Source organism: Neopelma chrysocephalum, unplaced genomic scaffold (assembly GCF_003984885.1).
Source record: "Neopelma chrysocephalum unplaced genomic scaffold, ASM398488v2 Primary Assembly neopelma1_96936, whole genome shotgun sequence".
Lineage (NCBI taxonomy): Eukaryota > Metazoa > Chordata > Aves > Passeriformes > Pipridae > Neopelma > Neopelma chrysocephalum.
In genome coordinates, this window is record NW_020925579.1 from 1,690,902 (window position 1) to 1,826,502 (window position 135,601).

Sequence of the window (135,601 nt, forward strand, 5' to 3'; positions counted from 1 at the left end):
TTGCTAAGACTGAACTGAAAGCTGCCTTCAATGTTCTACCCCAAGAGGAGTGAAGATCTACAAGGAAATCCCCCGAAGGCTCGGGCTCGGGGTTGAAATTTCCACAAAGTAAGAACCAAAATCCTGACTGCCATACTTAAATCTGCTGCCTTAGGAAAATGAAGGACACTAACCAGTGCCACAAAAAACTGAAACGAAGGAACTGTGGCCTGTGCAGTGACAGAAAGACTCTTCTCTTTCCTTCTTGGACTTTTATTGAAGGAAAAGAGGAATTTAATTCAATGTAAATATATATATATATATAGGTGTAAGTAAATAAACCTTTGTAAATATTTTTCCCTTCCCCCAATAACGAATGGTTGTGTTTTGTCTGAAAACTCTCCTCATGAAGTGAAAAAGATATCAAGTCCATACCATCACTAAACCCTCTCACAGGGGCAGACTGTGGGAGGGGGGCTTGAACTTAAAAATTGGATCCTTGGGAGTTTCAAACCACCACACATAGCAAGTGTGAACTAGTGCGTACTGACAGCAGCACAGCTGCAGGAACACAAAGCTCAGCAAAACTTTACTTGCCTGTTTTCAAGACAGGCCACTCATGTCTTTTTGCCACTTTATTTGCTTCTTTAATACCCCATACCATGTTGACCTGAAGTGCCTGAGAACTCTGTGAGAAAAATAACATATTTCTCTGTCAGAACTGTCACTGCTTAATGCAATAGCCACATTCCCATTCTTTGTTTGTCTAACTGGTCACTGAATTTGCTTTGAGATGAGTTCATGTGGATGGCCCAAGGGACAGTAGCTTATACTTCCTATTTACCTTTGAACTGCTGACAGATACAAAGCTATGTTTACAGACAACAGGGAACACTCATGAGCTTGAGTAGTACTTTGATTTCTGGATGATTCTTTATGGAGCTAAATTACAGAATGTAATAGTCAAGGATTTTCCCTTCAAAGACTGACAATCACAGCAACTTTAGCTCTTTCAATTAATGTTTATAATTTAATTAAATATGTAGACATGTGGTTTAGTTTTGGTTTGGTTTTGGGTTTGGTTTTTTTTTCCCCAAATACTCAAAGATTAATCTATAAATACAATTGCTGTGGCTGTAAATACTGCCTGCCTTGGGTCAGACCTTGAATTGCAGCATAGGTAGGCAAGAAACCCAACTCATTGTCACCACAGGGGTGCCCTGCATGGCACACTAAACTCCTTCCCCAAGGCCCACACCTACTCATTGCCTTCAGCTCGGGCCCCTCACAGAGGTCTCACAGACAGCTCATACAGCACGCACAGGAATTAGCTGTTGCTGAGAGATCATGGTGCCACACGTAAACAGTGACTTCATTAAAATTTATGAAGTCTAGGACAATTTAAATTTAACCCAGTTCCCTTATACAGTAGGATTAGGAACTCCAGCTCTAAAATATTTTAGCTGAAGGCAAATGATCTGGATATTATGCTTCTCCAGAGCTTATCCTGAAGAGTGGAAGGTGAGTTGAGCTAGGTATTGAGCTAGCAATGAACCAGAAGTTCAGAGAGTAGTTTCCTATAGTCAGGAAAGTGTGAGTTTTGCTGTCAAGGTCACAAAGTCCACAGAAAAGTTAGCTTCTTAAGAATTCTAGAGATCCTGTTACAAAGCAGAAAGTTTGGATGACTTCTGAAGGATCTAGTTCACAAGGCAAACAATTTTTTCATACCAAAGTCCCAAACTTTTGTTATCTTTTGTTATCTTCAATGGAATTGCCTTTGAGACACACATTGTATTATTGTAAAATATGTCTAGCACCAAGCTGAAATTAGCAATGAGCTAACTGAAGAGCTGGGCATACTGGGCAGCACTCAAAAATGAAAACAAACAAACAAGAGATCCCACATTTACAGGATCTTTTTGTTTCAATCTTAAGTAATCATTAAAAAAATCACTTTATATAAAAAACAATTGTAAAAAAAAAAAGCAGGGGGTTGCATCTTGAAATAAAAAGTCTCCCACATCTAAATATTACACCAGTACCTTGAAAACTTTATATAAAATATTAATACATATATCTAACAAACTATAAGAGTATTAAAATATACATAAATTACAAAGCAAAATATTTAAATAGCAAAAGTTATATTGTTCACTGAGGGCATAGTTGAATCAGAAGCTGAAATCTGAATTCACATAGGGTTTCTACTTTATTTTACATTACAAAAACAGTACAAAACCATTATATATTCATTGCATGAATGAGAAGGCAACAAGACACGTAAAATATTACATTATTTGACAGCAGTACTGTCTCAGTTTGAAGAGCCTGGAAGGTTTGCTAACGAGGATGAGTTATGGGACAAAACAAACTCCTCTCTCTCAGCAATTGTGAATTAAAAAATTACGGGGCTTTAATCGAGGAAGTGTGGAAAACAGAAGAGATAACAACCCTTTATTAAAAGATATATGTATGTTAGCAAAAACAGTAACAGAACACAAAAAAAAATAGACAGTAGTCCTAGAAAAAAAAAAGTCTTGAGTGAATACTTCTCTGTCCTTTAGCGCAGTCCTAATCGTGGCCTGCAGGGGCGCTGTTGGATCACTGGAGGTGTAGGGCCTGCAGTATTCTGTCGTTGCCTGCAGGGGGCACTGATGGGTCGCTGAAGGTGCAGAGCCTGCAGCTCTCTGTTGCAGTCGGCAGGGGGCGCTGTTGGGCTCTGGTGGTCACCACATGGGGAGAGGGGCCTGGGGGGTTTGGTCTCGGATCACGGGAGGAGCCGAAAAGAAGATGGGGGACCCCACCCTCAATGGAAGGAAGGGGTAAGGAAGGCAGTTCATCCCCAACAGGACTCACTGTGGTTCTCAGTTGATGGTGCCCCAAAAGCTCCTCCTTTTCTCCCAACGAGCACAGAGACTCTCCAATGAAACACAGCAGATCCGGGCTGGGGACAAGAGACAGCTCCCAGGCCAAGCTGAAGTCAGCAGTCCGGGCTGACCAGGGCGGGCAGTCAGACAAACAGGCTTCCAGGCCTTCTCTCCAAATGCTCCACACACAGACCCTGTCTCCGTCCTCCAAAAAGAACGCAGCAGACTGCCTGTCTCCCCTCCGAGCAGAGCCAGCCTTCAAAAATGGGCCATTACCTAAGAATGTAGCTCGGCGGGCTAAATCTTTTGTAAAGCTAATGACCTCCCCTTCCCCCTTCCCTGTTTGAACTCTGTTTCTCTTACAGGGAAGCAGGGAAAGAAAAATTCCTCTCTCAGATTATAACCTATAACAAGTACCAAAAGACTTGGGATTTTCATGTTTGTACTCCAAAGGGAGCGAAACAAGCTGTCACTCCAAATCCACTAAAAATTGCGGGGCTGTCAGTGATATATTTGACCACAATTATTCCAGTAAAAAAGACCTAAAGTCCTACTAAAATCTGTACGGCTGTATGACAGCTTCCAGGGCACTGATAGTCCTGTGGCCTCCCCATTCCTTGGGTGTAGTTGTGAGCCACATCCATGGCTCACAGAGGGAGAAGTGGTAAGTCAGAAGCAGGTATTTTCTTACACTAATAAAGTTTAGCAATCTCTACAAAGCCTCAGAAGAAAGTATGGGAAGAATATTACAATTACAAGAACGATGGGTTGAATCTACTGTACAAACTTCTCAGCAAATTTCCTGCAGATGTCATCTGGAAGCTCAAACACTAATCATCATTTGTCTGAGTTAAGCTGGATTGCACAACACCACAGTTGAAATTTGCCTACTGGACTGTGAGAAATAAAGAATCGGTTTTATTACAAGCAAATGAATTTAACAAATCACTAACATAGGAGTTTTTCTTTACTAACCTATAAGGCGTATTGCGGAGTTGTAAGATGCCGGATTCAGCCTGGAACCGGTGTCAGGGAAACATGCGAACGGGAATAGGGAACTGTAAATGAATATTGGTAAGGAAACCCCTTATACCACATGGCTGGTCCTGGAAGCTGCCATGCTGCTGGACACTCCACCTCCCAGCACAACACAGCCAACCAGAAAGAGGGGAACGCCTCTTCTATGACGTAAACAGAGTTGAAGCTTAAGAATGTTTAAAAAGCGGGACTTTTGAATTGAAGGGTGTGTTCCTGAGAATCTTGTGTGCCTAGGACACCCAACACGTGTTGTAATTTTTCCTTTTCGTCTTATTCCTTTTGTTTTGCAAACTTTTGCCATCTTTCTAAATTCAATAAAATGAGATTTTTCTCTCAGGACCAATTTTTACATTGATTTTAATCCACACATGACAATTACCATGAAGGCAAATGTCAGTTCCCAGCCTTTGGTTCAGAGGATAAAGTCAGTGAGATGATTATCATGGTTCATTGAGTCCCAAGACTTCCCAAGATTTTCTTATCAGTAGGGATCAAAACATTTCTTTTGTACACTCTTCTCTTTTCGGGGAATATATTGCCAGTCCCACTGTTCTAATACCATTGTCAGGAAAACTACAGGAGGCAGAGTACTCTTTCAGTTTCCCATGCTGCCTTTTCTTACTGTTCCCACAAACTTCTTTCACTACTGGTTCTCTCTAGCTGCTTTCACACAATCTATGCAATACTCTTCCAGCTTGCTAACAGCCTCAGAGAAACCTAGCAGCTACCACTACTGAAAGATTTACAGGTTTTGCGTGTGCCACAACCAGTGGTTTCAGGTGTCTACAGTTAATTCAGTACCTACAGGAGCCTGATCATCTCATGCTGAAGGCAGAGTGGCTGCCACATTCATATATTTCCTCAGTCTATGATGAAAAAAAAATTCCCACACCATGATTTAATAATCCAAAAAAGGTACTCTCTATCTCCTGATCAAACTGAAGATCAGAGCTCTGTCCTCCTGACTGTATTTGTGCATAGACAAAAAATATAGCAATGAACATCTGATCAACTAAAAAGTTCATTTTTTAAGTAGGTAGAGGTGTGTTTGGTAGTAGTGTTGATAATCATAGAAAAGAGGTATTGCCTACCTGTAGCTTGAACAGTTCTTTTTATAGAATTTATCTAAATGAATGTTTAGTAAGATTCCAAATCAAAATACAGTCTAATGTTACACCAAACAATCACATTTTTTCAACTACATTATTGCAGGGAGGAGTAGATTTGATCATTACTGGGACACTAACAGTCATCATAAAATATACAACTACATTGGCAAAATATTCGGAGCTAGGCTTTGAAGAGCTCTGAGCATCCCAAAAGCCTTGCTAAGTGAGTGCACAGAGAAATAGTCCCCACTACTAACCTTTTTTGTGTGCTCTTTTATACTGTTCTTGTTACTGCGTGGAATTTGGATGCTCATGAGCAGAATTCTCCTGCAGTAACATCCTGTTTCCATGGCTGCTGCACATGCACTTTAAAACAGCTCAAAGTGCTTAGACCAGTTTTGGCTGGTTTTATAATTCTTTTTCTTCTTTTGGGGTTATTCTGATTTTTAATATTCCCATCATACAATTTGAATTTTACATCCTTTGTTTGCAGAGGTGGTTGTCTAACTTCAAGTGTGTCGAAAGCACTTTTCCAACCAGGACTGATCATCAAAGTTGGGGTCTACATGAGGAATCAGATTTAACACCATGTCTAATTTGCATAAATCAAGGTAAAGTCTAGCAAAAAAAACTTCTGCTTTGCACAAATTATGTCAGGTTCCTAGTACATTTTGTGAACAACTTAAGTAGTACAGGAAAAACATGTATCATATACAACAAGTATTTCAAGTTTGGTAATCTTGCTGGCATCTAATTTCTATCCAGAGTCTGTTATTAAAGTAATTACCACCATGATTTTTAAATAATAATATGCAACAATATTCAGTTTCTGATACAGCTCTCTTTGTATGTTCTGGTTTTTGTCATTAATTCCTTTCCAAATTACTCTAAGAACTGTTGCTTTGCATTGATCTGGTTCTCTTAATTATGTAAAAACTAATACAGGCAGGATTGCAATATCAAGTTGCAATTATCTTCGTTGTTGAACTTCCTTGCACATTAGAGGCTCTGTGGTGTAAGAGTTAAGTATGCTTGCAAGTGATTGCAGAATGGAGGCTTAGCTACCCGGGAAAGAGATGTGGACTAAATAAATGGAAAAAAGCCATCAGAGACACTAAGAAAGGATACTTCAAAAGCCTTCATTAATAACTGCTCAGAAATAGTAATCTTATTACTTACTAGTAGAAGCAGCATTTTAAGGTTACTTACTAGTAGAAGCAGCATTTTAAGATACATGTTCTCCCTGCCACTTCCCAAAGTCAGTGGGTGGCTACATCTTACTAATGCTTTGAGCGCTTTCAAAAGTTATTGTTCTACATCAATGCATACTGTTGCGATTGTAAAGTAATGAAATATGGGGTACATAACTTATACATCCTGGGTCTTAAGAGACAAATACAAGATAAGACAGTAAAATAATAAATCTTTGCAAAACCAGTACTTACAGTGGAGACCAGAATCTTTCCAAGTAACAAAGTAATCCTGGAGAAGCAACTTTTATTCTTACCCAGAGTGGAACAGAAACAGTCCTGGATGTCATCTTTAGCTATACCTGATTTCTTTTTGAAGGGACTGAAAAAAAAAAAAAGAAAATAGTCTTTCCATAATTCTGTGGTCTTCTTTATTTCCAGTCTGTCCCTGCAGTAACACTGAAGTTACTCCAGGCTACATGTGACTGTGGCCTGCAAGCAGTAGCTGTGCACTCCCCATCTACCTACACCACCTACACTACCTACACTACCTACACCAGCAGCCTCCTACACTCAGGCAGAAAGGTCCATGTATTTTCCTGACTGCTCTGAGCATCAGACATAACCCCTTGCCTCTTGCTGTCACTTTTGAATCACACTGCTGCAGCTGTAGTTGTTATTCTGGACTAAAACCACAGTAATTTTCACATTTTTTTGCACTCTCAATGTGGCAGATAAGTAAAATGTTTTTTATGAACTCAGCCTTTCAGACAGATTTTGATTTGTTGAGCACTTTTCTGAAGTATTTATGTTAGTCCACTGATTTTGTTCACATCACATGAAGAAAATTTTATGTGGTAAATCATACTTTGATTTCTTATACATAACTAAATTTGGCAGGACTATTGTCCGAACCTGGAGTTGGTATTGAAAGATTTACTTTGGATTACACTGATAAAATACAGTTTGTAAAATGAAGATGTTTTCAAAACCTAAGGAATAACCAAAACTAACTAATAAGTTAGGAACTAAGGAATAAAAATAACTAAGGAATAAAAAAACTAACTAATCTTCCACTTCTTATCTATGTTATTTTTTTGAAAGTCAGTCAACCAGCCATTGCATAAGCAGATTATAGAATTTCCTTTGCTGTTGCTAGAAAAATTTAAATCATTTAACAATAACTTCTGTGTTTAGAGTTATGCATATTTAATCTTTAGATAAATGTTTTCTTAAGCTTCCCTGTACAGAAATTAGTCAGCTAGGGCATGTTCAGATTATAGTATGATCTGAAGTCCAGCATTCTTTTTTTGCCTCTAACTAGTCTCAGATAATTCTTCAGCTTCACAATCAAGCTGATAACATACCTATATCACTTAGAAGAAACAAAGTAAAGTCACCCTTGTTCACTCTGACCTGGGTTTTTTGTACCACTAACTGGAAAAATAAGAAGAGTTATTTACAGTGCTCATTTTTTATTTCAAGAACATTGTACTCTAAGGGTCTGCACTTCAGTATGAACAAAATGGGATGAGGTATTATGTACAAATACTTAACGTGATTTTTAAAACATATAACAGCTTTAGTTTGATTTACTGATCCCAGCTGTCTAAAATCTTGACAGATTTATCAAACTGATGATTTTCTTCTCAGTACTGGCAAATCCTGTTGCATGCTGAGAGCCAGTATGAACTAAGTTCTCCCAAACCCCAAATATCTACTGTAGAATCCAAAGGAAAGGACTTCGGACAATGTATCGACTTTGCTTGCATAGAACAAATCTGAAAATTTTTGGTACAGTTTCAATCAACACAGACATAATTTGAGGATTATTTACTTAAAAATGAGGACTAACTGTGGCCATCAGAACACTGCAGTACAGGTTATTTCAGCTACTCTTCTCACAGTGAACACATCTTATTAACACTCTGTATTTACTATCAATACATACTCAGAATTTAATTTGAACCCCTAAACGTCTACATAAATTTAGCTGCTTGCAAAACAGTCTTTCTCTCCTCAGGATTCAGAAAGTTCAGATTACCCAATGTATCTAAGCCCTTGCTTTTATAAGAAGCAGATTCCATGATGATGGATGTTCCTGGCAAGCTTTAAGAGACCCTGTGCACTTCTGTAGTAGTTCACCATTATGCTGTGATAAGATTCCATTAGGAATTACCATAGGAATGTGTTTTTTCTACTTTGAATTTGGCAATATTCTGAATACAATAGACCTTTCCTAGTATTCTTGAGAAGGAAGTAGATACAGTTAAGGAAATAACTCCAGGAGAGTAGAACTCTTTCATTCGTATTTCATGTTACCCTTCTCTAAAATTAGGCAGCTAAATTAAGTAGATGATGAAGCTTTACTGAATTCCATAAATTCAGTATCAGTCAATTAGTCAAACCAGAGTCTCGGAAAGACACTGAAAATACTCGCAAAAAGCCATAAAATATACAAAATTCCATTTTTAAAAGTATTTAAAAATACAGTACCTGGAAGATTCTTTAGGGCCTTAGGAGTACTTAGTGGGTTTTCTGGTAGGTATTCTTCAGGTTTTTTGCCTTTTAATTCTGGAATGTTCATCCTTCACCTATTATTAAATATAATAAATATCAGAAGACATTTACATTCCATTGTCTCTTATTTCAGCTATGTAAATGTATTGTGGAGTTCATGAAACCATACAGGATTTTTTATATAACTACATCAGAGCTTCAGAATCAAGTTATATATTCTGACAACATTAGAAATAAAAATAATTTTAAATGCTATGGAAAATCACCCATTTGCCACCTATGGCAAATTGTCTTCAAAGAAACAGCAGCATCAGAATAAACTTCCTAAGATGTACATACATCATTAAATGATGAAGACTAATATTAAACTCCTCCATGTTATTAAAGAAATAATAAGTGGAAAAATATTTTTTTTTGTCTGTGACTAGGACAGACTGGAAGGGAAATCCTCATTCAACTCAAACAAAAAGGATCCATATATTTAACTCAATCTACAACTTAATTAAACACATCTTAAGTGGATATTGAAGCATACACAATGTCATGATGTTAAGTCAACCGTTTGGCTGAGTTTTATCCAGTCATCTCTCCAGTTGACTACTAACATGAATTATTCTGCACAAGTCACATGAATCACACCAGCAGGAAGTCTGAATGTAATTGTCCTCTTCACATTGCCCATAGGCTCCTATGTTTGTGCAATTCAATTAGTTTTCTCCAGATCTTTTTCTTCTCCCTGCAGCAGCATTTGAAGAGTGCACTGCTGTCCGTACAGCTCTGTCAGTGCATGCTCATGGTTTGTTAGCTTGGGATTGAACAAAAGAGAACGCCTAGCAAGACCTCCTGCAAATAGACAGATAGAAAATAGTTATTAGATGACATCACACCAGTATGACATGGCTTTTTTTCCAAAACGCAAAGATAAGCATTGTGAAAAAACCCTGTCAAATAGAGAAGTATGTTTTCTCTGCTTTGTAGTAATTAAACTGGATAAAATTGTGACAATCTGGTTACAAAAGTGGTCAGGTGTGCACTGTAGGTGGGGTAGCCCATTGCTCTTCATGTTAGCAAAATCTCAAGGATTGTTGTGACGGAGCAGTTAAAGTTTTAATTCTGGGAATCAGAGTAGCAATTGTGACAATGTTTCCAGGGTCAAAGTGACCAATAGTATTTTTGGGTTTGTTCATTTGGACCTCCTAAGAACCGTTATCTGAATGAAGCATTTTTCTCTGCCTCACAATTAATCAGCAAAAAAATGGAAAATATTAATGCAAATTCAATTAGTTTAGCACAATCATATGGGTATTACAGAAAATACATATTCAGTCACAGGGCACCTTACAGGAATCATTGTGGTCTGTTAGTAATTTGAGGACTGGCCTGTTTCAGTAATAGCCTAATATCTTCCAAGGTTCTGGTCTTTGTTAAGAATTTCTTAATAGGTATGTGAAATACAGGCAGTTTCAAATCTCAATTACATGATCAGAGACCAATAACAGTCAAAAAAACAAAAAAAGGCAAAAAAAAAGCAAGGCATTCATCATTTGTAACGTTATTTGAAGTACCATGCAAGAGAAATAAAATTTCTTGCAGACTGGGAGACTTAATGTACTTTCTGAGAATTTCTTGTTTGATTCATGTTAAAAAAAATGAGGAAAAATATAAGGAAAACTTCAGCACTGGTTGGCAGCACCACTGTATTGGATCCTTGAAGAGCTTTAAAAATGTTTTATATATGTACATGATAATAGCAAGAATACTTGGAATCTATGAGCATTTCCACAGTTTCCACAATCCTGCCCCTCTTCTCAGCCCTGTTGAGGCCTCACCTGGAGTGCTGTGTACAGTTCTGTGCTCCTCAGTACAAGAGCAGCATGGAGCTCCTGAACAGAGCCCAATAGAGGGCTACAAAGGTGATTAAGGGACTGGAGCAACTGTCTTACGAGGAAAGGCTGAGGAAACGGGGCCTGTTTAGCCTGGAGAAGAGACAACTGAGAGGGGAACCTAATCAATGTACACAAGTATCTGAAGGGAAGGTGCCAAGAGGACAGAGCCAGGCTCTGCTCGGTGGTGCCAAGCAATAGGATGAAAGGCAGCGGGCAGAAACTGAAACACAGGAAGTTCAAACTGAACATGAGGAAGAACTTCCTTACTGTGAAGGTGACTGGGCACAGGTGCAGGCTGTCCTGAGAAGCCGTGGAGATATTCAAAAGCCGGGTGGACAGAATCCTAATGTGCTTGAGCCATGGGGCTGGAGTAGATGACACCACCGGTGGTCCCTTCCAGCCTTACCATCCTGTGATTCTGTGATTTAAAAGTATGACTGGAGCAATTATTAAAGCAATACTAAAACAGAGTTAGCCATGGCATGGCCGATGCCTTAATTAAAGTTTAACAGCAAACCTTTATGAGCAAAAGGTAAAGCAGCAACCAAGAAGCACGCTTTAACAAAGACGGCAGAAATTACTGTTTCTATTAAATTCGCGTGTGTTGCTGAGGCTGCAAACGGTGAATACCGTGCTGGGGACCGCTGGGAAAGAAACGCCCGACCAGAGAGAGAAGCCTTAAACAAAGAGGTCCGGGAGATGATCCGGTAACTTCACTACAAGGTTCGACTGCAGAGAATAGGAGCGGGGCACACGACACGCCTGTCCTGTGTTCCCAGGTAAGGGGAGAAGGATTATGGTCCCGGGTAGCCACACGGGGCGCCCGTGCCAGGGCAGGAGGAGGTACTTTAGCCGCTTCCCCCACAGCCGCCCTGGGGCCGCCCTCTGCCTGGAGCCGCGGGTGGGCCTGCACCCGCCTCCTACCGCCAGGCCCGGGAACGAGGGCAGGCCGGGACGGCGGCACAGGAGAGCAGAGGAGCAGCGGCAGAGCGGGCCGGGGCCGGCATGGTGCTGGTGGTGGTGATAGGCGTGAGCGGCTCGGGAAAGTAGGTACCAGGAAGGCGGCGAGGCAGAGCGACGGATGCCCCGACCGGGGCTCGGCGCTGCTGGAGCCCGGCTGTTCGGGCGCGGATGCGGGTGCGGGGGGTGCGCAGCTCACGGCAGGGGTGCGTAACCGGCCCTTTGTGTTTCCCCGCAGGACCACGGTGGGTTCCCGCTTGGCAGCGAAGGTAGGACTACCTCGCACCGCGTGTGGGCCGCCCTCCGCGGGGGCGGGGCGGGCGAGCACCCCCCTGCGCCGGGCGGGAGCAGCGGGCCGGCCTCCGCCCGGCTTGCCGCTCCCCGAAGCGGGCTTGGGTGGCAGCCGCTGGCGCGGTGGTGCCTGCACCGACTTCAGTTCAGTGCCGTGATGCAACAGCTGTTGCTGCTACCAAGCCGACTTAGTATTGTTTTGCTAATCACCATGGCATAACCGATGATTCACACTGTGATGTAAAAAGCCTGTAATTTCTTAGGTGTCGTCTTTGTGAATTCAGTGATCCTTATTATCTCACCTGGTATGGCTGAAAGACCATGTATTTATTTTTTTCTTAGCTGGGATGGAAATTCTATGATGCAGACAATTATCATCCTCTAGAGAATAAAAAGAAAATGGCAGGAGGAATACCACTAAATGATGAGGTACCTTATATAAACCCTGTAAGAACTGTCATCCATACTGTTATCTCTGTAACCTCATGCACGTCCTGTTAAAGTAGATGATGCTTTTACTATGTAGACTGGTCTGACAAGCACAGGTCTGCATTTGGTAAGGCAGGGGAGGCTTCTTGTGTTACAGAGGATTCTGGCTAAAGAAGTAGTTTATCAAAGCATGCTTGGCAGATCACAAGGGGTATGCTGCTGTTTCAGAATTTGTCAGACGTCTCTCCCTCTACATGCATGCACAGAGTTGCATTTTTGGATTAGAATCATAGAATCTTAGAATATCCTGAGTTGGAAGGGACCACAAGAATCATAGAGTTCCTGGCCCTACACAAGACAACTCCATAAATTTGTTACTCTTCTCTCAAGTCACTTTCCACCATTTATCACTGGTTGACTGGGGAGGTCCCAGATGATTGAAGGTTAGCTAATGTGATGCCCAGCTAAAAGAAGGGCCAGAAGGAGGATCCAGGGAATTGCAGGCCTGTAAGCCTGGCCTCAGTGTTGGGTAAGGTTGTGGAACAGATTATCTTGAGTGCAATCACAAGGCATGTGCAGGACAATCAGGCGTTCAGGTCCAGCCAGCATGGGTTTATGAAAGGCAGGTCCTGCTTGAGCAACCTGATTTCCTTCTATGACCCACCTAGTAAATGAGGGAAAGGTTGTGGATATTGTCTACCTGGATTTTAGTAAAGCCTCTGATACCATTTCCCAAAGCATTCTCCTGGAGAAACTGGTTTCCCATGTCTGGATTAAAAACTGGCTGGATTTATCTGAAAAAAATTCTCTAGATTCTTTTTACAAGCTTCATTCTTTCACTGGTGTTTGGAAGCCTGTATGTTGTCTGAAGCGGCATTGCACACTTGAATGAGTAAACCATTGGTGCATGCTGCTCAGCAAGAGTGAAGCATCTCTTCTGAAAAACCAGAGGTGTAAAATTGTGAGGGTCTTCTTAAATGCCAGGGGTAAGTTACTCTGTAATGTCAGCAACAAAATATTGTTGCATTTATTTGTCCATGTTATCATTTGTTGTGCTCACCCAGCAGTAACAGCATTGAAAGATTACATGGGAGCAGTTGTTTCATGCTCATTAGGCATGACAAAAGTTTGTGGAAGCTTAAAATTTCAGATTAAAGAAACAGCTGATCAATCACTCACATTGTAATTGCCTAACTACTGAGCAAAAGTGTTGAAAAATTGTGGCTATGATTACATTTATTTGTGATTGCTACCAACATAAATAAACTAAGTTATTGAAGATAATTAGATTTAGATCTGTCTGTTCCTGAAAACCTCAACTTGCGTCCAAAATGGGCGGGGGGAGGTGTGTGACACTATATAAGGGAAAAGAAATAACAATTTAAGTTGTACATTTGAATTGTATAATAGAAGCAAGAGAGAAGTTGACTGTCCTTTAGGGGTTTGCAAGGTGCATGCTATGCTTGAATACATATTAACTTCCATCATATACTTGTAGATACCTGTAATATAAAAAGTTCTATTCCACTAAAAGCATCTTATTGATAAAATGCCTAGCACTTCTTATTAGCCTTGAGGCAGTGGTAGCAAATCTACATAGGAAGAAAGAGATTCAAAACTGAACTTGCTGTACAATTTAATGCTAATTTTCATCTCTAGTCAAATGTTTGAGATGTTAGAAGCAATCATTTCAAATTAATTTCATAAAGAATTTTGAACTAACTTGTTTTCTTTCTAGGACAGGATTCCTTGGCTTTGTACATTGCACAATATACTAAGGAGGTAAGAGAATATCTAGCTTTAAAAAGTTTTAGCTAAAGACAGAAAAAGTACCAGAAGTGTTTTCCCCATTGCATTCCAAAGCAGAAATGTATGTAGTAGCGTAAAGACATTCTACAGGTAGTATTTTGACTAATCTAAGCTGTCATAAGAATTGCTGAGCATGAGCTAATCCCTGAGTAATAGTATGGGAAATGGTTGCCAATGATAGTTGTTTTTCTACTATCTGGATAAAAATAATTTCAAGGATCCAGTTCATTAATAAGCCTGACATTAGCTACTTACAAAGAACATAATCACAAAATACACCAATAATAACAGTAGGATAAAATACAGCTATTTTGAGTAAGATATAGTATCGAGCTTTTTTGACGCTGCTTGAGTTTGCTGGAGTATACTCTGCAAATTTGTAGATGACACCAAAATGGGAGGACTAACTGATGCAGAGAGACCTTGAAAGGCTGTAGAAATGGACTGGCCGGAACCTCATGCATTTTAAGTAGTGCAAGTCCTGCCCTTGGGGAGGAACAAGCCCAGGCACTGGTACAGACACTGAGGGACACTCAGCTGTAAAGCAGCAGAAAAGGGCCTGAGGGAGCTGCGGTGGACACCTAAGTCGAACATATGCCAACAATGTGCTCTTCTGGCAAGGCAGGCAACGATATCTAGGGCTATATTAGACAAAGTACTGTTAGTAGGTCAAGGGAGGTGATCCTTCCCCTCTCCTTTTCACTGGTGAGGCCACACTTGGCCTCGTGTGTATCAGTTCTGGGCTCCTCATTATGAGAGAGGCATGGACATACTGGAGAGCATCCAACAATGACGAAGGGACTGGAGCATCTCCCAAATGATGAAAGGCTGGGAGAGCAGGGACTGTTTAGCTGGGCTTTACACAGTGGCTGTTGCTTGTGCACATTAGGTGAGCATACCTCACTGGAGCGCAGGTTAATTCACTGAGAAATTTGTCTGGATTGATTTGCTGGATTCATTGCTTTATGTTGTGTGCTAGCCCAATGCCACTGCCCAGCTACAGAAAGTTTGCAAAGTGTACTTTAAAAGAGCCTAATGCCAGTGTTTAATTATTACTACGAGTAACTAGATGAGGCTGGCATTGGCTTACCTACGTGATAATGGTATGTATTAAAAGTTCTTACTTCCCTTTGAACCTAAATCTGATGACCATAGAATGATTTTTAAATAGGTTTGTACCTAATTTTGATTACAGAATGTATTTTCTTAGGCAGGCATTTTACTCACTCTGCATAGAGACAACTAATTCTGGATTTGCTTTTCGGTGGAACAGATATACCCATAGTTTAATGCTTTGTTTTAAGAAACCTTGCCAGGAAAAAATACATGTGCAAAGCATCCATTGACCTGCATCCAATCTCGTGTTTAACCTGAAATGGGCTTATATGCAGTGCTGCCAATGAGGATGGTTACAGGAAACATAAAATAAAATATTACAGTTAAATCTGAGAGAAGAAAACAGGTGTTGAAAATAAACCTGCATGTGTATTTAAGAACAGTGCTCTGTACTGTTCATCAGCCACTTACCTCTAGGCAGGTTAGTATAGTAATTTATAGATAACGGATAGGGATTTGTATGGATAGTCAATTCCTGTTCTCAGCAATTAAGAAATGATCTTGACACTTCCTTATGCTAGAATTTAATTTAATTTGGGGCAGAATGGTGGCTAATAAACAAGGTCCCTAAGACTGAGATTTTACCAGGAGGCTGGCTGGCCTGACTTCATTTTCAAATCACATCTTTACCTGGATTGGAAATTTGGTTTCAAAATCCTGTCAGAATTACTCAAATACCACTGTCAATATACCATTACTGCTATGGCTGTCCTCTTTGAGGAGCCAGGGCTTGTTTACCTTGTTCAGCAGAACTAACAAGCCATTTTGTTAAACTACATGTGAATATGTAAAGATTTTTGCTTTTTTTCTTTTTGATAGAGAAGACTCATCCAGACAAGATGCAATTCTGGCCTGTTCTGCTCTGAAGAAGATGTATAGGCATATATTAATTAATGGAGCACCTGCAATTGAGACAGAGCAACCAGAAGAAAAACCATCACTAAAGATCCTATTTGTTCATTTGGATGGGCCTATAGACATCATTGCTGGCCGCCTGGAGAAGCGGAGGGGTCATTTTATGCCACCTCAACTTCTCAAGTCTCAGTTTGATACTCTGGAGCCTCCTAGTGCACCCGAGAACTTCATTACTGTCAGTCTAGAAAAACCTCTCCCTGAAATAGTGCTAGAGATTGAGAGCACCATTTTTCAGGGTGAGGCATTGGTGGAGTCATTTTCTGAATGACACATATAGAAATTCTCTTGAGGATATCAAGGTTATGAAAGAGGATTTTAATTATTAAATCGATTATTAAATCAAACCAATTTATTATTCATTTACTTAAATGGATTGCAATATTAAGAGCTGGTTTACTACTCTTGGTTTTTTTTCATCCTAGCTCTGTAAAAGACATAAAAGGTAAAATTTTCAAGAACTTTCAACTTTTTAAACCCTTCACTATATGAAGACAAAACTCTCATTTTAGTAAGAACCCTAAAATGGAAGTCAAGACTCCCATTTTAGCAAGAGCCAGGAAAATCCTGCCAAGGTCACAGAGAATAATTTATTTTCTTTAATTTTAATGTTTACTCTGTCAGACATGGAGATGGGCACATCTGCTATTACGAGATTAAGTAATTTACAGCTTTGCCAGAAACAATATATTTTTCTGGAAGAGGCAGGAGTATGCATGATGTTCCTACACCACCACTGTCTCACTGCCAGATTTTCAACAAGTTGCAGCCTCTGCATTTGTGACCTTGCCGACCTCACCAGAGCACTGATGACATCATGAGAACTTTCATGAACTCTTACTGTATGCACTGAACACCAAGCTAAAATATGTGAGAAAAAAAAGGCAGTGGTGGTGACATAATATACAAAATACAATTGTATAGACAGCTTTGGAAATAAAGTATAAGTGGCATCATGCTGGCTCTGAACTTGCATCTTTAATGTACAAAGTGTACACATTGAATTTGAGTGTGAATCAACCAGTGATCTAAGGTACTGAATGCAAGATTGACAGATTTTTTTTTTTTAGAAAACTTACTCTTTCACAGTTGGACCTTCTCCTTCACTTCCCTTTTCTGGTGGGCTTTAGTCTTCCACCTCAGCCCATGTCCATACATCTGCTTGAAAGCTGTAGATCAAACTATTCCTAACATACATTTTTCACACATTTTTTGTGATCAGAAAATTCCAAATTTTCACCTAGCTCACAGAATTTAAGGTTAAAATCCTTCTTTATTGCTGAAATATTTTTTAAAAAGTACTTTATGTCATGTTACACAAGAGGTGCCTTTTTAGCTTAACTAAATGAAATCTTCAGATAGTTTCTGTGAGAAAGATTTGAGTTTTGTCTGAATGGAGACATCCCCATGTGCTGTCAGATGTGGATTACTTTTAGTGTATCATGCAATTTTTTTTACTCCTAGGAGGATGGATGAACTCCTGTAGAAGCAAACTCGTGTTTCAAAGCATCTTTAGTGTCATTTTTACCTGGATAACTAGTTGAAAAATGTTTGTCTTGGTTCTCACTGTGTCTAAAAATAATAAGGGCTTTGTGGTTTACTAGACAAACTACTGTGCTTAAGTCAGTGCAATAAATGGGCATTATCTTCCTGAAAGTGGCCATTTTTAGACACTGAATTGGGATTGTAGGCATTAATGCACACACCCAGAACTGGTCTTTTCCTGTTTGTTTGTGACCTGAAGGGAGAGAGAGAATACCAGATAGTTACCAGTTTTAGCCTGCTTTTGTAACTACAGCTAGCTCTCAAATCAGAGTCTGTTTGTTCTGAGAGCCTGGTGTGCAAGTTTAAGACACAAAGACAAAGTTAAGTACAAGAGACAGGCGTGTGTGTCTGCTTCTTAACATCCTCAAATTTCAGACCCCTTCAAACCAAGTGACTTGTCAGAACTGTACAAGTTTAGTAGCAATGAAAATCACAGAAACGGCACCCTCTTGTGGCACCTCTGCTTTTAATGAGGTCTTAATTTTCACCCAGGACCCCTGGTGGCCAGCATGCAGGACTCTCACTGCTGCGACCCAGGTTCGAATCCCAAGTCCCCCGGGCAGATGGTAGCTCGTTAGCCCTGTGTGGCCATCCATCTATGAGAAGGTCACTCTAAACAAACCTACGTCCTGAGGACCTCACTGCCATTGTCCAAGCTCGCTTGGCCCCGGCAGATGAACCTTAGGATTAAAGGGTGGGCTCAGTTCAGCGCAGGCTGTGTCTCACCTAAAAAATCCATTGCGCAGGCTGGAAAGGTAAAAGACCTTTCCCCAAATCTTCGTTCGCGAAGACTGGCCATTATTATTATTATTATTAATTTTCACCCAATACACCATTTTACAAACGAAGAGCTTACCTAATGCACCCGTTATTAACTATAGATTTATGTACACTTTTTTCAGACACAATAAAACCAGATCAGGACACTCTACAATGATAGAAAAGCAGCTACATCCTGCCATGCACAGATACAATCAAACCTTTAAATAATTTTTTTAAAAATGGGCAACATTTTCAAGTGTGAGTTCTGAGAAGGCAAGACTCTAATTTTAAGATCTACTTGTCAGCATTTATAGAATGCTCACAAAGTGGCTGTAACCAACAGAATATTGTACTCAACTGTTAAAAACCATTCTCTTTTAGGGAATTTTATGTAAGCATCTTGGGCTTAGTAAGTCTTCTAAACAAACTAGTATGTTTGTACTTAGAGGCAGTTTATGCTTCTTCAAATTAGGTCAGGGTATTTCTCACTCTTTCCTTCTATGCCACAAACATTTCCTTCCCTTAACCTTTTAATATATTTGCATTTTGCTTTTACTTAAAGGTACTGCATAGAAGGTTGTTGTGAACTTAATCAGTTAAGTAGTCTGTTACCTGCTATTCTGAAAGACAACAAAGCATTACTTCTGTTCACTTATATCCTGTGCATCCCAAATTAAAAGATTAAGATGTGAATTATCCCAGTACTAACCACATAAAACTACCCTCAGATATTAATGAAGCTGTGAATATGTACAGTAGAAGAAAAAGCAGAACAATCCCTGTCCAAACACAATCCTACACCATTTCATTTACTTGTTTGGTTTCGTTTGGGTTTTTTTGTTTGGGTGGTTTTTTATTTTATTTTTTAAGTGAACTTAACACTATATTAGGGATGTTGTATTCAAGTTAGTTGTGCAGGTTATTATATTTAGCAAAGCTTATCTGGATGCAAGTACTCTGTCCATTTTTTGAAATATATTTAGCAAATGCAACAAAAACTGGGGAGGAAATGCCTGGAGTTAGAAATTGCTTTTTCTATCTCTGAGCCCGAAGTATCTATGGAAGATACACATACTATACATCCTCAAGAATTTGTGCTAAGCACCGTTTATAACATGCTGTGTAAATACTGTACCTACTACAGCACAGACATTTTTCAATGCCAAAATGAGGAAATGAAATGCTATGTATCCCAATGACAGTATGAATTTATACATTAAACACAGGAAGGGTAGAGTCTTATTAAACTGCACAAGTTATACAGGCAAAAGGAACAGACCAGGTGCCTGCCACTGTAGCCCTAAATTGAGATGTCATTTTATAATTTTTTTTATTAATAATATTTACTTTATTATGCAGCCTCTGAATCAAGATGAGAATTAGGCAGACCACATCCTTTACCAAACTAGCCATCTTGCTGTCACATTCCCAATAGTGTTTCACTTGAATATATGCATTTTAAATCTTTTAAATTACATCTGCCAGTCACACTACTGTGACTTTTAGATTTTTTTCTTTTTGCAGCAGTTACTTTCTCTAGCAGTAGTTTGATGATCAGGCAAGGCAGTTTTGCAGACAACCTTGTCAGGTGACTTGGTCCAATGCAGGGGAAAACAAGAAAGTAGGAAAATAAAGAAACAACCTGCAGGCACACATGCCCTTCTGGTCCAAAATGCAAGCTGCAGATTTCAAATACAAGTTATCGAAGCGCTTGGAGTTAATGATAAGATTGCTTCTGAAAGAAGAAGTAGATGATAACTCTGAAGTGAGAATTTTAAAGACAGACAGAAAAAGGGGCAACAGGGAGGGGGGCACAAACAGGAACATTGTAATATGCTATTAAACCATTAAAGTGTGGGGTTTATTTTATTATTTAAGATGTCGTGAAAACTCTACCTATAAACCTTGTTCTGCTTGCTGTTTTCTGACAAAACTAAAATTTTTACTATGCAAAAAATGGCTCAGTGTTTTACCACTACTTACCAGAAACTTAGTAACTGTTATTAGTTGACAATAATTACTGATAAATATTGATTCTACTTCAAGAAGTAAGCTTAGCTGAAGGCTCAGTGTAGAATTTAGGTCCAACTTCATCTCTTGATGAATTGCAATAAAATTGTATTTCAAATTTAGCATCTCTTAATTTATAACATGCAACAGAAATATTTACATAGGTGAGCTGAATGTTGTCTCAAGTAAGTTAGTTAGTAGCATCTTGGTAAAAACTGTTTCATCCTCACCTCACCCTCCCCCTTTCATCTGACAGCAGCCTTTTTTGATGTCTATAGATGGAGGGGCATAAACATAAAGCTCACAGACCATGATGGTCGGCCATATGTTCAATTTATTATTTAATTAAGTCAACTTTTATACAGTTTAGTTTGTTTTGGGCACATGCTTACAACAAGGTGATTGGATAGCTCAGTCTGTACACGCGTCTCATGTCTCCAGTTCATTGGACCTGATGTTCTGTCCACGCGGCCTGGAATCATACTTGGCATGTAGAGGCCTTCATAATTAGGGGCTTTCTGAAATCTGCAGGTGTACCTTTATCTGTACTTTCTCAAGGCTTTCTTGCTCTAAACATACTATGTTCTCAGACCTTATAATTAGACACACAGCTAATAAGTATAAACATTGCATATTTTCACACAGTCTATAAGTATAAACATTACAGCTTACAACTTCTAAAGTCATGTCAAGCAAGGCCTACAGAAATGCAATAGAAATTGTTCACACAATTTGAATTCTGCAACAGATGTCATGAATTGTATTCTCAAAAAGACCTGCCTACTGAACAATGAGGGAGTCCTAACTTTCTTAAAGCAAGGTCCCAGTAAGGGACACTATAAAATCAACTCAAATTAGCTTCTTTGAAGATTCTAATAAATAGTCATTGTGAAAACAACTCTAAAAAGGTAGTGATTATTCTACAGAAACAACTTGCTATCTATCCATTCCTTATCAGGGGGTCCTGTAACCTCCCTCTGCTGGGCTGAAGGGAGTAGGTGAGAAGGAAAGGTGAAGTCCTAATGAAAAAAGGCAAGTCCTTGCTTGGGACAACAAGACCCCTTCTTGCCCACCTCACCCTCCCAGGTGCCTCTGCATGATAGGTATGGGGCTCTGGCTGTGGAAGGTCAGTCAATGGATGATGAAGATGATGGTGCCTCTCCACCACAGATGTTACCAAGACCAGAAAGACCTACACCTTGTATCAAGACCAGTCCCACATGGAAGAAAGAAGGATTACAGTGGCAGATGGTTCCCTTCTAAAGGGAATGGAAGGTCCAACATGCTGGAAGGAGACTCCCCTCAGGGATGTCTGCTACTTCCCTGGGGCATGTGTCAGGGACATTGCCAGGAAACTTCCTAGCCTAGTAAAGTGCTCAAACTACTACCTGTTGCTGATCCTCCATACGGGTGGTGACAAACTCACAACATGTAATCCAAAGGACATGAAAAGAGACTTCAAGGTCTTGGGATGATTGGTGAGGGAATCTATTCTTCCACGTGCAGGTAGTGACTGAAAGAAACAGATGGACCCAGTCTATTAATACATGGTTCTGTGGCTGGTGTCCCTTCCAAAATTTTTGTTTGTTTGATAATGGCCTACATGGCACCAGATTTTGCTGGCATCAGATGGGATCAGAGGCATCACCTCTCTCAAAAGAAGGGAGTCTTTGGTCAGGGGCTAGCGGGGCTCATTGTTATGGCTTTAAAATAGATATAATGGGGGGGAGATATCATCAGGTTTAACAGTGATAAGGTGTCAGATGACTTGCCATCCCACTTACATCAGTTAGATGCCAAAGCCAGCAAGAGATGCCCAGATCCTGGAGAGGGACTGCAGGTCAGCAGGAGAGCACCTGAAGGATAGCACAAGGGAATTCCAGGCACTCCAGACAGAAAGTTAGCTTCATGGGGGGCCCAATTTAAATGGCTCCATGCTAATACATGCAGCATGGGGAATAAACTAGAGATGTGTGCATGCCTACACAGCAATGATCTTATTGGCATCATGGAAACACAGTAGAAACTCCTATGACTGCAGCATGCTGTAATGCAAGCATACAGTCTCTTTAGGAAGGACAGGCAGGGGAGACCAGGAGGAGGTGTCAAGCTCTCTGCCGATGACCAGCTGGAGTGCATGGAGCTCCACCTCGGGAGGGACTGGGGAGGAACTGACTTAGACCTTATGGGTCAGGATTAAAGGGAGGGCAAGCACAGGTAACTTTATAGTGGAGCCTGCTACAGGCCACCTGACCAGGAAGATCAAGCTGATCAGGCTCTCTAGACAGACAGGGCCAGTCTCACATTCACAAACCCTGGTCCTCCTGGGGGACTTCAGCCACTCTGACATCTGGGTGGAGGACCAGGCATAAGACATGTAAGCATGTTTTCTCTCGAACGTTCTGATTGTTGCAACAGGACAGCTGTGATTGGAAGAGAGGGCCCCTCATCGGTCCTGCTGCTGTGGATGGTCCAAGTCAGAGAGAGAAACCAGGACCAATCCACTTCCTTTTATAGTTTACCTGGCCTCTCATGTAAAATAGGGTTTTTGCACCATTCATGCTATATTGTTTGCATGTGTGCAGTCAGCCTTTTAGACTGACAGGAAAAGAGTCAGAGGAGTTGGGGGTCTGTGGTGGTCCCGGAGCCCCTTCTAGTGAGGTGTCTGGGACTCTATCCTTCTCTTGACGCAGGTGCACAGAGCACAAGTCTCAGGACAGACTTTCAAGCTTAGCAACTGAAAAGGAAGTTGACTCAGAAGAGCGAGGGCTCCAGCCAAACTTCCCAAGTTGCAGAAGATGAAAGATGGGATTGGGACAATGAAGAACTGCCTGCTGCAGGAGAAGATCAGGTTCAAGACCATTTAAGGAATCTGAAGGCGCACAAGTGCACAGGACATAAGGAGATACATCCATGAGTCCTGAGGGAACTAGCCAAGGAAGTGGCTAAGGCAGTATCCATCATATCTGAAAAGTCATGGCAGTTCCCTATGGAAGTTCCCACAGACTGGAAAGGTGAAACATAACACCCATTTATTTTTAAAAGTGGAAAACGGGAAGACGCGGGGAACTACAGTCTGGTCAGTCTTACCTCAGTACCTGGCAAGATCATGGAGCAGAGCCTCCTGGGAACTACACTAAGGCACGTGGAAAATACAGAGATGATTGGTGACAGCCAGAACGGCTTCACTAAGGGCAAATTGTACCCAACAAATTTGGCGGCTGCCTATGACTGGGTTGCAGTGGTGTTGGATGAGGGAAAAGTGACTGATGTCATCTATCTGCACTTAATGCAGAGCATTTAACACTGTGTTCAGAGCATGACTTGGCTCTAAACTGGAGAGATATGGATTTGACAGATGGACCACTCAATGGACAAGGAGTTGACTGGATGGTTGCACTCAAAGAATAGCATTCAAGGTTCATTATCCACCTGGAGACCAGTGAGGAGTGGTGTCCTCAGGGATCAGTACCAGGACGGGCACTATTCAACATCTTTATTGGTGACACAGTGACTTAAGAGGTGGGCCCATGCAACCCACATGAAGTTCAACAAGGCCAAGTGCAAGATCATATGCTGGGGTTGGGGCAATCCCAAGCACAAACACAGGCAGAGCGAAGAATGGACTGAAAGCAGCCCTGAGGAGAAGGACTTGGGGGTGTTGTTGAGAAGCTTGACATGACCTGGCAATGTATACTTGCAGCCCAGAATGTCACAGAATCACAGAATATGCTGAGTTGGAAGGGCCCCCCAGCCCAACTCCTGGCCCTGAACAGGACCATTCCCAAGAGTCACACCATGTGCCTGAGTGCATTGTCCAAACGCTTCTTGAACTCTGTCAGGCTTGGTGCTGTGACCACTTCCCTGGAGAGCCTGTTCCAGTGCCCACCCACCCTCTGGGTGAAGAACCTCTTTCAAATCTCCAACATAAACGACCCCCAACACAAAGTCAGGCCATTCCCTCAGGTCCTGTCACTGGTCACCACAGGGAAGAGATCAGTGCCTGCCCCTCTTCTTCCCCTCACAAGGAAGTTGTAGACTGCAATGAGGTCTCCCCTCAGTCTCCTCCAGGCTGACCAGACCAAGTGACCTCAGCCTCTCCTCGTACAGCTTCCCCTCAAGGCCCTTCACCATCTTTGTTGCCCTCCTTTGGACACTCTCTAAGAGCTTAATATCTTTCTTATATTGCAGTGCCCAAAACTGCACACAATATTCCAGGTGAGGCCTCACCAGTGCAGAGCAGAGCAGGACAATCCCCTCCCTCGACTGGACTGGCTGGCGATGCTGTGCCTGATGCCCCCCAGGACATGATTGGCCCCCCGGCTGCCAGGGCACTGCTGACTCATATTCAACTTGATATTGACCAGGACCCCCAGGTCCCTTTCCATAGCACTGCTTTCCAGCATGTCATTCCCCAGTCTGTCCGTACAACCAGGGTTGCCCCATCCCAGGTGCAGAATCTGGCAGTTTCCCTTGTTGAACTTCATCTGGTTGGTGATTGCCCAGTCCTCTGATTTGTTGAAGTGTCTCTGCAGGGCCTCCCTGCCTTCAAGGGAGTCAACAGCTCCTCCTAGTTTTGCGTCATCTGCAAACTTGCTTAGTATGCCTTCCAGTCCTGCATCCAAATCATTTATGAAGATGTTGAAGAGCACTGGGTCTAAGATAGAGCCCTGTGGAACCCTACTAGTGACAGGTCACCAGTCTGATGTTACCCCATTCACTGTTACCCTCTGTGCTTGACCCGTGAGCCAATTGCTCACCCACCGCATGATGTGTTTATCCAGCTGTGTGCTGGGCATTTTGTCCAGAAGGATCCCATGAGAGACAGTATTGAAAGCTTTACTGAAATCCAAAAAGATTACATCAACTGACTTCCTTTGATCAATGACTTTGTCATAAAAGGAAATTAGGTTTGATAAGCAGGACTTTCCTCTCATGAAGCCATGCTGGCTGTGACCGATGACTGCCTTGTCTTTCAAGTGTTTTTCAGTTCCTCCCAGAAAAACCTTCACCATAACTTTAGCAGACACTGAAGTGAGACTGACAGGCCTGTAGTTTCCAGGGTCCTCCTTCTTGCCCTTCTTGAAAATCAGGACAATGCTCACCAGCTTCCAGTCAGCTGGGACCTCTCTGGATTGCCAAGACTGCTCAAAAATCAAGAGAGGTTTTGTGATGATATCAGCTGGCTCTTTGAGGATTCTGGGATGAATTCCATCAGGCCCCATAGATTTGTAGGGATCTGTCTGGAGCAGCAGCTTCCACACAAGTTCACAGTCAATTGGGAGTTGATCATTCTCACAGTCATGGGGTTTCAGCTCAGTGCACTGAGACTCCCTTGGTCCATCATCCATGTTGAAGACAGAGGCAAAGAAAGAGAAAGCTTTAAACACTTCTGTCTTGTCTCCATCCGTTTGTGAGGTAACCATCCCTATCCTGTAATGGGATGATATTTCTATGATATTTCTATACTGCCTATTGCCATTAATATATGTGAAAGTAGTCTTTTTATTGTCCCCCACATTTCTGGCCAACTTCAGCTGAGACTTGGGTGGATGAATTTTCTCCCTATAGCAGCAAGCAGCATCTCTGAATTCTTCCCATGTCACTTCACATTGCTTCCACTGGGCATACACCTTCCTTTTTTGCTTTATTTGCAAGTGAAGATCCCTGCTCAGCCAAGCTGGCCTTCTGCCTTGCCTGCTTGACTTCCAGCATTTGGGAACTGTCTGCTCCTGTGACCTTAGGAGGTGATGTCTGAAAAGGGATCAGCACTGAGGGAGCCCAGCACCTGCAAAAAGGTTTTTCCAGGGGATCTTATTTGCTATTGTCAATCGTATGCAGGCCTGCATCAAAAGCACTGTGGCTCAGTCCTTAGGCTGAGGGAAGTGACTCTCCCCCTCTACTCTGCTCTGCTGAGACCTCACCTGGAGCACTGCATCCAGCTCTGGTGCACCCAATGTACAAAAGACTGACCTCTTAGAGCAAGTCCAGAGGAGGGCCACTAAATTGATCAGAGGGCTGGAACATCTCTCCTATGAAGACAGGCTGACAGAGGTGGGATTTTTCATCCTGGAGAAGTCTCCAGGCTGACCTTACAGCACCTTCCAAGTGCTATAGGGGGCCTACAAGAAAACTAAAGAAAGATTTTTTACATGGAAATAGAGTGATAGCACAAGGGGGAACAGCCTTTAGCTGAAGGTGGGCAGGTTTAGATTAGATGTTAGGAATAAATTTACTGTGAGGGTAGTGAGGCACTGGAACAGGTTACAGAGCTGTGAGTGCTCCATCCCTGCAAGTGTTCAAGGCCAGGCAGTATGGGGCTCTGAGCAACCTGGTCTATTGGGCAGCATCCCTACCCATGGCAGGGAGTCTGTAACTAATGACCTTAAAGGTCCCTTCCAAACCAAGCAATTCTATGATTTTATCATAGCCTTGCACTCAGGGCAATGGAAAGCTCCCCTTCCAATGGAAGGCGCTGTGAAGATACGATGATGGATCTGACCACTGGCTAGGAAATAAAAGTAGTAACAATTTTGAATCTAAACTGTAGGTTTTTTCTAATGTTTTGATTATATTAAATTAGATTATAATAAAATTTATTTGTGAAATTATCTGTCTGTTTAACACTCTGTGCTGCTGTTATCTATGTATCTTCAATCCAAAGGCAGAGGCTGCCAACCAAGAGATTTTCTTGAACTTTTCCCAGTACCATCCAGCAGCATTATTTGATCAATTTACTTAATGGCAAAGTAAGAGAGGATTACTGGACAGTGAGTAAAACTTCTCCTCTGAGATAATACAATGCACTTAATGACAAACTGCACGCATGGCTTTGCCAAAAGTTTTTAAAATTTCACTATATGCTGAAGTGTGCTAACTTCTCCCATTATACTGCATTATAATTCTGTTTCATCAGACTGATTAACAACTTTAACTCAAAGTGGGTAACTTAAAACCACTTGCAAGCACTGCTTTCAAGCAAATCGAATTTATACTTGTCAAAAGAAGAGTGCTCAAACCAAGTGTTTAAAAGCAATACAATTCAGTATGTTCACAAATACACTGACACGAAAGACCAATAAAAAGCAGATGTTATTCATTTAAACTTTTATTCTTCTATCCCCACTTTTTCTATGCTAGAAGTCTTCAACATCATGCAACTCTTACTCTCTTGCCTCCATCTCACACTCCAACAGTTGTTTACTAATCTTAGCCCAGAGCTGATGAATATTTCCAGAGCTTGCACTCAAATGCTCTGAAGCTGGACAGTCATCTTGAAGTCTAGAGAATGGATCAACTACAAACACACAGAGACAAGATGCTTAAAGATTTTTTTAATTCATTTATTACCTGTGCACAAGAGAAGTAACTACCAATAGAAACTCAAAAGCTATACAGTATTTTTATTTGGTGGTTAAAAGTAATTAGAGTATCGTATGACCAGGAATGAAAATAATGTCTCCAATTACAAATCAGAATATGTTAGAATCTCAGTGGAACAAGACAAAAAGCCTTAGAAGCAATTCCAGAGCACAAGGCTCTGCCCCCTTTAATTTGCACAATGACAAAAGTAATTTACAGTTAATCTTTGTGAATACTGAGATAATGTTATAATGCAAGTTTCTGCACAGTTAACTGTAAAGAGACAACCAGAACAGTAATTCTAGTATATTTTAACTGAACTTGCTTAAGCATTTTTTCTGAAATGGTTACCAAAGATCTTGGAAGATTCTACACCAAATCCAAGTCCTATGACTTTTTTTCCTGTGTTCTTTTTTTGGTGTTTGCGGGGGTGGTTGGTTTTTATTTTTTTCCCATTACTTACAATCTCATTCTATTGTAATGTGTAAATCTCTAGAAATGAGCTGTCTGCATTGTATATATTGTGTTTATACAAATTGAAGCAAAAGATGGTACATTACTCAAGTGGTATAAATCTTCCAGCATTTTGCTAGTCAAGAAAAACAACATGCCAAAATCACAATAAGCAGTATTGGTACTCACAGCTTCAATTAATTTGTTTCATTTTTTATTTGTAATCTACATAAATTACTACTAAAGGATACTGTTTAGGTAGTAAATACATTGGCCATTTGTAGGTCAGACAAAACTTGTTCATCCAACTGTGAAAGCTGATATTGTTTCCAAAAAAATCACAAATAATGCAGAACAAAATAACTGATGCATTCAAGAAAGTGAAGATGCATTGATTCCCACTGTTTGAAGAAAACTACTGCACTCCACCTTCAAATGCATCAGGCTGGTTTTAGTTATAACAAGACAATCCCAAGAGTCAGAATGAAATAAAGCAATTTGAAAGATTTAAGAGCTGTTATCAAAAATAAATTACATTTTTTAAAGTTAAAAGAAACACTGCTATGAAGGCTGAGAGCCAAGCAGCCTTTCAATAGCTGCATTGATGTCTCCTCCTGTTGCTATTAGTGCTTGTAAATTTGCTTCACGGTTCAGAAAGCCCATTGCACTCAGCTGTTCCAGTTGTTGCTGAAATCGAACTTCTGGGTTTTGTAACTGCTAAGAAAAAAATTTGAACTATAAAAGCGTAATATGCATATAGCAAAATACAGAAATTAAATGTAGTTTGGTTCTCCACCGCTTTGTCTTTCCTAATTTTTGACTATACCTTTTTCAAGTTCCAAAAATATATACTGACAAATTCAATTAGCAATTGAATAATTTTTTTAACAAGTCAGCACCTTCAAATCTAAAGAGTAACTACACTTATATAACATTCCCAAATGACTGCAGGAAAAACTGATTGTTTGATAAAAGAGGATTAAAATTAAATTGAGTAAATTTACATCCCATGATCCATTTCTTAAAGATATGTATATATGTATTTTTTAAAAGATGAAACAGAGTTCAGCCTAGTAATGTGGAACAGCAAAGAGTATGATGTTGCTGTCACCAATATTGACCATCACAGGCCTTATTTTTCCTTGCCATAGAAATTGTCTCTTTTGTAACACTCCAAGTATTTGTTGACTAAAATCACCAAAATCTTAATTGTTAGAAAGCTTGAGGCTAAGGCAAACTGGCAGCTGTGCTTTATAGAAAAATTCTGCTTACACAAACTTATGGAAAAAATATGCATTATTTAAACGGTAGGACCTTCAGAGGCATTCTTTTAATCAGAACAATTATAAGAAAATAACATGCTGGGAAGTTACTTTTTAAAAGCAATGACTCAATTTAGATTGGTACACAAAACTTGTGCGGCTACTGCTAATTTTTCTGTTGTTCTAATTCAGCATTTTCACACATCAAGAAATTACCACCTGTATTTAAAATCTGCATATGGTTACAAACCAGTACAATGAAGATGTAAGCTGAAATTTAAGAACTGCCCCCCAACCTGCTTCTCTCAAACAAAACTAAACAAAATGTTGACTCAGTAAGGTAAGATTCGACAGCATAAGTGAAAACATACAAGAATATGGTTTGCTACAGTAACACCCATGAACGCTTTCAAGTGGTTAGATAACAAGAGAAAAAAATCTGTCAGATCAGCAAACTGAACTAAGTCACTCCATGAAATGAAGAGGGAAAAGCAGGACTGCCCTTTCCACCAGGAGTCTGCCATTACACAGGGTAGGTACCACAGCGCAAGGGTGCTGTTTCACGCAACACTCCTAGAAGTTAACAGCATGTCTCCTTTAAGGCCAGTCTTGCTCAAAACCCTACTCCTACTGGAAGTTGCTACCTCTGCTTGACTTCTGGAGCTCTCTGGAAACCTTTAATCCCACTCAGTATGTTAACAAAATGCACTGCAATCTGGAACCGCAGGATATTAGTGTACAAATTCAGGCTGCAAATAGGCAGAGAGTGGCTATTCCAAAGAGGGGGACAGAGATTTAGTTACAGCTAAAGAGTAACAGCAATACAGGCAAAGAGCACAGAGGTAACAATGTTCAATATGCTTAAGCTTTACTCTTGCCTGAACCCACACTACACAATGAATCTTATCACCTCGATCTGCCTCAATCTGTACAAACATTTCTGAAACTCTAGGGCATGAAGATGAGTATATAAAAATCAACCCACACTTTTACTCAAATTTAGTGGTTTTTCAGTATTTACTTGCACAGCTGCAACAGCACTTTTAAGCCTCCTCTGCTGCCCTTTGACCAGAAGCATCCAGGGAACCCTCCCTTCAATTACCAGCCTCCTTTCCAGTGGTTTACAAAAAAAAAAGTAAAGTAAAAAGTCAAAACATTAGAATATAGTGACGTACTTTACCTGAGCATTTGCACCAGCAAGTGCCTGCAACATTTGGTGGACAAACTGCTGGTGACCAGGTTCAGCAGTTCCTGAAGCTGGACTTGTATTTTCAGTTGAAGTAGAACTAGGTACAGTGGACTCTGTAGGAGCTCCACTGCTTCCCAATCCACCTAAACCAGGATTAAATCTGTATAAATTACAGAAAAAGAAATACACCACTTGAATAATAAATACTAGCTTGTCTCTTCTCATTTATTTAATTACTAGGTACAAATTCTGTCAAAGAGGGGATGACAATTTAAATAAAGTACTAAGAGAAAGATCAGTTATCACTGCTTAGAAGTACACAGCAGGCAAAAATGTGAGAGATTCTAAAACAAGTGTAGTTAAACTAAAAAGAGGCAGGAAGAGGAGTGTTTAATAAAAACTTCATAAATCTCTAAATGTAAAAAGAATGAACAATACAAGGGAAAAGTTCCTGTCTAAATCAATTCTTACCCTGGTATAAGCCCCGGTGCTTCTGTTGCTAATGTCTGCAAGCCCTGCTGAATCTGTAGCAGAGCCTGCATTGCTCTAGGGTTTGACATAGCTGATAATGTGTCAGGATTCTGCATCTAAGAAAAGGAGAGAAACTCTTAATCATATGCAGATGTTCCAAGTTAATTTTTATCATCTTATAGAATCTGACACAATTTCAGAACTTGTTTTTCGATTTTGTAGTTGATTATTTACAAGAAATCCTTTAGTTATCTTTTCTTCTGTGAGAAAACTTTCATAGAAAGTAATCAATGAACTCTCTAGATGTGGACAAAGCCTTTCAAATGACAAGTACACAAGGAGTAGTATTTTTCATTACAGAGCTCAATCTTTCAAAGCCATAGGTCTGTATTAGTACACCATTATTCTAGAATTAGTATCCTATTTTCAGTTATCATACTACTGGTAAGCAACAATGCTCAATGTGATGAAACTTGCCCAACAGATATCTAAGAAAAAATAATACATTTCTTTTTCCTAGCTAATTTCAGATCACAGCAGTTTGGTCATGACTATTTGTACACATCTTCTCATATGCAGTGCCTTCACAACCTGAAATGTAAAAAAATACATTGCAAAACATACAAGCAAGCAAACGTATAACATTCAGGGATTCTCACTCTACTGTGACTTCAATTAAAATTTTGCTTTCACATCCACTAATGATTTAAAAGGTAAATCCTTTTCATTTCTGAACTGAAGCACTCAAAAACCTGACTATTTTAGATACAAACTCAAAACTAGTGGCTTAAGCTCACTTCTGCTAAGAGACGCAACAGATGAGTGAAAAATAAGTTTCAGTTACAAATGACACAGTTTTGGTAGCCAGACCTACTTCAAATAACATACAGGCTTATTAATCTTAGCCCCCTTCCCATGGCAAGTAGACCAAATTACTTTTGCTGGAAAAACCCTTTTGATTCACATAGAAATCACAGATTAAGCTGCCTCTGGTGCAGAGCAGAATTGGAGAAGAGGACATGAAGAACTCTGCTCTGGAGTATGGATGCCTAAGGAGACTTCAGCACACAAATTACTACTCTCCATTCATCTCTTAGATTTTTATCTTCCTGATAGTCAAAGAATAACTAAATATATAGATGGCAAAGGTTACTTAAATTTTAAAAAGGAAATGATTTTGGGTTCTCCAATGAAAACTGCTGCAACTAGTTTACTGTCTGATATTTGAAGCTGTCTTACAGAAATGGTGGCCCAACTATTCTCAGAGCACTTAGGTGACCTGGATCTTATCTGTTAATGTTATTAACTGCAGCAGCAATTCTTTCCTAATTCTGCTGGGCAATTGCCCTTCATCGCAAAAGACGCCTTCCATTATGCAGACTCTATGGTTTCTGTGTCCCAACCCCATGATATAAACACCAGTAGATAAGCAAGGAAGTACAAGTTGCAATATTATCAACATTCTGAAAATACCCAGGTATTTCTTGACTTTACCTCACCTGCTAATGTTGTTGCTCACCTGACCTTACACAGTGAATACAACAAAGAACTAGCTGATAAACTCCACAGTGATACTGACAGGACATACCCACATAAAACAGAAATGATTCTTACTGTACATTCATTAATTACCATTTATTCACATATTTCAAAACATACATGTGGTACTAGCTCAGATACTACTGAATCATCACAAAGCAGTGGCATTATAAACACCACAACCATTTACGTGGTTGAAACAATATAAACAGTATCTTCTAAACATTGAACTTGCTACTATAATTCAAGTATGTGCTGATTATTTTACTTAAAAAACTTCCTGTGTGCAGTCAGATCTTGGCAGTGTACATTTACACTGATCTGCGAGGACTGCCTAATGATGGCATTCATGCAGTGGATTTTGATTCCTAAAAAATCATGCTTGCTCCTATTTATGGAACACAGTACTGTTACACACTGTGTCAACTAGTATCAAGCAGATATCTGGGCTGCAAGCACAATGTTAAGGAGAAGACAATCTTTACGGGCAAAAAATGTCAGAAACCACTTCTTTTGAATTAGCTAATGACTTTGGTCTTTCAAGGCATGCTGTAAGATCTCTTTTCCAAATATATAAGTCAGGTTTGAAGAAGTAAGAAAAGCATAGTGAAACTTTAATTAGTAATGGGAAAAGTACTAATCCTTTTAATTTGTGAAATAAATCTTGTCACAAACAGGCGTTCCGTGGCTCATGTGTAGTAAGAACAATTATTCCACCTAAGCAAAAAAGCAAGAGCAAATCTAAGTAGTTGTTCTATCTAAAAGCAGACAACAGTCAGTTTTTTGAAAGGGATGGAGACATTAAGCAAGAATACTATTAAGGGACAATCTGACTTGGTTTCTAAAGTTAATAAGAATATATTGCAAAATCTAGCTATTAGCCAAAACCAAGACAGGCACCAGTTTACTTAAAATATTGCTTACTGACTTGCAGACATTTAATAACAGCTAGTATCTCATCTTACTTGCTGAAGGAAAGTTGGAAGTTGTTGTCTCATCTGCTCCTGAAGTTGAGGATTTCCAACAAATAAAGGATTATTCAACATCATCTATAGGACAAAAATATTTAACTTCAATGATCAAGCAGTAAAATCCACAGGAGGTTTTACAACAACTACTGACACAGTAATAGTCAACGAAAATAACTTCAGATTCATGAATAATAATCATCTACTTCTCCTTTGGCCAAAACTTTTTGGAGGTGTTTTGCTTTATTTTGGTGTTGCTTGGTTGTGGTTTTTCATCTTTTAAGTGAATGAATTTCCAGATACAAATGAGGTAGGCTTGCCAATTGTTAAAAGAAAATCCTTTTCTGCTCAGCCTCAACTACAGATCTAAGTAATAGCTCCCTGTAAACATTCCTTAAGTCAAGGATATTTCCAAGTGAGTATCTAATATAGAAAATGTTTTTTCAATCTCAGTTCAGGATTTGACTTTCGATATTACTGCTTTAAGTAAAATTTGAAAGCACTTCTACAATACCATTCATAAAACAGCATCTCCATTTTTAGAGGGAGCACAGGTCACAGAAGTGAAGTTAAAAACAGAGTAATATCTAGATATGGCACCAAGTCCCCTCCCTTCACTTCTCCCAAGTTAGTGGGGGTATTTATTTGCCAATAGATCCACCTTAATTTACCAAAGCATTTGTTTTGTCCGTTTCTTACGTTGGGTCACAAGTTCAGGGCTATACAAAACATACATAGCCTTACAAGTTATTTTAGAAGCATGCCAGGCATGATGTCCAATTACAGATCGAAGAAACTCACTGTGACAAACTGTTAAATGTAAGTACGTAATAATTTCAGTGAGTTAGAGATAACCATTAAAAACAGGGTCATTCACTACACATAGCTATAGAGCTATTTGGGTTTTGTGTTTTGGTTTTTTTTTACTTCAATACACACAATAAATACACCAAATGCAATTTACCTGTACTGCAAGATCAGGATTCTGGCTTAATGATTGCATCATGCTTCTCATGTAGGGTGCAGACAACATATTCTGCATAAGTTGTGGGTTTTCTGTTATCTGCTGCAATAAGCTCTGCATTCCTGGTGTGTTGAACATACCAGCTTAAAAAAAGTAAAAGGCCACTTTAGTAAACATCCTGACTACCACCAGACTATCTAAAACCAGGATACAACCACCTGGTTTTTATGTGTTTTAGACCCTGAAATATATCTCTTACTGTTCTTCTGCTAACACAGACACATCTGCTAACACAGAAGCTAAGGCAGATGCTGTATCCAAGCAGTCCCATTATATATCCACATTATTAGCTGTTTTCACATTTGCCTTGAAATAGAAAAAAAACACAGTTCATCTAGAGATTCCCTACTTTTGCTATGTTAAGACAAATTTAAACAGTGTTTAAGTAACACTATTATAGCCCTAAATTATTTTTCATATTTTTTTTCTACAGAGAACTTTGATACTAGTAAAATGTTCTACAAAAGTAAATAGCAATAAAAACTTTAAATCAAAAACTCTCTTTCTAATGAAAGAATCATTTCATCAAGCTTCAAAGTACATGCAAATATATACAACTGCAGTAGCAAACACACCTCCTAGTCCAGGCCCCAAATTCGGTCCAGTTGAGCTCTGTCCTGTAGTGCCAGAAGTGCTGTTTTCAGCATTACTACTGCCACTGCTCTCACCACTAGTGCTGGTATTTGTTGTGGAAGTCTGTGAGCTGGATTGAGAAGCCCAGGGATTTGGCAGAGGATCTCTGTTTTCTGTACGAGATGGCTGACTGTCCCCTCCTGTTGATGCATTGCTTACTAAAGAAGCAAATGGGTTACCTCCAAACTACAGAGAAAGGAAAGCAAACGTATCATCAACAAGTTACCTTTCCAAATGAATCACGAAGATAAATGTTTACAGGTCTTAATCAGTTATACTCATGATTCTACAGTAACTAAAGGTAAATATTGTGAAAAGACACTAAGATTGAGACATCCTAGGACCTCCAAAAAATTAAATCATATTTCTTTTTGTAAGTAGTGTTGCTACTACGCTGTATTTTTATCACAGTAAGATGGTATCTTGTATACTGGTTTCCAACTTCAAAGCCTTTTTTTCTTCTCATCTTCAGTTCGAAGTTACTAAACACACCCTTAAAAAGATTTTACTGCACCTCCAAATTTTAAGGCAAAGAATTATAGGAATTAAAAATTAAGTAATACAGAAACATATTAACTTTAAAATAGCTTCTCAATCACACAAAGTGATACCTATCCTTCTTCAGGCTTAGAAGAATACAGGATTTTTAAAGTTCTTCCCTCTCAAGAATAAAAGGCTACATAACAACTTCTGAGTTTCAAGAAATGTTTTGGCAAATACACATTTGGAAATTTACATTACTTACATGCTTTTATTTAAAAAAAGAAATATTCACTTTTGGTGTAATTTGTAATCTTTTCTCACCTGTTCCTGTGCTGCATTCAGTATTGGCTCCTGAATATCTGTGTACATGCGTCGCAAGGCATTGTATCCCCCTGGTATACTTTCAAGGTTGCTCAAGGCCCGATCCTGGTTTCGCATCATTTCCTGCATCATTGCAGGGTTTCTAGCAAGTTCTAGTGTCTAGAGAAGTGGAACGTTTAATCTGTATTAATAAGAAATCCATTCTAAAGTGAAAACATCAGCATTCGGCAATATCTCAGTTATCCCAGTCTAACCCAGTTCGAAATTATGATCAAAGTTGAATCAAGCCTAAGTGTGAGCCAACACAATTTGGTGTTTAGCCAGCATTCTACCACAACAGACTGGGTCAGGAAGACTGGCTGAACATAAGAAAACTCCTGAATGAACTCTTTTCTTCCTTCATCTTTTCCACACAATATATTCTTATTATTTCTAGCACCATTACAGCAGGCAACCTATAGTATGAACTTTAAAATAAATACACACAATTTAAAAAGCATCTATTTATCTATTTGGGTTTTGATACATTCTGCAACACAACATATCTTATGTATCATCTAATTTTAAAAGCATTTAGAAGTGAGACAAAATGAAAATATTTAGTATTTTGGAGAATTATTTTTGTTAAATTCATTGGCTAGACAACAGGTTTTAAGTGCAGACAGGCACATCCAATTCTAGCCTCAGAAGACATAACTATACAGTCTTCAACGTCTTTCAAAACTATGCTGCGCATTTTCTGAATTATCAGCCTATTTTGAACAATAGCAAGTAGAAAAATAAACATTAGTTGTCTATGGCAACCTTTTATGGGTTTTGAATAAGCTTAAATACTTCAAGAATGTTCACACACTCCACTAAACATGTTCAATTCCTGCTCTGTTGTTTATAGTTACAGTATAATCAAAGGTCATAAACAGATCTTTCTACATACCTGTCTCATTATATCTGGATTATTCAGCATGTGACTGATTTCTGGATTTCTCTGTATCAGTTGCTGCATTTGAGGATTAGCCATAATTAACTGCCTCATCAGGTCAGGATTTGAAAGCATGCTCTGAACAAATGGATTTTCCATTATCTGAACCATCATTTCTGGGTTGGACATAAGTTGCCGTTGCATCTGACTTTGCAACTCCGAAAAGTTTGAAGTATTTAAGCCCAGGCTACTCAGACCTGCCAAACCTCCAAGGCCACCTTTAAGAGGATGAAAAAAATATAATTGAACTTCCAGTTTCTAGTATACTTCCAAACACATCCAGGTCCTTTCTAAATACAAAATACTTGAACATATCCCACACTTCAAAAAAAATGAAAATGAATGGCAAGTCCCATCTTTGCAAGGCTGTTAAGGAGTCACCCACTAGGAGTTTGCTTCTTTAAATAACAAAAATCCAAGAAACTGTATCTTAAATATAACTTGCTACAATTCTAATAGCTCTTCTTCTCATTTTCCACAGCCAGGATACAAGAGATGTTTGAGTTTGGGGCTTTAGGTCCAGGTCTCACCCCCTCCAGCAACACTTACCAACTGCATTTGTAAAAATCATTTATCTGTCTCCTCTTGGTTAGACTAAAACCAAGAGAGAACTCCAAATATGAGTCATACTCCGTATTCTAATTAAAAGCAGAGTTTCTCTTGGCAGTAATACACCAAGAGCTAATTATGTTTTGAACTGCTCTCCTTGGCTGAGTCAAATAAAAAATTTCAGGTACTAGTCAGACTGAGGAACCATTTAAACCCAAACAATCAATTCCTTACTATGGTTGGCTTTTCCAATCTACCTCTACACCACTCTGCAAATGCAAAAAAGGTGAAAAAGAATGAAACAAAAACTCGACTGCAACTATGAAAATATGTTATTATTTTAAGTCAATAGACTGCAGCCTCTTTATTCATAAAAGCGAAGACTCATAATACTATCAGACTTGAAACCTGAGAAATACTTAATTGTAAGATTAGCAGCAATTTTATTGTTTCTATTGCAGATCTTTGCTTCGTGTAAAAGGTCCAACTTCTATGATTCATCAGTTCTCGGATAACAGGAATTCAGATGCACGTTTAAGGAGCACAAGAACACTGGAAGGAGTTTCATTATCCATAGTGCTAAAATATAACATCAGTAGCACCTTACTACTGAAGGTGAAAGGTACAAGTCTGAAGTTGGTCGTGAAACAGTGGCACAGTTTGCCCAGAGAGGTGGCGGGTGCCCCATCCCTGGAAACATTCAAGGTCAGATTGAATGGGGCTCTGAACAACCTGATCTAGTTAAATATGTCACTGCAAGGGGGTTAGACTACATGACCTTTAAATGTCCCTTCCAACCCAAACTATTCTGTGATTCTGTATAAAATTAAGGAAACAACTTTCCTCTGGTAACTTATACATCAGAAACCTTCTACAACCAATTAGAAACATAATTGTAATCAATTTTTTGGCTGGTGTGTTTGGAGGGTTTTTTGAAGTTCTGTCTATATTAGAAAAAAGCTTTGGGGACAATTACCTGATTCCGAGAGAAGACACCTACAATGCTACCTAACCAAAATTCTTACCCAAGCCAAAAGGGTTACTATTTGTTGAAGCTGGTGTTGAAGTACTAGTGCTTGATGTTGATGTGGTAGCAGCACTCCCAGTGGTGTTTGCTTGTTGAGCTGGGTGGTCTTGTGATCTACAAAAGCAATTTTAAAACCTGTGAGTTTAAAAAGTTATTTTAAATAATGCCATTTAACATAGGAATAGTATTATACTTGAGAATCTTAAATTACATTTTGATTCTTTCTCAAAAACCAGTTATCCGCGGATGGCTTTCTGAAACAAATCTTTCTCAGACACATGTAATTTTTCAGAACACTAGTTTCAAATATTAAAAATACAGATGGCTACCACTGCAGCCATTACGACTTTCTCATCCTATCCTGGGATGCCTGCCAATGAATTATTTCCTCTGTCCTTACCTTGCTTTAAGGATCCATGCCTTACGCCACTATACTCAAATACTACCGATTACATGCCTGCGCCTTGAAGAAATAAAGCCCAATAAATTTAATGTGGCATTTGTTTCACACCACATCTTTAACTGGAAGCTTTACGGAATGTGAAATTCAGTTAATTTTGCATTTCACTAGATATCAGACTCAATAACCTTTAAGACTTCAAGAACAGGCTGAAAATGTAATTACGCAAAGCTAAGGCCAGCAGAATGTAGAGCAGGCACTAAAGGCTGCCCATATTAAATACTCACCACACCTTTCTACTGCAGGCATAAACACAGGTGTTGTCATGTAACAAAAGAGATCAAGGAACTGAGCTTGAATAAAGCCAGTTTGACCTCTCTGTTCAAAGAGAAAAGAGGCTAGTTTGAAATCCAAATCAGCTCTCCAGTCTGGTTCAACAATCAATCTCATAAATGCCTGTATTTGCAGTACTACAGCATAAAATAACTTGTAAAACTCGCACAGATTTGAAAATTTGACAGTACTCTAGATTTCATACTTCAGTTAATCTTGGAGTATCTTTCTGCTATAATAAAATTCTGTGCTTGCTCCACTCAAGAGAAGATCAGAAAAAGAAACCCCAACCATACCAAAAAACCCCATGCTTGAGAGATGGCTCAGATGCAGAGGCTTTCCTGAGGTTTTCTAAGAGTTCTCTAACTCCATTAACAGCAACTGCAAACACAAGATAAGTACCATTGGCCAAGGAGCTGTAACTTGAATGAAGAAGATTATAGATTATTATATTGACTGTGAATCTCCTGCTAGAGATATTTGGTTTTCTTCAGTCTAGAAAACACATAAATCTCTTCTCCATAAGCAAAAGAAAAATAATAAGAATAAAATCCTATTTGTATTTTCAACTGAGAAACTGTTTTGAGAAGCAACTATACCTCTTCACGTAACAAACGCGAAAGGTTCTCAAAAGCACAACAGAAAAGTAGATGAGACTGAAACTTGCAGTTCATGTTTCTTCCATGGAAACTGGGGTACACACTCTGAAGATAATGGTTGGAGTGAGTGTCAAACCTGTCAGCTTCAAGTCTTTGAGTGAGACTCCTGTAAAGTGCACATCATCTTTTATATCCACTTTGCCATTATGATTCCTCCTGTTGCTCGTGAACAAATTATGTGTTGACCTGGAACTCTATTCAGAAATCCAGTGCATCTTCACTGCCCATTGCTAATCACTCATTGCTACTCTAACACCACATAAGCCAGGTTACAAGACTACACTGAAAGTTTGTATCATTCTAGAAAATGTAGCACAGTTAAAAATCATCTCTTTTTCAACAAGTATTGGTTGGAACATATGAAGATTCCTATTTGAAAGTTACACACCTAACATTGTTTAGAAGGGAAAAGATCATGTTCAGATTCAGTTTTGGAAAAGAACCCTTGTCTATTTAGACATATGGCAGCAACAGTAACTGCAACAGTCAACAGAAAAGTAAATGGCATAATGTAAAGTGGTTGGGAACAAATCAATCTTGATACTCATGGCCAAGAATCAGCACTTGCCAGGCCACACCAGCATGGTCTAAATCTTGTCTTTCAGGACAAGCATAAAATTCAGGTATTTCAGCAAGAAGAATATTAAGATGTTTCAGGATAACGTTATACTTTCGCAGAGGTGATTTTCATTGTGCTGACATTTCTCTCTAGCAGGTTTTAGGAGCATATTTTTACTTTACTCAAGCAAAGCTAGTGGGTGAAAATACTAACGCCTCATTTGAAGACAGCATAGGCACATGCAGACTTTGTTTGTACTTCCTTGTCCAAGACATGATTAAAACATTCTGCAGATAATAGTAATACACTCTTCTAAAATTATGCAAAAAAGTGAGAGAGAGTGAAGAGATGGATTGCCATGCTGATAGGACAGATCCAGAGTCACCACAAATTCCCCAAAAGCCATAAATGTGGCATTGTTCATGAGTGCTCCTTCGCCCAGAGGCCAAGTCCAAGAAGGTACCAGAGACTGGCACTGGTACTTCAGTATGTATAGCTATTGTAGCTCCAACCTCTGAACCCACTGAAGACTGCACAATCAAAAACATCCTGCTGACACTACTCATGGAGCCTCTCTGCCACGCTCAAAAAAAGCAACAAAAAACCAGCAACAGTAGAATAGTAGTTCAGATAAACAAGGTACAGAATGGCAGTATTAACTAAAATTGTATACAGGTTTGGCATGGAGGCTTGTATCAGCCTAAATTTCAGGCAGAGGCGGCACAGGACAGGGAAGGGAGACCCCTGACAGTACAAACAAGTGTTTTGACTCCAGAACAGAGAAGATAATCCCTCCAGGATGTGAACATGGAATTGAAGATAACAATTTCAGAAGGTACCTCCGTTTAACGCTAATGCTACTAATTTCAGCAAGCATTTATATTTCATGCTAATGTTACTAGCAAGGGTTTGTGACTTGGTATGGCCTGGAAAAGGAAAGCTTTTCTGTTCTCTCCTATGTTCCATTCTCTTTCCTTCAACATCTGACATTTTCCTGTAAGAGGAGATCCTCATCACAAATAGGAAAGACCTAAGTAGAACAGGAGCAAGAACACTTTCAGTATAGATAATGAACATGCTATTGACTAAGCAAGCTACATTTGAGGGATCTATTCCTCTACTTGTTGAAATGATTTTTGGGCACTTCACAGGAAGTGCAGATAACACAGCTCAACTGATACAACTTTCTCACCATCACTCTAAACATACCTCAGAAAGCCCAAATCGAAAGTCTGTTCAGCCAGAGAAATTCATTGCACTAAAGCAGTTGTTAAAAATTTTCTTTCCTCATTTTACCAAAACAGTCAGTCTTTACTCACTGTGTTAGTAAAACGAGGAAAGATAATTCACTGCAGAGGAAAGAAAAGGAAGAGGAGAGTGGAGGGGAAGGGAGGTGGAAGGGCAGACAAGAGAGGAGAAAAAAGCTTTTCTGAAAGTTTTCATGCATGAAAAGAAAACTTACACAACATGAATCTACAGAGAGTAAGAGTTAAATATCTAAGAACTATGGAGCCAAAACACTGCAAGCACTAAGCCCAAGAAGTTAAAAAAAAAAAAAAAAAGGCAGGAGATGTGTATTTAGAATTTGAATCCAATTAAAATACAAGATAAACCAAAGAAAAGAGCACTGTACTTTCAGACAGTTACTCTGCATCAGCTGTAACTAAGCAGCTGATTAAAGTGACTTAGTCAAATCTAGGTTTGTCCTACAGAAAGCTATTAAGAATTCACAGTATTTTTACTTCTTAGAGGTAAAAATGACCACTCATCATTAAGGTTACCTGTTTTGTGTTTTGATAACGAGGTGAACAGTGAGTCCATCATGAATTCCATGCTGAGTCAAAGTATCTTGATCTTTTAAAATTTTTCCAGCAAATATCAACACAAGCTGATCAGTGTGGGACTTGAAACGCTTAGAGATTTCTTCCTTGAACTAAACAAAAAAATTAGTATTATACATTTATGCAATTGAATACTGATCTGTAATTTTTTTTTAAATTTAAGAACAAGCTATTTTTACATTTGCTATATTACCTCACCTGCACTACACAAACTAGAAATACTTTATTAAGTTTTCTAAACCTTTTTTTTCCAGAGAAAGATAGGAAATATTTCTTTTTCATACAAAAAAAGGACATGAGAAGAACTTCACATCTAGATCACTAGTCATATAACTAGTGACAACAAAAATCTGATTTTTCTTAAAGACTACTGCATGTTCAATCAGGCATACATCCATGAAAACAAATACATACTATTATATACATTACTTAAACACACACATATATATGCACATGGTCAAGTATGTATATAATTACATACTAGCAAGTACATACACACTAATATATATACATGCACACCACTGAAGCCATCCACTGCTGAAAGACTAAGGATACAATGTCACAAGTAGGATAAATCTGTCTAGACTTTTGCTGGAAATGAGTATCCTTGTTTCTTGGACATCTTTTTGCTGCCTTCTTTCCATGTGTCAAAATCAGCATTCCTTCCCACAGAGGCAAAAGTTACACCTTAGGTGGCTCTGCTTCCTCATTCAACACATGACATAGCTACATAAAATACAGCATAAATTGCAGGCCAGGGCATGGTGAATAGCTACATTTTTCAGTTCACTAAGAAATTATACTCCCATTGAAACAACTGAACACAGAAGCCCACTCTATGCCTTCCTGCCTTCCTACTCAATAATAACAAAGTTCTGCTTTGAATGAGTTCTAATTGAAATTTATTCTTCTCTGGAAAAATACTCTCATCAAAAACAAAAAATTCACAAAACTTAAAAGGAATATAGCCAAGAAAAATGTTAAGGACTAATTTGATTATAAGAATGCCAGATAAATGTATGCAACAAGACTAGTCTGCACGCTAAGTAATTTTAAAACAATTCCAGGTAGTTAGAAAGTCTTTCAGAAGCTCACCCTGTTTAAAATTTTAAAATTAAGTTGACCATAATACTTCAAAAAACATCCCCAACATCCTACAGAATTCTCATTCCATATAGGAAAATATAATATTAATCTTGCAACTAGTTATTAATAATTGCATTTTATAATAGGCAGGACTAAAATAGTAAAATACCACTGTATTATGCTTTGAAGGTGAGTCACTAATTGAAATATTTTATAGCACAGGAAGAGAAAAATAAACAGAGTTAAAAAAAAAAAAGAGAGTCCAAGAGACAATACACATTAAAACTCTCTGTGTTTGTGCAGGAGGTTGCCTTTGGTTAGTTAAAAGTCTACATTGAGTTAGTTCCGGTTCTTGAAGAAATCACTTTTGAGTCAGCCTTTATATTGGCAATATTTAGATTTATAAGTATTCCAGAAAGTCACTTAGTCCATTCCTTTCCCAAGTGGCTTACTTATCTGAATTATTTCTATCATGTTTATCTAGTCTGTTCTCTGAGGTCCCCAGCAACATTTTTCCAAGAAACTTATTTCAGTGTTTCACTATCCTATTTCTTTACTGTCCTTTCCACAATGGACAACACAAACAAATTGTTGTTTCCCTTTAAATAAGGGATTCCAGTAAGGCTAATCTTTCCTTGAGGCTCTTTTCTAGTCTAATCATTCCCATCACCCTTTAGACTTTTCAAAACCAATTACCCTGTTAAGAAAAAGTGAGAAATCCATGTGGGAAAATATTCATGCTAACTTATTTAATAGCTATAAAGTCTAGATGCCAGATGGCTGTGGAGCCAATCAAGGATTGTTGGTAATAAGAGACAAGAATTGTAGGTAACAACCAAGGATTTTGGTAATAATATGCTGTTGGAAAGAACAGGATGTGACTGAAGAAGGGGGCCATGCAGAGGTAGAGGGACACTTTTCCAGGGCAAACGTCCTTGTTGTAGCTCCTGTATATAAGCACAACACAGTACAGTTCAAGCACAGGAATCACAGAATATCTCAAGTTGGAAGGGAACCCTAAGGATCATCAAGTCCAACTCCCTGCTCTTTGCAGGACTACCTAAAACTAAACCATATGACTGAGAGCATTGTCCATAAGCTCCTTGAACTCTCAAAGGCTTGGTGCCACGCACTTGGTGCCAGCACTTTCCAAGGGACCTGTTCCAGGGACCGACAACCCTCCCAGCAAGGAATCTTTTCCTGAAGTCCAATCTGAACCTGCCACAGCTTCATTCCACTTCCTTGTGTCCTACTGTTGCACACAAGAGAGAGGAGATCAGCTGCTCCCCCTCCGGCGCCCCACCCCAAGGAAGCTGTAGGCTGCCGTGCAAAACCAACACTACGGTAAGACAGGAGTGCAACCGCCAACATACCAGGACCCACGAAACAACCTTTAGGACAACATATATGCATTATTCAAGTGCACACTAGATTTCTTTCCAGTCACAATAATAAAACTGCAGAGATTAATAAGCCAGTTTCGACTGAGACATATTTACACAAAAAGCCTGCTCAAGATGCAATGGAAATGTTAGGTCTCTTCTTAGCTTCACTTTCATTCGGCACGACTTTGGAACCTCTGAAATGACAGGACATAAGCAGTCCATAAAGGGAAAAGTGCAGCAGTGCACAGTAGTGGAAAGGGCTCAGGACTCATGTTCTAGCCAGTTCTATTCCTTCCAGGGATCCTTCACCAAGCCACTCCATTTCTCCAAGCTCTGACTTAGGAAAAATGGTCTGCTATACTTCTCTTCCCCATAAAAGCATCTGGCAATCTACTCCCTTCCTGTTTCTTGTGTACCTGCTCACTGGCAAAGCAAGCAAACTGTCAACTCCTTGATTTAGATTAAGCACTATCCTGGTTCTGGCCAGGAAATGGTTAATTTTTGTAGTAGCCAGGAGGCTTTTTGCATTGCCAGAACCCGCTGGTTATTCTATAGCATTTCAAGTCATTGCCTGCAGCAGAGGAAAGGGACTCTCTTCTGGGGAGAAGGGGTTGCTTCTGGTGGAGAAAATACGGTGGAAGAAGCCATCTGGTATTGTCTATTACTGGGGTATTTTTTTCCCATGTGAATCATTCCTTTTCTTGTACCCTCTGTCATTGGTATTGTTGCTGTTACTATTCATTTGGTTATCTCTTTGCTGTTTCCAGTAAATTGTTTGTATCTCAACCTATGATCTTCACCTTTTGTGCCTCCAATTCTCTTCAGCTTGACACACTGGGGAGAGAGAGGGGAAAACAGAGAAGCAAGAGAGAGCAGCATGTGGTTCAGAGAGTCTCATTGGGGGCACTGAACTGGGGAGAACCCTTCCTAAACTATGGCAGCACTACTTAGCAAGAGCCAAAACGTTGATGTGTTATCAACATTATCCTTGCACTTAATTCAAAACACACAGCACCATACCAGCTACTAAGAAAATTAACTATCTCACTCAAAATCAGGACACCATGTCACCATATATTCCAAATTCTTAATATTTTGCCCTAACTTTACTTCCAGACAGGGACCTTTTTACAGAGCCAAGGTTTATTGTCACTAAGTTGAAACATTGCCTGGCTCTAAAAATTTTAACATGACACCTCTACCACAGCTAATTATTTATTAAGGTTTTCTGTGCTGTTGGCAATTTTGAACTGTGTAAAGGACAATCTTTAAAAACTCTGCGATACTGCTGACTGAAGGTGATGGATTTTAGCAAAACAAACTCACAGGAGGAATGCAGGCCCTATCTGACATGGATAAAGTTTAAAAAAAAAATAATCAGAAGTAACACATGAATATTATGGTGTTACTTTTATGCAGATAAGTATCTACGCACAAGACATTTCATAGTATTACTTAAATAGGTTTTCTTATTTTACTGTATCTGCCAGTTATTTATCAGAAAACGTTTGCTGAGTGCTATGGTCGGATAACTGATACCTTTGAGTTACATCTAACTAAGCCAACTGTCAGGAAAGTCATTATACATTTATTTCTGAAGGTCTTTCTTCAATCAAATGGCCACCTACCATCACTCTAAAACAATTTTAATCAAGTTCCCAAAATCAGAAGAAAAAACTAAACAGCTTAAGAAATATGAACCAGAGTATATTGCAAGGCAGACTCCATAAAGACTCCCATGGATGTGTTCCAATGCACTGAGACACCAGGTGATGGAAAACCTAATGCTAAACAATTCAGGCACTCTAGTGCCTTGACTGTCAAGAGAAAGCTAAATCACAATCCTGGAAAAGAAGAATAAGTCGGATTCCAATATATACTTTCAACCTCCTTTGTTTGTACCATTCAGTAACCCCTGGCTTACAGAAAAACAGCAAACCAGAACTGGATTAGGTTAAGAAAATTGAAATTAAACTGAAAAGTAAAACATTACTAAAAAGTAAAACATTACATAAAATATTAAAAGCATATGCAAGCCAGGAAAGATGCTCCACTACCAAATTACCCAATGTCCTATTTTAACATTTACACCTCTGTGATCTTTATAAAGCAGAACTCTACCAATTTGGGATTGTAAGAACCAGGCACAAACATGAAACCCTGGATTTCTGAATTTAAAGTATCAACCATGAGCTGGACTCAAAGTATACAACTTTATGAGATCTCTATTTGACAAATAGCAGAGTCTCTACACAATGTGTATACATTTACACATATAATTCTGTAGGTCAGGGTTTTTATCTGTAATTTACTCTAGTACAGAAAGCACGTTTGTGTTTACCTAGTTTTAAAAATATATTACGAGCTGTTAAATATGCTATTACTGAAAACTATACTTCACACTGAAGAGAAATTCCATTAAATGTTTAAGTTAAATTAAAAAATGGAAAAAAAAACCCCAAACCCTCAAAAGAATCAAATGTGTTTTCTGTGGAAGTAAACTCAATTTCACTAAGTTTTCCAGATGGGCATTGCTATGAAATTTTCATATAATTACAGGACTGACAACAATTCTCTGCAAGAACTACAAGCTTCTGAAATTATTACTGCAGATTTACTATATCCACTCTTTGTTGGCCTAGAAGTTAATAATACACAGCTAGTCATGTTACCCTGTTTCATAGTTGTGATGTTCACAGACTGCACCACTTGTAGTGTGCTACACACTGGTGGACAGTAACTCTGAACCAGTTACAATAAACTGCAAATGTCAACATGAGGCATTAAAAGAGCACCATGAAGCCTCAGAAAGCTTTAACTCTTCAAAACTATCTCTCTGTGTAAATAGTCTAAACGATGAAGGTAAAACTGTTTTCCATGTAACTGATTCCAACACCTCACCACTCAAACAATTCAAGTTGTTCACTAAGACAGGAAGGCATAAGTTGTTCCTAACATGAGTGCACCTTTTATTTGCCAAAACACGTTAAATCAACTCTGCTAGGCAAGAATTGCAAGGTTATATTGCCATGAACTCAGAAAATAAATGGAAGAAAAAAAATTAGGACAAGAGACAGTCTTACTGAGCTGATATTCTAGTATCAATTCTGTCAGGGTCAGCTAAGTCAACCCGTTTATAGGTATTCATCTTCAGCCAGCACGTACTCATGAAGTCTTTACACTGAGCAAGATCAGTACCATATCCAGTCAAGAAAGCAAATATTTGGTCCTTGTCCTAATACTGAGCCAAACTATGTTCAGCACAATCAAATAGGTTTCAAAGAAAAAAAGGCAGACACTTGAAATCAACTGACCTCCCAGAGTGGCTTTGTACTGGAAGGTTACTTTCCATTCCAACTTGCATACTCACTGTTCCAGCTGCACAACACAGGATCAGCAATAACAAATCCTGAAGTCTTCTAATATAGGAAAAAATCTTGACAGAAATGTTGCAGGCCTGATTTACACTAATGGAACAACATAAAATATGATTTGTGCAGCCCTAAATTTGGCCCTGATGAACCAAAACATTTTCCTAGAAAATCCAGGTTATTGTTCTGGCAATATTCTGAAATGACTGCAGAGAAATAAACAAGTCAACTCACTAAGTCATAATATCAGCTACAGAAATACACAACTGAATGGGGTTTATTCTACTAGGTTGTTTTTTGTTTTTTTTTAACAACCTGCAAGTTACTGGCCCACCTATCTCAACCCCACAAACAACTTGCAGATTCCAGATGCATTTGGACAGATGTTCAATTTGTCTGGTATTTGAGATTAACCTATTTTCAAGGCTGGCTCAAGAAACATCACATCTACTGTTGATGCCTATTACTATCAAAAGCTCATTTTTACACTTTAAGAGAAACAGCCAACATTAGTCACACTACGGAGACAGTGCATTTTTTAGTGTTGTCACACTGCCTGAGACTTCACACAAATGGTCAACCCATTGGTGCAATCTTACTTCACAGGAATGAACATATAACTGCAGATCTAATCTTTTAACAGCAGCTCCAAGAGAGACAACACTCAGAGCTAAGATATCTGTGGACAACAAAGACATTTGATGTAGTGTGCTCTATTAACTCCCTAAACTTGCATGGCTGCTTTCAGTAAAAATTCATGCTCTTGCTGGGTTGTACAATTATTTCAGTTTAAGACAACTGCTTACTTGAAAACCTGGTAGCTCCACCAGTATTCACATCTAAAACAAACTTGTTAAAGTCAAATATATTCTGAAATTCACATCTTAAGTAAATCTGTTTATAATTCCTGAAGGATACAAACTAATTGTTAACTGCTTTTCAGGACAAATGCAATCCTCAGGTTAGATTCAACTTATGAATTTCTCTTTTGAAATACCCAAACAAAAAAAAAGCCCCCAAACTGCAAAGACTTATACAAAAACTGCATTGATGCTGCTCACAAATCTATGGAGAACACAGAAGTGAAAAGAACCCCTTTCAGACTGAGATTGCTGGGAAAGCAGTGAACAACATTAAAAAGCAAACACAATCATTTTACCTTTGGGAGAAATGCCTAGATTAAGCTTGCAGAGAGAGCAGCTGATAGCACACAATACTGTAGCTGCCAAAAGACCAGTTAAGACAAGAGAGCAGTCTCAACCCACTGGCAGCTGGAGAGAAGCCCTCAATGAAACTTGGGTCTGGGACACATATAGACTAAATACTGATGTGAAAAAAAAAAACAAAACCAAACCCAACCAAACAAAAAAGACCCCTGAATCTAAAAAAGACAAAAGGGTAAAAAAATGGAAAGAAATATCAGCATTTTCTCTCTTCACAGCAACTAGGTGGAGCAAGAGTCTAACAGGTTAGCCAAGGTGGTAACACTACATTTGATACTTGGGAACTTTCATCTTTTGTATCCTGCTCTGATAACCAGGCAGTGTCTTTCAGCTTATGCATAAGGAATGATTTCAAGTTCTGTATTTAGACACTAATGGCACTCTCACATAGGTAACCTTTTTTTGATGAGGTGTGCAGTACCAGCCACACTAAAAAAAATGTGGAGTAACACAGACTTGCCACATTTAGAGACATTTCAGTGAGAAAAATGGGAAATCCTAAGGAAATTGCAGGAGGCTCTGAATCTAGCAACGTTTACATCCTTCACAAGCAGGAGACTCTTGCTTTTTATGTTTTGATTACACCTTTTCTATGATTTGTAGCTTTCTAATTGAAATAAATGAAGTTCTAGTCAATATTTGCATGGCAAACCTTCAAAAAAACCAGAAGACTTGCAGGAAACAGTAATGACGAATCAGTAGGTGCTACTACTTCCGTTGAGACAGAGGCACTGTGGGGCACTGACTTTCACAAAAATTGTAATAACTCAGTTATATGACAATAGTGCCATGCTAAGTATCATATCCATAACTAGTACATTTAAGTACAGCAGACCGCAAATTTTACAAACAGAGTACAAGGATACGACTTCCTTAAAACGAAGGCCTATTTGCTGTTTTTAAAGGCAGTGTTAGACCAAAAGAACCACTGGAATTGCAGAGGTGCTGGTGACTATATATATATTTTCTACAGTCATGCTAGTCAGCCAGTGAGAGAACTACTGCCAAACTGAGTCAGCTCGCCAGGACAACTCACACTTACAGAATGAGAAGAGAAAAGAGAAGGCTTCATGGTGACCTAATTGCAGCCTTGCAGTACCAGAAGGGAATTTACAGGAAAGATGGGGCAAGACTATTTACCAGAGCGTGTAGTGGCAGGACAAGGGGGAATAGCTTCAAACTGAAGTAGTGTAAGTTTAGATTAGGTATCAGGAAGAAATTCTCTGCTGTGAGGGTGGAGAGGCATTGAAAGCTGTGGGCACCCCACCCCTGGAAGTGTTCAAGGCCAGGTTGGATGGTGGTCTGAGCAACCTGGTCTAGTGGAAGGTATGCCTGCTCACGGCAGGGGGGTTGGAACTGCATGATCTTCAAGGTCCCCTTCCAACCCAGGCCAGTCTATAAAATCACAGACTCTCTGTAGTGCAACCGGGAAGAGAGAAGCCGGGGAGGGGGGACGAGGAGTTTCTCCAGTGCCCCCGCGAACCTCAGATGGCAGCGCTCCTCTCCTGGGCCAGGATCGGCCGTGGGGCTCGTCCGGTGCGGCCCGAGCGCGCAGGAGATGCTTCGTCACCGGGACGGGCCCTCGACTCGCGCCGCCGCCGCCCCTCACCTGCCGTATGCTGCTGGTCTCGGACACGGCGAACTCCTCCTTTTCCTTGGGAGTCTTCACCGTGACTTTGATGATCCGCGGCTCGGTGGCACCGGCGGCGTCCCGGGTGGGGGAGTCTGGGGGGCCCCCCGCGGGATCTTCGGCTCTCTCCGACATGCCGCGGGTAGGGCAGGGCAGGGCAGGGCAGGGCACGGCAGGGCCTGGCCGAGGTTCCCAGCGGTTTCCGGCGACTCCCGGCGGCTCCAGCGGAGCGCTCCCGCCGCAGCCCCCACACCGGAAACGGCCCGTCCGTCGCGCGCCGTGATGACGCAGTCCAACGGGGAAGTTACTAGAACGGGGAGGTGCCGCGCGCCCCCGGCACCGCGCGTGCGCGCGCCCCAGGGTGGGGCGGGGCCTGAGCCGTGTGACGAGACAGGCGTGGCCCGGGCGCTTTTCCAGCCTTTCCATGTCTCATCCTGGCCGTTTCCATCCCCGCCTCCGCGGACACTGCCTTGTGCGGCACATGCACAGTGCTAGGTCCCGTTCTGGGGTCCTCAGTACAGGAAAGACAAGGACCTACTGGAGAGGGTCCAGCGGGGTCACAAAGATGATCAGGAGTCCGGAGCATCTCTCTTGTGAGGAGAGACTGCAGGAGCTGGGCCTGTTTAGTGTGGAGAAGAGCAGAGAGGGAATGTCAGCAATACATGCACATATCTCGAAGGCAGGTCTCAAGAGGATGCCAGAGTCTTTTTGGTGATGCCCAGCGACAGGATGAGGAGCAATGGCCATAAATTAAAACACAGGAAGTTACACCTCAACATGAGGAAGAACTTCTTTCCATTTAGGGTGGCAGAGCACTGGAACTGCTGCCCAGGGAAGTAATGGATTTTCCCTCTCTGGAGACATACAAAACCCACCTGGACGCATTCCTATGCTCTACATGACTCTGCCATGGCAGGGGTGTTGGACTGGATTATCTCCAGAGGTCACTTCCAACCCTAACTGCTCTGTAATTTTATGTGATTTTAGATTTTAGTCTCAATCTGTGTGCTTTAACCACCTAGTTAAGGTGGTTAAAGTGTGTGGAACTTACTTTAGTGGTACACTTTTCGTGGTGCTAAGGTGGTACTAATAAGTAGTAGAACGAGCCTTGCCAACAAACTTTATTACACTTTCACTCTTACACAACCTGAGGGAATTGCCTGAAATTGTGTCAGGGAGGTTTAGCCTGGATATTAGGAAAAGGTTCTTCACCCAGAGAGTGGTTGGGCACTGGAACAGTCTCCCAGGGAACTGGTCACAGCACCAAGCCTGATGGAGTTCAAGAAGCGTTTGGATGATACTCTTGGGCACATGGTGTGACCCTTGGGGATGGTCCTGTGCAAGGCTAAGGATAATCTTTGTGAATCCCTTCCAACTCAGAATATTCTGTGATTCTGTAAATCTGCCTTTGCCAATAGCTTTGCTGGTGATTTTGTTGAGCAACACAAACCACCCACTTGCAACTGCCCTTCACCTGCTGTGCCAGGCCCTCCCACCCCACAGGCAGCACAGTCCCTCTCTGACACAAGTCATGAGAAGCATAACATTTATTGCCAGATGCAAGGGGCGTGTGCTTTGGATTTTTAGTAAATCCACAGGGAAGGTCAGCAGTAGTTTCCCATCTAGGAGCTGGGAGTGCTGGTGCCTGCGGCGCAGCTGTGGTTTGCAGGAGTCATGATCTGTAACACAACAGCACGAGGTGTCACAGGGACCTGTCATGACACGGAGTGGTTTGGTGGTGGAAGACTCAAGAAAACTAACTTGGCACAGTTTGTGAAGATACATGAATGAAATAAATCAACACCTGATGCTTTTAAGTTATTTGGCAGAAGCCAAAGGGTAATAAATACTTAACGTTGACTACTTTAAAAGTATTGGTACAGAAGTGGTCCATAGCTGGGAATCAGATTTTCCTCAAACTTGCACCAAAAAACCTCAATCACAAATTAAACTTCATATCACCAAGTCAGGTATTCTTCCCAAATATGCTTGCTTCTCAGGAAATTCAAGGTGTCTATTACTGTTTTGTTTTGAAATACATGTGTGGCCTTGAATTCTAGACTCAAATGTCCTTTTTTGCTTAAATAGTAGCCTGAATCATCAGATGATTTTCTGGTTTGGTCTGCTCTTGAGGTAGAGCAGACCTCTTGGAAGTTCTCAGTAGATTTGTTCAGCTGGTACTAAAAAAAGTGTAATACAGCATGGTAGGCTCCAACCCGCTAACATTTTTAGTAAAGGAATGTAAGACCTGCTAAGACTTAAAAATAGGAATACCAAAGGCTGGCTGAAGGGAATTCCAGGTTTTGCCTGTTCTAGAGCTTTTGTTTGTTTCACACAAAAATTATTCCAGGCCTATTTAAGTACTAAGCCTTTCTTTGGTCACACTTTTTCCTTTCCCACATTAGTTGCAATGCTACAAGGCATTGAATTCTGCTGCAGCAGAAGTCCTTTGGATTTTCGATTCTAACTGAAGCAATTCATCAAATTATTCTCTCTAAATATCTAGCAATTTAATGATATCTTGAAACAGATTGATTAGATTTTGGGAAAAGATAGATATTCTGGATTTCCTAATGCAAAATTGCTTACAAATACAAATATGTTGGAAAAGAAGTCACATCTCAAAGTTATGGGCACCAATGATTTCATTAGAAAAAAGTCTTGGTCTTGTAACTCTTGGTAAATATTTCCTGTGGGACAGCAGATAATGAAAACACACCTCCCCAAATAAAGGGGTTTTAGTTTGAATCAGACTTGTAACAAAACAGATTACTTCATTTCACCCAGTAGTGTTCTGTCTGTCAGGATAAGATTATGCACACTCTATGCTGTGTGGTTACAGGGTTTGCAGTTCTGAAAAGTGGTCTTAGTACCATCCTGAAGATGTGGTATTTGCAAATTATTTTCAAAGAGTTGGCCAGAAAACAAACAAACAAACAACAACAACATAAAGGTAGGTTTTAGACATACAGGTATTTTGCTTTGTTTCTCCCTTAGTCTCTTCTCTGGTTCCTTCCCTCCAACTTCTGTGTTCTCTGCTTGTTCCCTGGGTCAGAGATTTTCTAATCTGTCTCTAGTCAGCCAGCTCCTACTTGTATTTCTGAAGTGTTCCACTTCAAGAACTATTCCCAAATAAGTAAGATTCCAGGATTTAACACTGCATTCAGTGCTACACAAACAATTCTGCATTTCTATAGCATATTGCATTCACAGTTAACATGGGACAAAAGAAACATTTGAGCTTAGTCTTTTTAGCACAAAGGAATTGTTTATTACTAGGCAAGCTCTGAAGAACAATATAGGGCACTTTCCAAATCTAACAGGTAGGGAAGATCTTTAGCCATGGTATTTGTACATGTCAGTGCCTACATTTTGCAGCTGAAACTCATGTAGGTATGAACAGGACACAGATAATAGAATCTTAGAATCATAGAATAGTTTGGGTCAGAAGGGACTTTTCAACATGTAAGTCTACCCCCCTGCCATGGGCAGGGACATCTTTCACTAGGTTAGGTTGCTCAAAGCCCTGTTCAACCTGACCTTGAATACTTCCAGGGATGGGGCACCCACAAACTGTTGTTACCAACTACCTATCTCCAACCTATTTATTTTAAAATTCTACTCATCTTTCCTTGCATTTATGAGCTACACATTGCTAGGAGTTTTTGTAGATTCAGTCCAATGTTGAAGTGGTTAAAAAATCAATATTTTGTCACGTTTAAGAGAAGTTCTTTTAAAGCTGCAGTGTAACAAGAACGGAGTCCTGTATTTTGTTGTATCTTCTCCTATTACATATAGCTGAAATTGGAAATCAGATTCACCATATGCTAAAAAAAAAAGGTTTGTTTGTTAATAGTTACATGGTATTCCTATATACCAGACTAGCTAGAGAAAGTGTCTCTCTCCCTATTTTCAGTCCATTATAGCAGTGTCTAGACAGTATCTAACATTATTAACAGTATCTCTCACCGCTGCGACCCAGGTTCGAATCCCAGTCCCCCGGGCAGATGGAGCCCGTTAGCCCTGTGAGGCCATCCATCTATGAGAAGGTCACTCTAAACAAACCTACGTCCTGAGGACCTCACTGCCATTGTCCAAGCTTGCTTGGCCCCGGCAGATGAACCTTAGGATTAAAGGGTGGGCTCAGTTCAGCGCAGGCTGTGTCTCACCTAAAAAATCCATTGCGCAGGCTGGAAAGGTAAAAGACCTTTCCCAAAATCTTCGTTCGCGAAGACTGGCCATTATTATTATTAGACAGTATCTAAAGCAAAACCCCAAAAAATTTCAATGAGGAATTGTCATTGTAACAAAATCCAGTAAAGAAGCACAGAATTATTTTAAATTAGTTTATTACTATTTTTGTTCATTGCTTAAAGTACACTGAGCAGGTTGACAGATTGGGAGCTTTCTGATGCTTCAAAGAAGTACTTTTACTTGTAGTTAATAGATATATGAACTTTAATAGGTGTTTTCACTTGAAATCTTCGGAAGCAGTTACAACTCTTCTGAGTGCCTCCCATAGGTAGTCAATATGGGTTTACAGCATCAGTAACTTGTAGATGAACATGGTAAGAAATTATCAGCACCTCACATTTTGTCCTTTCTGTTCAAAGAGTTCGCCATCTACAAAAACGTCAGAGGTATTACCCATTACTCTCATCTGAGAAGGTGCTGTTAATAAAAGCCTCACCATACTAACTGGTAATGTATCCTAGTAGGCAGGCTTGAAACAACTGAACCATGACAAAAATGAAATTATTCATACATTGGAAAATAGTCAGCAATTATACTAGTATGACACACAAAACACATTCTGCAAATTTGACTGCAATATACACAAAGAGATTTTATTATTTCTAAAGCTCAGTAACAAATTATAAAGTGTTTTTATTACATTATATAGCAACATGCCTCACAATGTATTAAAAAGAAAAATAACTAAATGCAGAGTATTTCTTATAAAACTTGCAAGTATATGCATTTGAAAAATGTGGAAATTCACAGGCATCTTCTCCCTTCTTTCCATTGCTACAATTTGCCTAGGATAGGTGTTTCCCTATGAATATTCAGGACATGGATACATTGTCCTGAACTACATGCTTCTTTGTATACTAGGCACAGAATAGTCTTTCCCACAGTCTCTGGAATATTCATGTTCACAGTTTGATGGTGTACTTTATGGTAATCAATGTGTTGGCTCATTATCCTGCCCAGAGGGCAAGAGCCAAGCCTTACTTCACTCTGGGAGTAGCAGGGAAGTAGTTGGCATCTCTTTGTAGAACGCACAGCATTGTCAGAGTGGAAAGAAACAGAAGCATCCACTGGAGGAAGAACCAGTCTTGCTGAGCCTCAAAGAGAAACATGGGGCCAAGAAGGCTGTATTGTGCATGTTAGGTATTGTGGTGTCATCAAGAGGTACAATGCAACCGAAATAGCGATGAAATTGAACCTTCTTTTCTCCTCCATGTGAAGAGCTCTGTTGTAGGTTTGGATTCTGGCAAGTAGGACACAGAACAATTAAAAACTTATAGCAACTGTTAGTTGTTGGTGTTTTTTGGGTTTTTGAGTTGGTTGAGGATTTTCTATGTCAAAGCACAGAATCCCATTAGAAAGCACTTTTTTCCTACAAGTGTGTAAATCCTCTCTTTCAGCCTTACTATGTAAGTAACTAGTTAGTAACTAAAAGCATGGAATTTTTCATTGGCAATCTCACAGTAACTTTTAAGAAATCAAGTGCATGACATATAACAAAGCTGTTAGTTTAATACCATGCAGACCCTTTCAGATAACAAAATTCCTTTGTGTTAACCATAATAATTTGAGATTGTAGATGCTGAAATTATATTAGAATCCAGGGAAAACAGAACAAAAATTTAAACCACTGTTATACCACTGCTACAGCTATAAATCAATGTTGTCTCTCCCTTGAAACTGAGAGGTGAAATATATTCCTGAAGAACAGTTAGTTCAGTAAAAATATGACACTTACAGCTATCTGATATACTTCTGTATGTTCACCCTCTTCAAATGGTCTAATGACAATTGCATAAACAGTTTCAGATAATAAGCTCACATTTACTGGCTGACAATATTTGATGGGATGTCTCTCCAAAGACGCCCTTCAATTTCTTCTTCAGCTCTCTGCTGGTTTTCTTATAGAAAAATAATTCCTTTTCCAGTTGCTGGACTTTTACTTCATACCCTTTCAAGATTTCTGCAATACCTTCACTCTCTTGTTCTAGAAGAAATAAAACTAGTTTAAGAACCAAATGTCAGAAATCAAGATGCCCAGCTAGACAGAGTATGTCTTGTATCTTGATGGCACTTTGCTTGCAATGTGCACATTTTAACTAGCATGACACAGGATCAAAAAGGCCATGTCAACCCTGCTTGTCAGTTTTAATAGTATTTAGAAGATCAAGATCAGCAGGAGCAGTATATTTCAACTTTCCAATATCAGTAAATTCAGTAGGAAAATACAACAATTCTGATACTTCTTTAAAAAAGATTCAATTTTCCTCTCATGCAGACACTATGTGTCTGTTCCTTGGCATCCTACATGACATCGGAATTAGTGACAGCCAAAATATATCTCTGAACCTTATTCTTTTATTTTTTCAGTTGGAATGCAGTATTTCTCTGTAGTGACTGAAGACAATACTTGCTGTACGATCCATTCCAAGCAGCAGATACCTTTGAAATGATGCAATATCAACTGTATTTTTTTCTGGTGTTCTTTGCGCTGGAGGGTGAGCTGCCTGTCACACTGCAACTTGATGTGTCCAAGTGCTGATTCTAATTCGCGTATTATGTTTTCCCGGTCCATAGCCTTCATTTCCTGTTCTTCAATCTGCAGTTTTAATTTTCGTTCAGACTCACGTAGGCCAACAATCTAAGAAAGAAATACAAAGCATTTTAAGAAAACCTTTTACCCTTCAGCGTAATAGATTAAAACATACAAAACCAATCACCTCTACAAGCCATTAAGCTTATTCTGGAAACAGACTTACCATTGCTACCAGTTGACACTTTAGAACTGAACTGTGTACCTTTTGATCACATGGACTAGTGGATTTTTTAATACTCTGTGCAAAATTTAAACTGAAACAACAGTGGTTTCGTGATTCTGAAAAACTTCCAACTTGCATCCTGCAGACAACTTGTTCACAAAATCATCCAAAGTCAGAAAGACACATCATATTCTAATGCATTTCATTTTTATGTTTCCAGATATCAGTGTAATTCTTCAGTATGTAGTTGCAGACAGTGTATGCAAAACTAGTTCATACTGAATTTAGAAAAAAAAAAGTAGAAATATTAGCCTGAGCTTTATGAAGCTTTCTTGAAAGCCTCCAGTCAGGAAGAATTTCAATACAACCCCACTATTTAAATATGCTGCCGCTCTGAAAGTTAGCAAAACAGAGCACTGGAAGGAGTGAAGGAAATATCCATATTTGCAGCACCTTTCAAGCCAATGACCTCAAAACAAGATATACAAAGTTAACACACAAGTATATTACTTAGGTTAACATAAAAATTAAAATACGTGAATTAACAGTAGATCTATGTAACCTGAAGAGATTTTCACCAAAAGTTTCCTAAATTTATTTTTACTTCTTGTTACCATTTCATTATCTAGAACGGTAATATAAAATGGAATAAAATATTATTCATTAGCCAAAACAAACCTTGTTGAAATAATTGATGATAATAGCTCTGAGCTCAGCAGCAGACAGGGAAACTAGTTTCCCTATTACATTATTCTCACTCTGTGAAAGACTCTGAGAAGATGACCTAAGCAAGTGCTGGCGATTATAAATACTTTCATTCTTGTAATCAATAGCAACCTCTAGAGCTTCAATTCCTTCTTCTAGCTGGAAAAGGACATGTTCTTCCTACAGAGAAACACGAGCAAAACTTTTTTTAAGAAAAAAAGCTTAGAATTAATCAAGACATCTTTAACTTTACTCTCAAGAGCAAAACTAAACTTAAGGGTAAGAAGAAGTAGCAGTAGCACAGACAATGGAACAGGAAAAACAAGAGGTAGAATGCAAATCTAGAACATCTGTCTTTTCCTGCCATAGTACTCCTAGCACGATACAGAGATTGATCAGATGAAAACCAGAAGTCATGCTTCCTTTTTTATCCTTTCCTCATCCTCACAATAGTTGACTTCTCCTATTTTATTTTTTTTTGGTTGTGCTAGTTTTTACAGGTCAGTAAGGAGTTTGGTGACCAAAACTCGTGTAGGGAAGTGGTAGAAATGTGTGGCCTGAAGCACTGCAGATTTATTACATCTTCAACATAATGATTTCAATCAACTCAAGTGTGGGCCATCCAGGTAATATGACTTATTTTCGCTGTAAAAATACGGAGTCCTTCAGGTGAAGTTTGTTATTCCACAAAATCCTATGAAAATATTCAGGGGATGTCATTACGTGAGCATATTGCTTGTTCTGTGTCATGACATTAAAATATCTGCCATGATAAACTGATGAACTTCTAGTTCCCTTATTCTCATTGTATGATTCTTAGACCAGTAGACTTGGCAAGGCACTATCTGAATTAAGTCCCTCTGAACTTCAACTTCGTTCACCATCATGTAATTGGTGCTATCACAGCAGTATTCTAACATTGCTATTTACAAAAATACCCAACCTCAGTTCCTTAGTTCTAGCTTTTCTAATATTTGGAGACATTCTGGGTTCTGATTGGAATGCCTTATTATCAAACACTAGCTAAAATCTATATTTATCTCTCAGAGGTGCTTACTTACTTCAGTTGACAACACTTTACCATCTCTCAGTTTCTCATCCACACTATTTCTCTTTCTGAGCAGCTGATCCCTTTCCATGTGCAGAACCTGAATTTTTTCCAAAATGTCTGTCTTGTCTTCAGTGGTGCTGCCCTGAAGCTGCATACTTTTATCACACAGCTCCTGATCCAGCATACTTAAGCGAGTAGACAATTTCACACTATCTTTGTTTAAGGCCTAAAAAAAACCACAGCAACCACAGATATAAGACTGAGATACTCCCTTTGAGTAAGAAGAAAGTAGGTGAGACTGTCACATTCTGAAGTGAAAAAATTGCTTGCTTCTTGCAATGGAACCCCATTTATTTTGTGCAGACAGCTACCGTAAGATATACAAAAGATGAAAGAAAACAAAAACACTCAAGGTGTAGTTTTCTACATACTAAAAGGACTAGTCATTATAAGTGACAATGATACTTCAAGCTCAATTCACTTTTGCTACTGAAAAACAAATATTGCAAGGTATTTCCCTGTCATGTTCTCTAGTTTGCAAAAGGACTGAGTCATATTCATAAATAATATGATATCATGGATATCATATTAGTTAAGGCTCTGCATTAACAGAACTCCACAGTTCAGAACTGTTTGATTTGGTTTGCAATTTTGGAGAGAAAAAGTGAATAAAAATGATTGTCTGAGTTATTTACATTTTAAATGTTGATTGGTCAAGCCAACCAATACCTACATCACCTTTAAAGACACTTGGCTTGAGCCTCCTCTGCTATCTTGTCTGTGTTCCCTGCCCCCTCACCCCACGCCCAGTCTTTCAGTCAGCCTTAATTTTCTTAAATTACCTGGCTGGATCTCAATTTCTTGATTTCCAGGTGGCTTTTCTCTTGCAATAATGCTTCTTTTTTGGCTACAATGGCTTCTCTTTTCTTTAAATCTTCTTCTAGTTCTGCTAACTGTTGGTGTTGTTGAAGAATTCTTTCAATTTCTTCATCCAACCACTTCTTTTGCTCTTCTAATTTCTAAAGTTTCAATACAGATCCAGAGAGCATTAGCCAGGACTTTTTGGGTCAGAATTTTATTATAATGTTTACCTTTTTTATAATTACTGATAAAACTGTAGCAGACATTGACATTTCTAATGTTAACTTTAATTCTGCAACAATATCTTGGCTAGAAATAATACAGAAACTGGACTAACTTAACAAGGGGCTCAGCAATGTTATATTCCTACATCTCATATAAACAAATTTGTATCAGATGCATTTAAGTGAAAGATATTATTTTTCTAAGAACAGTTATATAAATAGATGTCATCTACCCAAGCACAGCAACTAGGTTTAGAAGGCACCATGAGAATTCAGCTGGCCCATCATCACTGTGTTATAGTTGCCCAAGAACGGCTCTTTGTGGAAAAAACATTAGGAGACAAGAAATTGTGATGTTGAAAGAATTAAAGACAGTAAATGGCATCTCTGATCCAGCTAGCATAGTCCATTACAAATTTATTCTGAAGCCACAGTTTATCAGTGGATATATTCCTGGTAGGGCTTAACAGTTGCATTTATTTAACTTTTAAAACTTCTTTTCGCCTTGAAAGACTTTAGGTAACTCAGGTTTCAGTGTCCACATTGAAATAATGTAGGTGGCACCACTGCATAGAATACATACTCTTCTAGCCCTGTTATGAACAACCAAAAGCAGAGACCACAGTAATTTATGTCAGAGTAGAAAACCAAACAAAATAAAATCCCCAAACAACCCATGGAACATTTATAACATTGCACAATAAGATCACCCCCAAACCTACTAGAAAACCAAACCTGTTGAACTCTTGGGTCTCTGAATCAGCATTTTTGAGAAACTGTAGGGAAAAAAACTTTAAAGGCCCTTCTTTCTTTCTTTCATTGAAAAAGAGTAAAAGAGCTGCTAGACTATATTGCCATTTTTTGCTACAGCAAAAAAGACAACAAAACTATGATGGAACACTCTTTTCCAAACAGTTCACAAAGATATATGACCAGGGATGAAAAAAGATTTTTTTACTTCAGGGCTTACACAAATTTGGAATAGATTAACGACCTGTAGTTTCTGTGGAGTTCCCACAGAGTTATTTTTCTTCTTTTTGAAAGCAGCAATTTCTTTATCCTTCAGTTCAAGGATCTTCTGTTGTTGCTCCATCTTAAGTTGAAGTTCCTATGAACAAACAAAAAGCACCATTCTTCCTGCATCAGTCAGTCAAATGCATTTAATGTCAGAGTTCACACAAGTATATAATCTGAAATACTGACCCTAAATTTACCTGTAAAATTGCAATTCAGAACTAGACATCATGTAATAAAATGAAAAAAAAAGCTGAAAGAGAAAGGCAAACTGAAGATTTATGTGAAAATGTTTACGGACGATTTCTTGAGTGCATTTATCCAGAAAGTTATTAAGTCATTACTGAAAATTATGGAAACCCTGGTGGTATAGTTTATTGTCTTTGAGGAAGCAGGGGCATCTAATTCTTTGTCATAAAGAAACAGGAAAAATCCTACCTTAATTTGTTGCTGGTCCTGAAGTTCTGCTTCTAGTTGCTTCTTTTTTTCACTCTCCTCATACAGTCTTTTCTGTGTCTGGGATTGCTGATACTTCATATGAGCCACGTTCTGCTCAAGTTCTGTTGCTTCTCTCTCACTTTTGTTAGATAAGGAAGCCAGATTCTTAGTGTCCTGCTGCTTCTTCTGTAAGGCCTGAATATTCATGTCAAATTTCAGTTAATACCAGGAAAACTGATAGCTAAGACTCAACTTCATTCTTTATTTCACTGAATTCTTAGAGTCAGCAAGACTTACTAACTTCTGTCTAAACAATCACTTGATATTCCTGTGGTTTCTGAGCTATCTGGTAAAGTTGCACAGGCAGAAAAAAGGTAAAATACAGTTCATGCCCGGCAATACAGTGAAAGTTGTAAAATCTAACAGCTCTAGAAAATGTGCAGAGACATAACGGTGACAGAACACTGGTTCTGAGCTCAAGCCAATAAGCCAACTACCTTTTTCTGCATGGAACTTTTCTGACCCACCATTCTAGGATCAAGAGGCACAGAGCACTTAAGCTGGCCCTACACAGAATTTAAACTTAGGTGTAGCAGAACTTAAAAATAGAAGGTCACTGTCAAACAAATATGACTGTACTGGGCCTGGCCTTGCAAACTATCACATGAATTTGCTTAAAGCTGGAATTTATATAGTATTTTCATAAAACATTGATTTCATGGCAGGTAATAAACTTGTAATAGACTCCTTGTATAGGTTCTTTTATGATACTACATACAATGGTATATGGACATCCTATATCTCCCACTTCTTTTTTGCCTTCTTACCTACCAAGAAAATATTGTATGTATCTAACCATATAGATGTTACATAGCATTCTGAGTATAATAGTATTAAGTTTCTCATTAGCTACTTCAATCCAGCCAACTTCTAAAGTGTGAAACAGGTGAGAATTTTTGCAAGCAGAGTGTTAAGGTTCAGATATGACAGGGAGACAGAGATTTGCAAACCCTAATGGTCAGATCAGAAATACCTGCACTTTCAACTTAGCTGCATCCATCTTCTTCCAGAACTCTTTTTGTAACTTGACTTTCTCAGGAACGTCTCTCACCTCTTTACTGTCCAGCTCCTGAAGCTGCTTTTGTATTTCAGCCAGTTCCATTTTGGCCTGTTCAGTTTCTTGCTCCAGTTTAGTTATCTTCAAAGAATATTGCCTACTTACAGACTGAGCCTCCTTACCTTAAAGACAGCATATTCAAATAGTTTAAAACCAACAAGATAATCAGTTGAAATGTAATAATTTTGTAGTTGAATCATTACTTACTTTGTTCTGGCTAAATCAGTAATTTCTGATTCAATTTCCAACACTAAAGGAACATGCAGTTCCCTTGTAACTCTGAAATGGACATAAAGGAAGGAGTCTTATATATGAATTTTTCACAAGTCACCTGATGTTACCAAATGCCACCTGACTGCCAAAGTTAATTTCTTCTGCCTATTGTAGTGTTTGCCAAAATGGCTCCCTGTATTTCATACATGTTTGTTTGTTTGTTTGTTTGTTTTTTCCCAGAATAATATGCCATTTATTTATTACTCAGCTTTAAGCTTAATAATTAGGAAAAAAACTTGGATAGTGTTTCTACTTCGTGACTTGTCCTGTTTGGGCAATTGGCAGTGGGACACAGAATCTTCCTCAGTGCCAAAAGACAACCTCAAGAGAAGGTAAGCATAGGAGAGGAGTGTGATTGAAGGAGCTGAGCAGAGAGATCCTTACTGTCACCATAAGACTAGTTTCTGTATCAGGACAGATATGTAAGGGATGTAGGCTAACAAGGACACTGACCTTTTCCCTCATCCACTTCCAACTCCTGTTTCTGTACTGTGATAAAACACAGAAGATACAGGGATGTATCTTCTCTCCTATCCCAGACACCATATGACAAATACATGTCCATGAAGAGATCAGTAGCACTGAGCTTACATGAAAAATTACATTATTGTTGGATAAGAGCAATAATCAACAAAGTACAAAAAATATTTAACAAATACATCTGCATATCATAGCAGAGTAGGCTGTAATAAAAATTTACAGCCTTCAGTGCAATTATAGCAAGTAATCAGCAAAAGTTATGAATCTAAATTGTTAAAAGTATTCTTGTGTAAGATAGCTATGTAAAAACTAAGACATGCAGGACTTCAGGTTTTTTGTGGCTTTTCTTTTTTTTCTGAATATCTTCACTCCAATTTTCCCTATAGTAGCCAGTTACCTGTTCTTACTAATTCCTTAATAAGTTCCTCTTTCCTTCTGATATTAAGTGCAAGTTCTCTTATTTTTTTCTCAGCCTCAGTGAATCTCAACTCTGAAATCTTCAACTTCTGCATGTTAAAAACATGAATTTTCTGGAGGCTGTCAATCTTTTCACCTTGAAAAAAACAAAGCAAAATGGAGATAAAAAATCTGGAATACATGCTGTACCCAAAAGGTAGTGCTCTGGAACACTGTCTGTGTGTAGTGCTTCCACATGAAGTAAAATAATCAAAAGGAGAGAATAGCACCAAGAGTCTTTTCCCTGCTATGTGTCTAAACAAGAAGAGAAATGTATGCACTTGCATTTCAAGGTTCTAAGTATGAGGAAAAATATTCCTGAAAACATTTCAGTGCATTTCTGGTAAGATAAGAGAATCCATTTTGTTTCACTGAAGAAGTACTAAGGATTATATCTAACTAGCTTTCTAGGTAACAAATAATACTTAAACACTAAGGCTACTGACATCAGTTTCAGAAAGGGAAAGAAGAATAGAATCTTGAAGGCCTACATTGAGCTGTAACTAAAAAAATATTCGTATCAAATACATACATTTTGCTGGGAAAAATAGTTACATGTGCTAAAGACACTCTTGCATATGCTGATACGGTAATAAGATTTGCTCTTATGACTTCCATTTTACCTGTGGCTGTGTCAATCTGTAGCACAAATTTGTTGGATAAACCAGACTTGTTTATTTGACGTTTCATGTCACTTAGATCAGGAAGAGTGCACAGAGAAGCCTGGTTTTGTGTCCATGTTTGGTTTATGGAATGCCTAAGGAAGAATGATAAACATGCTAAACTGCAAATACACAGGGATATAATTTGCTTCATGCAAATTATATGATTCTAACAGAAAAGAATCCCAAACTTACCATGGCATTTGTACCTTCTTTCCCATCTATGCTCCACACCACCCACAGACACCATCTCCACCCCGCTCCCCAATCTTCATGGCAGATTCTGGCCCCAAACCAAGGATTATGCAATCTTTGTTAAACCTATGTTTATTAAACTTATTCTGCAATATGCCCAGTTGGTCCCACAAGTTTACCATAAGTAACATTACAGATAGTCTCATATCATGGCAGGATTAGGCAGTAATTCTATCTTTATGCCTAAGCATTTGTCTGTAACAAAAGTTATAGAACAACAAAAAATTACTTAAATGAGGTTTTTTCTTTGCTGCCTGTATTTTCTTCCTCTTCATCACTCTGACCAGAGAGGTGGCAGTGAAGGACTTTATCCTGATCTTCTATCTTGCTCAGTATCATCTGTCTGCGAGCATGGAATTCTGCCATTATCCTGTCCAGGGAGAAGGCACAGGGGCTGGTATACACCTGCCAGAAAGCACACAAAAACAGTGATGGGTAAAAACAGCTGCAAAAATTTAGCAATTCTTTACTGATATTTTAAAAAAATATTTCAATTTAAAATTTTGACATCACCTGAGTTTGTAAGCAAAATTAGAGGTTTTCTCTAATAACTCTGAATACCTTTGTAACAAATGGTTTTGCAAGAGCTTCAAATGTGAAAGAAGGCACTGTTAGAAACTCGTTATTCCACATATTCAATACAGTGGTAAAAATAATAATTCATTTTTGTTAATGTTTCGTATTTGAACCCTCAAACCCCCCAGAAAAACACCAGAAAATATTAGAGCCTTAGCACTTGTAAGTAGGAATTTTAAGGCTGAATATTTTGGATAATTGTGGCATAGCAAGTGTTGCAAGACAATAATTTTTCATAGTCTTTAATGAGAAGCTAAGCAGTATCTGAGAAACCACTGTCATGTCATGTCTAATTATTGGCCCATAACCATTACAAAGTAGAGGGGCAAAAATGTAACATTTGGGTAGACCTTACCTTTTGGGTCTCTGTACCTGAAGATGGGTGAAGGGAGCGTAGCAGATTTTTTGTGAGTGGGACACTGTAGGGCCTCCTTGCAAATGCTGGCCCATCTTCACAAGCATTTGACATATCTAAAGTTTTCACATCTGTAATCTTCTCTAATTTCTCTTTTAGCTGATCAATAAGCATTTGCTGTTCTACCATTTTCTCAGTCTCATGGGGAAAAAAAAACAAAGCAAAAGTGAGCTCTGTATCATATTCACCATTTCTAAATTCCATACAAAGGTCATGAATCTTGTAAATCACTCACTGACCCTAAATCATTCTGCTGGGCACAGGCAAATTCTGTAACAAGCTGCAAATGCTATGACATATCATCAGTCAACTCACACACCAACTCCAATAAATTTTAGACACTTTTTTTTAGAAAAACCTATCCCAGTTAAGTTACATGAGCCTATCTAGGCATCTAGTGAGAGGTGGACAACGTAATTAGCAGCTTGAAATTCCTTTATATGGGTGTTTATGGAGAAATAAAATGGGAATTCAACAAAAATGTTCAAATGAAACACATGGTCTGAATCTTATGAATTAAACATGTATATGGACTTCCTCTTCCTCTTGGAGCACTTCCACTTGAAAGATTATTTGTATAAATAAACGTAAACATGTACATGATCCTAGGATCACTTGCTGCTTTTTTATTCCACCCAGCCTCAGCTTTTGTTGGTAATGATAGTTTGGAGATCTTATCTGCTTCTTCTACAGCATTCTCTGTACATTGTTCAAAAGTACTTATGTACTTATGTACTGATTTATCCACAAGGCCAAGATTATATAAATTTTCAATTCACTCTCTTGCTTTTGATTCTTTTCAAAGTATGGTTAAAATCTGGCCTTGCAACAACAGAAAAGCTGAAGAACAGCTCATGATACATTTTGCATTCTCCTACTTTGAGTAAAAGTTTCTATTCATTCTTATGTTGTTCTCTTAGATTGAAAGTTCCTTCCAAACACAAACATACAATGCCTTAAGTATTGACATTGTTTTGGAATACAATACATATTATTCCTATGTTATAGGAAATAGAATATATGTATGAATATCACATTTATTATCATTTTGGAAGCAGCAATAGCTTACTGATTGACTAGAAGCTATTATTTAACCCTTTTAAGAATTTTTGTCCCTGATACTATTGTACATACAACCCCACAGTGTAACACCTATTCCATAAATACATATCTTTATAAACATTTAATACCTAATACTTGTTACTTTTAAAGTTTTTATTCTATCATGTATCATTAAATTACATATTCCTGTGAATAAAACTTAAAATATTTGACAAAAGTACTTGCTTTTCATTATTCTACCTCTTTTTACATAGAAATGGCAGTTTAGTGAAATAAATACCAAAATGGTGCCTGAAAGCTCCCAAGCTTCTCTGCTGTCTCCAATACTGAAAGAGTCATGATCTTTTACCTACACTGTGACATATTCTGTTCATTACCTCCTACCTTGTATCCGCCAGAATTTATATAAGCATTATCACAGTGTAAGTTGACACTATGATGTACAGGTTAAAAATAAAAATCTAGAAAGAGGTGACAGAAAAGAAAGACAGTGACAGAGGAAAGAAAAAGATGATGACTAGTATACTTACCTTTCAGTCATTGACTATGCCGAAGCTATCAGTAAAGAAGAGGAAAAAGGAGAAAAAGTATAATAAGGAGAAGAGCACTAGCTATCCATGTTTATGCTTTTCTCTTTTAAAAATGTCATATAATAATTTATCTGTCATCCATGTGACAAAAGGCAACAGGAGAATGTTAACTATTCTATCTGCAGTCTTCTTGATCTTAAAATGTTATGCACATGATAGCCATCCTAATTTCATTAGCAAGTACAAGATCTAGAGAAGGAAAGAGGCAAGCAGCCTCTTTCTCACTATGTCTCTTTCCATTATGTCACTCAGTTTTCTCTATTAGTAAATGATCAGAAAGTTAGGATGGAATTGTGTCTTACAAACTCAAAAGGGAACAATACTCTAATTCTTAATAAAGCTATAACAAAATCAGTTTCTATGCAACCTTTCAATTATTTACAGTAATTTTTAGAGTCTAAAGAATCTTTCAAAGTCTTTCAAATTCTAATTCATTACTTGTCCTGAAACTACTTAACAATAATACAAATCCTGAAGCATAACTGGAAAGTATGGAGAGAGTGAATGATTCATCTCAGGTTATACAGAGAAGGTTGTGGCACCGCTAGGCTTGCGTACAGACTTCAAAATCATATTATTGTGGTTCACCAACTAGATGAACCCAACTCATTAAGTGATACAGCTCTAATTCAATCAAAATGTTTCTAATATTGACTGGTAGTTAAATAAAAAAAAATACAGGGACCTGTTGAATGCATTAACACGGTGGAATTCAATACAGATACATGTGTATCAGTGGAAAAATACCTGTAATCTATGTGTTTCTTGAGCCTCCTTTAAAGATGCCAGTTGTTCTTCATTTTCCTGTAGTAATGTCTTTATCTGATTCTGTAGTATCTGGACTTCATGATCCTTCTGGCTGAATACTTCTTCATCCATAACTAGTGCCTGCTAGATAATACAAGAAAAGTTCAGCTGGGGAAAAGGGAGGAAAGTGGAAAAGCTGGAAAATAAAACAAACCAAAACCTCATTTGTTGTTAAAAGACATCATCAGAACTGCAAAGTTTTGAAGTATGTATGGCAAATTATCTAAGTGGTTATCTGCACTTTCTACCAGTTATTTTTTCACTTCCATTTCATCTATTGATTTTGTTCTGACAAGTTTCATTCTTCCAAAGGGAATAATTTACTCATAACCAAAGCTCCTTTACTGGAGTATATATCTGAATTCAATTATTCTCCTTAGCATGCTGTTACATGCAGCCACAAGATCTCAGCATCTTGTGATTAATACACCCGTCAAATGAAAAAAATAAGAACAGCTGTTCTCATTCTGAAACTCAGATAACAGCTTAAAGAAACTATAAGAATGCTTCTTCAGGTGCTTGTGTGAATGAATAATCCAGTACTGATTGAAGGAGACTTCCAAATGTTGTTACTCTTCCAGGAAGCCTGCAGAAGCCAAATACAAAATATGTCAACCCACAAACTTTCTCATTCCTGTTCTTCCTATTTTTTCCTCCACAAGTCCTGCTGGCGGAGGCACAAATTAGTTTAGCTGTTACCTATGGCTAATTCACAATGCCAGTATTTTAATTTTGTGTAAGACAGCATTATACAGGCAATCATAGCTGTTAGAAAAGAAATGGGTATGTGCACACAAGAACGGGTCCACTATTAGCTACTAAATATGGCATATGCAAACGCTGTTCTACAGTCTGTACTTACTCATTTATTTTAGCCTTTCCTTAACCATCTCCTCCTGAGGAAATTTAAGTTTAAGCTAAGTTCTTACACTGTTTTGAACAAGGAAACAGGGGGTTAAAATAAGCCACAGAAGACAATGAAGAAGAAAAAAGTTGTGACTTAGATTGCTTGAGAACAAAGAAAAGACAACATTTGTTTATGCAATTGCCTGGTAACAGTCTACAGACATGACAGTTTGATGTGCAAACTAAAAACGGGTTGATGTTAAAAAATTCTAACTTCTTGGAGCACTGTTTCCTTCCACTACACGACAGACTCAAATTACTTTTTCTAGCATTCATCTTATGTCAGAACTTCACTCAGTTTCCAACTAGTGTACAGTTGTTTTAAGTTATAAAATTAATTTGAGACTGTTTATCATACAATATCTGCAATATTTTCTGCTGTCTGAGAAACAGCTAATTAGAACTACCAGCAAGACGGGACCCTTATAGGATATCTGCATGTTAAGACTCACATATCTTATTTTGAAATTCTCACCTCAGCTAGAAAACCATAAAGAAGTATGATGCCATAAAAAGCAAGTGTTGATATTTAACACAAAAGCAAGTGTTAAAAAAGTGATTAGACGAAGAAATCTATAAATAGTTTAGAAACTCAGTTAGTTAAAGGCATGGTAATGAAAATGAAATACAGGAATTTTTTGTGAGAATATTGCTGAAGAAATACAGGTTAGGAAAAGCTCAATAAGAGTCACCACTGGAGGCTGCAGGTGGCTGACCCTCTTCTGATCCCTCTGTCAATCCCACAGTCCCCAGCAATGGATACCAGTTGCTGTTTCCCTATCTTCTAGTTCCAGACTGTTAAACCCACTACTCCAGCTCTGGAGCAAACAGGTAGCAATTAGCTCCTCTTGCTGTCAGATAAAATCTTTACACACATCTTGAAGCTTGGTCATGGATAGGGACCGGGTAGCTTCCAGCTCTTATTATTTCTGTGTCTTTGCTTTCCTGTCCTGCTGCAGAACAGGCTGCCCTTTTCTGATTCTTCCTCTCTCCTCCTCTGGGCAAGAGCTGCTTCTTCTCTTACTAAGTTGACCTCTGCCTCTACTGTTTCTTCTTGACTACAGGAGCAACTATTAGAGTTGAGGGTTCAGTCTCTGCTTTAGCGTCTTGTTCGTGTGGCCTCAAAGCAAGAGACCTCCTCAATGCCTGTTTGTGGGCTTTTAGATCAGGAATCCTCTGGCATTTCTAAGAGCACTGGACAGTGACTTTAAAGGCATGGGCCAGGTCTAACACAGCTTTACAAATTACTGTGTTTCACCTCCCCTCCTTCAAATGATGTATTAGTTTGATGGGTTAATGAGCCTGTTAAGGCATGAAATCCCAAACTGTCAGAGGGAGCAATCTGTTATTACCTTGAAGGCCTTTAGCCACAGTTTGGGTGCCAAAAAAGACTGTTGTAGGTTAACCTCAATAAGTAGCTAAGCACACACAGCTGCTCTCTCACCTCCCTCCCCACCCCCAATAGGATGGAGGAAGAGCAAAGGAAGAGTGAAAGCAAGAAAATTCGTGGGTCAAGATAGAAACTGTTCAGTAAGTGAAGGTGAAGTGGAGGAGAGAAAGAAAGTGAAAGAAAACAAATTATGCAAAGGCCACCACCTTGCAAGGCTGACTGATGCTCAACCAGTTCCCAGGTAAAATACAGCTAATCTCCCTAAATATTCTACTCTCCCTTTTTATTGCTCAGCATGATGTTGTATGGCATGAAATATCTCTTTAGGCAGTTTGGGTCATCTGCTTGGTTGTATGTGTGTTTCCACATAATTTGTGAATTCCCCAGTCTGTTCACTAGGGGGGCAGAGGCAGAAACAGAGAATGCCTGTTGCTGTGCAAACACTGTTTAGCAAGACCTAAAACATTAGTGTGTTATCAGAATTTTATTGGTTACAAATCTAAAACATGGCACCCTAAGAGCTACTACAAAAAATTAACTTCATCCCAGCCAGACTAGCATAGCTAAAAATAAAAATCTAGCAGATAAAACAGCTCAGCCCGAGTCATCTTGGAACTGATTAGCCAAAATATAACCTTTACTTACCTCTGTCATGATTAAGATGACTGTGTATTCAATGATCCATTAAAATAAACCTATGTCCCAGAGATTAGCCAAACAAAATGATACAAACTTGCAAATTAAATTTAAATTGTCAAATTGTCAGGTGACATCTTTGTACATATTTCAAAATTGAATTCAAGTTTTGGCAGATTGCTTTTTCACTTAGTTATTTAAATAATGAACTTGTAATTAAATACCTGGCATTTCTTTAGTTCCTTCTTTAGCTGAAGAATCGTGACATGGTGTGGCTCTGGGCTGATCTCAGTCCCTGTGTCAGTTTCCTGGATGGTGAGAGCTTCCTTCCTTACTTTCTGTACCATAGTGATCCAGCTCTGCAACCTGTCCCGCTGACTTCTTCTTAAGCTAACATCATCATTCAAATCAAGTAGAAAGGGGAAGGCTTCATCTACACAATTTCTATAACTGAAATACTGAACCTGAAGACGGGTGAGCTGCTCCTCAAGTGAACTGATACGAGCTTTTTCTTCATTTAAGTCATGTAAATACTGATTACTGATCTGCTGGTTCTGCAAAGCATCCCGAAGTAATCTGATTTCAAGTTCCATTTCATCAATGCGGCCTTTTTCGGGGTTGTAATTTACTACCGGTTTATTTCTAATGTTTTTGGCTCTGTTGGCATATTTGAGAGAATTTAAAGATTCATCAAAGTCCAGTGAGGATGGACTTATACATGTTATCATAACAGTCTTGGCATTTCCTCCAAGGGAGTCCTTCAGAATACGAGTGATTTTAGCATCCCTGTATGGAATATGTATACTTTTCCTTTTTGGGTCTCCAAGGGCACTGATGACATTTCCCAATGCTAAGAGACCACTGTTGATCTGAATTGATTCTTTGAAGCGTTCACCAGTATTTCCAGTTTTTGCTACCCTCTCTGATCCTGCCAAATCCACAAAATGAAACTTCGAAGCGATCAAATCCTGTGCAGCATCAGTATTTTTTTGAGACTCTGCAGATTGCTTCTGACAAATACTGATGGTAAAAATGGCATGAGATCGACTAGAGTGCTCATTCATCTGCGTTGTGCCTGTGTGACGAGCTGCATTGCCACTTTCCAGCAGGCTTATCACTTCATCTGCACATTCTACTTGGAATTCTTTAGCGCCCACAATCACTTCAAACACCGAAACAGGTGAAAGTAAGAATAATCCAATTAATTCTAAACTCTTTAGCAAAAGTTTACAGTAATAACTATAAATAAATATTAGTGAAACATACAAGCCTGCATTATTAGGTGGCCATAGCATATAGCTACAGAAAAAGAAGACATCAATATGTGAAAAGCATGAGGTACAACACGTCTGAAACCTGCAGATATTTAATAGTCATAGCATTTGAAACAGTATCTTAGACACAAGACACAACTCATTTACACATTCCACATTGCCTTACACAATTCACAGTCTAGTGCTAGCTGGAAAAAGTATGAGCAAAGTCAGTTCAAAGGATATTTTGCAAGTTTAAAAAAGAAAAAAATACTAAAATCAATGAGATTTTTAGTAAAAATGATTCCTGGCCTGTGGTAAGAACATAATTTTTATCCTAAATAGCTTGGATAGTTGGGTCTTTAGGATAGGTATCTGTTAATAACCTAATAAAGTAGAAGTGTACTTCTACCAAATACTCCTTCCAAGCATATTTTTTGTCATATTTTTCTTTAAATTAATGATGGAAAATGTCCTAGCACAGTCTACTGAAGCTGACTCAAACTGTACTGAAGAAGAGAAATAGTTTAAAATGTATTGTGGGATCATTTTGAAGCAATTATATTGTCTTCAACATTTGTGCTAAATTAGTGCCTTCTTCCAGCTACAGACAAGAAAACCATGACAGCTCAGTAAAACAAGTATAACAATAGTAAACACATGTCCTAGTTAGAACAGCTGGGACCAGTTCATCATTGTATGGGTGTAACTCAAAACTGTGTATTCCATAGCCTTCCACGCCGCCAGATTCCAATGGAGGTGATTAAAAAATAGCAGCCATGTCCCTACCAACCAGCAAGAAGGAAACACAGGCTTTCCCAGGCGCCATGGGCTTTTGGAGGATGCATATCCCCAAGTACAGTCAGATTGTAAGCCCTCTCTACCTTGTGACACGGAAGAAAAATGATTTCCAGTGGGGCCCCGAACAACAACAAGCCTTCGAACAGATTAAACAGGAGATTGCCCATGCAGTAGCCTTTGGGCCAGTAAGGACAGGACAGGACGTGAAGAACGTGCTCTACATTGCAGCCGGGGAGAATGGCCCTTCCTGGAGCCTCTGGCAGAAAGTGCCTGGGGAGACCCGAGGACGACTGCTGGGATTCTGGAGTCGGGGATACAAAGGATCTGAAGCCAGCTATACACCAACTAAAAAAGAGATCCTGGCTGCTTATGAGGGAGTTCGAGCTGCCTCAGAAGTGATCGGCACCGAAGTGCAGCTCCTCCTGGCACCCCGACTACCAGTGCTGGGCTGGATGTTCAAGGGGAGAGTTCCTGCTACACACCACCGATGCCACATGGAGTAAGTGGATTGCTCTGATCACACAGCGAACCCGGATAGGGAATCCTAATCGCCCTGGGATTCTGGAAATTATCACCAATTGGTCCGAAGGTGAGAGTTTCGGACTATCCTCTGAAGAAGAAGAGGAGCAGGTGACAGGGGCTGAGGAGGCCCCACCATATGACCAGCTACCAGAAGATGAAAAGTGATATGCGCTCTTCACGGATGGCTCCTGCCGCATTCTAGGGACAAACCGAAAATGGAAGGCAGCCGTGTGGAGTCCCACATGGTGAGTTGCATAAGCAACCGAAGGACAAGGTGGGTCAAGTCAGGTTGCAGAGCTTAAAGCTGTTCAGTTGGCTTTGGATATCACTGAATGAGAGAAGTGGCCAAGACTCTATCTCTACACTGACCCACGGATGGTGGCCAATGCTCTGTGGGGATGGCTAGAACGATGGAGGAAGGCCAGCTGGCAGCACAAAGGGAAACCCATCTGGGCGGTGGAGATGTGGCAGGACATCGCTGGCCGGGTAGAGAAGCTGAGTGTGAAGGTCGGTCACGTAGACGCTCACGTACGCAAGAAACGGGCTAATGAGGAGCATCGTAACAACGAGCAGGTGGACCGAGCTGCCAGGATTAAAGTCTCTCAGGCAGATCCGGATTGGCAGCATAAAGGAGAATTATTTCTGGCTCGATGGGCCCATGATGCCTCCGGTCACCAGGGGAGAGATGCAACACACAGATGGGCTCATGACCGAGGGGTGGACCTAACCATGGGCACTGTCTCACAGGTCATCCATGACTGTGAGACATGTGCTGCCATCAAGCAGGCCAAGCGGGTGAAGCCTCTATGGTATGGTGGACGGTGGTCAAAGTACAGGTATGGGGAAGCCTGGCAAGTTGACTACATCACGCTCCCCAAAACCCGCCAAGGCAAGCGCTACCTGCTGACCATGGTAGAAAGAAGTACTGGATGGCTGGAGACGTACCCCGTGCCTCATGCCACTGCTCGGAATACCACCCTGGGCCTTGAAAAACAAGTCCTGTGGCGACATGGCACCCGGAGAGAATTGAGTCTGATAATGGGACCCATTTCAAGAATGGCCTCGTAGACACCTGGGCCAGAGAGCACGGCATTGAGTGGGTGTATCATATCCCCTACCATACACCAGCTGCTGGAAAAGTTGAGCAGTGCAACGGACTGCTGAAAACCACCCTGAAGGCACTAGGTGGGGGGACTTTCAAACACTGGGAGCTGCATTTAGCAAAGGCCACCTGGTTGGTCAACACGCGAGGCTCCATTAATCGAGCTGGCCCTGCCCAATCAGAACCTTTGCATACTGTAGATGGAGATAAAGTCCCCGTGGTGCATATGAGAGGTATGTTAGGGAAGACTGTTTGGATTATCCCACCTCAAGGAAAGGCAAAACCATCTGAGGGATTGTTTTTGCTCAAGGGCCTGGTTTCACCTGGTGGGCAATGCAAAAAGATGGGGAGACACGTTGTGTACCACAAGGGGACCTAATTTTGAGTGAGAATGGTCTGTAATGTTTCATTGTATATATATGTATGGATATAGTTTTTAAAGGGATGTAGTTTTTAAAGGGTGTTAATTTGGGCATGACATGGATGGCATAGAATAAGGGGTGGATAATGTCCTAGTCAGAACAGCTGGGACCAGTTCATCACTGTATAGGTGTAACCCAAAACTGTGTATTCCATGGCCTTCCATGCCATTTCCCAGAAACTGTTATCAATAGACCATTTACACCATCTGCCCAGAGCAGGCCTGACTCCTCAGGCTATAAACTGGGTGTTAAGAGGCCTGCGAGATAAGAGGATGCTCCTGTCCTCACACCCATTGTGGAATTCCCTGCCTTGAGGGAGGTACTGGGCATTCCTGCCTGAACTCGAGGATATATAATCTTGGGGTCTTGGGACTTTTTTAACCACTCGTGGGATCCAGAGGAAGACTGCAACCACCACTCTTGACTGGACTGCAATGACCAGACTGCAATAGCACTCTCACCAACAGGTTTTCCCCTCTCCTTTTACTTTGGACTCAGGGCCCAACAAACACCACTCTGTTCATGCCCCAGGGTGCTGGGTTATACATTTGGGTTTTGTGGGTTAAAACCAACTGTTTGTCTGTATAATCGTACTTATTGTATTATTTTATTAAATTGTTATTCTGATTTATAATCTCTCTTTTGAGTTGGGTTCATTTCCCCTGCTGGTTTACCTTTAAACCAGCACAACACAACAATTAGAATATAAGCAAACAATAGCCAAACCTAAGTTTGAGAATAAAATATCTCTGATGTGGATTCTTCTAGCATTTTCATGTGGTGAACAAGATACTTAGAGGGTGTTAATCTCAAAGACTCCAAAAATATCTGCTACTACAAAAAAAAAATCTACTCCTCTCAATAAAGAGGTCTCTTCCACTCATTTTATAGTGAAAGGAGGGCAGATATTTACAATAAAAGTGGCTTAACAGTTATAACTTTGAAGGGAGAAGCAATGGTTTAATCTTAAAATACTTATTCCAGTGAATAATTACACACTATTTCTAGACAGAATTTGCAGTAGCAACAGTCGCATATTTATCATTTGCCATTTGGAACATCTGTATTACTCACAGGCATCTAACCCCAATACTGCTTCAAATAAGTTAAACTGAATTTATATTCTGAAACTTGAACTATTTTTCCCCTAGCATTAGTAATGAATGAGCATTTTCAAGAGAAGGCAAGAATAACTTGGACACACAACTGAAACCCAACACATCAAATTTTAGAGCTGAAATCCTACCTGTATTTCCCTTCTCATCTTCTCGGATATGTAATTCTTTCACAGAGGTTTCCAGCTCCAACAAATCTCGAAGTTCTTCCTTGTAAACCTCTATATAAGATACTTTCACACAGAAGTTAATATTACGGTTTTCAGAAATATGCTGAAATAATTCCTGAATAGCTCGTGGGATTATGCCTTTTTCATTCACTGCAACTGATGCTAAAATACAAGCACAAATGTCACAGAGGCTTGCAGTTATTCTGTCAGATAAATTAAAAAGACTGAAAATTGAGAGAAGTCTGTGAGATTTGGTACTCAACATTCTCGAGCACAAGTCCTATGAGGAGAGGCTGAGGGAGCTGGGGTTGTTCAGCCTGGAGAAGAGGAGGCTCAGGGGAGACCTCATCACTCTCTACAACTCCCTGAAAGGAGGTTGTAGCCAGGTGGGCGTCAGTCTCTTCTCCCCAGCAACCAGTAGTAGGACAAGAGAGCATGGTCTTATGCTGTGCCAGGGGAGGTTTAGGTTGGATATTAGGAAGAAATTTTTTACAGAGAGAGTAATCAGACATTGGAATGGGCTGCCTAGGGAGGTGGTAGATTCACTGTCCCTGGAGGTTTTTAAGATGAGACTGGATGTGACACTTGGTGCCATGGTCTAGTAACCACAGCAGTGTTGGATCAAGGGTTGGACTTGATGATCTCAGAGATCTTTTCCAAACCGACTGATTTTATGATTCTATGATTCTAAGGAATCTGAAGAGCACAGTGTTCACAAGGATTTTTGTAAATATTTTTTTTTCTGTGGGGCAGAATATTTGTTTGCATCCATTAATAGGATTCAAAGTTCTAAATTACATGTTATAGTTATGAAAGTTATGAAAAATATGGAGTCTGTTTTAAACCTACACTCCTTAGAGTACAGATTTCTTCTTTATCCTTACTCATTAGGGTTGGCAATGACATCTTGAGGGTTTGAGAAACTATAAATGCTACTTAAATTTAAAAAAAATCATCAGCACCTTGGTGAGACAAAATTTATGACCAACACTTACAGTAATTTCCTATTTTTTCCAAGTAGACATGGAACACTAACACCAAACTCTACTTTTGTTTTTTAAATATTCAGCATAGGGCAACACTTCCATTATTAATTTGTGTTCTTTATTCAAGAATATGGAAACTGTTTGTCTATGAGAGGATATCCAGAATCTTTTTCACCAAAAATCTAAAGGGTTGGTCACATCTAACTATGAATTTAGTAAATATCTTTATAAAACTAAAAGGTTGTCATTCCTGGGCTATGAACAGCTTTAGATCGTGGCACTCACTACCTAAACAATTTGGCTAGCAATGCTACTTAGAGGAACATTAAATAACTGCTAGTGGAGGGAATATAAGTGAAGTCACAGCAGTAAGCAGAATAAAGAGGACAATGGTATGAGGTTCAACAAGGCCAAGTGCTGGGTCCAGCCCTCGAGTCACAACATCACCATTCAGTTCTACAAGCTGGAGGAAGAACAGCTGGAAAGCTGCCTGGCAGAAAAGTACCTGGGGGTGCTGGTTGACAGCAGCTGAACATGAGCCAGCAGTGCCCAGGTGGCCAAGAAGGCCAATGGCACCCTGGCCTGTATCAGCAATAGCGTGGCCAGCAGGACCAGGGCAGGGATCCTCCCTCTGTACTTGGCACTGGTGAGGCCACAAAGCAAATCCTGTGTTCAGTTCTGGGGCCCTCACTTCAAGAAAGACGTTGAGGTGCTGGAGCGTGCCCAGAGAAAGGCAGAGAGGCTGGTGAAGAGTCTGGAGCACAAGTCCTGTGAGGAGTGGTTGAGGGAGCTGGGGCTTTTTAGCTGGGAGAAAAAGAGGCTCAGGGGCAACCTTATTGCTCTCTACAAACCACCTGTAAGGAGGATGTAGCCAGGTGGAGGTTAGCCTCTTCTCTGGGGTAACAAGTGACAGGACAAGAGGAAATAGCCTCAAGGTGCACCAGGGGAGGTTTAGATTGGATATTAGGAAATATTTCTTCATGGAGGGGGTGATCAAGCATTGGAACAGGCTTAATTGTGGACTTAGCAATGATCGGTTAATGATTGGACTTTATGGTCTTATGGATTTTTTCCAACCTAAATGATTCTGTGGTTCTATGACTTTAAATAAAAGGAAAATTTTAATACCTACCAAGAGATTTAGAATAATCTATTTATATCCATTTGGAAGAATTAAATCAATTAAATAAATTTCTTTGATGTCACAGAAATGTCTCTCAAAAAAACCCAAACAAAAAAAGCCAACACAGAGTGAGCAAGCAAACAATTAACTACCGAATGCAGGAATTTTCAAGGTAAAATAAACACAGCAAAAAACTTGAAAAACACTGCATTTCAGAAACAAATTCTAGTTTAAGTTGCGTTTTAAAATGTGAAGTGTGAAAGAGCAATTTATAATTCTTTTCTTCTTAGATATTTTTGGTATAGCCTAATTTATGGATAAGGCTTTAGAACAGTTTAATTAATCACATAAACTTTGGAAACCTTTTTTTCTTACTACAGCTTTTTTCATTAACCCTTAAAATTCCACCACATCATCTACTGGGTAATAAACATTTAACTTGCACAAACACACTGTTGACCAGTTTAAAAAAAGAACCTACCAATGTGGTCACCGCCAATGGTGTAAGTCTTCCCAGAACCAGTCTGTCCATATGCAAACACTGTAGCATTGTATCCCTCAGTCAGAGACACTAGAAGAGGCTTAATGCAAACAGTATAAATTTCTTCTTGGGTTGAGCTTTTGCCAAATACAAAATCAAAAGTGAAGACATGGTCCTTTCCAATGATAATTTGTTTTGCATTTGGGACTAATCTGACACACACTTGGTGGTTATGAAGTATTTCTTTGGAAAGCAGAGGTCTGACTCGGACCGCAACTTTAACTGGGATCTCCTCCATGCCAGGCTCCAGCCCTGTGCTTCCCATTCAGTGTTCAGATAGTCAGCAAGAAATCTGTCACTACTGCTTTGTTCACATTATTTGCAGTTGTCTGCAACTAAGAAAAAAGTTTTCCACATTATATAATAAATAAGAATTAATTTCCTGAAATAGAAAGTTGATATTTCCTAAAGTATAAGTAAGCACCATTACAATCTTGAAAAATACCTGATATAAAAGCAGCTATATTAATAAGTGTTCAATCAATTAATAAATAAATTTTGCCTCTATTAATTTCCAAGCTAGCAGACTTAAGTCTGAGAGTTGCCTGATTTTCTATTTGAACATAACACAGCCATATGAAGCAATAATATTTTAAGAGCTTGTTAATAGACACTGTTGATAAAGCAAACACTTACAATGAATCCTCTCATTTTCCTTTTCCTGCATTCATATTGCATAGGCAACGTAAATCAGTTGAACAGAACCTTTTACTCCAAAAGTTGTATGTATATACACCTGAGTTTTAAAACCCTCTTCCACTTATGAAGCACCAAACACTTGTAACTCGACAAGCACGGAAAAAGAAGTTGCGTTACCTAGGAAGGAAGTGTGATTTTAAATGTATCTAGTTACTACATGTAAAGCATTCCTCTGATTTTGATCTCCATCTTTAAGCACATATGTGGGAGGGAAACCCTATTTCATAGGATTCTATTTTATAAAAGAATGTGGGAATATGAAATATTCCCAATACGTCGAAGTTACAGAGATACTTCGGTGTGCATGCATCGTTTGCCCTTGGCTGCCATAAGGCAGGAGCAAACATACTGCCGGGGCAGTGAGGGCGGCCCAGAACATTTTCCGTCTTTGCCGCTTCTCCAAACCTGAGAAGGAGCCGAGAACGGGATCACGCCTGGGTCTCGGGAGCCGCCAAGGGCCGCGGAGCCCGCCGTCCCCCGGCTGCCGCCGCGTCTGGCCGAGCCGCCGGACCCGTGCCGAAGGAGGGCAGGAGGAGGGAGGGCGGTGGCGGCGGCCGGGCCAGAGGCACCAGCGGTGGGCCTGTCCCGTCGCGCTGTTTACGGCCCCTCGCTAGGCAACGGCCGCCATGTCGGCACCGCCCGCGCCAGCACCGCCCCCAGCGGCCGGAGGAGCGCGGAGAGGGATGGGCCGCCATGGGCGCGAGTGGCAGTGCTCTTCTCCCTCCCTCCTTGCCCACTTCGGGGCCCCTTAGTTCGGTAAGGACTTTAATGTGCTGGAGCGTGTCCAGAGACGGGCAACAAGCTGGTGAAGGGTCTGGAGCACAAGGTCTACGGGAGCGGCGGAGGGAGCCGAGGGTGTTTACCCTGGAGGAGGCTCAGGGGTGACCTCATCACTCTCTACAACTACCTGGAAGGAGATTGTAGCAAGGTAGGTTTCGGCCTCTTCTCCCAGGCAACTAGCAGTAGGACAAGAGGACACAGTCTTAAGCTGCACCAGGGGAGGTTTAGATTGAACATCAGGAGGAACTTCACAGAAAAGGTGATTCAGCATTGGAGTGGGCTGCCCAGGGAAGTGGTGGAGTCACCGTCTGTGGAGGTGTTTAAGGAAAGACTGGTCATGTCATGGCACTTAGTGCCATGTTCTTGTTGACAAAGTGGTGTTTGGTCATAGGTTGGGGTTGATGATCTCAGAGGTCTTTTCCAACCTAAATGATTTTCTGATTCTTTCCCTCCTTCCCTTCCTGCAGGGAGTGAGCCCCCCAACCTCTATTTTCCCAGGGGCTGCCCACACCAGTGAAAACACAGACACACACTGTGCCACGTGTCACCGCAGTGTTTACTGGATGAATGGACCAGTTCCGCTCTCACCTCTGAACGTGTGCCGAGCACCTGCTACCTCCGCACCGGTGTGAGAGGGGATGGACCAGCATTAGGCGCCAGCCATGGGGAGGCGAGGTGGACCGTGAGATATGCACACATGGGCAGGTACATACACAGATACAGAGCTTGAAGGAGGACTAATAAACCCTGCATTAACATGGGCTGTCTGGCAAAGTTTACACTGTTAATTCCAGTCAGGACAAGCAAAAGATTAAGAGGAAAGGGAAAAAAAAAGAAAGGAAGGGGAAAAAAAAGCAAGTTGTTAATACATCACCAGAAAACAAACATTTGATTTAACCAGCTCCAAATTAGTGCATGACAAACCACTGTATGAAAAGCAAAGCTGCAGTTCAAAAGATAATGCAACAATACAACAGCTATCAGACTGAATTTAGTAATATATACACCGAACTCGGTGAAACGGAATATCTTTCATGTCTTCCCTGTGATCCCTGGCATAGTCCCAAAGATAATAATCGAGTAAAACTGCATTGATCTTTTCACGCATGTCCTGACCCTTCTTCTGATAGAGCTCCTGCAGGTGCTTGCAAATCAACGCACAACACCAAATAGAACAGCCACGGATCTCTACTTCCTCTTTGTCTCCAGATTGGAAAATTGTTCCTGTAGACACAAGAGACAGCAATCCATTTACATGCAGGAGACAGAAAGACAAGGACTGCCCGAATTTGCTAAATTTTCCCCTTTATATTTATTCTGTTCTGGAATCCAGTTGTCATGACTTACACTATAACTGTTAACAATAATTTTCTAATGATTACTTTAATTTTACCATATGCACTTAGAAGTTTACCTCCCATTCAATTAAAGTAACAGAACAGGCTCTACTGCACATCATATGACCATTTCTTTGCTTATGGAGACAAAAAGGATAGTCTTTTATTATGTATACTTTTTAGTATATAGTTACTATATTTTATAGTTTATTTTCTGCCAGGGTAACTCTAAGATTTTAAAATTAAAAACAAATAAACCCCCCCAAAACCCTAATGTAAAGGGAACCATTGGAATGGCCTGAATGGGAATGTTCTTATTAGGATTCATAGAAAGATAAAATGTCCATCTAGTCTACTTAATATACAAATACACACATAGACATACATATGGCCATTCTATTAAGATTCATGGATGGTTGCATTCATGTGTTTATCTTGCTGAGTAATTCTGCAATTGCATAACAGCAGTCCTATCTCTAAATACAGTCATTTTAAAGTGGAAAAGGGATTGGCTTATTTTTTTTATTCACTAAAGTTCACGCTTAATAAGTACTGGAAGTTGGAACCATGCTTAAAAAATGAGACTCTAGTTATATGCAATTAAGTTCATTTAAAGCAGTATTTTTTTTAATGGACCCTTATAATATTGCTTTGCTTGTTAACCAGAAGTTCAGTACAAATAAAGAGGAATTCCCAGGCTTTTACATTCGCCTTTGAATTAATGAAGAAATCATTGCTTCTTTTATGTAAACCTCAAAAATCACTACCATTCTTATGCTGAAAGATGGTTTTGGTAGCAGCAGCCCTTCAAAAACTTGGAAATCAACTAGCTTAGAGTTTCTTTAATCCCTCTCTTATCAATGTTTAATCCACAGAACAGATAAGTCTTATAGAAAAGAAACCTTAAAACCTCATTCAAGATCACTGTTAGGGAAAAAGTTCCTTCCTGTTACCTCATCACTACATATTTTTTTCCTTGGAGGAAAAAAATATACGTAACCCTTACACGGACATAACATTACATTTTAGAACTAGTTTTAGTCTACCATGACAAGAGGTAAGATTAGTTAATATTAGTAAGGGCAGAACAAACCTTCACGTAGTTTCTTCATTAATTCTTCAGAATACTTCATTGCTTTTAAGTGAACAAGAACTTGAGGAATTCTGTAGTCTGCAAATATCGTTAGACTAGAAATATCATCAAAAAAGCCATCTCCTTTGCCTTCTAATACACTCCATGTATCAGCCACAAGTATTTGTGCTCGTTTGTAGAAAGACACCTTCTTTTTCTGAAGGAAGAAATTTATGGATTATTTAAGTGCCTGAAACATCAATAAATGTAGTGAATAACATGTAGTTATAGTTATCATATGGTTAAGCATATTAGTTAACTAGAACAAAATAAAAGTGCAACACTCTGAAACACCTTAAAATATAAAAAATACCAAACTACAAACAAGGATTACATGGAATGCTCATAAATAAACTGAAATAAGAGAATAACATAATAGAATTCACTGCAGTGGAATAAAAATTGTTTAGTATCTGCTTGGATCTCAGAACATATTCATGCTGGTATACATCCACTTGGCAAACACTGGAGTTGAAACTCCAGCAAACATTAATTTTCAGACACTCTAGCATTTTTAATTTGACAAGAGGAGCATAACAGGCATGTGTTGGATTAGACAATTACAACATTTTATTAATCAATTTATCTGTAATGTTAAGGAAATAAAATTCTAGGAACACTATTGACTGCTCCTCTGTGTTGTGCAGAGGAGAGAGGAAAATTAATTCCAGTGGAAGATGTACTTACACATACAATATTTTCCTAGGTACTGTGCATGGTTCTATTTTTGTCCTAAACTTTTTTGTTTGTTCTAATCCTGGTAATGATTTACAGGCTTTTGTGACTACTGACAAGGGTAAAAACTAATGATATGCTATGAGCTCTAAGCTTTTGGGGTTTTCACACTATGATGAATGCAATGTGTGACTGCATCTGCATTTTTAAGGAAAAAAGTATTAGTGGGTTGCATTTTTTCCCTCCCTTTAAAGCTAGATGAGATTTTTGACTTTTGACAACATGTGCTAAACAATATGTAACTGGAATGGTTAACCTGCATTACACATAGGTGGGGATTCAACTTATTTCTAGTCTTATTCTGCCACCTTACTGCCACCACAGTATACAAATATTTCTAGTAAATTTTCCCACTATTATTTTCCAAAGACAGCAAGGAAAGCATTAGGTGGATGATACCACATCTCAAAGAGGAAGAACTTCTTTATTGTGCAGGTGACTGAGCACTGAACAGATTGCAGAGAGAGGTTGTGGAATCTCCCTCACTGGGGATATTGAGGAACCATCTGGATGCAATCCTGTGCCATGTGCTTTAGGATGGCCCTGCTTGAGCAGGAAGCTTGGACCAGATGACCCACTGCAGTCCCTTCCAACTTTACCCAGTCTATGATTCTGCCTGTGAAAGAGAGTACAATTTGTCCAAAAAACTGAACTTTTTACAAGATGGCAATACAACTATGATTCTTTTTTTTTTTTCGCAACACCTTTCCCAGGAAAAGCTACCACATACAGGGATACTTACGTCTTCTCTCTGATACAATGTGCTAGTATCAAGGGATACATCTAATTATGGTCTACTGATATTAAAGGAAAGGAGGAGTACTGTGTTGGCAAAGAGCAAAATGTAATAGTGCAGCTAGTAAAGAAAAACAGTAAAGAACGCGAAGATCATGAGAATTTTACAACCCCGGTCCCAGGTGATGGTAAATAAAAGATAAATACATGAAATGTCAATGACTGGAAGATCAAAAAAGACTCCACTATGTATTTGTCAGAACACAAAACCCCTGATAATGTGAGTATAAAGTAGTCTAGAATTCTAAACTTCTGTTGGGAATCAAATGCAGCACAGCATCTAAATATGAACTATCCACCCAAAGAGAAAAATATATTTTGGAGATTTTGGTTTTAGTTTGCATTTCCTTTTTCAGAAGAAACAAACACGGGCAATTTCTATAATTAGACACATAATTTTGGAAAATATTTTGTGTATGTGTTTGGAAAAACATATAGCCTAATAATTGTGTTTATTTTAGAAGTTCTCCTAGAAGGTCAGAACTTAGGAGAGTTGTAGCAGTCTGTGAAAGTATGATTCTAATGTATAATTTATTTTATAATCATGTATATTTCTACTATGTAGAGTTACTGAAAAGCACTGGTTTGCTCTTGGATATCTCAGCATCTTTCCAGTTCCCTCCTAACCCTTTACTGAACACAAAGTCTTACTTGTGAGACCTCAACCTGCTGCCATAGAAATGACGTTGAAAATGTGACCCATGTCACCACCTTCAAAATACAGATCTTGCTTACTGAAAGCAGAAGAATAGCTTCTATATTCATGCAACAGGCTTTATTACTATGTCAGTGCTTACGGTCTGGGGTCATTTTTGGAACACCTTTTCATTACATAGTCTGCTGCTGCTTTTAGGGAGGCTTGTTTTATAAAGCATTCATCATCATCTCATGAAAGACATAACGTCAATGAATACAGTCACTATAAAGATAAGAAAATACTCTATCACTTTACGTGTAAAATATTTCCTTTTTGATAATAAAAATTGTCAATATATTACTTTATATGTTAAAAAAACCCCAAATAAACTAAACCAATAGCTTCAAAGATTAATTAGAAAGAACCTCTGATTTTTCATGTAAACATATCTTACTTCATAGCAGGAGACAAAGGAAAATAAAATCATGCCACCTACTGAAGGATAGTAAATGCAACAAGTTCCAAGCTCCAGTGACTGGTATTCCAAGGAGCTACCTTAAAACGACTGCACAGACTATTAGCATAGGCTGCACTGTTACTAAAATAAAGTCTTTTGACTTAATAATATAACAGCTGAATATAGATGCACATGCAACTGAGCACAGGAGCACCCACGTATGTCACAGATGCTAAATGGAGATCTGTATAGGAGAAACTGGGAGACAGAAAATACCAGATGGACTCTGTTTACTTCCTGTCAGTTTCTTTCAGGAAAACAGCTCCAAAAGTCTTCAGTGTACTGTCAACATGGATAAAAGTATGAGTTACTTCTAACCTGTAGTCATTTGTGTAAGGCCTGTTGAATCAACAACAGTTAGAGGATGGAGTCCCAGTAGCTGTACATTAATTCTACCAGTTTCATTTCCTTCATTAGCTGCAGAAAACTTCAAGGTAAAAGAAGAAAGAAGATGAGGGGAGGAGGGTTGGCAGCAATTCAAGGGAAGGAAAAGAAAGGAAACAATACTGTGATTTTTCAGGCAGGAATTATCTCAAATACCATGCACTTCTAAGGAGTACACAGGAGGCGTGATCTAATTGGGAACCTGGAGTATATAAAAATAAATGACAACAAAGTAATGAAGACAGAGAGCATATGAAAAAAAAAGGCAGTCCTCTGGTGGGAAAAAAAGTGACTCCTGTCCTGTCTAGTTGCACACCATCCAAGACTCTTTTAGTGCTACTAAATTGCATGATTTTGTTTTCAGAGCTTTAGAACTAGCTTACCTCAAATACAGCTTCATCTCTGTAAGAAGGAAAATTTTCCAGTACAAGATGTAGTAGTTTCTGAGCACTCTTCTCACTCATTTTAACACAGGTAAGGAAAGATCCTCCAAACTTTTCTAACAGAACTATTCCACTTTCGTTCAGCACCCGATGTCTTTCTTCAATCAAAGGTATAGGCACTTCTGTGTCAGAGCGAAATACATGCCTCAGTTGTTCGAGCGTCATGGTGGCAAAATATGATGCACTGGTGATAGGTATTCCTTCAGAAAAGTTAAAATGAGATGTTTAGGCTATCGTAACATATCCCGGGACCTAGCACAGTGGTCTGCTACAGATGAAAGCGCTTGTACAGGAAGATCTAAAAAGTCTTATCAACTCTTACAATCACCTTAGTTTTCAGTGATAACCGCACTCACAGAGCTGCTCAAAACGAAATTTGTGAGTGCCACAATGCTTGCTTCTAAAGAGAACCATTTCCAGCAGGCAACCATGGACCCTTTCTTACTTTTTGTACATAATTTTTCCCAGCTGCTTAGTCTTTGTATTTTGAGTAGAGTGTTTACATAGCACACTGGCAAATATAGTCAGTAACATAGCTAGAGCAGTCGGCATAGGCCTGTTTTCGCCTGGATCCTAATCGCGTTGTGCATTTACAAAAAGTGTCTTAATGCTAATGCCCCCTCAATTTACAACCAACCATGCAGAAAATTAATTAAAACTTTCATTTATACCTACAAACAGATTTTTTTTTTCTTTTCTGAGGACAGCAACCAGACTGAGTGCTAAAGTACTGGTTTTAAACACAAAACGTTAAAATACTGGTTTTAGAGACATATGGGTTTTCAGACTTACTGGAGCTGCTCTGGTATCAATTAGTCCAGATGATTCTCAGTTTATGCCTCATTTTTTTATTTGTCATGGAAACATACAATTTATCCTAAGAACATACGTGAAGTCACCCACAGCTGACTACTGCCAATCTTTAAAAGTCTTTCGAATGGAAGAGATAACCCAGAGCCACGAGTTAGGTAGCTTCACTATTAGCTTCAGAAGCGTTTGCAGTTACCTCCACGGAGCTCTACGGGACGGCCCGCACACACAGCGCAATCGAAACCAGTGAGCAGCACTTCACAACAGCGGGTCCCGCTTCCGAAGCGCCTCCTTAAGTTTTACCCTCGACGCTCGGCTTCTATCGCCCTCGCCCCGGTGCCCCCGGCCCGGCCCCGCTCCCCCGGCACTCACTGACCCTCGTCCAGGGCCCTGTTGACGGCGGCGCAGAGGGACCAGTAGCCGCTGTAGATTTTATCCCTGTACTTCACCAGGTACTTCTGCTCCTCTTGCTCGGACCAGAAGGAGAAGTTGAGAGTGTCTACCAAGAACACCCAGTCCACCGCCTCCTTGTCGGCGGCCCGGGGGTTCAGCTCGTGGAGACTCTTCCACCCCGGCAGCCCGAACTCCACGGCCGAGGCTTTGTCAAACAGGTTCTCCGCCACCCGCCGCACCCCCTCCTCGTCCACGGAGACATCTTTGCTGTGGTCGGCGATGAACTTGGCAGACTCCAGGGGGGACGGGAAACCCTCCATGCTAGGCAGGACACGCGCACGCTACCCAACCCAGACCCGCCAAAGCTGCTCGGGTTTACCCAGCTCCCGGCCCCGCTCCACTCCCCACCCCGCGGGGCCACGGCCGTGCGCAGGCGCGGACGGGGCGGGCCTGGGCGGCTCCCGCCGCGGTGGGGCGCGCACAGAGGCCGGAGCTGCAGGAGTGCCGGGGCCGGCACTTGCGGAGCCTCAGGATCGGCCCCCGCAACCCTACCAGCCTGCAGTAGGATACAGGCTCTGCTTCCAACAAAAATTTGAGTGTTGATACTTGCTGAGCTTTCCTCCCGAATTAAAACAGTACAGCACCAAACCAACGACCCCTCAACAACCCCACTCGTCCGTACATATGCAAGTTGGAGGCACTCAAAATTTAGCAACTGTTCCAGCTCATTTGCATTTCGCCCAAAACCTTTGCCTCGACTGTAGACTTCTCCCTCTAATTAAGGTTCGTTGGTTAACCAGCCAGGTACCAGCTGCCTTCCTGCTGACAAAACACAAGGTGATGGCATTTTTTACTTTCTACAGGTTTGTTACAGCTCCACCAAGTAGGCCAGCCTTGCGCGCAAAGTCTTAGCTCCTTGCCTTTACCACTCCATTTAATGAGTAGCTGCACTAAAAGCTCAACCAATGCTCCAACAAACCATGGGTGGAAAAAAAATTCCCAACCAACAAAACACAACAAAAGAACCCAGGCTTAGTCTGGACCCATCATATCCATATGTGCAACACACTTCTACATTTTTTAATTTGTTTTTATTCAGGAAGTGAAATTAAAACTTTTAACTATAAATACAAATGCCAAGGTATTACATGAGATATCTAGAGGCTTTATATTTTTTTTTAAATTTCTCACAAATAATTCTTATGGAATTCAACATACATCCGGGAAACCAAACAAGTTTAAGTTTTGCATACAATTACAAGTTACAGAGTTAGATACTGTCAATTTGCCAATTTGCAATTTCTACCTCATACAAAAAAAAGCTCAGGAAACAGCTATAATTTATTCAGAAATAGTAGAGCAACTGTCATTTCTAACAGTGTTATCTGCATTAAGCAAGCTGTCTATAACCAGGTGTACTTTACCACTGTTTACTCAGTGACATCACAAAGTTTTTAAATATTTTATTTATATACTGTCACCAATATATATATGTACTGCAAAGAGGGCCAAACACTTGCAAAAATGTCAAGTTTTACACAACATTTGTGGGAATATTTTCACTTTTTTTTCCCCAAACAGCAAAGCAGTCATTGTTTTCACACGATTTCTTTAATTTGTCAAAAAACCCCACATAACTCCATCTATATCAAGGAAGCCGAAGAGCAAGCTTAACAGCAACTTTAATTCACATGGGGAAAAACCCCCAAACTAGGTGTATTCATTTTAGTTATTATCTTATGTAGACCTGAAGAAAAATGACCACCAAGAATAGGTTCACTAAATTTATTTAAAAATCCTAAAATGTTTCTTACAAAAAAGCATTACATTCTGCACACTGTTCTCGACAGATACCAGGGACATGTGGCCTACCAGTATTCATCCCCCTTTAAAATAAGACACAGTGTACATAAAAGCAAGGTGTACACAACAATTACAGAAAAACATTACAATTTACCACCAACGATGAACAAAAATAGAATTCACTCTCTCTGCTGCTTCAAAATTTCAATGTTAGTCTCGTGCTCCCTCCCCCCATGTATTTGTAAGGAACTAAGACATTACATCTGGTGGACAGCAAAGATTCCACTACACCTCAAATGCAGAACACCTATGAAGCAGAGGAATGTTGGCTTTTTAAACAGAAGCAGATTAAAAAAAAAAAATAGGGGTGCAGGACTCCTTCAGTTCTTCACTAGTCTTAGAAAAACTTTCCAGAATACTGCTTCACACTATAAAAAAGAAAAAATAATCTTGCATTAGAATCCTTCAACATCTGCATACTGCTTCACACTATAAAAGAAAAAGAAAAAAGCATGTATTAGAATGATGGACCATACATCTTGCATCAATATTCATAATGACATTTTTAGAGCAGATTAAATTACAAATTCCTAACACATTTAAAAGTAAATAATTAAATAATTCTAAAATATCAATGGCTAGTAATTGTGTTAGTATATTTATGGCACATTAAAATATTAATACTCTAAAGCCAAACATTCCAGTTAAAACATTAAAATCTACTAGGACAGCCAGAAGTTAATACAGCAAATGTTATCTGAAGCTGTTAATATTTGGTAGAAAAGGTCAAGTAATGTCAGCAAGGTGTGAAATGCTGCATAACAGCACCAAATCGATTTCAACTTGTCCTGTAGAGGCATGGTCTGTGCCATATGGCAGACTGTGATTTGTTGTCAATTTAGTTATCTAAAAACAACAAAATCACTAGTCTTCCACACAGAACTAGGCCAACATCCACTGAAATCTTCTATATTTTCTACAGGCTCTATATAATTTATTACAAGTACTTTTTTTGCAGCAGTTTTCACCAGAGAAAGGAGAGGACTGCTTGGTTAAGGTGTCTTCCAGCAAGATTAGTTTTGCGGGTGTCTTCATTTTAATTAGAATGGAGAACAGAAGAAAATCAAGGCAGAACTAGCACTGGAGAAGTTAGCTTCAAATAGTTACTTTAAAACTTGCCTTCTTAAAAAATTGATTCATAGAGAAGAGCAGTTTTATAATGTACATGTCAATTTAAAATTGACAGTAGAGAGAATATTAAACTTTAACTTGCCTGTTCTGCAGCAAATATTGTGCATTTTGTATCTGGTCCTGTGTTCCTGTGATAGTTATTATCCGATCTTCTGAGCCTTCTAATGGTTCATCAATTTTGATCGAAGCTCCTGACTCATGACGAATTTGTTTGATTCTCTGGCCTCCCTTTCCAATAATAGATCCTGCCAACTAGGGAAGAAAGCAAAAAATTCATTTCCCAATACAACTTTCTTTCTAAAACAAGTTGGAAAATCACAGCAGCATTTAAATAGTTTCTATAAATTCAGTTTTAAGAGTTCGAATGGAAGCTTACTTCTTTACAGCCTAAAAACATCCCCTGCAGTATTAATCATATAAACACAAATAAGATAAAACCGGGAGAACCAGCTGCTCATTTGTAAAAAACACGTTACACAGTCCATCTCTATTACTGAGTATTAACTCTAAGTAAAATTGTTTACTGAGTCTCTGAAGATACAAACCAAATGATCCAAGAATACTCTTGGTGATTTGGAAACACTTGTTTTGTATTAGAAGTACTTATCAAGCACTCTAAGTACTTCTGATTCACTTCAATAGTCTGAGAAATAACTGTGACTTTTCTTTTTTAAGAAAAAGCATGAGTTGAAAGCAAGTCAAATTTACTTACATCTTTGGGAATCGTTACTTGTGTTGTGATGATGGGTCCACCAAGATCTCCATATGAACCGCGCCCCCCTGCATAAGAATAATCTGATTTAAATGTATGCATCAAGCCCTTTAGTAACTATGTAATGAACTACACGTAACGGTTCTATATAAACACTTACCATAACCAGAGCCACCCTCAAACTGTAAGAGAAAGAGAAAAAAAACCTTAAATAGTGAATAGCTATTCTTCATTAACACATTTTTGTCCTAAATATTGTATTGTTAACTTTGAGCCTATCTTATGCAAATATCTCAACCCTCAAACTGACTATAACTGTTGTGCTAGCAAAGGCATCCTGAGGCAAAGAGGGCAGACCAGAAAAAAAGGGGTGAGTGGGAGATCTCTCATTAACCTCTGTCCATTTGGACAATGCTCTAAGGCACATGGTGTAATTCTTGGGGCTGTCCTGTGCAGGGCCAGGTGTTGGACATGATGACCCTTGTGGGTTCTGTCCCACACAAGATATTCTATGATTGTGTGATTCTTATCCTGCCCTGTCAAAACCTGCCAGTTTACCAAGGCAGTCTCACTAACTCAGCTTCTCACAGACAGCTCTTGATGCTAACCTACTTGTGACCCTTGGACTAAACAAACATCCAAGTTACAAGATCAGAGTACAACCTTACTAATGCTACTAACATAGCTCAGGAGAAACTCAAGTCTCTAGTTTTGGGACAAAAAGTTTACCCAGTGACGGTCAATCCTCCTACTTCATCTACACCTTTGGGAAAAAAACCCAGTAAGTTCTTAAGAACAGCTCTGTAATTTGTCTCTTGATTCAGACTATGCTACAATACTTAATATCTTTGAACAGATAATCATGACATGAGTTACTTCTTTTCCATTTAAAACACCAAATACAAATCACTACAAGCAGTCCTAGCCCCTTTTTATTTTTAGGACTTGTAAACTTGTATTTGACATAAAGTGTTTTGCTTCATCTAATGAAATAACTGCTCCAGACTCCATATTCATATTTTCCTACAGAAGCAGAGAATAAATATGCAGGGTTCCCTTGAATTCAACTTTTTAGAGACTCACGAGTTCTGTGACAGGAGGCCAGGGGCTGCCTAAAGCTGAAACTGCTAGCAAAGCTGGTGGCATCTACACAATAACATTTAAAAAAGAGTATAAAAACCCAAAACCTCAGTGTGCACTGATTGCAAGAGATGAGCAAGGAGGAAAAAATTGAGTGGATCTGCCCTGCAGACATCACAGTGAAGGAACAGGAAAAGGTGCTCCAGGCACTGGAATGAACACTGTCCTGCAGCTGGTGGAGAGAACCATGTTGGAGCAGATGGCTACACTGTATCCCATGCAGGATGCTATGCTGTGACCAAGCAAATAAGCCCTGAAAGAAGCAGCAGTTTGTGGAGATTCCAAGCCGGCGCAGACGCCTGGCAGGATCTCTGGGGGACCCACACTGAATCAGTCTGTTCCTGCAGGACTGTACCCCATGAACAGTACCCCACACTGGAGCAGTTCTTGAAGAACTGCAGTCCAACAGAAAACGCATTTGAGGCATTTATGAATGCTTATATCCCATGGGAAGGACCCTACAGTGGAGCAGGAGAACAGTGTGAAGAGGATGGAATAGATACAGGTGTGATGAACTAACCTGCAACCCAACATTCCCTATCACACCTGCACCATTCATGGCAGAGAAAGTACAAGACCAGGGAATAAAGGAGTGGAAGTTGAGTCTGGGAAGAAGTAAAGGGTGGGGAAAGGTGTTTTTAGTTTTCCTCTTTGTTTCTCACCATGATACTCAATGTGGCAGTAAATCTTCCCCAATCAACTCTGTTTTGCCCATGACAGTAATTACTAAGTGCTCTCCCTGTGTTCATCATGAGCCACAGACTTTCTGTCTTTCTTTCTCCCCTCACCCTGCTGAGGAAGGAGAGTGAGAGAGCAGGTAGACTGGCTGGGCAGCCAGTCAAGTTGAACCAACCACAACTACTTGTTCACAAAAGTTACAATGTAACAACTTTCCCAAAAATATTACTTACCATTTACCTTTTTAGATCAAAATGGAAGCTACTCAGATCAATGTGCCAAGCTTGTCCTCTGTCCCTAAGCAACTTGTATTGATTGTCACGTTACTAAGCGATACAGATTGGAATACAACATAATAGAGCTTGTACTGGAGTCTAAAATATGAAAGAATGAAGGATTCTGCTTAAGGCTTAATTCAGAGGCTGATCATACAGCATACTGCATACACAGAGACATATTCCTGTTAGTATTTGCCACAGGATTGCTTTTTGGACTAATCTGTTTCAAAGAAAAATCCTTTCTTTGATTACATCTGCTTCCCCAGACTACAGAACAACATAACTTGAGAGCAGATTCTGTGCTTATGTAAGCTAAGAACTGACATTTCATATCAATTAATCCAAAATATTAATTTAGTGGCATTTTGCCATCTTCAAGATAGCACAAACACCTGCTGTACTTCACAATTTCTACAATGGAGTCACTACATCACCGAACGAGGGAAGGCCTACAGATGCCATCTACCTGGACTTCTGTAAGGCCTTAGACATGGTCCTCCCCCACATTATCCTTCTCTCCGAATTGGAGAGAGATGGATTCAAATGGGTGGACTGTTCAGTGAATAAGGAACCGGTTGGATGGTTCCATCCAGAGGGTATTGCCAATGGCTCAGAGTTCCCATGGACATCAAGTGGTGACCCTCAGGGGGTTGGAACTGTGAACAGTGCTATTAAATGTCTTCATCAACGACACAGAAAAAGGGATGGAGTGCACCCTTATCAAGCTTGCAGATGACACCAAGCTGAACGGTGCACTTGGGTCTGGGCAACTCCTGGTATCAATACAGACTGGGATATGAACTGCTCGAGAGCAGCCCTGCCAAGAAGGACTTGAAGGTGCTGGCGGATCAGAGGCTGGACATGACCTGGCAATTTACACTTGCAGCCCAGAAAGCCCGTTGTATCCTGGGCTGCATCAAAAGCAGTGTGGCCAGCAGGGCAAAGGATGTGATTCTGGCCCTCTACAAGCTCTGGTGAGACTCCACCTGGAGTCCCGCATCCAGGTCTGGGATCCCCAACATAAGGGCACAGACCTATTGAAGCAAGTCCAAAGGAGGGCCATCATCAAGATCAGCACCTCTCCTATAAGAAAACCTGAGAGAGTTGGGGTTGTTCAGCCTGAAGAAGAGAAGGCTCTAGGCTGACTTTATTGTGGCCTTCAGCAACTGAAGGGAGCCTACAAGAATGCCCGAGAAGACTTTTTAAAAGGGCACGTAGAGGGAGGAGAAGGGGCAATGGCTTTAAATTAAAAGATAGTAGGTTTAGTTCAGATACTAGGAAGAAATCCTTGTGAGGGTGTTAAAGCATTGGAACAGGTTGCACAGAGAAGTTGTGGATGCCCACCTCCTGGAAGTGTTCAACGCAATGTTGGATGGAATCCTGAGCAAGCCCGTCTAGACCAAGATTCTCCGCACATGGCAAGCAGGTTGGAACTAGATGATTTTTAAGGTCCCTTACAAGCAAAATCATTCTGTGATTCTATAACTTTCCTCCTCAAAACCTATCTGATCAAATGGTATATTTTCAAATACACTGAAAAAAAAAGCATTGTAGTTTATCCAAAAATGTAATAAGCTACTTTTAATATTTGCTGTTTGAAATAATAAAAAATAGCAACATTATGAAATTAACACAAAATACATATCCTAAGTGCATGCATCTATAGTGCATCAGTTACGGAGAAAGTTACTATTTACAAAATGAAAATAGAGTGTAAAAGAGGAAAAAAAGAGGTACAGAAAAGCATGCTACTGCACAATTCCACATTTCTATTAACATTACCTCTTGTCAAAGGACACACTATTAGGACTGCCAATAAATTCTGAGTCCAAAGAACAGCTTTATCAAGTGTTTAATAGATGCAAGTTGTGACAGACTATACTCAAGATCTCTTAAGAAATTCACCTAATCACTTAACTTGTTCAACAAAGCAATTTTCAAAAAATAGGTTGAACACACTCACCAACTCTGGTGGCTGCATGTCATCACAAGCATCCACATGACACTGCATCATCTTCCAGACACAACATAAAAGGAGGAAGAAAGGAAGCCCAGGTCATACAGTTTTAGTGAACTTGGCAAGCAAATACAATATATACTAGTACAAAGACACCTTTACCCCATAGCAAAGACATGAAACGTTCTGAGTTAGACCACTCTCAAGACTCACTCCCTTTTAATTTTATTTTGAGGGAACTGTAAGTGGCCACACTCACGGTTTCACCCTCTTTCTGTGGTATTAACAGATTTCTCCTCTAGCAAAGAAGGTCAGAGAGCTAATGGCAAGGTAAAGTTTGAAAAAGCCTTTTTTTTCTGCCTTTTGAAAAAACCTTCAAGTGCTATTACATATAAAAATACTTTGCCATGCATTAGAAAAACCTTTTCTGCCATCCGTTGGAAAATGAAGGCTTAGTAAGACTGAAACAAGTAACTGCAAGTGATTATGCCAATAGCAGGTAAAACAGGAAGGACGCTGCTTCTCATGTTCTACCAATTCATTTCCATATATCTCATACAGCCAAGCAGACTAAGAATCTACTGCTGACTAATAATATTAGAAATTCAGTTATGTTTCTAAAACATGATATATGGCACTTCTTTCTTTCAGAATTTCACAGTTTCAGCAATTGATGTTCATTTGTGCACTCTAAAACAAGTTTCTGAAACAGGGTGTCTTAACATAAGTAACAAAATATTCTTTGCTGCAGACTCATTTGTGCTAGTCACTACTAGTACTAGAATACAAACCAGATGATAGATGGGCTGGGTAACGCAAAGAGCTTCACTTTAACATCTAGTGAAAGAAAACACATGCAGTCTTAACTGACGTATAATTCTTTTGTCCTAACTTTTTCTGGGTTTTATGAGTGACCTAAGAGTGAAATTTTGTTACTTCCTTCCAGGATCTGCATGAATAAATAGTACAATTGTCATACATACATTCTTTCTTTACTAATTTTTTATATGCCTGTTAATGTCACATCTCTTAAACCTAGAAATTGTTTCTTATTTTTTAAAACTTATGCGTCTTTATTCAAGTGTTTATACATCAAGACACATATATATAAGTTAAAAAAAAAATCAAGAACCAGGAAGCACTTGAAGGAGCAAAAGCACATTACAAGTCTGAAGACACTCACAACAGTGTGAAGAGACAGTCCACTTAACAGAAGACATTCTGACTTAAATCTGCATTAACTCAGATTTTAAAATTTTTAGTACTTTGAACATTTTAGTTAGTAACTGAGATAAATGGATTTCACATGCTTGTTCACTTTTTTCTATCCCTCCAAGTGGTACCTGAGTGCATTTCTGTATCTGAGACATCCCAAAGAATGAGAGTGTTAAAAAAGAAATAGAGGAAATTTAGGATTTTTCAGCTGACAACAGCCCTTATGGTCCACAGGCATTTGATCTGGAGTAGCTACACACTGAAACATATAGTTCCATTCACAGAGAAACAGTACAAATCTGTACTTTGGGAAAAAGCTTCAGAGCAGACTATAAGCCAAATGAACATTTTTAACAGCAGTGCCTAATTATATTACAACTGTAAGTCAGGCTAACAACAATATCATCTAAAGTGAGTGACTCTACGTTGGCAAATCTTTTAAAATGCAAATTGTTTTTTCTCATCTCAATCTTTAAAATACAGTCAATCCTGTTATCTTTCTGAAATTCCAGAACACTCACAGCTCAGCATCCAGTATTAAACTGGACTCACAATCCACTTGATGAGTCATCAACTGTTCAATCTTTCTGCCTTTATGGAAAAGAGAACTGGCAAAAAAAGTTTCTGTACATTCAATTGCTATAGGACTTTTGAGATGTTCCTGTATTCTTGCCTTTTACTGCACCTAAGTAAAATAGGATCCATGTGAAAGAGCACTTTTGCTCTCTAAGAGCAGCTTTTCCCATCATTACTTAGATCACAAATCACAATAACATTGATTTATTCTAGTTTAAAACTTTAGCTAGAGAACGGTTGCTATATGAAACAAAGGGTAGCACAGGAAAACCTTACATTTCTGGCATGACACTTGCAGCTGCAGCTTGACAATCAACCTGAAGATCTCCTTTCTGCTTACACAGTTTAGGATACTAGAGTCATGATTAACTAAAACTGGAAATTAAATACAATCTTTGCTGGGAAGCAGTGCTCCCTTTAATCAGGCTATGATAGTTGGTCATAAAAGAGTCAAAATCATGAGCAGCTTCACTATGAAAAGGAAATAAAAGTGCTTTTTTTGCACAAAAAACCTCTAACTGAAATGACTCCACTTGCTTGTAGAAACTCACATCAACAAAGTGAAGGTTAACCTGACAGGTTAAACCTGAGTCAAAATGGATTTTCTATTCTAGCTGGAATGGAACAAAAATAGAACACACCACTGCTCTAGAGTCTAGCTAAGTAAGACTGTGTTTAACCAGATACCCGAAGATGGACAGGTATGGACGGCAGGAGTTCAGGAGACACCGCACAGACAATCAATATGATCAAAACGATGTTCAATTTATTATTTAAATGAGTTAGCTTTTATACAGTTAGATTTTTCCAGGTACATGATTACAACAAGGTGATTGTCTGTGCACGCGTCTCATGCCTTCAGTTCACTGGTTCTGGTGCTCTGTCCACGCGCTCTGACATCATACATGCCACCCAAAGTCCCTCCTATCGATCCACTTTTAGGGATTTTCCTGAGATTTTGCAGGTGTCCCTTTATCTCCAGTTTCCCAAAACTTTCAACTATAAACACAGGATTTTCTCATACCTTATAACTACAAACATACAGCATTCACACAGCTAACAAGTATAAACACAGAGAGTTTTCACACAGCCTGAAACTATAAACTATTCTTTTAACAACCTTCAAAGTTATGTTAAGTAAGGCCTAGTGCTTCTTAGAAATATGGATTGTTCACAATGTGTCCATTTTCCTGCCACAGACAGGCTGCTCAGTTTATGTACTCTAGCACTGGCTTTATTAGCTGCAAACAGAAGAACACAAAACCTGATTCTTCCAACCAATTCTTACTGTTTCTTAACATGTAGAAGGAGTAACACTTTTTTTTTTTTTGTAACTGTGTGGGAATCTTTCATTATTTCTAGTAAGCACATGACATTGTTGCAATTTTTAGTTTCAGTAACTCTTACTCCCAAGCAGGACGTGTAAAAGCACATTTAGGTAGCTCTTTTCCACTTCTTAGCTTCATTTAAAAGAAAAAAAAATCATATTATGTCACTGTCATCTTAAAGAAGGTGCCAGACAAAGTCCAAGGAGAAAAGAAGGTTTTTGACTATAGAGATTCACTCTGTTGTGGTTTAAGCCTAGCAGGCAACTAACACCACAAAGCCTCTTGCTCACACCACCCACCCAACCCTCATCCCCGAGAAACTGGGGGGTGAATCAAAACTATAACAACAACTTAGTAATTGAAACAAAGTAGGAGATAACAATAACAGTAAATAATAATCTAAAGGGGAGCCAAACCCCAAGATAAAAAAAACACTAGTGCCACACAATACAACCGCTCACCACCAATGACCACTGCCAGACCCTTTTGGCCAGTTCAGGTCACCTGTCCTGGCCATGCTCCCTCCCAGCTTTTTGTGTACATACTCACTGGCAAAGCATGAGAGATTGAACAAGTCCTTGACTTAGCATAAACGCTACTTAGGAACAACTAAAAAACCAGCATATTACCAACATTATTCTCATACTGAACTCAAAACACAGCACCTTACCAGCTAAGAGAAGTAAGTAATTATCCTAGCTAAAACCAGGATAACCTCCCAGTTTTCCTTCTGAGGAAAGATTCCTCTTTCCTCAGAACAGCAGACAACTGCTCGGAAGCCACAGTTCAGAAGCAACACAGAAGATTATCTATAACCCCTTGTTTTCAATCTCCATATAATATGAGAGATTTTTTTCTCCCTCAGCAAGCATCGATTTAGGATGCAACTTAGCAGTGGTCCTACCTCCAAAATATCTGGAATTACCAGAAAATAGACAAGAATTGATTCAAAAGAGCAATCACCTTCCAGATCAACTACAGCTCTTCTCAGACAACATTCTATAATCTGCATTATAGTATCTATGCTCATGTTTTCCAACACTTAGTGTTAAGAATGCTTGTATAACTCATTGTTCTGACATGTTTTCTGTAGTTGAAAAATCTCCTAATTCTATTTCTAAAATCTCCTAATTCTATTTCTGTCATCCTGATTAAAAAACCTGAAAGACAGCCAGTGCAAAAAAACCTGCAGAGCTGAGCACAGTCAAACTTTCTGTATCATTTCTGATGGCAGAAAGGAAACAAAGCAAATAGATCTGGTCTTGAATACCACTTACACCCCATATACTACTCCACAGGAGGACTATTTGTATGGACAAAACATTTTACTTTTACCATCAGAACCACGCATATTCACATTAACGTGCACATGTTCAGCAACAGTATCTTCAGACAGCACGCTAGCTGTGGTTACAGAACAGAACAAGGCCAATTTTAAACTCATACCATGCCATCATAACGATCTCCTGGTCTGCCCCTTCGGTCATAGGACATCAGATCTCTAAAATGAAAAAAGCAGCAGCACGTTAATTACGTTATCTGTGTTATGAACCGGCTTGTTTATTCTAATCTAAATTTTCACATTGATGGTTCACATATAACTTAATATCAAACTACTCTAACCAAGTACTGAATGACAGAAGTTACAGAAGTACCGGCTACAGTCATGGCAACTTACTATGGTGCAGCAGGTAATTAAACTGCAGTACTTTTCAAAATACTCTTGTCTAATACACATTCAATCCTGCAAAATCATTAACAACGTAGAAGCATGGAAAAAACACTGGAAATACGAATATGATTCAGAAGAATATACACAACATCAGTTTTTGTATAATGCATTTATGCAACAACTCACCCGCCACGAGGAGGTGGTGGTGGAGGAAGAGGAAGATTACGAGCTCTGCTGCCACCTCTACCACCACGACCTGGTGGAGGTGGTGGAGGTCCTCTGCGAGGGCTCATATCATCATAATCTCTTCTTGAGGGAGGCATAGGTCGTCCACCACGACCAGGGGGCATTCGATCAAAGCCTCCCCTTCCACGCATCGGAAAGCCCACTGGACGTCCCCTTCTATCATCAAACATCATTGTGAAGCCACCGTAGTCATATGTTTCATCATAGAAATTGGGATCATAAGGCTGGGCCCGTCCTTTAATTGGAGACTAATACAAACAAACAAAACAAACCCCCCAAATCAATTAGGACAATTACAACTGGCATACTTAATTAATACAGTAAATATGTAAGTATGAATTCATGCATTTGGAACACGGTTTTGATTTTACAAGGCTACTAAGAAAATGCTGATGTGTGATAGAGAAACTACTGTTACTTATCCATAGCTAATAAACTTTGTCTTCCTTCCTCTTCCATTTTTTCATTTTAATGACATGCAAAGCGTGAATAACGGCCCACTAGTACCAAAAATTGCTTTCCCATAAGGTGCACCCCAATTTTAAACAATAGAAACAGTTTCAAAAGTTCCTGACAATCACTTTGCTGTTAGGAAAGTAGGATGTACTGAATTCAAAATAAACTGCGAGACACTGTTTTATATCTAAGATTCATTAATGCCAATGAAAGAATAAAATAAATTTAATAAATATTACCTCAGAGATAAGATCCAAGATAATCTTGATGCACTCAACAACCCTATCAGGTTTTCCACCAATAAGCACCACTCTGTCAGTAGAATGAGGACAACACTCTTGAAACAGCTTAATGGTGGTCTGAGTGTTCTGTAGAAGAAAAAAATTCAAGCTTGTCGAATATATTTTAAACAACTTTATAAACCCACTAAAACATTTTAAAAGAAAAAAAATCCAAAATAAAATTAAATTCCAAGCTACTTAAAATTGCATGCTTGCTTCTGAGTTATCACAACAAATTTGAAGATGGCAACTTTTAAAGATCAGTGGTAACATAAATTTTGCATGAAGATGGAAAAAAGTTCAATTTCCTCCTATTTCCATTATGATTCATTTACACCATTATGTAATTAGATATCAGAAAAAGGACCATATTGCCATTGTGAGCTTACAGGCTGAATTAACCATCAAATGAAGAAAACATGCTCTGGATGCTAAGACAGCAATGTTGCCAGGAGTATGTCTAGTTATCTAGCCTTTCTCAACCCATGCAAACAGGTAGCAGCCTATACCTGCACAGACCTGCAATGACTTCTGACACAATGCCAAAAAAGGAAAATGTGTTTTCAGCTCACACAGACCATTACCTTTTTTAAATCTTATTCCTTCACTGAAAGAAAACAATGGTCTTCTAGCAGTAAGAATAAAAAAAACCCAACAAAAATAAAGCTCTTTTACAGTAATATTCAGACATCTACCGTGGAGATGCTTTCGCCCTAGACCATTTTTTATGGCCAATGACACAAATAATTCTAGACTATGCACAAGTTCATTCTAGAAGGAATGATGAATAAAATTTTAATAAAACAGAGTAAAAATGCTCCCTTTAAAAACAGTATTCTACCACATATATTGTTTAATCAAGTCCTAGGCTCTGTCACCAATATTCCTTCTGAGGGTCTGCGAGGAAGTTGCAACGTACAGCTCCATCTCAGAACATCAGAAGCATGTACACAGTATGTTCAGTAGGAATTACTGCACAGAAGATACTTACACTGGCTTCTTATGAACAGAAAACATGATTTATTGAACAAAAGACAAATCTAAGAGCAGAAAGCAAGTACCTCTCTGAGTTCTTTAATTTTAGCACCCTTGACACCAATAATTCCTCCTGCCAAACTTTGGTGAATGAGAAGTCTTAATTCACAGTCGAAGTCGCTGCCTTTGTAGTGTTGATACTGTATGAAAGATGCATATAGGGAAAAAAATAAAATAAAAATTAAAAAAAGTTTAAAATATTTGGCATTTTAAGTTTTTTCTTCCAACAATGGTATGACTTATTGCTGAATTGTAAACCTGCATTTCCTTTGATAAGATCACAACTACTTACGCACCTCCCCTCTAGGTGAAGTATCAGTTTTCCTTATTTATTACATTACTTATTACATTATTTATTACCTTACACTGCACAACTTGCAACAAAGACTTAACAAGGTACTGAACAGTGCAACACTTAATATTTTGAAAGGGGGAAGGCTGTTCGAAATGTTAATTTAATAAACAGTGACAGATTATCCTCTGCCAAAAAAATGTCAACATGTAGTGTGAGAGCCATAACCCTTCTTTAAAAGGCCTCTGGCATTTATTTTTTTTAATTTCCTGTATGTAAAAAGCAGAAAGTCATCCAGAACCATCTTGTTCAAAAGCTAATCCTTTACCTTTAAAACAAAATATTAAGAGACATACCTCTTCTAAAGTAGGGATAATCTTCTTCAAGATTTCTCCAATTGTCTCTATATCTGCACTTATACTCAAAATGCTGTTGAAAGCCACAATGTCAGACAAGATGGAGTAGGTACAAAAGAAAAAGCAGAAGTAAATTTTTTAAATCATCACAGACAAAATTTTAACAAGATACACTACAAAGAAGAGTTTACAATTAAGATTCCCCATTTTAAGTAAACCTGTTTGCTCAATTATAACACATGCATCTTTGTTTATGCCCAGTATATACGCATGAGAAATTTAAGATTAGGTAGGTCTTGCAGAGAGAGAAAGACAGAATGGGCTTTTTGGAAGGGCTCAGATTAAGTGGGCAAGAAATTGATGCAGAACTGAAAGTAGAAGTGAATATTCATGTTCCCCGCCACCACTAATTAGGATACCCTCGCTAATACATTATGCTGGCACACCTTCTCATATTAAAAGGGAGGATATGCAAGTGGTGAACGTTGTATCTGGAATAAGGTTATGAAATCAGATTACTAATGGGCTCTCCAAGAAAACAAATACAAATGCAAGACAAAAAAGACAAAACAAATGAGAAGTGAAGGAAAGCGAACCGGAATTAGCATTTCATCAGAAATAATTATGAACAGGCAATGTTGAGGGGAGCAAGGTGGGCCACAAAGACAGAGCGAAAGACTATTTTGAACCAATTTGATTTACAATGCAGCAAATATGCAACACTTGAAGCTGTGCTCCTTCCATTGAAATAAAATTAGTGGATTGTTTGGGTGGGCAACTCACGTAAAAGTTCAGTGACAAAAAGACTTAATGGGGAAAATAAGACAGAAAACTTGAAAAAAAACAATACACCGTCTATAAGGGGATACTATTTAATTATATCAAAGGCAGGTAATAAAATACATTTCTCTCTTTCTAATCAGGCAGTGAGGCATAAACTGTTGGGACATACCGCTCGGGGCCACTGCTGTCTGGGACTGAAACACTGGCATTGTACTGCATTGGTCATTGGCGTTCGTGGATGTTGGCATTGGGCATGGGTATTCAATCAGAAGTTGTCAAGTATGGTACCCGTTTGGCAACGAGCACATTTTTGGGCATAGCCAACCAGGGTTTTCACATGGGCGTTCAGGGGCGGATGGGCCAACGTCATGGTGGGCAACGCAGGGGCAAGTCGATCCAGTACATGGGCAACGGAGATATATGGCCAAAAAAACAAGGAGAGGGAAAAGGGGGAAAAGCAATAAATTTTAATTTAATACAAACTATACTCATTACTCTCAATTAATGAAACAAGCTTAAGTTGTTCTGAAGACTAACACAATAACGGATTGCTACACCAACTGTGGCTTAACAGTATGGACCTTAAAAATGAGTCACTTGATCTGACTAAACTACTTTTTACTTTTAACAAATGACGTTTCAGTAGCAGGCTGGCTCATGAGGGTAGACGCAAAACCTGTCGAGACTGACAGTACTAGAACCTTGGGCAAATCGGGAAAGTTTGTATTGCAGACCAATCTAAATTATCTGGACCTAGGTGACATACTGATTTACTCAAAAAAAAAAAAAAAAAAAGAAAGAAAGAAAGAAAAAAAACGATAAAAAACCCTAGAGGAGAAGAAAAAAGAACAACTAGCTGCCAAAGTTAGTGAGTATATGTCTGATTCCTGACCATTTCAACTAAAACCTCAATTCAGTTGCGGTAGTTGTTGAACTTAGTTGAAACTGATTTGTAATGATATGTTGCCAAATCTTGTGTTGAACAGAGTCTTGATAGGAAAAACTGTTGAAATTGTAGCTGATGTTAAGAACAGGAGGTACAAATGGAATTTAAGAAGAGTTGCCAAGTTTTATAAATACACAACATTAACGCTCAGCATGTGTCTAATCACAAGAGTTAACCCACTGTAAAGTGTGAACAGGCAGTAAGTCATGACCATTTAAAAATGCTTCCAAGTAACAGAATAGAATTTTCCTTTAGTGTTTTATACCCATATTTAAAGAAAGAAACCTTAACATTAATGTTTTTGTTCTTCATGTGCAAGCTGTTAAGGAACAGATGGACGATGTTATATTGCTCTTTTTAAGGAAGTTAGACAATTCCTCTATCACTGGGTTAATTCAGCCACCTGCAATGGTTTCAGCAGTACTATAATTAATTCACATATATGGGAAATGGTACTTTTAAGGGGCTTAAGCTTTGTCAACATTTTAATTAGGATGTTAACTTGCTTGAAGTGTGTAATTCAGCAGAATCCTATTAAAAAGTGAAGAGATTTAATATAAACCTCTCATCCCACGAGTCAGGTTGGGTTTTAATTGCAATAGAAATTGAAGAACTGTTATCTACTCTAACAATCAATACAAATGGCTTGTAACTTGACTATTGATGCCTACGGAGTTGAATTGCTCCCATTTCTAGAAACGCACGCAATCAAGCTTTCGATGTAGTGCTCTGAAAGAATTGGTGTTAAATTAGTTCAAACTCATGTATACTCACATCTGTACGAAGTGCCTTAATATTTTTGCCACCTTTTCCAATCACAGCTCCAGCATTCTGGAAAAGAGTTTTCAAGAAGTTAAGTTATGACAGCACAGCACAGACTACATTTTTGAACTCAAGACTAAAAAGGGTAAATCTATTTTTGCATTACCCTGCTGGCCCAAGAGGTGAGGGCAGGTGAGCACTCCTTTAGAAAGGTTCAAATCAAATTGAAACAAATGGATACAGTTTATCCAGCTTAAAAAAATGATGACTAAAAGTTCTTACTACCACCAAACAGCATAGAGAAAAACACTCAGTTTTGCCACTAATATTTCAATTCCAAACGAAGTTTCTAGGCAATTCTGCCCATGCTAAACTTATCTCATAGACTGTATCCTTTGCAAAAAATACTGTATGAATGTAATATAAGTCAACGATTTGCTTAGTTTAATTGATAATTTTTTCTTTTTTCTTTTTTTAAGAAGTACCTTTGCAAATTTCACTTTCGTGCTCTCAATATTTGATAATTCCAAGGGCTAATTTTGGTTTATGCCTCTGTAATGTAATTAATTTCTCAGAGCAGTATATTCTGAAAATGGTTAAAGTGAATGTTAACAGCCCCTACTTTATTCAAGCCACCAGGAATAAACTGGTACATAGTGAAGAACAGTAATTGCAAAACTAAATTTTTACCAGGTTCTCTCAAGGATTACATATAAAATATTGCTTTTATTACACAGATCATACTTATGCTAAAAGCATGCAAAACATTTAATGGTACTCCAAGTAAACCAACTATTGGTCAGAAATGGCACATGGAGTTAAGGCAACATTCTTCCATGCCAACACAAAAGACTGAGATATTTCAGAAACAACAAGTAATCTGTAGCAAGTGAGAACAACAGAGGAAATTCATATATAGCAACTTTTAACTATTTACACTTGTCAACAAAATCCCTGCAACTCCTGAAGTATTGCTCCCACATTTCTTCCTGTTGACACAGTTGAACAAGTTCAGTAGATCTGTTTAGGAAGGTTACTAAAATCCTAAGTTTTCATATCTCATATTTAATTTAAAATCATTAGCTCAAAATTCCTTAAACAGCTTCTCTTCCAAAGACTCACAGTCATTTCCCTCAAAATAACAACATTCTACTCAAATGCAGACCTTATGATTTCTGTTGCTCTACTTCTTCAGCAGTTAAATCCTTAAAAAAAACCCCTGTATTGATCCTTCAGGACTTACCTTTTTAAAAGAACCCCTGTAGACAATTCCATTGCAATACACCTGCAACTACCTTTCATGCACACTGAAAGTTATTCTAATAAGTTATCTCATTTTAAATAAAGCACATATGCTTTCTAAACTTCTATCTCAACATACACTCTGTCATCACCGTCTTGAAGAATGCTACATGCAAAAATGGTAACAACAAGAAAGCGTACTTTGCTCTGCAGCAAGATGCGCAGTTCCACCATTTCATCTGTGTTTCGAGATCTTTTGAAGGCCTGCTCTTCCTCCATATCTTCTGCAGGACGTTTGCCTGTAGAGAGGTCCATAGGGGGGAAACATAAACAATTATTTAACTTTCTAAGTCGCAATAAAATGGAACGTATGCCAAATTCATGCTTTGTACTACTAATACATTCTTTCATATTGGTCCAAAACTAATTACAAAAGCCTGTTCTGAGCATCCACAGCATGAAAACAAGTCTTTACTTCATCAGCTTTCTTACTGGCTAACTACTAAAAATGCATTTAAAAGATCTATGAACTTTGGCTTAAATGAGAATGTTGTTGAGAAAGTCATGACACGTTTTTTAAAGCAGTGAAGCATCACCTACTTCGTATTTATTTATAATTTATAATATATAATTTATAATTGGGGAAAACGTTTCAGGTATAAAGCTACAATGTAGTTTGGCCAACACTAAAATAGTGGTGGAATAATAGTAAAGTAGCACTTCAGATACTGTTTGGGAAAAACTGGCACAAATCAGCAACAGTGATGTCCTAACTTCCTTGGTAATTATTCCCAAGAAATTCTGCATGAAGTGCTTTAGAGTATTTTTCATATTGGTATTCCTGCATGTAACAACTGCAATAAACAAAAAAATGGATACGGCGGATATTCTTACATGTTCACATCCTCCACACAGCTTTGAAATACTTTTTAATCCTAGTCATAACTTTCAGTTACTTATCTCATGTCTAAAAGATGCCAACAGAAAGATTATGTCTTTATGCTTCAAAAAATATGTAATGCCACAGCCTAATTAAGACCAAAAATATTTAATACAAAATGCAAAACTCCTGCTGATACAAACGTATGGTAAAGTTAAATCATTACAACATTATTAGAAACATTTTAAAGAGGTTCTTTCTAAAAAGAAATAGTCCTTTAAAAGATTTACCATTTGTCTCTGTGTTGGTAAAGGTCTCTTCCTGTTGTTCAGTCTCCATTGCCTTTTTTTCTTATGTGGGCAAGCAAAACCTGTTGAAAAATAAAAGAGATGGTACATCTAGTCTGTCAAAAGGCAAACTGCACGTCATGCTAAAGCAAAAACAGTAACAAAAATAAATGTCTGCTGCTAGAACTTACCGCTCTTATATATCCCTGTAGAGAAAAACTCAAGTATTCTGGGCGGGATCGAAATCCAGCAGCTTATTGCTTCAAGAGCCTACGAAAACAGCATATAGCAGTTGTGAGTCTCCTCACGTAACAGCTGTGATTCTCACTACAACCAAAACACAGAGGTTTGACCTAAGCTATCACAAATCTTTTCTTTATAAAAGAAAAATCATACCCAAGATAAACACATCACTCAGAGGAGATAAAAGTCAAGTCTGTAGACTTACATAAACTCTTACCATCTGAATTTCAGTTTTTGGGCACATAGTACTTTTAAGTAACACATTTACTAAAAATTATTTTGAGAAATTTAAAGTGAACTGCATTCAGCTCTTATTTTTAAGATGTTATACGATACATCTGCCTTCGTTTCACTTTATAAAAGGACACTACATAAGAATCTGCTCCTGTCTTTTAGGTATACACAATTTAAACTTGAAAATAAACTCCTATTATGGTAATTGTCAGCATTACTTTTACAAATTTTCTACCAACATACTAGCAAGCATTTGAGCATGCCTGCCAATCAAGTATAATTGATGAACAGAATACAAATTACAACTTCTAGCTACATTTTAAAAAATCTGTTTTTAGAAATACCATCCTCTGTGTATAATCCTCATATAATCCTCTGTGCACACACAAGAACTCCAAAAGAACTGAATCTCACTATGATTTTCTGAAATAGATTGCAACCTGCTATTTTTAAGTTTATCTTGGAATGCTAATAAATCACATTAGAGAGAAGTGCAGACAAAATAAATAATTTTGCAACTTATTATCTTAAGAAATGTGATTTACAGACAATGCAGCAAAATAATCGTATATTTCCCTTCATACTGCACTAATTTCAATTGCCGTAACAAGTGGCAGGCACTCATCGTGGTACCAACAAAAAAAAAAACAAAACCAAAACGTGGTTGTAACTTTATAAATACACTCTCAGACAGCTGTGTAACTGCTGCCCCGCCTGTAGGAGCTAACAGCATGCACTGCCTTCCCAGGCAATTGAAACGAGCTAACGGGCACGCAGAGTTAACGATGCCGGGATCTCAGGCATACATTGTGAAATCTGCGCTGCTACGCGTACGAAGGGTAGGGAACGACCAGTCACGGTGTAATAGCCGTCTCGGCCCCCGGGTAATCTGTTTCCAACTATTCCAAGAATTTTAGGGCTGCAGGGGGCGAACTGTAATATCAGTTACATTTACAATTCACGGCTCAGTCTCCCCTAGTCAAACCTGCCTATACGTCAGCTGCTCTCTAGCCTCGCTCAACTGGGTGAATCAAGGACGTTGAAATCACTAATTGAGTCGGGTTTCTTAAAAACTAAAAAGAAAAGCTAAAGCGGCCACGAGAAGCGGGACCAGCGACCACACACATAAGAGCTGGGAAACGCCAGCGCGCCTCAGTCCCGCTCCCTCCAGGACGCAGCGGCTCTTGCCACCCGCTTGCCTCCCTCCCTCCGTCTCCCTCCCTCTCCCTGCGCCTCCAGCCGCCCGCCCGGCGCAGCAGAGAGCGCGGCAGGAGCGGCGGCGCCGCAGAGCACCCGCGGAGCGGTAGATATGGCGCTCTCCGAAATGGCGCCCGCCCGCCCGCGGCGAGGCGGAGCCGGCAGCAGAAGGGTCGCCGCCACCACCACGAGGCCGCGGGAAGAGTTAGCCGGTTCCGCCCGGGCGTACACAAAGGAGGCGCCCGGTGGCCCGAGGCACGACGGAGCGGGGCAGCCCCGCCAGCGCGGGAGCTCCGCCCGGCCCCCGACAGCGGCGCGGCCGCCACGCGGGGCGGTCTCCGATGGGCCCCCGCGGCTGGGCCCGGCCCGGAGCGTCCTCCCTGCGCCCGCCATAATCCACCACAGCAGCTCGCCCCGGGCACAGAGGCAGCAAGGGCGGGCGCGGGAGGGCGGCGGCCGCTCCTCCGCCCTTGAAGCGCACCCGCCGGCGCTGCGGAACCCGCGCTGGCCAGGCGGCAGCGCCCACGGCCGAGCTGCGCGCTGTCGCCGCGGGGCACGAGGGAATCATGCCGAGGTGGCGACAGCCGAGGGGGGGACACCCAGCTCTCTTCCACGCAGACCCCACCCCGCTGCACCGCCATCCTTTCGGAGATCACGGGAGCCCCGAGACCGCGGCAGCCCCGGGGGCTGAGGCCCGCGACATTGGCCCCAGGCCCTCCCGCACGGCTGTGTCACGCAGCGGCGCCGAGCGGGACCTGGCGGCGGCTCTGACGGCCTAGGAGAGGCCCGGATCGGCCTGCACCCTCCTCCCGCCCTCTCCCCCTCCTCGCCGGCCCCGGCCACACCGCACCGCGGGTGCGCATACCTACACCCGCCGCCGGCCCCTCCGCGCACGGGAGAGAAAAGGCAGCAACCGCGGCCGCCGACGCGCACATCCAGCAGCACCACCTGCGATTGGCTCCACCGCCCTTCCCGAGCGGCGCCGCCGCTGCCCCGTTGGATGAGGCCGCTGCCTGTCAGCGCGGGGGGGCGGCGCCCCGCCCCGCCCCGCCCTCCGTGAGGAACAGGGCGAAACGAGCCGAGGGGAAGGCGGCGCCGTCAGATTCGCACCGCGGCCGGCCAGGCTTTCCTACCTGGGCGGCGGGAGCCGCGCTGTCAGCGGCGCGGGCAGCGGAGGGCGGCCCAGGAGAATGGGAGCGGCGACTGCCGGAGAGCGAGAAAATGGCGGCCGCCAAAATCCCGCCTTGTGCGCGCCGCCCGGCGCCGCCGGCAGCGAAACACTCGCGATGATTGGACGCCCTCCTCACATTGGCTACCGGTGCGCGCGGCGTTTGTGTGGCGCGCAGGCCTTCAGGGAGCCTCGGGAACGGTGAGTTGGGGGCTCCGCGCCGGGGGCTGCGGGGGGCGACCCCACCACCTCCTCCCGCCTCTGCTCCGCTCCCTCCCTCACCCCCTGTCACCTGCTGAAAGCTTGTGCAAAAAAACAACCAAACCTGGTGTTCCTTAAATATTCTTATGGTACTGCTTGTTTTCCATGTGGTCTGTTGAGCTCCTCGATCGCCCTTTCTAAGAGGTTGAACATGATCCAGGCACAGTTAGGCAGCCTTATATCTTTTTAATGTTTGTATCAGTGATCTGGATGCAGGAGTTAAATGCACTCCAGGTGCGCTGTTGATACCAAATTGGAAGATCCTGTTGATTCTCTTGAGGGAAAAGAGCTTTGCAGAGGGATCTGCGTAGTTTGGAGCACTGGTCAATTATCAATGGCATAAAATTTTACAAGAACAAATACCAGACTCTGCCCCTGGGATGGAGTACCGCTGGACACAAGTATAAACTGGGAGAGGAGTGTCTGGAGACCAGCCACTACACCCTACAGAAGGATCTGGGGGTGCTGGTGGGCAGCAGCTCAGTGTGAGTCAGCAGTGTGCCCGGGCAGCCAGGAGGGCAAACCCTACCCTGGGGTGCATCAGACACAGCATCAGCAGCTGCCAAAAGCAGATCATCCCGCTGTACTCAGCCGTGGTGCGGCCTCACCCTGAGTCCTGTGTGCAGTGCTGGGCCCCACAGTCTGAGAAGGACATGAAAGTCCTTGAATGGTCCACAGGAGGGCAACAACACTGGTGGAAGAGCTGGAAGGCATGTCCTGTGAGGAGCAGCTGAGGACCCTGGGGTTGTGTAGTTTGGAGAGAAGGGGCTGAGGGGTGACCTCCTTGCTCTGTAGAGCTTCCTGAGGAGGGATGTGGAAAGGGAGGTGCTGGTCTTTTCCTGGGATTCGGTGACAGGACACCTGGGAATGTTTCAAACATCAGGGGAGATTCAGACTTGACAGTAGGAATAGTTTCTTTACCAAGGGCAAAGAAGTTGGTGAAAGGTCCAGAGAGTAAATCATACAAGAACCAGCTGAGGGAGCAGGGCTAGAGAAAAGGAGGCCAAGGGGAGACGTTATTGCTCTCCACAACTACCTGAAAGGAGGTTGTAGCAAGGTGGGGATCAGTCTCTTTGAGGACACAGCCTCAAGCTGTACCAAGAGAGGTTCAGGTTGAACATCAGGAAGAATTTCTTCACTGTAAGGGTATTTAAACATTGGAACAGGCTTCCCAGGGAGGTGATGGCATCACCATCCTTAGGAGTGTTCAAGAAATGACTGGATGTGGCACTTAGTACCATGATCTAGTTGACATGGTGGTATTCAGTCAAGGGTCAGACTTAACGATCTTGGAGGTCTTTTCCAACCTGAATGATTCTATGATTGCAAGAGGGTTATCAAATGTTGGAACAGGCTTCCTGGAGAGGTGACTGATGCCCCAAACCTATCAGTGTTTAAGATGCATCTGGACAATATCCTTAATAATGTGTTTTAACTTTTGATCAGTCCTGAACTGATCAGGTCATTGGACTAGATGATTGTTCTAAGTCCCTTCCAACCGAAATACTTCTGTTGTTTGTGCTTAGCTACTTCCTGAACTAACAAAAAGCGAGAACTTATTGGCCACCTACGTCTCTGATATGATAGCTGCCAAGACTTGGTACTGTTGCAGCCAAACCCTGGATGGAATCTCTGGATAACAATGTTTCAAGCTAGCTTTCTGTTGTAGGGAAAAAGCTCTCATCCAGTTACAGACTGAAAGTCACCCCTCTATACAAGTGCTGATAAACCCCAGCTTCGTTCTGTAGAGTCTCTTACTTCTGTTCATAACAGTGCTGGTGAAGTGGGAGAATAACATCTCAAGTCAATTTCTAAAGTAAACTGAGTGTTAACAGCAACACCCACAGAATTGAAGCAGTAAAAAGTACAGGATATATATTAAACAACTTACTTATCTTTTGGGTTGGGTTTTTTATCCACTTTCCATCCACAAGAAATCAATTTCAGTTGTATGTTTCTAATTAAATCAACAGAAAAGAAGTCACTAAGCATGGTTGCTTTTATAAATCTCCGTCCTTCCTTGATATTTTGCACACACTTCCTGCTAATTGCGCATAATTTTTATGCTGATTAAAGTGTTAAATCTTGGAAATGCATGTGAGTTTTAGTGTCTGTAGAATGTTTTTAATTTAAAATTTCTATGTAACATGAGCATGAGACTTGTCATAATTTCAGCTTTTGTCAGAAGAGTAAATATGTCTTTTTGGATTCTGTTTTAGGGAATTCACTATTACTATAAAAGAAAATGTCTACATCTAACATTGCAGCAAGAGTGGAAACCTGGCTTTCATCCACATGGCATGTTAAAGTTCCTTTGACATGGCTGGAAGCATGTATTAATTGGATCCAGGAGGAAAATAGTGGTAGTAATTTAAGTCAAGCTCAGATTAACAAGCAAGTGTTTGAGCAGTGGCTTCTTACTGATCTAAGAGACTTGGAATATCCCATTTTGCCTGACTGCATCTTGGATGCTCCCAAAGGAGAGTTGTCAGGCTTCTACTCCATACAGATTGATTCACTGGTTGATGTTAGCCAGCCAGCATATTCTCAGTTGCAGAAGCTAAGAGGAAAAAGCACTGTAAATGAAGAAGTAACAGCCAATACTCAGGCATTTCAGAAGCCCTGGGAAGCAAAGCCTACTCGAATGCTGATGCTACAACTAACTGATGGAATACATCAAATTCAGGGCATGGAATATCAACCGGTGCCTGTCCTGCACACTAGTCTTCCTCCTGGAACAAAAATCACTGTACAGGGTAATATTGCATATCATCTTGGAGTCCTTCTGCTTAAACCAGAAAATGTGAAACTGTTGGGGGGTGAAGTGGACGCTCTTCTTGAGGATTATTCTCAGGAAAGAGTCCTTGCTAGATTAATTGGAGAAACTGAAAACTGTAATTCTGTTGGACAAGCTGGTCGTGAACAGATTTTTTCCAGGCCTGTGGATGAATCAGAACAAACTCTTGGCCCTTCAGATGAAGAGCTTTTAGCCAGTCTTGATGAAAATAATGACTATACTTTAAACAATGGAACATCTTTAGAAAGCAGATGTTGCAGCAGAAGCAACAATTTTAGTACAACCTCAGGTGCACTGACTTTACACAATGGAAATGTTTTGATAGAGGAATCTGGAAGCCCTTTTCCTCATTCAGATGAACAAGTTTCACCTCCCATAGAATATGCTGATGGCTTTTTAAATGACTTTCCTTTAGAAGATGACTTTTTTCTGGAAGAGATGCAAATAGAGCTGGATGAAGTGACACCAGTGGTCATGAACAGAAACACAGGTTTATTTACTGAAAGACTTCCAAGTATACCTAGAAGATCATGCAATTTGTCTTTAAATGGCATGTGTGAAAAAAGTGATGTGAATGAAAGAGATAAACCTAAGGAAGCTATCAGCAAGAAAAAGAATTTTAGAAAAACAATATTTGATGAAGGTGGAAATAGTAGGAATAGCTTTTTGCAGCTCAGAAGCATACGTCAGACCTGCAGTTCTGATTTTTCTTTGGAAAATCATCCTGAAGAAGGGCAGACTGATACAGACTTAGATGAAAGGAGATGTAAATCCCAGCACACTTCTGACAGCAGTGTGTTAAATGGTGATCCTGAATTTTTCTCAAAAACAGATCCAGAAGCAGTTCAGCAGAAGCATGATTTGCAGACCTTTCCTTGCAGAGCAGTAGAGCCACATTTAGATTTAAATTCTTCACCTTTCACATACGTTTCCCTTCTCCTTGCAAAAAAACCAGAAACTGTTACAATTCTGAAAATTAAGTGTTTTATTGTTACTCTCACTGGAAACCTCACAAGCAGCAATGGGTCCTGGGGTATAAAGGCCAAAATTTCTGATGGTTCTGCTTATCTTGAAGTACATTTTGCTGATGATATTCTAACAAGCTTGATTGGCTTTTCGGTGGCTGAAATGAATAGGCTGAAAAAGGATCCCGCTTTACGTCTGAAGCTTAAGGATGGTTTAGAGAAATGTCAAAAACAACTGATAGACCTCTGTTGTTTGATGACTATTGAGTTTGATCCATTTGAGTCTAAAAGTACTGTGTTAGTCCTCCAGGATGCTGATGCAAGGCATCTAGAACAATTGAAGAAACGTTTGAATAAATAACATGTGTAAACTTGCAGACTCTGTATTAGGAAGCATTTAAGTTACATTTCCCTGGAGGACTATTGGAAGTTAAATTTTAAAGTTATATGGTGTGTCTTTTATCAGGAATTATAATGGAAAACTGAGAGGAGGAGATGACTTGTCGGAGCAAAACCAACAGTTTGTTTCTTATGATGATAATATTGAAATAAACTTTCAAATATTTCTCCCTTGATTTAAAACAGTCATGCATCATTTTCATTCTACAAAATCTCATATGTTCTGGACTGGTAATCCAGAGTGGCAAAATTTGTCAGGAAATGTATAACAACAAAAAAAAGTCTCATTATTATACTTTTTCAAGTACTTACCTGATTTTTAAAAGGAAGATGTAGGAGACTCTCAGTCTTTTCTTGGAGGAAATCAGTTGAGTAAATTTGAATAAAGAATTATTATTTAAATACAGTCCCTTCTGACTCTGCCAATCTGAAAATTCAAATATGTATTCAATGCGCAAGAATCTGAAGTGTAGAGCAAAGAAAGATTTTCTCCTAAAAGTTCAGGTGTGTAGGGAAAAAAACCCCAATTCTATGCGAACGTGAGATTAAAAGACCTGTATATTTTTAAAAAGAAATAAAAAGAAAGAGAAGTATTTAAAAATATTTTATTAACAAAACTATTATAACATATGGTGATTCAATTTTTGTCACGTTAGTGTTAATAATTACTAATAGTTTTGAACCCACAGGCAAACTTATTCATTAACACTTCAGATTACTCGTCAGTCTTTTCACAGAGTAGTCAAATACTGCAAACCTGTTGTATAATATATTTAATGTTGGTCTTAATTTTGATTACTCTTTTTTTTTACTTTCTGTTTTTAAAAATGTATACAAATATATTAAGGTTTTCACTTAAACTTTGGTGGAAACTCTCCAGTCACTTCAAAAGAAAAATATACATCTTGATGAGCCTATAGAGTATCAGAAACTATTTGATTAGGGTTTATGTTCTTTTTACTGCCCACCCTTTTCTCCTCTCTTGTTTGTTTTTTTGTCTGTTTTTGTTTGTTTGTTTTTGAGTTTTGTTTGTGCTTTTTGGGGTTTTTTTTGTTCATTTTTTGTCCTTTGGTTGGTTGAGTTGAGCTAGGTTGTTTTCCTGTGAAATTAGAAGAATTAAAATTCTGACAGGGGTAAGCAAGCAGCTGAGAGACGCAAGATTAAACTGAGCTCGAAAAAGATAGAAAGTGCACTGATCCAGGAGAAGAAAAGAAGCCGAGAGAAGATGGATCGAGGCTGACGACAACGCGCCTCGAGCCTGGTGCCTGCCCTGCCGCCACCACCGCCGCTGCAGGACCTGCCGCCAACTGCCGCCACAGAGGGAGCGGGAACCACTGTTGACAGATCCACCGCTGCAGCCCCTGGAGCCACCGCCTGCAGAGACAGCGAGGAGTCTCAGCCGCTGCAGCGAGACACTGGAGCTGCCAGGACTGCAAAAGCTCCAGCCTAAGCCAAAATCGAAAGTAACATTGCAGAAGCCGTGAACAAAACACACACACGTGAGACCCAAAAGCGGCTGGATAAGGTAAACCCAACATAGAAAACAGCTATTCTACAGAAATAAACCAAGACACAGAGGCTCTCTGCCTCTTGTTAAGACCATACCAAGTACAAGCCACATGTGCACAGCTAACAGAACTTGTGTAATGGATAAAATCCGTAGCACCAAGACTGCCATTAGTGGAAGCTTTAAATATAGAAATTTGGAACAAACTTGGAAAACTCATGAGAAATAAAGCCAGAGCAGATGATCCCCAAGCTAATAACACCATCCCTGCATGGTCAATAATCATGAATGCGTTGCACACAGCACAAAGACGAACAGAACACCCAACCCACGCCAATACACAAACCCCCAACCAGGCTGTTAACCGCAGCCCAAATCCACCACACAGACATACACAAATAGGGGAGGATTAGCGCGGGCAGGCAGGAGATGTTCGTGAATTAAGTGTCGGATTAGACTCTGGTTTTGGCGGGAGCACGGATTGCAAGGAGGGAACAGGAACCTTGGTGCGAAAATCCAGGCCACAGGAGCGACACATGGGGCCCCGTTACAGCGATGGGGGGGAACCCAGCAAATTTACTCCCTCATGCTGCAGATGAACAGTGACCACGTGCTTCGGCACGGGCGCAGACACCTTGCATGCGAAACAGACCAGAACCTGACCTGTCTCTTCCAGCCGCGCTGCCAGCTTGTTCCAGTCGCGGGCATGGGGGGGGGAGGTCCCTTCCCGCCGCGTCAGTCATCCCTTGTCACGCTACCATGGGGAACCGAATATACTGGGGCCAAGGGTGGAGAGGCATTAGAGGATGATGAGGAGGGATCGGAGATGGTCCCCTCAGGAGAGAGCGAGGGGGCAAGTGCAGGGAGATTGGTTGACCGGTGGGGTAAACGTCAAGAGGAGATGATGCAGATGGGAGATTTGCAGGTGATCCATGCATGTCCAGTCGTATTCCACCCACGCCAGGCCTCTCAGTTCCAACTGCTGCCTTATGAGGTAAAAAAGGAACTGAGACAGTTGGTAAAAGACACTGGTGTTTTCTCGACCAATACGCTTGCGTATTTGGAGACGTTGAGTTCAACTTACCCCACATGACTGGAAAACCTTGCTGAAACTGGTTCTAACAAATACACAGTACAGCGTTTGGTTGACGGATTTTCAAAAGAATTGTGCCGTGCAAATGATCCACAAGCAGGCACAACATGCAATGATTAAACAGTGGAAGGGAATTTTGCCACTGTGGACTCACAAACAGGCTATCCCCAGGAAGTTTATGAAGTAATTGCGAAACTGGCTTTAAGACCTATGAGAAAACTCCCCACTACAGACAGAGACAGTAATCTGTCCTTCACAAAAGTTGTATAAGGTTCTACTGAACCCTTTTCTCAGTTTCTCGATCAGATGCAAGCTGCTTTAAACAGGCAAATCGAGCACGATGAAGGTAGAGAAATGCTTTTTAAGCAACTGGCATTTGAGAACTTGAATCTAGACTGTAAAAGAGCCTTGCAAGCTCTCCCTAAAAGGGAAAGCTGCAGCATTGCTGAACTGATTCAAACTTGCCACGGTGTTGGCTCGGTTGAACACCAAACTGCTTCTCTGGCCACGACGTTAAGCGCTCAGGTGAGAGTGCAGGAGGGGGCAAAACCTAAAAGCGGTTGCTTCAGATGTGGTGATGCTGATCATTTTCAAAGGGACTGCCCCAAGAAACCCCCCATGGCAGTGTGCCACAAGTGTCAGCATGGGAAGCGGGGGTCAAAAAACTCCTCACAGCAGGGAAAGTGGAGATGGGGAACGAAGTCACACATCCCAGCACATCAAAAAAAATTCAACTCAGGAAAACAGGCTTGCGATCTGCGCCCCTCCTCCACAGCCAGCGCTGGGTTGGATTTATCCAGCAAAGAACCAATAACTATAATATTCACTGCTGTAGTATTAATTCCTACGGGGTTTGGGGGCCGTTGAACCTAGGGGTGTATGCACTGTTAATAGAGAGTTCGTCAACCACTATAATCAGCTTGTTTGTTCTGCCTGGAGTGATAGACTCAGATTCCCACAGTGAGATTCGTGTGTTAGGCTCAGCCAAGGCGGCGGCGGGCGGCAAGGGTTTCCCGGCGGTTTCAGCATGCTCTGCCACCCAGGTTTCCTAGCTGCAGGCACACAGCTGCTCAGGGAGTAGTCCTAGCCATGATGTTGGGTGCTAGCACGGCTTCTCAGCTCACTCACCGCTGCGTAGATGTCGGACCCCACTCCGCTGTCTCCAGCTGCCGTCTCGGTTTCTCGGCTTCCTCTTTTCTTCTTTTCTTCTTTTTCTCTGTTCCTGTGCACTTTTTCCTAATATTTTTGAGCTCACTATATTAACTTTCATTTCTCAGATGCAACTGAGACAAAGGTTATAGATGTCAAAGTTTTTTTTGGTGAAAAATTCCCGTATCCACAAAATTGATACGATAAACGGAATTTACCGATATTTTTCCTCATTCAGGGTATGCTAGTCTAGCCTAATGTAGGTTCTAAGTCCCAAGTTCGGGTGCACCACCATAGTGTGGAGGTCTTTATATGATAAAGAATGCAGTTCGCTCTCCGATACGGTGAGAATCAAAGAGGTTTATTCAAATCTCGCGCTCCCTTTTATCCCCTAAAACCATGTGACCTTGTGACCAATGGGGTTGTCTATTTAGGTGCATGCCCCCTTGGGCTTCCCTGCCTTCGGTACATCCCTCTGTACCTATGGACACGCCTCCTACACAATCTGTTGTTACTGCTCTAATCAATGCTGCCCAAGACGCAGGATTGCAGGTCACTCCAGAAAAAATCCAGTGATCACAGCCCTGGACTTATCTTGGATGGAGAATCACGCAGCAGGAGATCTCTTCCCAGCCACTTCAGCTCGAGGTAAGAGATACCTTAACCTTATACGAACTGCAAAAGCTTCTGGGAGACATCAATTGGTTAAGGCCTATCTTAGGCTTAACCACAGAGAAGCTACACGCCCTGTTAAAGGGTAGCTCAGACTTAACGTCTAGCAGGTCTCTGACTGCAGAGGCAGTCTAAAGCAGGCTTTAGAGACACGCTCCAAGGCAATCGAAAGCAGACAAGGTAGAAGGAGAGATCCTGAACTGCAAATCTGCCTTGCTCTTGTTCCTAGCAGGTTCCAGCCATTTGCAGTTTTGTTTCAGTGGGACCAAACTGAAAAACATCCACTGAGGGTCCTAGAGTGGCTGTTTCTGCCCCATTCACCTCCTAAAATTGTGTGGACCACTAAGGAAATGTTTGCCAAGCTTGTCATTAAAGGCAAATGACATCTACAGGAGCTGGACAGCCAGGATCCTGCAACCATCTACATCCTGGCGACGAAGGACAACCTTGATTGGCTGCTACCTGAAGATGTAGGATTCCAGACTGCCTTGGCAGGCTATGATGGTGACATTTCTGTACATTACCCTAAACACAGGCTTTGGGCAGAAATGGGTAACTTACCGTTAAAAGCCACAACTAGATGCAAACACGAACCAGTAAAATGCCTTACAGTTTTTACTGATGCATCAGGACGGACCAGGAAAGCTGCAGTGACATGGGTAAACCCTGATACAGGACAATGGGAACAAGAGGTGCAGACCATGAAACAAGGTTTTTTACAAGTTCTGGAACTGGCTACTATACATATTGCCTTGGAAAGGTTTTCAGAGCAACCTGTTAATGTTGTAACAGACTCTTGCTATGCAGCAGGTTTAGTATCCCATCTCTAAAGCTCGTTCCTTCAAGAGGTTGCAAACCCTCACTTGTTGTTTGAAATGCGTACTGTTTGGTTTCTTGTTAACCACAGGAAGTTTGATTTTTACATCATGCACATAAGAGCACACACAGAAATGCCAGGGCCCATAGCAGAGGGGAACCAGAGGATGGATGCAGCAGCTATGTTTAACACAGTGCCCAGAATCTTAGAGCAAGCAAAACTGTCTCATTCATTTTTGTCAGAATGCACGTTCACTGAAGAGACAATTTCAAATCACACTCAATCAGGCTTGAGACATAGTCATGTCATGTCCAGATTGCCAACAAATAACTCCAATGCCATCTCAGAAGGGAGTTAACCCCAGAGGATTAGTGGCAAATGAGATAAGGCAAACAGATATAATACACATACCTGAATTTGGCCCATTGAAATATGTATATGTTACAGTTGACACACACTCAAAATGCATCACTGCCACTGCACACACTGGGGAAAAGGCAAAAGATGTGATAAGGCTCAGCTGCTTTGCAACTCTGGGTACCCCAAAACAGATCAAGACTGACAATGAGTCTGCCTACATATCAGAAAAGGTAAAAACCTTCCAGTCAAATTGGGGAATTTCTCACTCTACAGGCATCCCACATTCCCCTACAGGACAGGCCATAGTAGAAAGGACACATCGCACCTTGAAAGACGTGTTACTTAAACAAAGGAAAGGGGAGTCCATCTGTAGCCCACAAGAATGCCTATGGAAAGCAACATAAGTCATAAATTTTTTAAATTGTGACACTGCTTAAAAAAGCAGGCATGAAAGGCAACACAAAGCTCAGGCATTCTCGTCTCCCAAACCACCAGTCATGATAAAGGATCTCATTTCGGGACAGTGGATGGGACCGGTAGATCTTGTGACATAGGGGAGGGGTTATGCAGGTGTATCTACAGGAAAAGAACTGATACATGGGTTCCTTCCAGATGTGTCAGACCTCACTGTGCTGGTTTAAAAGTTAACCAGCAGGGGAAATGAACTCAACTCAAAAGAGAGATTATAAGTCAGAATAACAATTTATTAAAATAATGCAATAAGTACAATTATACAGACAGACAATTGGTTTTAACCCGCAAAACCCAAATGTATAACCCAGCACCCTGGGGTATGAACAAAAGTGGTGTTCCTTGGCCCCCCCCCGAGTCCAAAGTAAAGGGAGAGGGGAAAAACCTGCTGGTGGGAGAGCTGCTGCAGTCTGGTCAGAAAGTGGTGGTTGCAGTCCCGTTGAGGGTGGTGGTCTCAGTCTGGTTGAGAGCGGTGGTCTGCAGTCTTCCTCTGGATCCCACAACTGGAGCAAAGGTTCCGAAACTCCCAGTTTATATATTCTCCAGTTCAGGCGGGAGTGCTCAGTCCCTCCCTCAGAGTGGGGAATTCCATAAAAGGGCATGAGGATGCTCAGTCCCTCCCTCAGAGGGGGGAATTCCATAAAAGGGTATGAGGACAGGAACATCTTCCCACCTCGCAGGCCTCTACTGACAACAGTTTCTGGGAAATGGCATGGACGGCTATAGAATACACAGTTTTGTGTTACACCCATCCAGTGATGAATTGGTCCCAGCCGTTCTAACCAGGACACTCACCTAGGTACATCCCCACAGTTGCAAGAACCAGGGTAATGCAGATTTTAAAAACACAGTTATGTTTACCATTTGGTAATGATGATTACATTTCAGGTTTACAATTGAAGATGACCAATGTGGCAAAATGCAGAGTTTATACAAAAACCCATGAGTGTGTATGTAAAGAGTGGAGTGTACTAGGGTGAATTTATGCTGATACTTTTGGTCTGTATTTGGCCCTGACACCTGTGAAAGCTTTGCTCTTTCCCTGCCAAGTTATGGGAAAACAAGCACTGATAAACAGGAAAGTTGCCCTTGAAGAGAACTTCTTGTATAAACTGTTTTAATTGGTGTTCTGTGATTGGCTAATTGTCTGCCAAGGGCATTTGAAGGAGATTTTGATGAGGAGGGGAGGAAGGCTCGCCTCCAGACTCAATTAAGAAAGACTCCCAAAACATACTGCGCGTGCGTGAGAGGATTTCCGAAGTTCTCATGCATGCGCAGAAAAGATGCACTTACATAACCGGGAGGTGGGACTGAGGGCCTCTGGCTGGGTGGTGCTGGCCACACCTGGGAGGTTGTGGTCACTCAGTTAATTGTATAAAAGTAGATAGTGCTTTCTTGGAGTCAAGCTAACTTCACACTAAGGACAACGTTGCCTTTTGGCAGGGACGCCTGCCAGTTTGTGAACTTACTGACTCTCCAAGGATGCAGCTTCTGCTATAGGTAATTATAGGCATGCTAGGTTGGTAAGATAACTTTATGGGCAACAGCTGGGTAACTGAGGAGGTCATGCTGGGGGCTTATTTCTCTCCTCCTTCCTCCCTTTTGTGTTTGTTCGTTTTGTTGGCCACCTCTTGGTAATAAATATCAGTTTTGTTAAGCTTTTAATGGTGTCGTGGTTTCAAGCTTCAGTATGTCTCGAATCCTCCCTAATACAGTGGAGTGACAGCCACCCGTGTGAATGTGTGTGAGTGAATAAAAGGGTTGTGTGAACGCATAAAGCACCTTATACACCAAACATCCTAGAAGAGTATCACTACCTCAGCCACATGGTCACATGAAGAGAATTTAGTTTACTACGTTTAGCTTGCTTTTGAAATAAAGTTGAATTTTCCAGTTTATATAAACCCTGAGAAAAATAAAGGTTATAAGCTTATAGGTACTACACAGTTGGGCCAAGGCCCTTAGGTTAATAAAGCTGTTTTTCCAAGTTACACTATACCCCTTTGGAAAATAAAGGTTTAAGGTCATATGAACAAGGTTAAAAAGGTTAAAGAAAATGTTTTCAATAGATATATAAGCTGTTAAGGAACAAGAGTGAGCGGTGTGCTGGGTCACTGTGATGCTATGGTAATTATATAAGGTATTGTTCTGTTATTTGCACTGTTGTTGTTGCACTGTTTTCGTGACTCGCCTTAAATATTTAGAGTGGGGGAGATGTAGGAAGTGTCCCAGGGATGCAAGGGATGCATCATGGGAGTTGGAGTTCCTAGACAGCCTACAGAGGCACATGGGCAGTGTGTGCTGTGCTGTCATTGATCAGGCGGTCACATGTCCTCCGCAGGGGTTATAAGGAGGACTTTTCTTTGAAATAAACAGATTTGGCTGCTTGCCACCTACCTGCCGAGTTGAGTCTCTTTATATTATATTAATACACGTACAGAGACTTCAAGGAAAATGAGGTAATTTGATAAGTAAGGTAAAAATGGAGGGAGGTGGAGGAGAGGGAATCTTGAGGTTTTTCACACTTGAGTCATGAGGGGTTTTAGGTGATATTTTATACATTTTAGAAACACATAATTTCCTGTGTTGCCTTCCTTCCTCTCCTCACCTTTCCATCCCCACTCTGAAGAGAACCTGATCAAATTATAACAGTGAATCACCTTTGGGTTTATTTTCTGAGACTTTTGGGAATTTAGATCATTTAGAACTCTAACAGCAAAAGCTTTTGTCTGTGTGGAACCTACATTGCTGGATCTTTAGTTGTTTTCAGAAAAAATCACTTGTTAGTAGGAAACTGACCAAGCTTCATTTCTGACTGTAAACATTTTGTATAGTTTTATGGGACTATTTCTCCTACGATGAGCTGGGAAACTTCCTTCGAAGTTTTTGCCTTGCTGTGTAAAAGGATAGGAGTCCTTAATGTTCAAAAGACAGGAATAATCCACTTGTGCAAAACAAGAGGAATGTCATTCAAAATGCAAAATCAAATTAAGTATTGTGCTTGGTTTAGGTGATGAAGTCACACCTGCCCCTCTTTGTGTCAAAGCAATCTCTACTAAAATAAATTCATGTGTCTCCTGTCTTCTTCCTCCCTCCAGACCCTCCCTGCCTTAAAGGCATTATTACCCGTCTGACTTTTTCTTCTCCTCCTCACTCTGTTGTCCTTGTCTTCATTTTCAATATGTGCTTCCTGGAAGGCCCCCCTCGTACCTGTTATCCAATACAAAAAAGAAGGTAGATCTCAATACTGCTAGCTGTTAACTGTTTGAACACTCTGTAGATATTTCAGTGTAATTTTCTGGTATATAAGGTTTCCAGTTCTGTGTTCAAGCTTTTAGAATTAATCAGAAGTACTGTATAGTTTTCTGACAAGAAAAGAAAGTACATTAGTGATATTGAGATAGCATGCTTAGTTACGAGCAGTATGTCGAACAGAAAATGTCATACGTGGCTGTTTGTACCAGTCATTGGTTCCTGCCTTATCCACTTTATTTGCTCTCAGAACCAACTGTCTATTACCAAACATAATGTTTCGGTGCTTGTTGGAAGAACAAAGATTGTGTGTGAACAATTTCTCCTGTGTTTTGTAGGCCTTGCTTGACATGACTTTAGAAGCTGCAAGCTGTGTGAAACTATGCAATGTTTATACTCTTTAGCTGTGTGTTTATAGTTATAAGGTATGAGAAAATAGTATGTTTATAGTAGAAAGGTTTGAGAAGCTGGAGATAATGAGACACCTGCAGAATCTCGGAAAGCCCCTAAAGGCTGATCAATAGAAGGGACTTTGCATGCCAAGAATTATCTCAGGCCGCGTGGACAGAGCACCAAAACCAATGAACTGAAAGCATGAGATGCGTGCACAGACTGAGCTATCCAATCACCTTGTTGTAAGCATGTACCCGGAACAAACTAAACTGTATAAAAGTTTAATCATTTAAATAATAAATTGGACATCGCTGATCATATTGATCATCTGCGTTGTTCCTGAACTCCTGCCGTCCACAGGTGCTGTGTGTATGTATTGTGTGTATTGTATGTACAGCGTCACTGTGCTGAGCAGTGGTGGGCGTCATAGTTCTTCAGATAATGACAGTTCTTTACAGGCTGAATTCAAAGCATGGGCTGCAACCGTAGCTGACCGTGGTTGAGATCTGGAGCAGAGGTATGACCACATTTCTGTTGGAGAGTAGAGCAGAATTCCTGTACCAGGTGCTAAAAGCAATTGTCATAGCAGCTGCTCTCATAAGGTACATGTAGCCTTCTAGCAGAAAGCAGTTTCTGCTTTCTGTCATCTCTTGTCTACACTATATCACAAACTAACTTTTTCTTGTTATAAATGTTTCAGCTGCTAAGTGGATTTCTGCACTTGCAGCGTATCTGGCTGCAGTTTCAAAAGTGTGTTCCTCAGGAATGTTTTCATTAATGGGAAAAATAAGCTGCATTTTTTTGTTGCTGATCACAGTGAAAACTTCCAACTAATTCAGTTTTAATACATGAAACCTACAGTATTGTCACACAATACATGGATGTTGTGATATTAACAATGAAAGTTTGTTCTTCCTGCCTTTCTTAGAGGTATTAAAGAAAATGAAAACAATAACTTTGCTATGGCAGTGCTAGGTACCTGCATCAGAATATTCCATTTAACGGCTCTGTCACTAAGCCAAACTAGAGAAAAGAAAGTTCTTAGAAACTTTGTTGTGCCCTACTTCTTTTGAAGGTACTCCCTCTGAAACTCTGAACAAGGCAGTGGCTGGTCCAAGAAATGTGGCAGGTTTCCAAATAAAGTAGGCTGACAAGAACAGCTTGAGGACTAATATAACCCTACTGGATACTAGTTTGGCCATAAATATGCATGTCATTATAATCCAGCAACTTCCTTCTTGTTGAATGAAGGAAGTGTCCTGAAGAAGCAACACCTTATGACATGAGCCAGCACCCTCAGCAGTATCCTCTCTGGTCTCATGGGGAATTGTATGTATCTGCAGGGTAAAGTACTCTGTTTCGACAAGGAGGTGCTGGTACATGTGATCTCCACAAGAAAGACACTTGGACTCTGTAAAATATCAATCAAAATATTAGTTATTAGAACTAGCACTTTTTGATAAAGGCAAAGGCCGTTCAGGTGGTATAATCTCTGGTACCAAGTGGCAGCTGCCTGCTGGCTTCCCTGGTGCCATGCACTGCCTGAGTTTCTCCCACAACCAAGAGATTTGCACAGCCCAACACAGCCTGAAGGCCACAGTGGGTGTGCACAGACCTTTGCTTGCTCAGGTTGACCATGACACAGGCCATTAATCTCTCAATGTGTAATTGTCTTCTGATCAGCGTCACCTCAACTCCCTGTCCTGTTGCTTGCAGCAGGTTGTTCTACCTTTCTACAGATACTGTTAGTAGGCTTGGGAAAATTGGAGCTTTTCCTGTCATCTGCTCGAGGATCTCCTGCTTCTTTTGGTATCTGTATTGGCTGTGTAAGCTATAAGTTATGCTGGGTCCTGTACTTGGATTGCAGCAACACCATAAAGCACTACAACCTTTGGGAAGAGTGGCTTGAGAGCTGTTCAGCAGAAATGGTGGTGCTGGTTGGCAGCCAGCTGAACATGAGCCAACAGTGTGTCCAGGTGGACAAGAAAGCCAGTATCACAATGGCCTGTACCAAGAATAGCGTCTCCAGCAGGATCAGGGAAGTGATCATGCCCCTTGTAAGACCCCAGGCTTGCAGTCCAAGCTCATTGAAGGGGTTTTACTTTAAAAATATAAAAGGTAGGACACATCTCAAGGATGAAGGACTACCGCCTCCCTAAGATCATGCTTTATGGTGAACTCACCACCGGCTGCCGCAAGAGAGGAGCCCCGAAGAGGAGATACAAAGACTCCCTGAAACAACATCTCAGCCTTGGCCATATTGATCAACATAACTGGTCTAATCTGGCCTCCAATCGGGAGGTCTGGAGATACACTATCTTTAACGCTGCTGCTTCTTTTGAGAAAGCACGCAGGATCACTCTTGAGGAGAAAGACAATGCAGAAAGAATCGTGCCTTGCAGAATATACCACCTAAGGAGCCTTTTGCAACCGGACTTGTCTATCTCGCATTGACCTTTTTAGCCACCAGCGCACTTGTAACAAATGTGGGTAGAGTCCTTCCCAAATCTTCGTTCGCAAAGCCTAGCCATGATAAAAGGCTCTAAAAATTCACCTGCCAAATTTATTAAAAGTTCTTTTATGCCTTGAGAGAGCACAAGGGAGAAGACATTACACATATTTTCTCAGGAGGTAAAACAACATGCTTTTACTGGCAAACTTTAGAAAATAAGGGAACTTTGCAAACGTTTAAAGGGTAACAATCAAACAAAATAAAGCATTCCATAAAGCATTGACTTAGACATGATACCCCATGCAAAATCCAACCCATCCAGTGCTAAGTTACCCAAAATATCAAGAAAGGAGATTAGGAGAAGAAGAAAAGAAAGATAAAGAAAAATAGACAATTAGAGCTACCACCCAGAGTCCTGTGCAAGTCCAGTTTCCACATGTCCAGGTGGTAGGGTCCAACTACATGGAGACTACACATCTTTGTTTTTATCTGCTCTAGCACTCTGTGGCCACACCATCCCAGGTGGGACTTCTGACCCATTGACCACTCTGGGGCTGGGTGAGGGGCAGCGCTCTGGGCATGCCAGCCACTCTGGGGCTGGGATAAGGGCTCCAGGGGTTGTGGTGTGGAGGAATGCTCTGGTGTGCTTGTGACTGACAGCTGCTCTGGGGCTGCCCGAGGAGGCTCAAAGGGACTGGGGTATGGGACAGGGCAGCACCTCACCACATGAAATTTGACTTGTCCCTTCCCCTCCCACACACACACTTGAGTTGATCCAAGCCAGTAATTGTAACAATTCTGTTACAGTTCTGTCTCACATTCCTGTGCTTGACATTTGTGAGGCCAAACCCTGAGTTCAGTTCTGGGCCCCTTGTTTCAAAAAGGATATTGGGGTGCTGGAGCGTGTCCAGAGAAGGGCAATAAGTGTTGTGAAAGGACTAGAAAACATGTCTTGTGAAGAATGGGTAAGGGAGCTGGGTTTGTTTAGTCTTGAGAAGAGCAAGCTCAGGAGGGACCTCATCGCTCTCTACAATTACCTGGAAGAAGGTTGTAGTGAAGCAGGGGCTGGTCTCTTCAGCTGTGCCTGCAGTGGGAGGACAAGAGGAAATGGCCTTAACCTGAAACATGGAAGATTCAGATTAGATATTAGGAAATTTTTTTCACTTTTAGGATGGTTAGGCACTGGATTAGGTTGCCCAGGGAGGTAGTGGAGTCACCATCCCTGGAGGTGTTCATGAGGTGTCTGGGTCTGATGTGTTTTAGGGGTTACACAGGCAGTGCTGGGTGGACGATTGGACTGGATGTCTTAAAGATCTCTTCCAACCTTGATGATTCTATGATTATTCTATGAAAAGCAGATTATTATTTCCACTGAAAGGGTCTAGGACTTCCATTATTAATGTTGATAATTACAGGCCAAGAATGACATAATGGTAACATTAGCTGCAGAAAATGAAAGTCTGATCTCACTTTTAAAGTATTGACAGAATCACAAGCTTCACAAAGCATATTTTCAGATTAAAAAAATACAGCATTAAAATACTAAGGGGAAAATATACATATGTTCAAAGAATCTCTGAAGGAAAAGAGTCTATTTTGTGATTTAGGATATAAACAGCATTTAGGAAATAAATATAATTACAAGCTAAATATTCACAAATGATTTTCTACTCCTAGGACAATTCTTTTAATATTTACAATTACAATACAATCATCATTTAACAGATGTGCATTAAATATAAAATTTGGCCAAGCATTATTGCTATTAAACAACAAACCCATCATCTGTTGTAAAGAAAAACAGCAGCCCCAATACTGCTGACAACCTAAGCACGTGCTTAGGTGATTTACCCCATTGTACCGGCTATTAGTGTAATTGCTCTCATACAGTTTCTCCAAACATGAAAATACCATTAAACAGAAAGTGTAAATAAGGATCTACTTGTAATTTAAAGCATTCAAGTAATCTTTCATTACATCCATTTTTGTGAAAACACATATGTTTTTCCTGAAACCTTCTATTTACAGATCAGCAAGTCAAATGCAAATATTAATGAAAAAGTCCCTTGAGCTGCCAAGACTATTCTGCCAAGTGTATGTGCAGCAAGGGCCTATATAAAATAAATATTATACCACTTTAAATATATGTTAATATATGCAGGAACACTGAAATAGGTTTTACTTTGTGTTTTACAAGAGGTCAGATGCAAAGGCAGGCCGCAGCTACTAAGTACTATATGATCACATTTGATAGGACAGGTAAAGACAAAATAGGAGAAAAGTATTACTTATAGGGTCCATTGCTATTCATTAAAGGACATCAGGTTGATACTCATGGTGCTTTCAAAGTCAACATTATTTTTTATTTTTTACTTTCTTGTTTTCTAATACTGTTGTAGAATGTGAGTTATAATCTTTTAATGTAAAAGACAGAAAGCGTGAAATAGTCCTCTATCTCCAACAAAGTATTTTATCGACTGTCATTAGTATTGGTGATGGTAGATGACTGATCAAGAGCTCAAAAAACCCCAAAAGTCTGGTTTTATTCTGTCAGCTAATACCAGTTAGATGACTGTTCTTTTCCCAATTGCATTTAAAACTCTTGATTCAGTGACTATTGTTCCTGTTCTGTTTTTTGAAATACAGAACTGGGAGTTAGTTTTTATCATGCCAGAAGGATGTTCTAATATTGGGAAATTGGCAGTCTGCATTTCTGACTTCATTTTGGGGATGTAAGGGATTGTTAGAGGAGGAGAATCTGTTAGGGGAATAGGAATGGGTGGTTAGTGAGAAAGTAAGGTATCTTAAAGGAAGTGTACTTTAGCAAGGTGTTTCCTTAATTAAGTGGACGGGGGGGAAAAGCAAAATCTTAAAAAGAAACATTTAAAAAACTAAGCATCATTTACTGGTTTTAATTTAATTTGTTTTCTGTAGTAAAATCTATTTGAATAAATTAAGGTTACTGTTCTAAGCAAGGAAGCAATGTGCTTTACAAATGTGGTGTATTTAATGTTGGTCTAGTGGTGTGCACAGAGCAATCAGTACCAAAATTTTTATTGGACCCTCTTGTTGGAGTCCGAAAATTGGGATATCAGAAAAAGGAACTACTGAGTTTAAACAGAAACCTCGAGTCACAGTAGTTGGAGAAAAACCCTCTTCATTGACCTCATCTCTGTGGAATTTTCCTGCCTTCTCCAGCAGGAACTCTTTGCATGATGTTATCATATGTCCTATTGTTGCTCTCTGTAGTGAGCACGTGTCGCTGCCTTTATATGATAAAGAACACACTCTCCGGAGGTGGTGGAATCGGAAAGTCCTTTATTTGAATCTCCCGCTCCCTTTTATATCCCTGAACCATGTGATCTCCTTATCCAATGGGGTTGTAAACCTTGGCGCATGCTCTTCTGGGCGTCTGTGCCCTGGTACATCTCCTCGTACCTCAGACATGCCCCTACAGCTCTCTGTACCCTGTGTCATCTGTAAATTTGAATGTCTTTCCCCCATGGAAATCCCCAAGGTAAATAGGTTTTTCCCCATGAGGTAATTCCTAAGACCCCAAGAAGTGTAACTTGGATTTTCCTCTGATGTCATCTCTGTGAAAACCCTAATATGTTTAAGTCAAGTTTTCCCCTCACATCATCCCCTGAAACACCCTAATTGTAATAATTGTAGTAGGTGCAACCCCCTGATGAATATGTAGACCCTAAACCCTTCAAATATGAACTTGTAAGTCCAATAAAGCATTCCAGTTTCTTGCCCCCAAGCTGGGATTGTGTTAGTTTATTGACCTCCACACCCTCTCATAGCAGAACTCATTTACAAGAAGTACTCCTCTATGTGTTGAAACTTAAGGCTGCTGTATTTCTTTTTACAGTACTGTCTAATCTAGAATATAGTTGGAAGCAAAAACTTGTGTATGTGTTCTACAGAAGAAGCCTGTGAACTATTCAGATGTCTGGGGTAACTTGATGCCTTTCAGGCACAGAAAGTGAATTCATTTGGTTTGTATGGGAAACAGGTTCAGTGCAACTACATTACTTGTGGTACAATTGGCATGGACTGACAATCATTGGACATTATGGTGTTGGCATAAAGATGCTTAAACTGGTATAATTTGTGCCAGTTTTCAGAAAGCTGTGTTATAACCCCAGTTTATAAAATAGTGTCTGTGTTGCATCTTAAGATATAGGTGAAATTTGGCGGACTGAAAAAGATTAAGAAATTTTCATATCTTAGTTCTGCATTTGCTTTAGGTCTATATGAACCATCCAGGACACTAAAAGAAGATATTAGATCTTTTTTACCCCTGTTTTAATGCTTGCATAAATCTTCTGTAGCTGGGTGTCATGGTTTGAAAAGGCCCAAAATCCAATTCTGATTCTTAGCCCCCCTCCCACATCTCAACCCCATGTGAGATGGGTTTTCCAGACAAAAACACGAGACTCAATATGGGGGGAAAGGAATATATTACAATGACTATACACACAAATAAATACTATAATACACTGCATACAATCTTAACTCTATATCTATCCCTACCATGACAATAATAGTTACAATGGGCCAAATCTCTTCTCCCTCCAAATAAAAGTCCAGGAGAGAAGAAGAAGAAAAGACCCCTTCCAGTCTCTGAGCAGCAGGTGTCTCTCTCTAGGCAGCAGGCTCTCTTCTCTTCCAGGCAGCAGTAGTAGTTGCTGGCTCTCTGCCAGCACACACAAGGGGGTCTCCAAGCCCCTCAGCCCTCCGTCCTCAAAACGGGGGTCTTTCCATGGGCTGCGTAACCCCAGACACGGCCGCTACACCATGGTCATATCACAAAGCACCGGGGTCTTCGTGACGGTCTGGTATTCTCAGGGGAATCTAAGCCCCTTCACAGAGCTCCCATGCTCTGACTCAAAGATGGCTGCCAGCTTCTCTGAAGCTGCAGCAGGGGGGAGCCAAGGTCACCCCACACACACACATTCCTTCGGCCGTCCTGGCTTATCTCTCAGGAGGCCATGAGCTTCTTGCTCCTCTCTCAGTGCATACTGCACTTTAGGACTCCTCTCAGTCCACCACCCCCTCCTCTTTCTCAGAGGGGTCTCTCTAGGGAGTTCGGGGGTTTTGGTTTGTCCAGTTCTTACCCCGAAACTCTGTTCCTGCTGCTGGCTCAGTCCTCTTTCAGGTGCTGCCTTTCTGCTTTCCTTTCTCCTCAGACATCCCTGTGTCTTCCATGCAGCATACCGGCTTCTGCTGCTCCTTTTGGTCCTTATCAGTTGGCTCTTTGCCACTGCTCTTCGGACGCTGCTGTGTCTACTGCTGCTCCGTCTGCTCCCAGCATCTTCCAAGGCTGCCTACCGGGAGAAATTCTCCCAGCTCTTAGCCACAGGCACTCAGCCCAGTTCTGAGTCCCTGCAGCCCCCCAACCGGGGGCTGGGGGGGCAGAGCCCCCTAAGGGGCCAGAGCCCCAGCTATTAATGGCTCACCACAACATGGCCACCTCTTCTTCTAACAACAAGTACCACTGCTTCTTTTCCGGTCTCCAGAGATATGTTTCTATTTTGCAGGAGCACTGATTGGGTCAAGTCCCAAGGGTCACCACCCCCTGGGGGTTACCACTTTCTGAGTTTCAGGGGGAAAAACCTGGCTCAAACCACTACACTGGGTTGGAAACAATCAAAAACCTCACCACTAGCTGCTGGGTTAAAAGTTCTTAGTAGTTGTTGGGCTGGATTATAACTTGAATCAATTCCCTGAGGTATGAAGGAGGAAATGCTGCAGGGACGGAAAGAAGCAGAGGGATGGTCATGGAGAGCTGCATATGATGGTTTATTGTGTGTGAAGCCACAGCCACTGTTCTGCTGAAGGATAGCAACAGGCATCCTTTGGAACCAGCAAGAGGAAAATAGGATGAAAATATAGGAAGAGGCCAAGTCAAGAACAGAAGGGAAGGAAGCTAAGAGGTTGAGCTCTGTATCAAAATGAGAAAAAGCTTATTGTACCCTTTGTTTTCTTCCATGAATCAAATATCCTTATTAGGACCAGTGAAGAATAATAAATAAAGGAAGACAGAAAAAGGGAAATTCAGAACTGTCTGGGATGTTGAAAACTAGAAGTGATTGAGGAAAGCATAATTCAACTGAATGAGAAGCTAAAAATGAAAATCATACATATTAATGCTGATTAAAGATACCAGTGAGGATATGCAAAATAAATAGGATAAATTGCTTAGTTTGAGGGGATTTAGTATGCATACTGTGTTTTCTGTTGAAATTTTCCTATCAAAAGGGAAAGGAAGACACAGTGAATCATTATTTCCTCGTAAGTATTCCACTGAACTTTAATTTCTTACATCTGGAAGTATTAAAGTACATACTGTACTTCTGGGAATGAGTACAAAAATAATGTAGCAATAGCAACAACAACAACAACGATGATAACGATAATACCAATACCAATACTAATAACATTAACTCAATAATAACAATAACAATAACAATAATATCTTTCTCTCTCTGAGAGGTAGTAACAGAATCATAGAATTTTTTAGGTTGGAAAATACCTCTGAGATCATCAAGTCCAACCATTAACCTAATAAACCATTACCTTTAATAAAACTTTAAACAGTGTTGAATGATGGTGCTAACTTTTTCATGTCAGAATTTGGAAGGCCATGCAGTGCAGGTATTATTCAAGCAAAAGAAATTGTATGTTTAGGGCTTTTCTCTCAAGGAAAAAAAATATAGTCTGTCTTACCATATTTTGAACTCAATTCTATACCATTCTGTTGAATCACTGTAGGGGTGTCTGAAGTACGAGGGGACGTACCAGGGCAGAGATGCCCAAAGGAGCATACGCCGAGATTTACAACCCCATTGGATAAGGAGATCACATGGTTCAGGGATATAAAAAGGAGCGGGAGATTCAAATAAAGACTCTCTGATTACACCACCTCTGGAGGGTGTACTGTATTTCTTTATCATATAAAGGCAGTGACACGTGTACGCTACATCTGGCGCCCGAACCGGGACAGAACCTATAATAGTTTAGATAGCTTAGCCTGTAACAGGATATATATCGGTAAAACTCCGGGTATCACCTCAGTTCTATGAGGTGGGAGTTTTTTGACCGAAAAAAACCAAGACGTCTTTAATTGTTGCCTTGGGGGTGTCCAAGGAATGAACGCTAGATAGTGAGCTCAAAAAATTATAGGGAAAAGTGCACAGAAACAGGGAGAAAGAAGAAAGAAGAAAGAAGAAAGAAGAAAGAAGAAAGAAGAAA

At 40.2% G+C, this 135,601-nt stretch overlaps 7 protein-coding genes across 28 annotated transcripts in view; 2 read left to right on the forward strand and 5 right to left on the reverse strand.

Annotated features, from left to right (window-relative positions):
* The window catches only part of FRMD3 (FERM domain containing 3), a 149,779-nt gene extending 143,181 nt beyond the window's left edge, over positions 1-6,598 (reverse strand). Inside the window, exon 1 of the mRNA XM_027670779.1 lies at positions 6,439-6,598. The gene's annotated coding sequence lies outside the window, so the exon portion shown is untranslated. The remainder of the gene's footprint in view (positions 1-6,438) is intronic.
* Positions 6,599-10,948: 4,350 nt separating this feature from the next.
* Positions 10,949-17,075, forward strand: IDNK (IDNK, gluconokinase). 6 transcript variants are annotated; one of them, XM_027670809.1, is made up of 5 exons: positions 10,950-11,312; positions 11,788-11,818; positions 12,183-12,269; positions 14,008-14,051; positions 16,014-17,075. In XM_027670809.1, the coding sequence occupies exons 3-5, from the start codon at positions 12,240-12,242 to the stop codon at positions 16,375-16,377; spliced, it is 438 nt and encodes a 145-aa protein (XP_027526610.1). In that variant the 5' UTR covers positions 10,950-11,312; positions 11,788-11,818; positions 12,183-12,239; the 3' UTR covers positions 16,378-17,075. The 6 variants fall into 6 exon arrangements, with proteins under 6 accessions (XP_027526612.1, XP_027526610.1, XP_027526613.1 ...); XM_027670807.1 differs by lacking the exon at positions 10,950-11,312 and adding an exon at positions 11,521-11,635; XM_027670811.1 differs by lacking the exon at positions 11,788-11,818 and having other exon boundaries at positions 10,949-11,312.
* Positions 17,076-27,742: 10,667 nt separating this feature from the next.
* Positions 27,743-51,305, reverse strand: UBQLN1 (ubiquilin 1). 2 transcript variants are annotated; one of them, XM_027670781.1, is made up of 11 exons: positions 51,150-51,305; positions 42,416-42,567; positions 38,682-38,797; positions 37,063-37,325; positions 36,129-36,287; positions 35,267-35,510; positions 34,632-34,774; positions 33,665-33,748; positions 31,161-31,276; positions 30,681-30,849; positions 27,743-28,952 (listed from the first exon to the last, which is right to left on the reverse strand). In XM_027670781.1, the coding sequence occupies exons 1-11, from the start codon at positions 51,303-51,305 to the stop codon at positions 28,800-28,802; spliced, it is 1,755 nt and encodes a 584-aa protein (XP_027526582.1). In that variant the 3' UTR covers positions 27,743-28,799. The 2 variants fall into 2 exon arrangements, with proteins under 2 accessions (XP_027526582.1, XP_027526581.1); XM_027670780.1 differs by having other exon boundaries at positions 27,743-28,955.
* Positions 51,306-56,336: 5,031 nt separating this feature from the next.
* On the reverse strand, positions 56,337-81,336 carry KIF27 (kinesin family member 27). Of its 7 annotated transcripts, none has more exons than XM_027670793.1 (18): positions 81,238-81,336; positions 80,074-80,468; positions 77,445-77,645; positions 72,323-73,260; positions 69,107-69,250; positions 66,648-66,845; positions 65,946-66,121; positions 65,423-65,556; positions 64,741-64,896; positions 63,507-63,712; positions 62,474-62,668; positions 62,016-62,129; positions 60,779-60,955; positions 59,947-60,162; positions 58,859-59,065; positions 57,864-58,062; positions 57,244-57,408; positions 56,337-56,664 (listed from the first exon to the last, which is right to left on the reverse strand). In XM_027670793.1, coding segments are annotated over exons 2-18 (3,753 nt in total). In that variant the 5' UTR covers positions 80,399-80,468; positions 81,238-81,336; the 3' UTR covers positions 56,337-56,662. The 7 variants fall into 7 exon arrangements, with proteins under 7 accessions (XP_027526594.1, XP_027526592.1, XP_027526593.1 ...); XM_027670791.1 differs by having other exon boundaries at positions 56,337-57,005; positions 57,194-57,408; XM_027670792.1 differs by having other exon boundaries at positions 56,337-57,408; positions 69,107-69,247.
* Positions 81,337-82,147: 811 nt separating this feature from the next.
* CUNH9orf64 (chromosome unknown C9orf64 homolog) lies at positions 82,148-89,203 on the reverse strand. The gene is made up of 4 exons (XM_027670849.1): positions 88,779-89,203; positions 87,533-87,792; positions 84,043-84,238; positions 82,148-82,836 (listed from the first exon to the last, which is right to left on the reverse strand). Exons 1-4 carry the CDS (start codon positions 89,113-89,115, stop codon positions 82,604-82,606), a joined length of 1,026 nt encoding a protein of 341 aa, XP_027526650.1. The 5' UTR covers positions 89,116-89,203; the 3' UTR covers positions 82,148-82,603.
* Positions 89,204-89,871: 668 nt separating this feature from the next.
* HNRNPK (heterogeneous nuclear ribonucleoprotein K) lies at positions 89,872-111,832 on the reverse strand. Of its 8 annotated transcripts, none has more exons than XM_027670841.1 (16): positions 111,719-111,832; positions 109,103-109,181; positions 108,915-108,994; positions 107,946-108,055; positions 106,515-106,571; positions 104,964-105,007; positions 104,012-104,084; positions 103,390-103,518; positions 102,287-102,415; positions 101,532-101,839; positions 101,120-101,174; positions 96,561-96,611; positions 92,662-92,683; positions 92,502-92,584; positions 91,872-92,041; positions 89,872-91,087 (listed from the first exon to the last, which is right to left on the reverse strand). In XM_027670841.1, the coding sequence occupies exons 3-16, from the start codon at positions 108,961-108,963 to the stop codon at positions 91,054-91,056; spliced, it is 1,314 nt and encodes a 437-aa protein (XP_027526642.1). In that variant the 5' UTR covers positions 108,964-108,994; positions 109,103-109,181; positions 111,719-111,832; the 3' UTR covers positions 89,872-91,053. The 8 variants fall into 8 exon arrangements, with proteins under 8 accessions (XP_027526642.1, XP_027526643.1, XP_027526644.1 ...); XM_027670842.1 differs by lacking the exon at positions 111,719-111,832 and adding an exon at positions 111,451-111,564; XM_027670843.1 differs by lacking the exon at positions 111,719-111,832 and adding an exon at positions 111,451-111,550 and having other exon boundaries at positions 89,872-91,026; positions 109,103-109,238.
* Positions 111,833-111,854: 22 nt separating this feature from the next.
* On the forward strand, positions 111,855-117,035 carry RMI1 (RecQ mediated genome instability 1). Of its 3 annotated transcripts, none has more exons than XM_027670837.1 (2): positions 111,855-111,954; positions 114,234-117,035. In XM_027670837.1, exon 2 carries the CDS (start codon positions 114,260-114,262, stop codon positions 116,135-116,137), a length of 1,878 nt encoding a protein of 625 aa, XP_027526638.1. In that variant the 5' UTR covers positions 111,855-111,954; positions 114,234-114,259; the 3' UTR covers positions 116,138-117,035. The 3 variants fall into 3 exon arrangements, with proteins under 3 accessions (XP_027526638.1, XP_027526640.1, XP_027526639.1); XM_027670839.1 differs by lacking the exon at positions 111,855-111,954 and adding an exon at positions 112,481-112,499; XM_027670838.1 differs by lacking the exon at positions 111,855-111,954 and adding an exon at positions 114,058-114,111.
* Positions 117,036-135,601: the final 18,566 nt, after the last annotated feature.

Coding starts and splice junctions, on each gene's coding strand:
- CUNH9orf64 (XM_027670849.1), bottom strand. CDS start 89,115: ATGGAGGGTTTCCCGTCCCCCCTGGAGTCTGCCAAGTTCATCGCCGAC. Junction 87,793..88,778: donor CAACAGGGCCCTGGACGAGG/GTCAGTGAGTGC, acceptor ACTTTTCTGAAG/GAATACCTATCACCAGTGCA. Junction 82,837..84,042: donor AATGAAGAAACTACGTGAAG/GTTTGTTCTGCC, acceptor TTGTGTCTACAG/GAACAATTTTCCAATCTGGA.
- UBQLN1 (XM_027670780.1), bottom strand. CDS start 51,305: ATGTCGGAGAGAGCCGAAGATCCCGCGGGGGGCCCCCCAGACTCCCCC. Junction 35,511..36,128: donor TGAATGCAGCACAGGAACAG/GTGAGAAAAGAT, acceptor CTTTCTCTGTAG/TTTGGAGGTAACCCATTTGC. Junction 31,277..33,664: donor TTCCAACTTTCCTTCAGCAA/GTAAGATGAGAT, acceptor TCCTTTTCTTAG/ATGCAGAATCCTGACACATT.
- HNRNPK (XM_027670841.1), bottom strand. CDS start 108,963: ATGGAGACTGAACAACAGGAAGAGACCTTTACCAACACAGAGACAAAT. Junction 92,585..92,661: donor TGAGGGTGGCTCTGGTTATG/GTAAGTGTTTAT, acceptor CATTTAAATCAG/ATTATTCTTATGCAGGGGGG. Junction 92,042..92,501: donor AAGTAACGATTCCCAAAGAT/GTAAGTAAATTT, acceptor TTTCTTCCCTAG/TTGGCAGGATCTATTATTGG.
- RMI1 (XM_027670837.1), top strand. CDS start 114,260: ATGTCTACATCTAACATTGCAGCAAGAGTGGAAACCTGGCTTTCATCC.
- IDNK (XM_027670807.1), top strand. CDS start 11,595: ATGGTGCTGGTGGTGGTGATAGGCGTGAGCGGCTCGGGAAA. Junction 11,636..11,787: donor GGCGTGAGCGGCTCGGGAAA/GTAGGTACCAGG, acceptor GTTTCCCCGCAG/GACCACGGTGGGTTCCCGCT. Junction 14,052..16,013: donor TTGCACAATATACTAAGGAG/GTAAGAGAATAT, acceptor TCTTTTTGATAG/AGAAGACTCATCCAGACAAG.
- KIF27 (XM_027670791.1), bottom strand. CDS start 80,398: ATGGGAAGCACAGGGCTGGAGCCTGGCATGGAGGAGATCCCAGTTAAA. Junction 62,130..62,473: donor AGGACCAGCAACAAATTAAG/GTAGGATTTTTC, acceptor GTTTGTTCATAG/GAACTTCAACTTAAGATGGA. Junction 60,163..60,778: donor AGAAATTGAGATCCAGCCAG/GTAATTTAAGAA, acceptor GGTTTTTTTTAG/GCCTTAAACAAAGATAGTGT.